The 144,179-nt window shown below is 42.2% G+C and overlaps 1 protein-coding gene across 1 annotated transcript; it reads right to left on the minus strand.

The window, feature by feature from the left end:
- Positions 1-572: 572 nt before the first annotated feature.
- On the minus strand, positions 573-62,393 carry SERPINE2 (serpin family E member 2). Its single transcript, XM_046017993.1, has 9 exons — positions 62,160-62,393; positions 26,359-26,639; positions 23,343-23,570; positions 16,504-16,701; positions 8,849-9,047; positions 7,128-7,228; positions 4,733-4,819; positions 2,335-2,418; positions 573-1,344 (listed from the first exon to the last, which is right to left on the minus strand). Exons 2-9 carry the CDS (start codon positions 26,615-26,617, stop codon positions 1,307-1,309), a joined length of 1,194 nt encoding a protein of 397 aa, XP_045873949.1. The 5' UTR covers positions 26,618-26,639; positions 62,160-62,393; the 3' UTR covers positions 573-1,306.
- Positions 62,394-144,179: the final 81,786 nt, after the last annotated feature.

The following is a 144,179-nucleotide window of genomic DNA, read 5'->3' on the forward strand; positions in this document are numbered from 1 at the left end:
GTGTCTCAGGACCCAGCACCTTCCCTGTGCACTTGCTATAGAAAACCCTACTCTTTGCTGGGAATACTCTTGAATCCTGCCCTTAGCGAGCCACTGCTGAGATGAGGGCTGGTATTGCATCCTCCTCTAGTGCTTGGCAGTGACTTAGAAGGGGTGGCGAAGCAAGGAACAGTGTCTGATTGCCAGGGTTAGAGGAAAAGAAGAAAATGTGGGAGGCTGTGGGTTTTCTGCTACTTGCCTGAGTACAAAGATTTAGTAGAAGAAGTTAAAGTATTTTTTTTTATTAACATATAATGTATTATTTGCCCCAGGGGTATAGGTCTGTGAATCATCAGTCTTACACAATTCCCAGCACTCACCATAGCACATACCCTCCCCAATGTCCACGACCCTGCCACCCTATCCTTACCCCTCAACCACCCAGCAACCTTTTGTTTCCTGAGATGAAGAGTCTCTTATGGTTTGTCTCCCTCTTGATCCCATCTTGTTTCATTTTTTTCCCCTTGAAGTTAAAGTATTTTTAAAAGGCTGTTTCTTTTGTTGTATTTTCAATCGCAGAGAAATGGCATTTCTTTTTTTTACTACTCATAACACTTTATTTTTTACTTTGTACAAAATACAAAAATGCAAATCCAAAGAGTACAGAGCAGTAGTGACAGGCACACTGCAGAACAGCAAACCTTGTGTAGCAAGACATTCTTTTTTTAGACTTTATTTTAGTGAATACATGCATTATAGAAAACAACAACGACAACAACAAAAACACCCAAAGAGGCTAGAGATTTTACTATTTCTACCCCCAAAATAATGCTTACTATCAAGACTTTGGATGAGACCAAAACAAAAGAATTTAAAAAGGCCAATAATATTATTTTCATAAAAAAAGTAAAAGCTACCATAAAATGTGTTTTTGTGTTTTTTATTTTATTTTTTTTTTTAATTTTTTCCCCATCACACTGATTCAATTTCTTCTGAAATGCCACACGTGTAAACAAAACAAAACTCCTGAACCGGACAGTAAATACTCAAGAGGGTTAGCTCAGTAGTTTAAAGGATTTTTTTAGACATTTTGAAGCCTTTCTATTCACCTGTCAGTACAGTGCTCCAGCCATCCTGCCCCTTTTCCCTTTGATATATATCCCAGAACAGAAATGCTTGCATCATTGAGTCTCTGTTTCTAAGAACTAGTTTTGAAAAAGAAAGTAATGTACAAAAATATTTAACAGAACTATGAAAGATGTAGGAAAGGAGTCTTATTTTCATTGCAAAGGAGCCTTAGCTTTGCCTGGTTTCTCCCGCACACTCTTCAGGGTTTGTATATCTGCCCCATGAATAAGACAGCACCTACAGAATTAGAAGGAAACAAGGCACAACTCTATTAGAAACATTTCTTAAAATAAGATATAAAGTGTGTTTAAGGGATAGTCCTTAGGCTGCGATTAATTGTTCTCAAGCAGTGCTATCCAATAGAACTTTCTGCGATGATGGAAACGTCTATATTTTCATTGTTCAATATAGTAGCCACTAGTCACATGTGGCCATTGAGCCCTTGAAACACGGCTAGTCTAGGAAACTGAATTTTAAATTATATTTCATTTTCATTATTGAAAGTTAAGGTTAAATAACCACATGTGGCTTGAGGCTCCCATATTGGACTTTTGTGCAGGAGCACCTGAATTATGACATTAAAGATACAAGACAAAAGGATAAGGAACTAGATAGACCGTGTTATTGATTAAAAAAAAAGAGTAAATGCTGAAATGTATGAGTTTCTACTCTGCACCAATGTGACGCCAACCTCTCCATAAAGACAATCTCACTTATTCTTCATAATTGTACTAAAAGGCAAGAACTATTGTTATCCACATTTTAAAGATGAAGCTAAAAGGACAGAGCCAACATTGAACCCATGACTTGGGGAGCCAGTCTGTTATCAAATTAACAGTTCTCGGGCTATAACAATAGAGGGTGCTTCCAGAGGTTGAGGGCACGTAGTTTCTTATAAAATTTAACTACTGTACTTACAAAAACGTGGACAAAAAATCAATAGCTGTCAAAAGTCCCCAAAAGAGCTGCAGAGCTCTCTCAATGTTAAAAACAAACCAACCAACCAACCTAAAATCAGTGTTTAAAAGATTCCATCACACTCTGTAAACACAGCCATGGTTTTCTTATCTCTTCAAGGTGGGTGGTTTATTACTCAAAGTGTTTGCAATTGTTGACACAAGGGAGACGGATTAAGAGAAGCAAGGCTGAGTTTCGCTATGATTCCATATACCTTTCTGAATTCTAACAGCTCGCGAAGGACGAGGACAGAAGAGAAGAGTCGCTTACCTGTAGGATTATGTCGGATGAAAAACAGAAAAGGTCGGTCTACTATAAACCAGGGAGGCGACGACCTTGCAATTAGAATTGCAGCTACGGGGAGAAAAAGAAAATGTGTTGTACACTCCACACGAGGCCAGCAAGGATCCTTGATGCTGGAGTTAGAGGACACAATGCCTGTCCCATAGGCTAGCCAGATTAGATTGGCCCAATGGTCCTCATTTATTGAACCCCTACCATGGGCCAGGCCCTTACCACTCCATGTCTCATTCAGTCTATATAAATACCACCTTCTTTAATCAATGTACTCACTCCATAGGGTTTTTAGGAGGATTAAATGACCTAAAACAGTGTTTGTCACTTAACACCTAATGCATACTCAGTTATTATTAGCTGTTTTTTATTTATACCATCTGCCTTGCCAATGAAGGCTCCCTGGTCCTTTTCGCTCAGCCAAAGCCTTCCTGTACATCAAGGCCCAGCTGTGTTTTCAACCATTTTGTCTGTGCCTTTTCCTCTGGTGGGTCCCCTCTGCATGGTAACGGAGACCTCTCATCTGGGACCCCTACCCCACGCTGCTGTAGCTGCTGGACTCAGAAAGCAAACTTCCGTAGCCCATGGCCCTAGACATGCTTGTTCTGCCGTGCTTCCCCATGGCCGCTTCAATTTCATGAGCCTATGACAGGGCCTTGCGGGAGGGTAGGTGTCAGGATAAAACTGTACTGTTCTTTCTGCAATGGCCCAGTTCTCTTCCTCAAACCCCAGGAAGCACTAATGACTTGGGCTTGATGTCACAAAGGAACCATCTACAGCTAAACCTGGGGTTATTGAAAAGCAATCAGGAGTGAGCAGGTCTTCTGGGCTAAACTGTACCCCCTCAAAATCCCTATGTTGAGGCCCTAAACCCCAAGGTATTTAAGTTTGAATGAGGGCATGAAGGCGGGGCCCTGATTCAGTAGGACTGGTATCCTTTTAAGAAGAGAGGAAGACACACGGGATATTGGTGCTCGGGGCGAAGACCACGTGAGGAAATAGGGAGAAAGCAACCCTTGGCAAGCCATGGAGCAAGGCCTCAGGAGAACCCAGCCCTTGATCCTGGCCTTCCAGCCTCCAGAACTGTGAGATATAAACTTCTGCAGCGTAAGTTCCTCCGCCCCATCTGTGGTCCCGTGCTACAGCAGTCCTAGGAACTAAGCCAGCAGCGAGGGCTTCCTGGGACTTGGCCTGCCAGTCACACTCACGCGAGGCCCAAACTCGGTTCAGTGCTCAGCTACTGCTGTCTTCAAATTCTTAATAAGTGTTCAGTGAGGGCTCCATCTCTATAGTCTACAGCTCCCTGCAAATTACTGAGCCAGTCCCGATAATTACACAAATTGGCAAAATTTGTCAATAATGGCAAAATCCAGCTCCCACTTACAGTGGAGACAAAAGGTATCTTAGAGGAGACAAAAGGCATCTGAGAAATTTAAATCGCTCATATTCTAGGTCTTTGTTTTTAATGTTATTTTAAAGGATTACAAATTAAATGTTTATTCTAGAAAGGCCATAACATGTCTATTTGGAGCATAAATGGTACTTTTTCATGACCAGAAATATGTGACCCAGTTACAAGCAGAGCTGGGATATTCCCTTTATGAGTTCAGAGCTTGGCCAGATCCACCCAATCTCAGTTGGATAATTAGGGGCTACAAAAACCAACCTAAGATTGTTCTATTTTCTCCTTCGTTATGTAAACCACGAGGAGAAAGCAGATGCAGATGGTCTACTTATCAAAGGGGGTGGCCCAGCAATCGTGCTGTAATTCAACAGCTGCTCGCTCCTTCTTTGCTTTGTCCCGGATAGACCTGCCTAGTCCTATCGGGAGCTGCTATTATTTTAGGTTGCAATATGAAGATTGGGCTTTTCTGCCAATAAGAAGCCAGAATATGCTTTAACCTTCCGAGGGCAGGGGTCAGCAAACCCCTGCCTTCGAGCAGAGTCTGAGAGAGTCAGATCCTACTTTTATAAATAAAACTTTATTGGAACACAGCCACGTCCACTGGCTCCGATCTGTGGCTTTCCTGCTACAGCGGCAGCTTTGCCGTTACAGTGGCGGAGTTGAGAAGCTCGGGTGGAGATAGTACCAGCCACAAAGCAGAAAATACACACTATTAAGCTCTTTACAGAGAAAGCTTGCCAACTCTCGTCCTGGAGGAATGTCTCACACCAAGGGGCTTTCCTTAATGGAACAGACTCTGAGACTTGAGAAGACAGTTCCTCATTCACCCTTGTCACCTGGGGGGCAATCCCCAGTTCTGGGCTGGGGGTACTGGGTTTGCTACCAATTGGCTAAGTGCCTGGGCAAGCGATAGCACACTCCTGCCCCCGCTACGTCACAGCCCGTCCTGGCTCCTGACCCAGTTCTTACTTGTTGCTGCTGAAGCTTTGGTCCCATCTTCGCTGACTTCAATTTTTGCTTTCTGCAAGATGTGAGAAACATGCAGGTTTTCTGACCCTGTTTCCAGAAAATAAAACAAACACAGCATTTATGTGATACACAGGCCATCCATTTGGCTCAGAAAGTAACTTCAAATCCTTGGTAAATTCCAGTTCTTAAAAGGTGTCAGGGGAAGTGACCTCTTATAGTCTGGTGATTGAAGGCTGTGGGGTGACGGTCACCTGCCGTGAATTTCAGTCTCTGTTAAGTGAACTGTGATATCACTTCTGAGGAGGGATTCACCCACCCTGAATGTGTTAGTACCTCTATCAGTTCAACTCTCATCACTCAGCATTGCATAAAAAAAATAAAAAGAGCAGAGCTTTAGTAAAGAAGTCCAGTTTTCCAGAAGAAGCAAGGCAACAATATTGTTTGTAAGGGACAAAATATCAGATCCAGAAAGAATTTCAGATGGCATTTATGGATGGGGAAATTGAGGCCTGTTAAGAAATCTGCTCTCAGGGGTGCCTGGGTGGCTCAGCAGGTTAAAGCCTCTGCCTTCGGCTCAGGTCATGATCCCAGGGTCCTGGGATGGAGCCCACGTCAGGCTCTCTGCTCAGCGGGGAGCCTGCTTCCTCCTCTCTCTCTGCCTGCCTCTCTGCCTACTTGTGATCTCTGTCTGTCAAATAAATAAATAAAATCTTGAAAAAAAAAAAGAAATCTGCTCTCAGATCATATGGCTGGTGAGTGGTTTTTCACAAGAAAAGCCAGTCATCTCACTGCTGTAATAGTGAGAAGAGTGTTGAATGTAAGAAGAATCCAGAACCAGACTCAGAATGACAATTGTGCCTCTGGAACCTTCTAGTGAACCCATTTTCCTTCTCAGTGAAACCTTATCATTCCAGGAATACCACTGGCCATGGCATTGTAGGAGAACGCAAACAGAAGTTAACGGTAGCCTTGTTGGGACACGGGTCTGGAAGCAAACTGAAAAAGTGCTTTCCACATCACCTGGTTTTCAACTGTCTGCACAGATGCTGGGCTTTAATATGACCAGTGGAGAATGAGAGGGATGTCTGCAGGACGAAAGTCACGGGCAGGTTAACCATAAGATCTAGGAGAATTTCAGGCACCTGGTTCTCCCTCTGAGCTCCTGTGAACTACCCTGCCAGTGTAGACGGTGGGCCATAGAAGAGAACCCTGGAGGGGAACGTGCAGGTTCAAACAATGCTCTCTAACGTCACTGGGCTGAGGAATCCTGTTAAAATGATTCTGATTCAGTGTGTCTGGGTGAGACCCAAGACTGTCCCCTCAGACAAGCTCCCAGGTGATACTCAGGCTGCGGCACGGGGGATGCGTTGGGTTATCCAAGGATGAAAGGGCGTCAGAATATCCCTACAGCTGCAAGTTTACCAGGGATGTCGTGTGTAGCCCCAGGACAGGCACGCAGGTGCTCCCCTGCAGGTCATCGAGCTCAGTAATGAACTTCTCAAGGGGAAAAACACAAAAGGAGCATAAATAATGTTTACGCCATGACTTCTCTTTGGAAGGAGGTTGCTGTGCTCCACATTAAAAGGACCAAGAGCGGAGTTATATTCAAGAGAACTATAACTCTAGGAAAAGGTACATACATTGACAAATGTAGTGACAGAATACCAGCTGCGTCCTAGATGCTTTGGCAAAGAAATGTTCCAGTCAGACCCCTCTGAATTTACACTGTTTCGAATTAACAAGCATTAAATGCCAAAATACACATCTGGATATAGGGCATGCCTCTTGTTGCTGGATGGAAGCAAGGATCTGAGAATTTAAAAATCTTCATTTTCCAAACACAGGGAAATAGTCTGCATTTGAAAAAGAAAGACTAGTATCTAATTAAGAGCTACATTTCTAAGTATTAAAGATGATACACGAAGGTCTTCTGTAACTGCAGAGTCACCTGGGCCTCCCATGAAATGTACACAGGAAACACAGGGATGAATGATATCTGTTGATTTAGATGACTGAGGATGAACAGCATCATTTGGTGATAAATCAGAGTAAATCCTGGGGAATTTCAGGGCAATACACTCCTAATTTTGATCTTTTCTTTTGTTCTTTTTTTAATTTTAAAGATTGATTTATTTATTTGAGAGAGAGAAAGAGAGAGCGGGGGGAGGGGCAGAGCGGGAGAGAGAGAATCCTAAGTAGACTCCCGGCTAAGTGCAGAGCCCGACATGGGGCTTGATCCCACGACCCTGAGATCATGACCTGAGTCGAAATCAAGAGCCAGGGCTTGGTGGACTGAGCCACTCAAGCGCCCCTGATCTTTTCTTTCCGAACAAATCAGAGACCCAGTTTGTAACACAGTCTCCAAGTTTAAGACGAAGTTTTAAATTGAACATACTTGTTATTTTTGCAAAATTTGCTTTCGATGCATCGAACATCTCGGTGATGCCAAGAGCTTTCAGCGGCTCCTTCAGGTCTGTCTGTGCTACAGCTGTGAACCTAGCAGGAAAGGAGAAAATGAGGGAAAATCATCATACCGTAAGCGATGTAAAACGATATTATCAGTGCCGGTGCAGAAGGCTTGGTAAACGGATTCTTTGTTAAGTTTGCTCTGGACACCAATCTCAACTGTATCTGAAACTGCAGTTCCAAGATTTAAGCAGAGAACGACTCCTCTCTCAAACACTTAGCTGGCAAAAGGAGCAGGACCCCGTAACGAGGCAAACGAGGGTGGCCTCACCCTCATGTGCTGCAGGTCCCCCAGTCCAGTTCTTAGGGAGATCTGCTGAAGCACTTTCCCTCACGCTCGTGGGAGGATATCCAGAATAGTGACAGGATTATCTACAGGTTTTCCCCATCTCCAACCAACCAAACATCATGGTGGCTGCCGTACTGGGGATGGTCGAAAGAGAGGAGACACATTCCTGCTCCCTCTTGATGGGATTTTGAAAGCATTGTACTAGGAAAATAGGAACCAACAACAGGAATTGGTGACAATGCATTCTATTTGGGTGTCACAAGAGTTTCTTGGACACTTGCGACCTATCTGGCCTTAGAGTCACACTTACGTAAATGTCAGCTATTAAATCTATCATCAGAGGAAGTTTTTTTTTAGGCTTTCTCCCATTTGGTGGAAGAGCAATCAGGGTAGGTGAGCAGATTTTCATCACAGATGGGCTCTAATGATAATTTACCATTATAATTGTGCTTTATCTATAATGTCATAAATCTTGTTCATTTATAGCAAGCACTGCCTACATAAAGGCACACTTCACAATAAAAAAATTCTTAGGAGGATTACTAATACTTATTATGAATGGACTCCTCGGATTATACTTAACTCAGTGACCGGAGAAGTAAAAGCTATTAGAACTGGAAGGTGTCTTTCCCACCCTGAGACGTGGCTGGTTAAAAGCTCCGGGCACCTGTGGCATGATCACAGACAGGGGACGTTCACTGCCTCTTTCCTAGGTCTGGGTATAAGGCATTCTCTCACCTGTTAGAAATTTGGGATTCAGGCAGAATTTGGGATTACCTTCCCCTTGGTTTCAAGTCATAACGGCTCAAATTCCACCAATATTATGCTTTCAGGGTGCAAGAAAGAACTGCCAAAGTATGGCACTAATGTAAGAATTCTGCCTGGATGGTTTCAAAATGGTTCCTTACCACCTAGCTTTTGGACCTTGGTCTTCAGGAACTTCCAGCTAAAACTTAAAAACACTAAAATGAAACTCCTTATCAAAACACGACTAAACTTTACTGTATAGTTATACATGTGGATTTCAGTCTTTTGGACAAAATTAAGTAAGTTAAAAGCCCTCAAAATGGTACGAAGGAGCTCGAGGTCTTATGGAGACTCAGAGATCAGGCTGCCTCCTTTCCTTGCCTCCTGATAATCATCATCCTGCCGCACGAGAGGCACAGGAACTGGAGGGGGGATGGGGAAGCTTCCGCAAAAGCAGAGCCTCGTATTTCCACCATGCAACTTCTGAAAAGTAAATCAGACTTTAGGATTTAGCCTGTGCCATTTCTTAGCTTCACACTGTCTGGTGTCTGACCCAACTGCTCCAGGGACAGAGTACTCCCAATGTCTTCTCTTCAGGGAGAGGGACCACTTACTTGGGCAAAATGACCTGCACCCTCTTGGGCACCATGGTGCTCATCCAGCTGTCTATGGTCTTGGTGCTGATGTGAGGGATGATGGCTGACAACGGGGTGGAGCTCTCGGTTGGCAAGGCGATCAGCATGCTGATGCTTTCCCCGTGGTAGGGCAGTTCAATGAAGTTGTACCATAAATCGTTGGGGGTGCTCGTAGACCCTAAAGAAATCAGAGGCAGGTTCAGTGTATCCCTGATGACTTCTAGAAGTGGCCTGAATGTTTGCTGACCACATGGGTAGCTTCAGAGGGAAGAGGGCAATTCAGTTTGAAAACTTCTCTTTTATAGTTTCCTTAAAAGGACAAAGATAAAGACAATTATTTCTTCTTTCCCTGGTAAAGAATTCTTTCTTCAATTTGGACATGTCTTAACAAAATGCCTTTGGCGTCACTAAAATAACATGAATTCTGTTGAGCTGAATTGAACGAGATCATGAGGCACTTAGAATACAGTGCTTTGCAAGAAGCTAACCCTTATCATGTGAATAAAGGAATGAATTTGAGCTGCCTGAGAATTGCTCTTTTGGCTGAGCCTATGTGAGCATGTGAAGACAAAGGAGAAAGGGATGAACGGCTCCATTGTTTAGGGCCCACACCAACCACTTTAACACATTTAGAAGCTACAGCGCCCCATGAAGTAGTATAAGCAGTCCTATTTCATAGGCCAGGAGGCTACAATCAGAGAAAGTAAGTAACTTGCCTAGAGACACGTGGGCTAAGAGGTGGAACGCCAGGACTTTGATTTAGTATGTCTAACGCCAACGATGACCTTCCCAGTCCACTATCCCGACTCCCTCCTCACACTTCACCCACCCCAGTAACCGTCCTTATGGCTTTTAGATACCTTATGGTATTTGCACTTCCTAAAAAAAACCTGACAACGATTTAGACCAGCACTTCTCAAAATGGCGGTTGTCTGGAGAAAACACAACCTGCATGTCGCCCGGGAGACAAATAGATTCCATGCCCCAGTAAGTTTAGGAAACACTGGGCTGAATCTTCTCGCAGATTCCTGATATATATGCCAGTGCTGTAAAGGCTCTGAGATGGTTCTGAAGGAAAGCTGTTTGGCTATCCCCAGGTTTCCTGAACTCATTTGATCCTAGAACCCTTTCATCCCATGTAAAACATTCAAAACATTCAGCAGCTGAGCAGCGCAGCTGCGCACTGACTGATGGGAGCTGCTGTGACTGAGCTCAGGAAGGCACCAGCTGGAAGCCCAGCTCAGGGGCACGGGGCCCACGGAGGCCACCGACTCCCCGGGAAAGAACCTCCCATGGAACACGCCTTAGGATCCCATGAAACCTTTACATCAGGCATGTAATGAGAGACTCATTAAAATTAACTACATGAATGGAAAGCCAGCATTTCTAGATTTCGGGCGGATCTCTGAAATGGTTTATTAAGCACTTCAGACTTTTTAAAAACGTAGTGACCTTGGTGAGGCACTTAACCTCTGCATGCCACTTACTATGGGGAGTGGAGATATCAGGGACATTAAAAGTACGTCCCTCACAGGGTCGCCGTGATGATTAAATGAGAAAAAATATGTAAGGCGTTTGGCAGCACCAGGCCCACGGCCGATGCCCGCTGAACATGGGGCCCCTCCGCCTCCTCCCCCGGCTCTAGATGACCTAGAATAATAATGCATTTAGAAAAAGAGAAAAGAGAAAGTGAGTTTCTCTCATGATTTTCACTTGTCTTTTCTCTGGGGACAAACTGCCAGTCACCGCATGTGAGACAAGGAACTTCAATAAGCTAGTTCTCCACAGGAGGGGGCTGGGAGGGCAGGAGAAAGGGAGAGACCTCAAACTTTCTTTGTCTTTGTTACGTAACGAACACTTTTAGCTATAAAATATGATAAAGAATAGCAACTCTATTGGAATATGTGACATGACAGGATGACATTCAAGTTTCTCCTTCAGGAAGAAAACTGTGGGCAATTCGGGGGGTGCTCAGTATATCCCCTTCCCATCCTGCTGCATTTGCCGGCGGGGCCGTTCGGCAACCCGTCTGGCTCTGGATGCCCCGGAACTGTCACTCAAGGCCAGTTCTGTCTCTGGGCTGCCTAAGAATCAGAGAAGGGATTCTTTAACTTTCCTTTTACCTTGAGTAATAAAATGGTCTCGGCAGAAACTGAAAAATCAATGGGAGAGTCAGAAAAAAACACCACTTCCTAATGAGCCCTTTAATCTTCAAAGAAAACAGGAGGCCCTGATCTGGCAGAGCTCTTCTAGAAACTGTGTGGTTTGGGGAGCAGTTAATAAATGATCACTCCAGGGCATGAAATAAGGACCTGGAGGCACCCGTTAACCAGTTCTAGAAACATTTACTGTTCTGATAAGAAGAATCAGGGTCACGAATAAAACTTATGAGCTGGGGTGTGTTTTTCCAGTGGGGAGACAGCTTCTTCCTCCACCAGTGAATCCAGCCTCCCCTGCATACGTGTTTTGTTTTGTTTTTTAAGATTTTATTTATTTATGAGAGAGTGAGAGAGAGATCATGAGCAGGGGAAAGGGGCAGAGGGAGAAGCAGCCTCCATCCCAGGACCCCAGGATCATGACCTGAGCTGAAGGCAGACGCTTAACCGACTGAGCCACCCAAGTGCCCTCCACTGGATACACCTGTGACCGATCAGTTCTGTGAATAACCCCTAAGCATTCTGTACCCAGGCGCTCACGTCCACCCGATGATTCCTTTCTCCCTGGCCCTACTTCTGCTTCTGATCACAGATGCCTCTCTGCACACACCCCGTCCATGCTAATCTTTGCTTGGTGGCTTGAGGAGGTAGGGGACAAATTAACACCTCTCCTCTCCTAATCTGATCACTAAAAAGACTGCTTTCTCAGCATCATCTTAGGGAGAACAAGGGCTGAGGTTAAACACATGAGATCTGGAGGTCTAGAATCTGGATTCAAATCCTGACTCTTCTGACATGCTAGCTCTGCATCTTGGGCAAGTAGCTTAATGCCAAGTCTTAGTTTCTTTATCTGTAAAATGGGATAGCAGTGCCTGGCTTATAGGATTGCTGTGAAGATTCAACCAGATGATACATGCAGCACAGTGCTCAGCACAGAGGCTTGCTTGTACCCAGTAAAAACTTTCATCTGCTGATGGAAGGAGCTTTATAAAATGCATTTCTTCTTGAGTGCTTGGTCACTGCCCCAATAGCTGAAACGTAGCCTCAGTCCACCAAAAGCAACCACAGCGACTGCAGTGGGCACAGCTCCAGGGTAGAAGGAATTGAGCAAGGAAGGGGAGCTGGAGCCTTGTGTCCTAGCAGGTCACTTGTCTTTGTCCCAGAGACTTTTCTGTTACAAAGTCCCAGCCAGGCTCCCTGTGCTTTAACATCTGGGAAGTAGATGGAGTGTTCTCTAATGAGGACTGATGCTGGAGTGTAGAAAAATGTGAATGACGCAGGTTCATTCATGCTGGAAAGGAGGAAACAGATTAGACGGGAAGAGAAATCTTTTCTCTTAGATGAATGGGGATCAACAAAACCTTTAATGAGAAGTAATAGACAAAGAACGAAGTATTAAAAACATGGAGACTTAGAACTTTCTGTAAGTGGTATTTTGGGGATGATCAAGATATTCTGGAAAACCCCCAAAAGACTCTGATCCCTTCTTTAAATCCTATAAGGGAGGAAGTAACTAGGCTTCCTTGAAATGTTAAGAACTCCTCTTGGCCTTTAAACTCAGAGAGAGAATATTTTAAATATTGAATATCAGAAAAACTTTATAGATAAGAATCCCTCCAATTACCTTCCACTAAAAGCAGCTTTATGGATTTCCTGAGCTCTTGGGGAATTGTTTCAGCTCTACTTCAGAAGAAACTGAAATACAGATTTGAAAGCAAAAAACAGAACCAGTGAATGCAGTAGTCCATATTCTAGCTGAAATGCAAAGGGGGTCTGGGGAGAATTAATGGGGAAGAAGGTGTGGTTTGAGCAACTAGGTGAATGCAGGTGACACTTGCTGAGCTAAGGAACGTGGAGGGAGAACCAGATGGGTGAGGACAATAATATGTTTCATCTATGGATCTAAAACTTAACCAGGTAGAGAGGTAACTTGAATAGGCAGGTATGAGTTGGAAGCTCAGAGGAGAGTGAAAATGGGAAATATATTGTATATTCAAATATATTTATATATATACACATATATACATATATATTTGGAATTCTTTGTGGTCTTTTTTTTTTCAAAATGAAGTCTTTAATGTCTAAATTCATAACCATAAATCAAAAAAAATTGTAACAACTTTTGATTCAGCAATTCCTATCCAAGGAAAGTACCTTTATAAATTCTGACAGTTGCTAAAGATTTCTGTACAAGAATGCTTGCTGAAATGTTTATTACAGGAAAAATGTAATAATATATACAATAATAACATCCATAGGATAGTATAATACATTTATGCCATAGAATATTATACAGCTGATTAAAGGATCAAGTAAATCTACGTGAATTGACATAAAGTTTTCCACAATATACTGTCTAATGTATAAAGCAGATTATAGAATAGAAATTACAGTATAATCCTATTATGCAAAAAAGTTTCATAAACATACTTTCTGTATCTATAGAAAAGGTCTCAAATAATACACCTACCACTAACGGGGTTCTTATGCTGGGAAACGGGATTATAGGAGAACATTTATTTTTTGCCTCATTGCAATGTTTTATGTATAGATTTTTGCAATGAGCATGAGATTCACTTCTTCTAAAAAAAAAAGATTTCAAGAACTTTTTTTTTTTTAATTAGAAGAATTTTTATCCTTAATGTGCTTCTACTTTATGGGACATAGTCAGAAGGGCTTCCCCTCATCTTTCATTTTCCACCCTCTCTTCTTAACGTTACTAAGTGAATCTTCTCAGAGATCTTGATGGTGTCTTGGGGGGACGGTCCAGAGGATAGATACATGGACTACCAATGTTTCCACAAAGTGATGGAGGGGCCGTGGTGGGACCCAGAACACCTGCGACGGGGGAGGGGAGTAGGGGGTCGCTTGCAGAGGTCATGTGAGTACGCCGGGCAGCCACTGAGCTCAGGAGCAATGGCCCATCTCTGAGCACTGGCTGGTCGTGCCAGCCGGACTGGTAACAGGCAGCAAGGGGGTGGCCAGCTAGTGGTCTGTAGTCATGAAAACAAGTAGCTGCTGTGCTGTCTTCACAGATGTGACAAGTCTGCCCTGTGTCATCCCGAGAAGCAGCTGTACTGGCCCAAGAGGGAAAGCAGGGAACATAGGACCCCCGTGTGTTCTGTCACATGGCCCAGGAAGAGACTGGGTTCCACTTCCCGGTTACTCAGCAAAGCCCGGTGAAAGGCACAGGGAGGAGAGCAAGGAGGATGGCGGCTGTCCACCGTGTTTCCTGTGGGGAACGAGAACAGTGCAGAGAAGCGGGTTTCCTTCTGCTCTGAATTCAGTGCAGGTCAGTAAGGGTCTGAGAGGAAGAGATAGGACCACTGGGTCACTGAAAAGGAGTTTAATGACAGGAGTATTTACAAAGCACGGGCAGAGAACAGAGAAGCCATTTCAGATAGTATCTTGGGCTACAAACATTACCAAACGTAGGCTGGGAAGCAGGAGGGCAGCATGGTGACCCAGAGAGAAAGCGCTCTTGGCCACACCTGCTGACAGGGGTAGAGACCTTTCTTACAGGGGAGCAGCTGCCCTGGGGACTGCAGGGAGGGCCTGTGAGGGCCTGGAAGGGCCTGGAAGTCAATGCCCCAAACCCTCTCCTCCTGCAACCCTATTTCCTGCCAGTTTACCTCATAGCCAACGCAATGGGAGGCAGAAGAGCCCCAGTGTAGCCTCCTGGGGCCTCAGAACAGGGGAGAAGAGGGTGGGGAAGGGAGGGCATGACTCTTGGAAGGCGGAGAGAAGGTACCAGCTTACTGTGGTTCTATAAGGTTAGAATCCTTGACAGCGAGAATGCATTTGTGCATCACTGTCTGTAATATACACACACATTCTCAGACAAATCAGTTCTTAATGGAGAGGCTACCCGGATATGTAACTGCCTCTCTAGGAACATACTATATAAAGAAGAAAAGAAGTTCCATTCCTGTAAAAACAAACATATTAGTGTTTCATATGTTTTTCATGTCTACAGGATCCTTGTGTTTTAATCTTTCACGACTGATATTTATTTTTCAGCAACAGAAACATACAATCATCGAAGGCCTTTCACTTTTAGTCTTTTATTAGAACAGATAATGTGTATAAAGATTGACCTAAAATAAAATGGCTTTGCTTCGGATATGAGCTGGTGGCTTTGCTGGCGTTCCAGTGAGGTCTTCCCAGCAACACCAGCAGGGAGTAGGGAGGGCTGGGCTACCACAGGAAAGAGGGGATGACTTCTGGGCAGAAAGAGCCTTTTATTATTCTCGCTTGCTGAGCATGTTATCTTTCTGCAGGGCTTTTAAATACAAATTATCTTCTAAAAAAAAAAATTTGAGGGAATGACAAAAATTCATCTAGAACCTTCACCAAAGATAAGCAAGAAGGAAAGGCACTTTGTTCCTTGCTCCCCTCGAGGGAGCCATTCCTTCACTTAGACAATTAGCAGATGTTAAGACCCTGAGCAGCACAGGATGCTTTCAGAGACCGAATATGCAAAGGTCATACTCGGGACCCATGTGTTCAGGTTCTGATCGGAGACACAAAGGCTAACTTACAGAGGAAAAAGATCAATTTAAATTGGACGACAAATGCTTCCATGAAACCAGGATTAAAAAAAGAATCACCAGACTTCGTGTATCAATGCTGTGATAATGACCGCAGGGGCTGGTCATTGTTTCCTGGGTCGTGAAACTGACACAGGCTTGTTTGAAAAGATTTGCAGATTCAAACAAAGAAAAATAATCATTTGAAGCACTACCACTGTTCAGGTTTTATTGAACATCCTCCAAGACATGTCTCTACAGATGGAGGAATTTATAGAAAGTATTTTACGTAAATGAGATGAATCAGCATCTGCTGCTCTAGAACTTGTTTTCTGAAATCAACCGTATATTGTATCATCTTTCTACTTATGTAAATCTTAATCTATTTATCACATATGTTCCACTATACATACGTATCTGGGTTTTATTTATTTGCTAGGGTGAGAGGCTCTTCAGAGCTTACGTTCCTTGGTGTGGGATCACTACGTGGGATCCTAGGAAGTCCCCATCCCACGGCTTCTTCCACCTGCCACAATCGGGGTACCCACACCTCCCCCAGCCCCCACCAGAGCTACCACTGGGCTTTGTTGATCATTGTAATGTTTGTGAATCCGGTAAGTGGAAAAGAAATCAAATTTTTACTTTCATTTTTAATTTCATAATGTAAGTTAGCTAATGATGATTTGATGATGCTTTTGTAGGCTTAATGCCTGTTTATATTTCATATTTTATGAGCTGTCCTCTCTCTTTAAATTGTCAACCTAAAAGCCTATATGTTATATGTTAACACATAACCTCTGTAAACGATACAAAACTTTACCCTAAGCTTTAAAAAAAAGTCCTGCTCTCCTCTCCCCTGCGCTTTAAAAAAAAAAAAAAAAAATCAGTCAGTTCTGCCCCTGGACAAAGTGAAGGCGCTGGCGGGGCGCGCGGCCACGCGGACACTTACCGCATCGGAACACGGAGAGCTGGGCTAGCATGGGCACTTGATACGACTTCCCATCGGCTGCCACAAACGTACGTTTCTTCGTGTTCTCGGGTTGGAACCGTGATTTCCACAAACCCTTAAAATACACGGCATTGACCAGGACGAGTCTGGTGAGCGCACCATCGATGAGATCTGGGGAGAGCAGGTTGTCGATCATACCTGGAAGGTCATAGAACAAGCAAGGGAAGATCTCAGGACCGGCAGTCCACTGGAGGGCAAAAGGCAGTGTTGGAGCACAGACAGTGGAAAAAAAAAAAAAAATGAAAGAAATTTTTAAAAGACTGAAAAGGAACTGTTTACAACACCCTTTTGGTCCTTTCTCGGTTTTTTTTCTCACTAAAAATGAAAGCTGAAAAATTAAAGATAAAATCAGAGAATCCAAAAAAGACTTTAGACAGCCTCTATTTGAGGGTTACCAGAATTTTCATCAAAATTTTTTTTAAAGATTTTATTTATTTATTTGACAGAGAGAGAGAGATCACAAGTAGGCAGAGAGGCACGTAGAGACAGGAGGAAGTAGGCTCCCTGCTGAGCAGAGAGCCCCATGCGGGGCTCAATCCCAGGACCCTGAGATCGTGACCTGAGCTGAAGGCAGAGGCTTAACCCACTGAGCCACCCAGGTGCCCCCATCAAAATATTTTTATAACTGGGATGTCTGGGTGGCTCAGTCGATTAAGCATCTGCCTTCTGCTCAGGTCATGATCCCAGGGTCCAGGGATCCAGTCCTGCATTGAGCTCCCTGCTCAGCGGGGAGCCTGCTTCTCCCTCTGTCAGCCACTCCCCTTGCTTATGCTCACGCTCTCTTGGACAAATAAATAAAATCTTAAAAGAAATAAAACAAAAAAATTATTTTTATAACTCATTGCGTGCAAACCCCATGTTTTAGAAAATTTTACTCATCTAAATAAGCTATACTTAAGTAATGATGAATTTCCCTATCGTTGCTAATAATTGACAGGTGCGACTCCCAAGGAGGGTTTGCCATCAGCACAAGAGATGCAGTTGCTGTTTCAACCACCAGTGGATTTAATCCTGGGCAAAAATGAAGCTCTTTGGCCTGCGCAATTTTATCAAGGGTAAATGTTTAATTTCTCTGAAGGTTTTAGAAATGTCGGGCATTCACTTGGAATCCCCAGTACCACAAGGCCTCACAGCTACTTACCGAAGGGCTGGAACCAAAAATTGGTGTCTACATTTATGAGTTAGGGAATGAGCTAGGTGTAATATTATAGAGATAAAAAGAAATGGGGTCTGTCCTAGAAGCTCTCCCGAGTTGAAGGGACACTCGCTCCACAAAATGTCAAGAATGGTCCATCTTGTTTGTGTCAGGAGTGAAGGAGCAAACAACTGTGATAGTCTCAGAACGTTCTCTGAGGCCACGAAGACCTTTCTCAAATGCGACCTGTGCTTGAAGGTTTGGGTTTTCGTTAAGTTTCCTTTTGCTTGGTCTTCGAAGATTCAGCTGTGTATGTGTTAAATGAGGGATTACTAATATCCAAAGTGATAAAAAAAATTAGCTTACTAATTAGTTTAAACTAAAAATTAGTTTAACTATAGCTTTTGGTCCCAGCACTAAAAAAAAAAAAATGTAGTGCCATAATATAAATGCAAGTTATAATTCTTTAAATGGTTAGAGTAAAATCAATAGTTTCTGAAGAAGCAAGACTGCCGAATTCAAGTGTGAGGGCTTTGAGCTCCTTTAGATGATGTTCAAGAAGTCGATGTCCAATAAACAAACGTTCGCCTACGTCATGGTCAAGTCAAGACACACACCCAGAGGTTGCCCAGACCCCAGGATCCTCAGTAAGAGCTTCATCACTACTCCTTACTTACACAAGGGGGCACCAATGCCACCATCAGTCAGGATCTGAAGGAAAATCCCCAAGCTTAAACGGCCATCATTCTATGGAAGGGCAGCCTCTGTCCTGTGAGAGGAAGTCACAATTCTGTGCTTCAGCCATGGCAAACTCCTCAGAGTTGGCTCCCGACAGTGGAGGTTGTGTCTTACCTTTGCCGGAAACATCATCCAATCCAACCCTAGGTGCCTTTAAGACATAGGTCCACCCTGTATCTATAATAAATTTCCTCAGACCCTCCTCCCAAACTCCCGGGAGTTTCCATAAAGCTCAACACTCAGCACCACCATTATACATGTGGTTTTAGATGCATCTAATATATCTCTCTCTCCCACCTGGACCATAAACTGCACAAGAGCAAGGACCCTGTCATTCACTTTTCGAAAGTCAAGTCTATCTCTGTGTTGAGTGCACAGTCAGTGCTCAATAAGTGTCTAAGTGTCTAGAAAGACACTTATTGTCTCCACAGACTCCTTTTTGTTGTGGTAGATAAGGCCTCTGATTGACACTGTCAGGATCAAGATATAATAAGGGGGATGAAGAAATAACGAGAAATGATAAAAAGGTAAGAAATGCATGGTTTAAGAGCAATGAAGCACTTGGAGGATGTGCCATCAAGAACTACGTACAGAGCTATGCAGTAAACATGCACGCACCTACCCACCCACCCACCCATCTACCCACCCTCCTTCCCATCCACCCATCCAACCACCACCCCACCATCCATTCTTGGATACCTACCTACCATGTGCCAAGTATTCTTCTAGGCAAGAAAATGAACAAACAAAAAATGAGGCCCACCCTCAGAAAGCTATGGAGAAGAGAGAGGGGGAGGTTGGCATAAATGACTTAGGAAAGTGTATTCAATAGTAATAAACACCTTGAAGCAGAAGTACTCGAAGACGCGAGGGCAAATAAGAGAGGGATCCGATCTGGTCAGTGGGGTCAGGGATGGATGGGTTCCCTGAAGTACTACTTGCCCTAATAGCTATAAAAACAGCTCACGCCAAAATAAGTCAATCAGAGAAAGACAACTATCATATGATCACCCTGAAATGAGCAATTTGAGGGGCATAGTGGGGGGTTTGGGGGGTAGGGAAGGAAAAAATGAAACAAGATGGGATCAGGAGGGAGACAAACCGTAAGAGACTCTTAATCTCACAAAACAAACTGAGGGTTGCCGTGGGGAGGGGGGAGGGAGAGGGTGGTGGGTTATGGACACTGGGGAGGGCATGTGCTATGGTGAGTGCTGTGAAGTGTGTAAACCTGATGATTCACAGACCTGTACCCCTGGGGCTAACAGTACATTATATGTTAATTAAAATTTTAAAAACGTTAAAAAAAAATACCAGCTCATGTTTGTTGAACATTTGTTAAGTGCTATGCACTTTGCTAAATGCTTTATGCATATTATTTACATTTCCATAAAAACCTTAATGTTGTTGTAACTTTTAGTTGATGTCACTGTCGTATCTCCACTTTATAGGTGAGGACTTGGGGGCACAGGGAAGTTAGGGACCTTGCCCCAGGTAACATAGCTAGGAAGGGCAGAACTGAGATTCAAACTGAGCGCCTGTACTTTTAACTGTGATGATGCTGTTCCTGTGCCAGTGTGGAAATGAATAGGCATTAGCAAGGGGTGGGGGGAGGCAAGCTGGGTAGCCAGCTGTGACAGGAGAGAGCCCGGTGAGCTGGAGGGACAGGGAGGAAGCTCGCACGTCTGGAGCACAGAGTAGGGGAAGAAGCAGCAGAGGTGGAGACGCAGGCAGGGCAGCCCTGGCTGGGCCATCATCACGCCATCACACGGGACAGAACCTTTGTGTCTTGCTCTCCCCCTCCGCAGGGGCAGGAATGGGACTGGGCAGTCTTCCAAATGTGGACTGCTGGATCTCTGGGGTCCTTGCGGGCTCTGCCAGGTAGGTAAGTGCCTCTCAGTGGGGCCGATCGTTCCAAGGGGGCGACAGGGGACCTTGTGGGGGAGTTTTCATCTGCGTGGCAGGTGGCCAGAGAAGCTACCTGTCCTGCGATGCTCCAAACGGTCCCACGCAGTAAAGAAGCGTCGTGTTTGCTGGCGGCTTGCTTACACTAATGTCACACTGGCTTAGCATCCCCGGAGCCCAGAACCTCACTCTCTCTTCCATGTAAACACAAAGTTACCTGTTTGGGGGCATGTTCTTAACGTACAGGGAATTTTCTAGGTGTGGGACTACCAGGCATATCAAGTGGAGACTCTTATTTTGTTCTGAAATTTACCAAGGATTTTGCACCGTTTTAGAAAAAAGCGCTTCAGAGAAAGCGGAAGGCAGCTTGTGGTTTTCGTGTTACTGGCGTGACAAAGCTGTCTCCATCTGTTTTTGTAGCTGTCGGTTCACAATTATTCTAAGAATATGACGGCTTTATTATGTTCTCAGGTGCAGCTGGTGCCCAAGGGTTTACCTACTGAACTACATACATAAATTAGTTTTGTTTTTCCTTGTATTACAATTCAGCATATACTAATTTTTAAAAATTTTGTGTACTTCTAGGGCGGCTGGCGGGGTGCTCAGTTAAGTGTCTGCCTTCAGCTCAGGTCATGATCCCAAGGTCCTGGGATAGAGTCCCACATCAGGCTCCCTGCTCAACGGGGAGCCTGCTTGTCTCTCAGCCCCTCCCCCCCACTCGTGTGTCCATGCACTCTTTCTAATAAATAAATAAAATCTTTAAGAATTGAAAAAAATTTTTAAAAAGAATAAAAATTTTGTGTATGTGTGCACAGGTTATGTGAGCTATGGATTTCATTTCAGGGTGGCAGAGAGAATAGTAAAATCTTTGTTTATAAAATCTTATAATCTTATAAAATATAATTATATTATAATCTTATAAAATATAAAGTCTTTGTTTATAAAGACGGGAGTTGGGCCTTAGGGTTGAAAAGCATGCCCAAGTCTTACCACACTGCCCCCTCCCCAGAGGTGGTAAGCAACTGAGTCAGTGTGTGTCCAGGCAGTTTGAGTGCTGTCACGTGGCACACAAGCATGACTGACTATTCCCAGCACATTGGTAAAGAAGGTTGGCAGGGGGCACAGACATGCCACAGTGACCCAGCCATCTAGCTCTGAGCGCCAGCGACCCCTGTTCTTAGGCCTCTAGGCCCAGAAATAACCACTAAACCCTTCACACTTGCAGGTCTCCTGACCGTTCTGTGGTTTTAGGAAAGGAGCCCAGATCGCGCTGTCCAGGACCCTGTAGAGGAGGAATGCTGTTCTGGAGGAGGAATGCTATTCTGGCTCCCCTGGTCCACCTCTGCTCTAATCTTCATATGCTCTTGGACATTTGCGTATACAAGTCCGCTGGGGGGTGGGGGGTGGAGGCAGACTGGGCGAGCATCTGTTTGCATGCAGAAAGCTAGGCCCCCTCCTTCAGAGATTCGATACAGGAGGCTGGGGTCCAGGGACCTGCATTCGGAACAAATGCCCTGGATAATCCTGATGCAGGCGCCCCCGGAACCACGCTTGGAAACACATGACCTGAAAAGCCAGTTTCCTCATGTTCTGTCCTTGGGTCCCAATGGAGTCTTCGGGTCTCTTCTTGTGCCCTAAACTCAACCGCCTACAAAAAAGTTTCCCCGGTCTGTATCTGCAGTCTTCCTGTCCTCCGTTGTTCTGGACCCATCTCTAGTCCAGAACGTTTCCACCTAGACCTCCAGTTTACAAATTAACAGGTTTAAAACACCCACGTTAGATCTCCTTGGTCTAATGAGAGGAGAAATGCGTGTAAACACGTAATCATGAAGTGGCGTGGAAAGCGCTGTGATAGAGGGGCAGAGACGACACATAATCACAGGCCCATCGTAAGCCAAGAGGAGGCACCTACTTCCCGGAGGGGACGCCAGCAAGAAGGAAGGAAAGCAAGGAGGGACACCAATCCCGAATCTCGCAGGTGGACAGAGGCACACGTAAGAAAGACTGAGCAACTGAACCTTCAGAGTGGGCCTGGGCCTCCAGGGAGGAGATGTAGCGAGGACAGGGGAGAGTTAGTGCAGTTGAATTCTACTCTGTTGCCAGGGCCCCAGGGAGAATCGTCCTGAACAGCACAGGGAGTGGTGGTGGCAAGAAAGGGAAGGAAGGGCTCCTGGGTGGCTCAGTTAGTTAAGCGACAGCCTTTGGCTCAGGTCATGATCCTGGAGTCCTGGGACTGAGTCCTGCATCAGGCTCCCTGCTCAGCGGGGAGTGTGCTTCTCCCTCTAAGCTCTCTTCTCTCATGTTCATGCTCTCTCTCTCTCAAATAAATAAATAAAATCTTTTTCCCTGATATGAGGACATGGAGAAGCAACATGGGGGGGTAGGGGGATAGGAGAAGAATAAATGAAACAAGATGGGATTGGGAGGGAGACAAACCATAAATGACTCTTAATCTCACAAAACAAACTGGGGGTTGCTGGGGGGAGGTGGGATTGGGAGAGGGGGAGGGGGCTATGGACATTGGGGAGGGGAGGCGAACCATAAGAGACTATGGACTCTGAAAAACAACCTGAGGGTTTTGAAGGGTCAGGGGTGGGAGGTTGGGGGAACAGGTGGTGGGTGATGGGGAGGGCACGTTTTGCATGGAGCACTGGGTGTTGTGCAAAAAGAATGAATACTGTTACGCTGAAAAAAAAATAAATAAATAGAAAACATAAAAAAAAAAAAAAAAAAAAAAAAAAAAAAAAAAAAATAAATACTACTCAACCAACAAAAAAAAAAAAAAAAAAAAAAAAAAAAAAAAAAATAAAAAATTAAAATATAAATAAAAATCAATTTTAAAAAAGGGGAAGGAAGATGGACGGAGTCATGAAACGGCTTGAGTCCAGGCCTTTCACAAGGGAATGGCCATGGGACCCATCAGAACCTCAGAGTCCCCCTCATGTTTTCATTCACAAAATATACGATTGTACAAAACCGCTCCCAGGGAACCAAGACCACTCACCCCTGGTTTCGTTCTTAACCCACACGTTGATGGAATCACAGGCGGAGGCTGGATCCTCAAAGCTCACGTTCTGGACTTCACACTGAAACACGTCTTTGTTCCGGGTGACAAAAGGCACCTCCATCTTGAACCCGTTCTTCACGAACACTGCATTGGCCACGGTCACAATGTCCTTATTCTTCTTGGAGCTGATGGCCTTGTTGATCTTCTTTAACACTTTACCGACTCCTGGGGAGAAATGGAAAGATGCAGCAATATTTCAGTGAGAATTCAGAAAAGCTTTTTTTTTTTAAATATCTTTTTTAGGATGGCAAATAAGAACAATATAGACGAGATAAGCCTGAGTAACAAGAGACCAAGTGTTGTGCTTCCTCAGTGGCCTTGTGTTAAGAAGGGGGAGGGAGGTAAATAGTAAAATTATTAGTAGTTCTTAAAAATCTGTGGTGCTTTTAGCACCAAAACAGCATATTCAAGGCACCTCAACATCTTCCCCACATAGACCTCATCCTCCTGGGAGACTTTCTTGGTGCCAGGTTACTAAGAAAACTGGCAAGTGCTTTCTTCCATAGCCATGGGGGAATAAATCCAAGGAATCTTCCTAATTCATTCTTTTTCTTCCTTAACAATCTTTGGTGCTCCTTCCTGCCACAGATTTAACACTGCGGTTTCTTTTTTTTTTTTCTATTTTGGAAAAAAAATGAATAAAATGAGCATTAGAAAGACCATAAAAAAATTACCAGGTGCCGCCATCCAAGAACAGTGTGATTTTTATCTGATCTCAAGCTCAAAAAGCATGGGGATTAATTTTATGGCAACGTAGCTTTATTTTACACGAGCCACTCATACATGCTCCATTTGGTTTTAGAACATGAAGAGGAAAATAAATTGTAAGGATGAAATGTGTTTCTGTAGTGAGCTTGAATTACAGATTCTTGGCTTCCTCGCTTGGGGTCCTTTCAAAATGACACTGTCCTAAAACAGCCTGCAGGGGTCACGGTGATGGTCTCTTGGAGAGTTGACCCGGCACACGCCGTGTCTCTTCTCCAGACCCATTCAAAAGGGCACGGTGGGCTGGCCATGGGGCCCAGGGAGGTGACCCTTTGGTCCTTTGTTTGGCTTCTCATGACCCCACTTTCATGCTGTCCTGTGGGGCAGGCCCACTTTATCAGTAAGGGAACAGCAGAGGCCAAGACGCAGCACCTGTCCCTTTTGGCCACGCCGTCTCCTCCTCCACATGCCTTGGTCTCCTGCCAGGAAAAGAGTGGTATAGTTCTTCCTCCCCTGCCCCAGACAGTTCTGCCTCTGCCCTCAGTAAGAGCATCGCTATCCTGAGTTCTCAGAGGGCCTGAGAAGCCACTTGGGCTCCCCTGAGTCCGTCCTGTGACTGCAGCCCCATTCCACAGCACAACGACCAATAACTCGGGAGAAAGCAAGGGCGGGGGAAGGAAGCCACCCAAAGGCAACACTGTCAAAATTTTAGAAATATCACTTTGCATGAGTGTGGCTCAGTGTGAAACTAGAGTCCAGTTGCCGAGCTGGAACTGTACTGGCTGACAGGGTCTGGATGGCACTGGGAAGGGCTGTAAATCCTAGCAGTGATTCACTGTCAAGCTACAAATCACCAACAGTTTTCCGAGCGTCCAAGCAAGGGGCAGAACGGTGTGTTCAAGTACGGAGTCCTTCCACGCTTCTGACAGGTGATCCAACTGCAGACTCACGTGAAACTGAAGGCTGTGTAAACACAGTGCGGTGTTTAGGCATTTGGCTGGCAGCTTGGGAGGTGACACTTAACACAGCTACCGAAGGGCACGGAGCGAGGCACGGAGTTCTCGAACCCCTGCCCGCCCCTCTCATCTTCCTCTTTCAGCCGAAGGCATCAATGCAGTCAAGATTCCTAGAACTGTATGAGGCTAGCAGGAGTGGAGGAACATGGAAAGAGCAAGTCCCTCATTTTCCAATAAAGCAGCAAAGACTCAGAGGTGCAGAGGAACTTGCCAGGCCCACAGTGCTCAGGGTTCTGCTCCCTCACACGCGGCCCTCGCATAAGAGGCAGGTGCAAGGTGGGTGCTGGGGGATGAAACCTGAGCTGGAGCCACGAGCCACCAGTGCTAGGAGACGGAGACTCGGAAGTGTATGCAGATCATTCAAAACAACAATTCAAACCTTTTCCAGTGGGCCTGACTTCAAAAAAAACAATTTTTTTTTAGCTTTTTATTTTGAAATAATGATAGATTCACAGGAAGTTGCAAAACAACATACAGGGTGGCCCCCTGTGCCTTTTGCTCGGTTTCCCCAGTGGTAACACCATGAGGACTACAGCACACGACCTGGAGACTACCACTGGTACAGCTCACAGTGCTCAGGCACAATGCATGCCTTTTACAGGGATTCGTGTGTGTGTGTGTGTGTGTGTGTGTGTGTGTGTGTGTGTGTGCATATGCGTGTCTCTCTGCACTTTTCTCACCTACACAGATTCATGTGGTGACCAGCATAGTTAAGATACAGGACGGAGGGGCACCTGGTAGCTCAGTCAGTTAAGCATCTGCCTTCAGCTCAGGTCATGATCCTGGAGTCCCAGGATCGAGTCCCACATCTGACTCCCTGATCAGGAGAAGTCTGCTTCTCCCTCTCTCTCAAGTAAATAAATAAAGTTTAAAAAAAAAAACTAAAAAAAAAAAAAAGACACAGGATGGAGGCTCCCCCATGCTGCCGTCCATGGCCACACCCACCCACCCAACTCCCAGCTCCCAACTTTAAGAAGTATGTTCACAACCATGATGCACCACGGAGGTGGGGCAGATGGGAAGCTTTCTTTTTAGAGATGAGTGAAAAGGGGTGTAGCAAGATCAAGTGACTGACCTAAAGCCCCAAGGCTATAGGACAGAGCCCAGAATCCAGGCCTCCTAACTTCCAGGACAACCACACTGGTCCTGGGTGCCAGAATGGCACCAGAGAAAACCCTCCAGAGGTAGAACTCGCTCCAGGCCCCGGGGGCCAGAGCCCACAGGGCACGCACCATTCACGCTGTATCTCATCACCGTGGTGAGCTGCTTCTTGGTCCTGCCGTCGGCTCCCAGCTGAAGCATCCCCAGGATGGACGCGATCCCGTGGGGGGACACAACCACGTTGTCATGAGGCCGGGATTTGACGATCTGATTGAAAACCTGGATTCCTGTGTTGGAGCCCAGTTCCTCCAGAGACAGGGGGTTGAACTGGGAGCACACAGACGGCAACGTCACTGTGGCCACAAGGAAGAAAGGAAAATGCCAATTCATGGTTCCTTTCAGCAAGGACGACCTGAAAAAGCAGATGAAAAAAAACGTGAATTCTTAATGAACACCTTTGGGGGGACTACTTTATATTCAATCTAGATATGATTTACTGTACTCAATATAACTGAGTGTCTTGTTAATTTATTTAAAATAGAATAGCATAGATTAAATCAGTTTTGCCATATTTTGTTAGGGGGCTGGGGGAGGGAGAGGAAGGGACCCTCCACCAGGTAGGCTCCCAACTACATGCCAGACCCCATTCGAACCTACAACTACCCTTCATTTTTAATTGAAGCAGTATTTATGGAGAACTAGGGTGTGCCAGGCCCTTTTCGAAGTGCTGGGCATACAACTATAAATAGATGGGCAGGACCCCTGCCTTCCTGGAGTTTACACTGGAGAAGGGAGACAGAAAATCAGCCAGTAAGCAATAAAGTAACTTCAGGGAGGGATCAGGGCCACATTGATAAAACACTGTGCCGGCAGATGAAGGACAAGGCAGAGACATGAGGGAGCGCAGGTCAGGGAAGACTTCTCTGCCAATGGAATATGTGTGATGAGTCCTGAATGACAAATAAGCATCCCCCCCCTCCCCAACCTCCCCCAGCATGTGGCCACCAAGGAGGGAGTTGGGTGAGGACATGAAGAGGAAGAAGGGCCCAGATCCCTAAGGCCCAGATACCCCAGTGTATATGGCCCTTGGATTTCCTTCTAAGGGTCACAAGAAACCACAGGAGGGTTTTGGGGAAGTGAATCCCTCGGGTTGCTATGACTATCTTATAACCCATTGTCCTCAAATTTTTTCTTTTTTCTTTTTTTACTATAAGCACATTACTTTCTTAATTGAGGGATTGTTAATTAAAATAAACTTAAATGGTATCCTTAAATCTACACTAGGGCAGAACAATTGGTCAATTTGTCAATTGTGAGAATGGTACTTCTCAATTACAGTGATTTGTCTGAAATATGCTTTCTTCCTTGATTACTACTTACTGAGCTTCCTTTGGCTGTGACAAGTAAGAGGTAGGAAATTTACATGTATTTACAGAAAAGAAAATACTTTCATTAAATAAGAGCTTAAAGGAGGCAGTCAGCAAAACAAAAGCAGAATTCCTGATGGGGCTAATTTTGTTCCTCCCTTGGAGACCTGAACTTTGCGAAGCACAAGTTCCCAGAGGAGCGCGCGTGTACACGTGGGAGACCGGGAGTGTCTGCAAAGAATACAAAAGAGGGGAGCCTCTTAGGAAACGGGGGACCCAGAGTCCAGGGAAAGTAGGTGTCTGTGCTTCCAAAGAAAAGTACCAGGAGCATTAGGTAAAATTGGCTTTCCTTGTCTTCCTTTCTATGCATCTGTCCTGCTTCCCACTCCAGGTCATAGTAGGTGTTCAATAAATACATGTGGGATTAAACCTGATGGCTTATATACTTTCGGTTTTTGTTAATTATTTTTTAACTGCATCAAAATAATGTTTACTGAGCGTGACAGAGAAAGTGACTGTGTTTAGTCCTCTGCTGCACAGTGAGCTTCAAACATTTTCAGGGCAAACATTTTCAGTTCAGGTCCCCCACTGCACCCACCCCCCAACCCAGGGCCACAAGGCGTATCACTAAGACCATCATTCAAGGTGATGTTGCAATTGTCTCATATGTTGTGAAACCACCACATTTTAAAAAAAATTTAGAACATATAGAGCTTCTCCAAGACTTATTTGTCAAATAATTAATTGTGTTAAGACAGTCTGTCTAAATTCAAAACATGCAAGTGACCCACATACGCTCCTACTTGGGGCTTTCCTCTATGCCCAGTGTGGCCTATTTTGACTTTGGCACCTAGGACTGTCTCTAATACCATGACAATCCCCTGAGTTTCTTTCAGTCTCCTGGACATTGGAGATCTTCCAAATGCTGACTCTGAAGGCTTTACTCATTTCATCTAAAAATCAGCCTTCCTTCCCTCTGGAAATAAATCTCCTCTTTAAAACTTACTATGCCACAAAGCCATTAAAAGTCTAAAACAATGCTCACAATCTTTGATACAAATGGTCAAGTCCGGTCACTAGCGCCAACTTCATCAATCTGAATTGTTGCTTCTCGCATTAGAGTCCATTCTGACAGTATCCCATACGTAGGCCTGCTCTCTACTCCCCAAGCCTCCCAAAGCAATCGTCCCGGATTAGCAACTGTTTGAATAAAATATTTGAATGTGCACACTCAGAAAGGACATCAAACTTGTTTTGCCTCTGATTGCTTAAAGCTGATTCACCCACATGCTAAAGGATTGTGTAGACCATTAAGAAAGAGGTAGAGGGGATCAGCAAGAGAAACATTTAACAGTGCCAACCTCTCAGAGTCAGCAAAGATCGTCTCGCAAATAAAGAGCCATCTTATTTAGCAGAATTTTGCTTGGTTAGGACTTTTTTGGCTAAAAGAACAGTTTCATTATGAAGCGGGGGAAGGCTGCCTTGGGTGTTTTTCTTGGTTTCTTAGATTTGGGAAGTTTTTTGAGAGAGGTCTATGCGCAGTTTCCTAACAGTGCACCGGGACAGTGTCAGAGCTGTGCAGAACTTGGAATCGGAGCTATTTTTGATTGATGTTCTGGGCATAACTTCTTCTTGGCCTCAGTTTCCTAGGCTAAACGCTCCCTCGTTTAGGCCCACCTGGCTTATGTACATGTCTGAGACTAAGCTTTCGCTCCTCTCCAAAGTTCAGTAGCCAGGAGAGCGGGTGCTGATCCATAAATTACTTTGGCTTATGAAATTCTTAACTGATACATATTCATATCCAAATAGACACTCATTTACATGAAGTATCCGCTGGAGTTAATCAGGCTCTAAAATGCTTACTCTCTACGACGAGGAGATTCTCATTATGGGAAGAACATAGTAACCTCCTGTTTATTTTTAGGAGAAATTACACTTGAAACTTTCAAATAAGAGAGAAGGAATAAAGCTGTTGCCCAAATGTAGAACATTAGTACGGAAGATCATAAATCTGTTTAAACGTTTCCATTTCTTGAATAATCTTTTCATAACAGTAAAACACACACACACCCCCCAAGAGTCTGGTTGAGGCCGTCACTGGAGGGAGATCATAAACCTATAAATAAAGCTGTTGCCACAGGCATAGCCTTTCAAATGTGGGATTCTCTTTTGCCATGTACCTCCAGTGTCTCCTACTCCAAGCCTTTCCTTTCCAGTGTGGTGGATGTCTGGGCAGGAACTAGGCATGGCTCTGAGCTTCAAGTGAGATTCAGTGTAGTAAATGCCAGAGTCGGTGGTTTTACAAATGCCAGATTCAGAGCATATCCTTAACGTTGAGCACCATCTCCCTCTCCAAGGGCAGACATTGGAGAACCACGCCCTCCACAGACGCCATCCCTTCAACTGTCACGACCACACAGGCAATGCTCAGATTTGCGGCTCAAATCCTCAAACCCTCTGCTGAATTTCAGGGTATATGTTCATCTATTTGCTGCCTGCGCTCACCCAACTGTTCAGGACATTATGCTGGCCTGAAAAATCCTTCATGGGCAGATTATGGAGATCCACTGGTCTGTGAAACCTGCCAACTGTCTTCTTAAAGGGTCTAGGCCTGCGTCTTGCCCGTGTACTCTTGTCTTTGGTTCTCTCCCTATCTCGACACCTGGTGACAGCCTGTGGTCCCCCAACTCCCTCCACAGCCTGTGGGAGGCTTCCCCAGATTGTCCCAGATGGCTCTATTTACCCCCTTCTCTGGATTCCCACAGTGTTTCCTAACTGTACCTTCCATCTTGTTTTTCAAGTGTGCTTCTCCCTCCCAACTAGACTGGAAGCTCACAGAAAGTAGGGCCACGGGACTCTAAAACCCTAGTGGCTACGGGGTCTTCTTTAGGGCCTTATCACTGGTAGTCACTAAATCAGAGGTTGACTCATGGGACTCACCCAGCGGTTCAATGCTCGTGTGTTTGGTTTGGAATAAAAGGCACTCTAAGTAAATATTTTAAGCAGCTACAATTTGGAAGATGTCACATGCAATCTAGATTTGGAGTTATTCTCAGGAAAAATGAAAATGAATGGGACCTTGGTAACCCTGGGCCTTCTGAGGGCAGACATCTTGCACAGCAACCAAACCACTGCTAGGGGCTGGGTGTGAGCTCCCTCCACTCCCAGGCGCCTTGTCCACCGTTGCCACCACTCACGTCACCTCTCCAGGCTGTGCAAGCTTGTGACCAGACTCCGGCATTGAATCAGTGCTAACTGATTCAACAAAGGCAGATTAATCCAGCGGGTCACAAAAGATGTCGCTTATGTTCAACCTAATTGTCTTTTTTTACAAAATAAAACCTAATTTACATATAAGACATGAGCAAAAGATAAAGTGATATTGGTCAGCTCAAATGATAAATAGGCTGTCAGCTCTATTTAGTATAATAAATAAGATGTATATGAACACTTTTGGGGGGAAACGCTGGAGGACTCCTCTGACGATTCACATCTGTTTTAGGAGGACCTAGGGCTGTCTACTAAATTGGCAAGTATTCCATCCCTTCTCATTCTCTAAAATGTTTCAAGTGGTATATTTTATAAAATCTATGTATCAAAATCTTTATGTCATGAAAGATTTTACATATATGGAAAAAAGATAAATCCCCAGTACCCACCATCCTTTATAAAATAATGATCAACTTGGGGCACCTGGGTGGCTCAGTGGGTTAAAGCCTCTGCCTTTGGCCCAGGTCATGATCCCAGGGTCAAGGGATAGAGCCCCGCATCGAGCTCTCTGCTCAGCAGGGAGCCTGCTTCCCTTCCTCTCTCTGCCTGATTGTAATCTCTGTCTGTCAAATAAATAAAATCTTAAAAAAAATGATCAACTCATGGCTTATTTTATTTCTTCTAAAATTAACAATTGTCTTGAAGCAAATTCTAGACATCATATTATTCAAAATAGCTTCAACACCTAACGAATGAATACACACACACACACACACACACACACACAGTATCATTATCCCCCTCAAAAATTAGTAACTCTTTACTATGTTAATATCTAGCCAGTGTTCAAAATTTTTTTAATAGTTTATTTGAATCAGGATCGAAGAAAAGTCCACACATTGCAACTGGTTGATAGGTCTCTTGCCCTTTAAAAAGTCTTACCTCAGTTACTTTATCTTCAGCTTTTTCCTCTGAACTTTATTTAGTCATTGTTTTTCATTTGAGAGACAGAGACAGAGAAAGAGAGAGAGAGAGAGAGCTCGAGCACTGGCAGAAGGGAGGAAGAGTAAGAGGAAGAAGCAGACTCCTTGCTGAGCAGAGGGTGGGATGCAGGGCTCCATCCCAGGATCCCAGGATTGTGACCTCAGCCAAAAGCAGAAGCTTAACCGACTGAGCCACTCAGGTGCCATCCTCTGAACTCCATCGTTGAAGAAACCAGGTTATTTATCTTGTAGAGTTTCCCCCAGTCTAGATTTTGCTAACTGCATTCATGTGACGCTGGTTAACAAGTTGCTCTGACTTCCGTACTTCCTGTAAATTCACAGTTAGACCCAGAGCAGAGATACGCAAACTCCTGGCCAGAACTGGCCACACTTTTTGTTTTGGCCATGACTGCACTGAGCTCTACAGCAAGTTGAAAAGAGTTGCCCACTTGCAACAGAGACCATACAGCCACCAGAGCCAGAAACATCCACTGCCTGGCCCTTTACAGAAGGCTTGCCTCCTTTGCTTTAGAGGCTGATCAGATTCAAGTATCTTTTTTTGCAAAAATGTTTCACAGAGGTGTTGTAGCGGGTGCTGGAAGCAGGAGAAAGTGGCCATATGTCTCTTTTTTGTGTTGTTAGAAGCTGCTCATGATCACTGCCTAAGTGCACTTATTAGGGTTGCCAAATGATGCTACTGTGGTTCTAACTTTATTAGTTGGAACACTTCTATAAAAAGACGTTTTCCCAGGCACCTGGGTGGCTCAGTGGGTTAAAGCCTCTGCCTTCGGCTCAGGTCATGATCCCAGGGTCCTGGGATGGAGCCCCGCATCAGGCTCCCTGCTCACCGGGGAGCCTGCTTCCCCCTCTCTCTGTCTCTGCCTGCCTTTCTGCCTGCTTGTGATCTCTCTCTCTGTCAAATAAACAAATAAAATCTTAAAAAGAAGAAGAAGAAGAAGAAGAAATGGTCCAAAGGCAGAACAATATGGGGCCTTGGTTCTAAGAATCAGGAGCCTACAAACACAGAGACCAGAGGGATATCTGCACTTTCCCAGTCCCCAAGAGTAGGGGTTAGCCTTCATTGAAGAGAGGGGCTGGTTGTCACTCCTTCCCACCTAGATAAACTGGGGGACTCTCCTTGTCATGCTGGATGACAAGGTACTCTCATTGTTTGGTTTCCACAAGCCATCAGGATCCAGGAGACAAACTGTCTTCACATGAGGATGGTCCATTTTTATTATCCCAGCCCAGCTTTGAATGTCCAGCTCTGTTCCCCATCTTTTCCTCATCTGTGGCCAGTAAGCAGTCTCTTATTCATAATTTGAACTTTAACATTTGGCTGTGGTCCAGAGAGTGCTGTCAGTGGATTTGGATTTTCCACATTGCCTGGGATTCCCACAGTTAATTTGGAGTTTATTTGGTGAGGATACTCAGATTGTCTCTAAATTCTGTTTCCCACTGAGGGGAACCAGAGCTCCTTCGGGAAGTGGCTGATTCTACCTAGGGCAGGAAGGATGCGGAATGAGCCTGGAACATCTTGTCAAAGGAGAAAACAAGGAAGCTCTTGAGACTATGAGGTTATGTGTGAGCTCCATCTGAAGAGGCTCATGGTGAGCATCAGAAAAAATAATAAAATTTCAGTGGATCAAGACCCTTTATGATATGTTGAAAAACATAGGTTCATAATTATACTAAGCAAAGAAACCAAAAAACCCCTCTGATCAACTCTGAGATACAGGGTAACCAAGTCATCATTTTAAGAAGCGTCTAAGAAATGAATCACACATTCATCCTGCCCTTGCTATACAAGCTGAACCTCAGGATAAGGGAATGGGTTGGTTATGGAAAACGTCTTTTTTTTGTTGTTGTTTATTTGACAGAGAGAAATCACAACTAGGCAGAGAGGCAGGCAGAGAGAGAGCAGGAAGCAGGCTCCCCGCGGAGCAGAGAGCCCGATGTGGGGCTCGATCCCAGGACCCTGAGATCATGACCTGAGCCGAAGGCAGAGGCTTTAACCCACAGAGCTACCCAGGTGCTCCGGGACCATTTCTTCTATGGGGCTACAGGAGGCAGAGGAAAACTGCACATCGGGTTATACGGAAATCATGACATCTCCTGCCAGTTCTTCCCAGAGAAACAAATGTGAAAGAGAAGTGCCGGGTTGCCAAAGACAGCTGTCCAAGTGGCCTTAAGTCTGTGCCGCCCAGCCATCAGGCCCAAATACTGCCTGTCCTTCAGTACTTTGCCAACAGGCACAGGTCTAAGTCTGAAGGGTGTTTGGCAAGAGGCCTTCTAGGGACTTGAGGAGGTGATCCACGGTGATTAAGGCTGGATCTGCAAAGTAATAGAGGCTGTGATGTGTGAATAATTGACATTAAGCCTCAAATACGGTCCTATGAATGCAAGAGGACGACTCTAGTCTCTCACACTTCTGCTAACATTACTGAAAAGGATCCCACATCAAATTCTGTTCTCATTTTCCTGATATCAACCACATTCTCTTACGACAGATGACCAAGCGTCACTGAAGTGCATCTTGACGCCCTTGGAAGTGTGTGGAGTGTTAGCAGAATGAAACAGCATCTTTACAACTTAGGAAACAGGAAATGCCCACTGATTACCGCGACAGCAGCCTGGTGGTTCTAAAATGTTCTTTCAGGTTACTGAGAGATGCTCACAGACCTCTGAGGAATTTTTTCTTAAATTTTTATCACACTTCAAAGTGCTTGATTGATTTGTGACACTAATGAATTTAGCCAAAAGGAACCTAAAAATAGTCAGGAACGAAATTTCCAGCCAGTGAAATATACGGCAACAATGTTTAAATGGTTCTTTCCAAGAAACACATTTTGTTAAGTACTCTCTGACATCTCAAAGTGCCTTTCATCTACAGATCATTTATCTGAAGTCTCTTTTGGGGGAAAGGGAAAGGCTAGGAGGAAGAATGCAACTGGGGCTATGTTAGTTGTCTATCTTTTAGAACACAAGATTGTGGGACATTTATTCTATTTTCCTCTAAGTGTCGGGAGAAATTCATCTAAGGTTCAAATTCCAGTTTTACCATCCATTAACCAAGACATCCAGGGCAAGTCACAGTCTTTCCCAACCTCAGCTTTCTCCTCCATACTACATTAGAAATCAAATTCCAGTACTGGCCACGGGAATTCTGTAAGCACGAACAGAAACACGAGACTGTAACTAACATAATGGTACCCAGCTCAGAGTGGTACCCAACGAATGTTCGTTCCCTTCCCCTTGTCTTCCTTAATGCTCAAGACCTGAAATAAACTGATTTTTATTTCAATAGCAATTTAAAAAGTGTCAACGATCAAGCTAAGAAAATGCGTCAAACACAAAACTTCCACTCTGATATAGCCCTGTCTGTATCTTTATAACATATTTTAAGACAGAGTAAGTAATGCTAGCGTATTTCCTTGTCTCTATAAGAGAATGGAGGCGTTCCATTATGATGGGAGGAGAGGCGGGTATGTTCCAAAAACGTTTATTTGTTCTGAGATATGTCTTTCTGTTTGTAGTCTCAGGTCACTAAGTCTAATTTATTTGTGGTATCAAGTTCTATACACTTTCTTATTAGCACATTAAGATGTAACAGTTCAAATGGGTGATTTCCTGACTGACAGCCAAGAGACGATCTAAGATGTTATGGTGATGTTGACCAATGGTTCTCAATCTTTAAAACAAGGTAGCACCTTCTTTAGACATAAACAAGTACTACAGATATTTCCCAACTCATTATGTTTTTAAAAAGTACTTGTGAAACTACAGGATAAAAACTACTATGAATTCATAAACAGTTCAATAAAATACAGAATCTTTTTATCTATAACAACATCTAGAAACATTTCCAGAAATTATTTTGAGGTATTATTTATTCAATTTCTACTCAAAGCTGGACTACCACCATGACTTTTCTGACCCCTGAGAATAGCTCCAGTGTTGTCTATGGTCCTCAATTCATAGGTCAGAAATCAACGCTCTCCAGGTTGTTGCTAGTAAAAAAAATGATCAGTAGGTGTTGGGAGTGTAAATCGATAAAGCAAAAAGCAAAACAGCTTTTTGAAAGGCAATTTGGGGTATGCATAACCTTAAAAATGTATATACCTATCAGAAAAGCAATACCCTTTCTTTTAATCAATCTGAAGGTAATAATCAAATACGTTTGGTCCTAAAATGTCTACTGTAGAGTTCATTCTTTCTTTCTTCTTCTTTTTTTTTTTTTAAAGACTTTATTTATTTATTTGAGAGAAATCACAAGTAGGCGGAGAGGCAGGCAGAGGGTGTTGGGGGGGAAGCAGGCTTCCTGCTGAGCAGATGCAGGGCTCAATTCAGGACCCTGAGATCCTGACCTGAGCCAAAGGCAGAGGCTTAACCCACTGAGCCGCTCAGGCCCCCTGTGGAGTTATTTCTAAGAGCAGACTCACTGCAATATTCTTTGCAATAAATAACTGGAGTAACAATGATCATTGCAACCTCAGTTTTCAATGAAGGGGACCCTGTGGGTGACCTTTCACCAGCTTTGTGTGCTTTGTTGCCAATATTTGCACCTGTTGCAGCAGCAGATTGCTTCTGGGAGTTGGAGCCCATTTTCTTGGTGGGCCTTAAGTGGCTGGGAGTTCAATACAGCATTCCTTTGCTGCCTCCCCCACCCCCTGGCCCCCACTCTCCAGGTGGCAGAGACCACCTGAAGGAGGATTGTGGGATTGTGCACATGGGATTGTGCGGCTCTCATTCCCTAGCCGGCTGTTTCTTCTGCAAGTCTCACTTCCACCACCCTCTTACTGTTTCTCTCCCAAGCACTTCCTCAATGAATCATTCACACTCTCTCCTTGGCTCAGGGACTGCGTCTGGGAGAGCATAAGGGTCACTTCATGACATTCATCCAATAGGATATCAACCAGCTGTTGAGAAACTGTACTGGAAAAAAATTTGAAGATATGGTAATAGATTCTGGATATATCCTAATGGAAAAAGGAAAACTACGGTATAATCAACTATGTAACTATTTCCCACAGAGGGAAAAAAAAAGACTAGAAAGATGGATATCCAGATATTACCTACATAATTATTCTGGTGGTGGGAAGAGGAGTTTATCATTCTTTTTTTATTTTATTTTTTTATAAGATTTATTTTTTTATAAGATTTATTTATTTATTTATTTGACAGAGATCACAAGTAGGCAGAGAGGCAGGCAGAGAGAGAGGGGGAAGCAGGCTCCCCTCTGAGCAGAGAGCCCGATGCAGGGCTCCATCCCAGGACCCTGGGATCATGACCTGAGCCGATGGCAGAGGCTTTAACCCACTGAGTCACCCAGGCGCCCCAGAGTTTATCATTCTTTATACTGTTCTGTGTTTTTCAAAATTTCTACAGTGAACACATCACTGTAGAACAAGCATCCCTTTTTCTGTTTATAAAACCACAGCAGTGGGAACTCAGATCAGCTGAAATGTATAGTAAGGGATAGCAGAAAAGACTACAGAGTATGAGAACTGTGGTTAAGTCACAGGATCATAGAAAACTGAAATAATGGAAAGGGAGAAAGTTGAGAAATACAGTGGGATCCCTTTATATACACTTAGATGCATGTTATACTCCATTCCAGCCCACAGATCACTTCACAGCGAGTTTTTTAAGTAAGTGATGGCTCTATTTTGATGAACATGATTTGACACGTTTATATACCTAAATCTACCAATTAGGTACTTAAAGGCAGGGATTAACAGTTTATTAATTTTTTTTTATTCGCTGCATTTACCATAATATCTGGCATAGAGCAGGAACTCAATATTTATGAAACACATTGTAGTTCAATGGAAATTACCTGTTCCAACCACTATTTTAAGTAGCAGCAGCAACTGTTAGTGCTAATTAAAGAAAAAAAAATCCAGTTTGCTTAAAACGTGTAGAGTACGGTGGGGGGCTTAGAGGCTCAGGCAGTTAAGCGTCCAACTCTTGGTTTTGGCTCAGGTCATAATCTCAGGGTGGTGAGATCGAGCCCCACACTGGGCTCCGCACTAGACATGGAGCCTTCTTAAGATTCTCTTTCTCCCTCTTACTCTGCAACCTGCCTCCGCACTTCCTCCCTTCCTCTCTTAAAACAACAAAACAACTTGTGGAGTACATTCTTAAGTACTCAAGAATAATGGCCATCATTCCGTGAATGTCTCCTATACACCAGACACCCTACCTAGAATTTTACATATTCAACATCTAGCTGAATCCTCAACTTCAGTAGACATTAGTGTTTATACTTTACAGAGGACAAAAATGGAAGCCAGAAAAATCAAATAGCCTGCCCCGATGGTGGGTGGTGAAGACACATCTGAAAATGGACACTCTCAGCCAATGTGTCATGCCGCATCCTGTGATGAAGTTTAAAAGGTCAACCAAGGAAAAAAAAAAAAAAGAAGAAAAACTGCCTTCTTTCTAACTCTCTGTCCTGCGCTTAAATCATCAAATACTAGGAGTAAACAAGTGACCACAGCTTTACGAGGCACAAGAATTGAACAGAAAGTTTGTTACTCTAATGCAGTGGTTCTCCAGTGGGAGGGCGGTGACACTACCCCCAGGGGACATTTGGCAATGTCTGGGGACATTTTGGGTGGTCATAACTGGGAGGGGTGCTACTGACATCCTGTGGTTGAGGTCAGGGATGTTGCTAAACATCCTACCATGTGCGAGACAACACCCCACACCAGGAATCATCTGTGTGTGTTAGTGCCAAGGGGGAGAACCTGGCTAGCGCACAAGAAAGCACACCTTCCCACTCTCCCCCCACACTGTCACACCGTGACACACTGACTTTCCTTCATTTGGAATCAAGGCTTCTGTCTGAAGTTAGAGATGCTTTCCTGTCACAGTGACAACACGGACACCGACTGTCATGGTGGCTCTCCCGAGGATTCTCCATCCAAGCCTTTCTATGTGGGAGAGGAGGGAATCCAGTGGCTTCCCTTCTGCAAATCCCAGTGGGGAAGGTTTGTGTTACTAGTATCTAAAGCTCTAGGTGGTTGGTCCCTCCCATTGAATCACCTTCACCTACAGCCTGTTGTAAAGAAGTTCTGCAGCGGGAGGTGTGGGGACACTCATGTTACACCAAGCTTTGAGCCATAAGCATCGGGGAAGGTATTGCCACCAGGCACCGACTCCTCCATAGGAGAAAGGGTGAGTCCCCAAGACTCCCAATGCTGTGCAGCCTCTGGGAGCCCCTGACAGCCTCCCCATGAAGCAGAAGCAGGGAGCCGGGGTGACATAACCAGGCTTTGTCCTCCCCAATGGCTGCCTGCTTTCCCCCTACCCACCCCCACTGCAGGCTTTTTGCTAAGCCATGGTCAGTTCTATCATTCAGGCTCAGGGAACAGAACTACCAGGTACAGAGAGAAAAACCTAAATCACTCACACATACCCTAAATTATTCTTAAGGCCACTGTACTTACTCCCTGAGAACTTTCTGCACTAATTACATCTGGTTATGTGTTTGCTAAGCAAAATGGAGCCCAAACCCCTCTTTTCCTCCCTTGCCTTATGAAAAGGGAGCAGGACTCAGCTAGAAAAAGGGGACCCAGCAGGTGAACGCTGAACTGGGTCTCCGAGAGTGCCCTGCGCCACATTACCCACAAATGCCACCTGCAGGAGCTCCTATCCTGTCTGCGGGGACGCCCTCTTTTTCTCAGAAGGAGGTCTAGAGCGAGTGGCTGTGAGGGCCCCGGCATTGGCAGTGTTAAGAGAGGATGTGGGCTTTAATCAGGCAGGAACTGGAAGACACATGCATCCTCATTTCAGCCAGTGGGTAGAAGGACAAGGAAACCCATAGTCCTCTGTGTAGAGAGGACTCTAGTTTTCTACAGCTCATATTCACAACTTGGTTCTTTTGCAGTCAGGGTGGGATTTTCAAGGCTGACAGTAGCTACACTTTGTCCACTTACTTCTCACAAACATTAGTGGACACCAGTGTGACAGGCATGGTGCCAAGGTGAGAACATGAACAAGACAGACTCAGTACCTACTCTCCCAGAACTGAGGGCTTGGAGCCAAGGTTCTCAGCCTGGGCAGGTGTGTCCCTCAGGGAACATCTGTAGACATTTTTGGTTGTCGCAACTGGGGAAGGGTGATACTGGCCTCTAGAAGGCAGAGGCCGGAGATCCTGCTCGACATCCTACAAGGCTCAGGAGAGCCCTGCACGACAAGGAGTTGTCTGCTAAGAATGTCATCAGGGCTGAGGGGGAGCTCTGAGGAAGGGCTGCATAGCAGGGACATCAGAGGGTGAGCTGGACATGATGGGACAGAGGCGGACACAAAGGAGGGCAAGAAGGAATATTCCAGACAGAAGATCTCAAGTGCAAAAAAGTCTTGTGCTAGGAGGTATCATAAATTGTTCTGGAAACTGAGACTCTCGAAATACCATTCTTTGCACACTATCATCATCCTATAGTGTTTCTAAGACGAGGTCTACTCTGGGGCCATAAATGTGACAACCTGTTCATGACACACACCAGAGACCAAATTAGACAGGAGCTGGAAGAAACATACATGCTCCAATGTCCATCCTGTCCCACTGCCTTCTTTCTCAACAATTAGACCACTAAAAAAAAATAAAATAAAATAAAAAACAACAAAACAAACAAACAAACAAACAAAAAACCAATTAGACCACTGCATTAGGAGAGCAGGAATCAAAATCCTACTTGGACTTGATACTAAAAGCATGACTCAAAAAAGGAAAAACTGATAAACCAGATCTCATCAAAATTAAAAATATTTGCTCTAAGACTCTACAGGGTTGATGAAAAGACAAGCTACATACTGTGAGAAAATATTTGGAACCTGCATATCTGACCAAGGACTAGTATCTACAATACATAAAGAACTCTATGAATGCAACATTAAAAGAAAAATCAAAAACTCCAATCAGAAGATGGACAGAGAGATGGATAAATGTTTCACTGAAGAGAATATAGTGATGGCCAATAAGTTCATGAAAAGGTGTTCAACATCATTTGCCATTAGGAAAATGCAAATTAAAACTACAATGGGCCATCACTACACACCTATCAAAACAGCCAAAATAAAAGTTAGTAATAATGCCAAATGCTGGAGAAGAGACAGAGAAACTGGGTAACTCACACACTGCTGGTGGGTATGTAAAATGGTACAGCAAACTCTGGAAAACGGTTTGGCAGTTTCTTACAAAACTAAACATGAATTTAATCATACAATCCAACAATCTTGCACATTTATGAAAACTCATGTTCACACAAAATCCTGTACACAAATGTACATAGCAGCTTTATTTGTAATAGGTGCAAACTGGAAACAGCCCTTCACGTTCTTTACTGGGTGGATGCTTAAGGAAACTGTGGCCCATCCACACCAGGGGACACCACTCTGCTTGAAAGGAATGAACTACTGGTACACTCAGCAATTTGGATGGATCTCAAGGGAATTATGATGAGTGAAAAAAAGTCCATTCCCAAAAGGTTATATACCATATGATTCCATTTATAAAATATTCTTAAAATGACAAAATTGTAAAGATGGAGAACATATTAGTGGTTACCAGGAGCTAGGGAGGCTGGGAGTGTGTGTGGGGGGTGCGACATGCAGGGTCCTTATGATGGAGCTCTTTGCTGTCTTCCCTGTGGTGGTGATACACGTGATAAGACTGCAGACAAGTAAGTGTGCACACACACAAATGAGTGCCTGCAGAAACCTGAGTAAGATGGATGGCTTATACCAATGTCAATTTCCTACCCATGGTGTTTACTACTGTGTATAGTTATGCAACATATTAACACTAGGGGAAGTAGGGAAAAGGTACAAGGGTCTCACTGCATCATTTTTTATGACTGCATATGAATCTACAACTATCTCAAAATAAAAAGTTAAAAAAAAATAAAGTAAAAAAAAAAAAACCTTACCTTAAAATTTTTGTCAGCAAACAAATGCACCTGAAGACATATTTTTAAAATTTACTTTAATTCTTTTCCCAACATGGCAAACATGCTAAGAAAAACTCAATATTCTAAAAAAAAAAAAAGTTTTTGCATGATTATGCCTTTTCATAGTTCTTTAATTAATCTTCTTGGCCTCTGCAGGCTCATGAGACAAACCACCCAAGCTCAAATCCCAGCTCCATTACCAATTAACTACATGACTTTTGACAAGTACTTCACATTATCGTGCCTCAGTCTCTTCATCTGTGAAATAGGTATGTATAATAGCAGTCTTGCCTTATGAGCTGTTGTGGAGAATAAAAAAGGTTAGCACATCTCAGGTTCTTTAGACAGTTCTTGAAGATACTAAGAGCTCAACCAAAGCCAGCTTTGCCATTACTGCCACTTACTACCATCATCGTGGTAGCTCAAGGGTCCTTGGGTCTCTCCTCAGCCTCTTAAGGTCCTCACGCCAACCTATCTTCATAGTTCTCTCAATCGTAAAATATCCCCAACTTCCAATTTTTTAAAATCAAAATGAAAATCTAAAAGCTGACGTTTCTATTTGCTTGCGGTCTTTTTCAGCTGTGGGCCGTTTCCTTCATTTCTTTGCTGGAGGAGGAATTCAAAGGTCTAGTATGTGACTTTATCAGAGCTTGACAGCTGTTCACAAGTCCTCTGGGAAGGTAGCCTTGTACTCTGGGGGCAGCAGCCAGGGTCCATGCAGCTTCCAAAAATGGCCCTGGTGATGGGGTCAGGAAATGACTGATGGTCAGTGGGTGACTTTGACCTGGACTCGGGCTTTGGGGACTTTCCTTGTGTTCTTTCCAAGACTGCTAGGCTCAAGAATAAGATAAAATGTTTTCCTTCTGGCTGAAACTGAAATAGGGTGGGATTAGATTAAAACAATTTTAAAAATTTTTAGTGTGGTGAAGCCAGATGAGACCTGCCTTAGTGGTTGAAAGTCTCAGTGGTACAAGTCTGATGGTAAGCTGACTCTCATTTCTGTTCCACTTGCTTAGATAGAAAAATATCTAATATAGAAAATGCTTGAGGATTTCCCAAAGAAGCCATTTAGAAAGAATTCTGAGCTACAGTGGAAAGCCTATTATGATGGTAAGCAGAGAACAGAGGTACTACAGGAGAAATACCTTACATTTAGTAAGCAGGGCTGACTTGTAATAAGAAGAAAGACATATAGAAGTCCCCTCACCCATTTTCATAGAAATCCTAAGATGGGAGGAAAGACTACACACTCATTCCTAAACCTGCTGTACTTCCAGGTTCTAGAACGCAGCTGGTGCAGTACCCCATCCATCCAAGAATCTAAGCTGAAAGTGTGCGGGTTACCCTTCATCCTTCTCTTCCCCATTGACCCATCAACAAACCCTACCACTCTATCTCTGACACAGTTCCTGAATAGTCTACTCTCTCCACCTCCTTTGCCCCCAGAGTGAAGCCACCAGCATTCCTGGAATAGAACATGAGTCTTTTCTACTCAACTCATTGTCTGTACTACCCCAGTGACCCTGCTGACCAGGAAGGTTGACCATGACCCTCAGCACCAAGACCAGCGTTAAACCCTCTAATGGCAGCCCTAACTCTTACAATGAAATAAAATTCCCTCCCACAGCCTAGGAGTTGACCTGCCTTGTCCGGATTTGGCTTTCTTCTAGAGACACACTTTCCTCTTGACTGTTCACGTGATCTGCCAGGCTCCTTCCAACCTCAGGCCTCCATGCTCATGCTCCCCCTGACTGGAACACTCGTCATCTCCCCTTCTCTTTGTGCCTGTGAGTGAGGGGAGTCCCTGTCTGTCCTGTTCACCACTCTTCCCCAGCATCCAACATAGCATATGAGGACACTGAGGTGCTCAATATGTCAAGGCATTGATGAAACAGCCAAGTTTTCAACCATGACCTTTACCCCCTTTATGTGCTAATGTCAATTACAGAAACTGCCACCTTATGAGCAGGTTGTATTCTGAAGTATTTGGGGAAGTCATTTTTTTTTTTTTAAAGGAATTCTAGAGCAAGGTTTCACAACTTGGGCACTATTGACACTTTGAACAGGATAATTCCTTGTTGGGAGGGACTGTCTTGTGTATTGTAGGATGTTCAGCAGCATCCCTGGCCTCTACCCACTATATGCTAGTAACGGCCCCCACCCAATTACAGCAACCAAATGTTTGGAGACACTGACCAATGTCCCTGAGGTGAAAGGGAGGTTCACCCTGGCTGAGAACTACCGATCCAGAGAAAAACTAAAAATTGGTGGTTAGGACTTTAATGCTGACCACAAAATGCCTAACCCATACTTCAAATCACATTGAGCAATAATGCATTCTAATAATCACCTAACCACCATTTACAACATCATTTCAGTGAGAACATGCGTTCCAAATCCCCAGTAACGTTTATAAACAGCCACAGGGAGGTTGGCTGGTCCATCCCGAGCATCAGCTTAGCTTTCTGCATCAGCACTATAGGTGATGTCTGATACGAGATGGCTGGCAAAGCCTGGTGGGGAAGGAATAGGAGGTAAGAGAAGAGTTGGGGGAAGGTTGGGGTTCCCCCATCTGACCTGATCTTCTGTCTGTATCTGGTATATGCAAACGGGAGACAGAAACAAGGTAATGCCTTCATGCTTGGGGTCTTTCGTGAGAGCACAACCCACAGAACCCTCCAACACTCAATACCTTTGGTCTTTTCGTGGTGTGGCACAGCCCAGGAATGAAATGTGAAGGACTGAATCTCAATATTTCCTGTCCACCGCCCACCCCTCTGACTAACGTAATGCTACTGAGCTTGGAGCACCTCTTCAGGAATGCAAAATGACATCCTAGTTTTTACCTGCCACACTGCAACAATATTTTCAATTATTGGTTAAACTGCAAATGCCCCATGAGTCATTTAAATAAATTTCACATGTATGAAATAGTCAATTGTGTTCTCAGAGCAATTCCCAGCTGTAAAAATAGAGCCACACGGAACATATTTTTTCTGCAGCTAATTGAAAATACTGCACATATAATGCATGATTTAAAGCACCCAGGAGGAATTTCAATTTGCATTCCCTATTTTAAAATGTACAATCAAGAGCTGTCTTAAAGTGCCCTACACATTTAAGTCAATATTTCTTGCCTGAAGCCCCAACTACTTCTACATTTTCACACTACTAATTGATGACTGAGGATTTTAATGCTCCCAGCGACTTTTAAAACAATGGTTTTAATAGGGCTGCATTTCCCCAAGAAAACAAACACTCTTAGACTTGACTGATTCAAATCTCTGCAGCCCAGACAAAACTCCCCAAAAGGCAGTGAGATGCCTGCCAGGAGCAAGGGACTGTGTATAACATCCTTCACTCAGGAATCCAACTGTGATCTCTTCAGTGCCCACAGAACTGCCCTGGAGTGAGAAAGGATGCTTCAACATTCTCGACGGTTGATCAAGTGGTGGCTAGCAGAGTATGTGGCCATAAAGAGAGGGGCTGTCAGAGTAACAGGTGCCAGAGAAGGAGTGCCCAGACTCTTGGGTCTGGGGAAAGGGAGCTGCAAAATTCACGATCATTGTCCATTTCTGCACAATGCTCATGCATTTTCTCAGTCAACAAAAGAGTTTCCTTGGTCCTGCGCTGTAAGTAAGTCACAGTGGTAGAAATGACAAAACGAAGGGAAAGCACAGTCTGACCTTTAGAGCTACGGGCGAACCAGAGACAGAAGTATTTAAGAGAGTAAGAAGCCGAGTGGACCTGATATGTAGTATTGCGAGTTCCAAGCAAATGAGAAAAGTGTCAGTTAGCCTTCTTTTACATTCAGTAGCACCGCATTTGACCATTAGTATCTCTCTATACGGAAAATTAGTCAGACGAGATGAAAACCAGAAAAGCAGCCATAACCTCCCCTCTCAAGACAAGAGTGACCAGCAATGGTGGCAACCAATAAGTAATAACCAAACTAGCAGAGAATCACAGGCACTGGAATTTAAAGCAACAATGGACACTCGATATATATTTATTCAATAAATGACAGCACCACTCACAAACTAGTGTTGTTCCTCAGGTATGCAAACTTTAACCCCTAGCTTTTGTTCTACAAATTTAAACAATAGAATTTAGAAAAAATGAAAGATGCAAAAATGACCTCTTTCAATAACTTGTCACCAAGGGCTAATGTCTAATGTTATCTGTAATTAAGACACAGACGGCCCTGCTGCTTGAGAATGAAGGCATCTACCATGGGGAACGGTGCTGACAATCCTTAGCCTCCAGCACTCACGGACTAGCAACTTCCCCACAGGCCATTTGGAACTGACCCAGATTGAGTTCAAGGACTTGGACCACCGATTGTCCCATATGCAAAGAACTTTCCCCAGGCAAGTGGGCTTTCTATGAAGACTTTGTTAGAGTGGGGAGTAGGCTAATTAGCTAAAGGACCATCTTCTCAGTCTTCCATCTCTTATGAGTCTGGTAACTGTGAGCCTCTCTGCTCTGCAACATTCCTGTGGCCCCTGACAGAATCTGAGTTTTTCCTCGGTGCTGCACACTGTGCACCCCCCAAGCGAGGCCATCTCAGAGGAGCCCACTTGAGAGAGTCCGCCTCTCTTACATCATGGAAATAAAATATGACAATGTTCACTGACCCATCCGATGCTTTCCTTATTCCTTTGGCACCACTGGGTACTTATTTATGATCTTTTTTTCCCAGACAAAAAAGAGGAAGGTAGGAAAGGGCTGAACTTGTGTTGAGGAGCCTGAGAAGGAAGAAGGGGCAGGAAGAGAGCAGTATGGCTTCATCGGCCTCCTGACCCACCTCCATCCCCTGGGAGGTTCAAGGACACAGTTCAGGAAAGAAAGGCTCAGGGAAAATGGACAGGCAGCATCTCTCCTACCCTCCCTCTATTAATTAATCTATTTAAGATTAATGATGCTGCATTAATGTGTTTGGTTGTGGACACAGGGCCATTAGGCTCCATTTTTCATTAGATGGCTATAGGGCAGCTTTGAGGTAAAGTTTTGGGAGCCCCCAGAAGTGATCCTGTGACATCTGGGCACACTTTTCTCTCTCTCCCTTCAGTTTTGTGTCTAGTTCTGGTGACTAAGCCCCCTCTTTACCCAGGCGTGGCTTGAGAGACCCAAACAGGCTAACCCCATCTAAATCTCTCAGCACGAGTTTTTGGTATTTATTACAAGTGAAATAGTCATGCAGGGGAGGTTGGGAATGGGCATAAGCGTCCCTGGTCCCCTCATTTTAACTTCTGGGGGGAAATCTTCTGAGGCAGACATCTTCTGAAATAAATACACACGTAACTACAGGCACAGGATCTGGAGATACTTCTGAAGTAGGAGGAGGGAATGAAGGATGGGATAAGATAAGAGAAAATAGTTAATAACTTTAAGAAAATCTCTTCTGCCATGATCTCAGATTCTCTGCTCACTTCTTTCAGTACAAAGAGTTTATAAACAAACAAAATCCCAAAGTAATATTTTAAAAAGATGACCCCTCTATGTTTACATGTTTATTTCCGGCAAGCAACCGTCAAACGAACAAAGTTCTGCAAAGCTCAGAAACCATCTGACGTGATGGGAAGCACGACTCCAAACTTGGCTTTAGCTACCCAAGTCCTGAGGTTCTTCCTTTAGCCTGACTTTATTTCTCTTGCTGAGCTCCCTGCTAATGCCTTCTGAAAGGATTTGGTGGGGGGTATGTTCAGCCAGTTCACAGCAGAAACCTGCGTCAGCATGAACACAGTTGGGGGAAAGGCCTACAGTCTAGTCCCGGGCCTGCCCGCATCGGACAAATTGCACTGGCTGAACTGCATAGACTGTGACTCAGTTTCTCCACCTGTAAAATCAATGACAACCCTCCTCTCCCATCCTATTCCTCAGAAGGTTGCTATGAGGATCACAGAAGACATCATCCTGGGCAATGACGTGACAACTCTGAGGCATCGCACAGCTTTTCCTCACAAGAGCTGCTTTTTACTTCCCCACATCCAGCACTAAGGCAGAAGAACAAGGAATTCTGGGATTAAAAATTGGTGACATAATGAAAGTTCTCCTTATTTCAGCCTAAACTCTGCTGTAAGATATTGATTGCATGGAGGGATCTCTAGGGATGGAGGGTCTGAGCTTCTTTTGTTATGAAGTCACTTTTTATGGGGGAGAACCGTCTCCCCAATATCTCATAAGCAGCTACGGAAACGATGTTCACTAACAATGGAGCTGCGGAGTAGCCGCAGAGGAAATGGGTGGAGGGAAGGGCATTTATAGAGCTCCTACTGCGTTCACAGCCCTGTGAACATGTCATCTCACTGAATCTCACATAAGCCCCTCCGGATACAGCTGAGGTAACAGAGAGGCAAGGAGACTGACTAATCTGCCCACATCATACAGCAAAAAAACCACACGGATATGCCCACAAGTCAGATGCTGCCAGAGGCTTCTCCCAAACAGGAAAGAGCTGCTCCTGTCACCTGCTTCTTCCTTGTCCAATCTCTGGTCCTTTCATTTCCTGTCAGAGCTCAGCATTGGCATTGACCCCATTCCTCAGCTTTCGTCTTTCCTTTTGCTCCCACATGGTGTTCCAGCATATCTGATGACCCTCTCCCACACTGGAAAGACACCCTGTCTCATAGGGTGGAAGTCTTTTCTTCTTTAAGTTCTAATCCCCATATGTGCTTGAGTAGATGGTTAGCTCCCATTTAAGACAGACCTCCTCTTTTTCCCAGTGAGCAGAGCCCCAACACCTCCCGTTCCCACCCACCTGAGTTTTGGTCAACCTGACTAAATAAACTTCATGAACAAGCGGAATCACATATATTATGATCTAGAAATGGCACTTTTCTTTCCGGTCTCCCCTTCCATGACACAATTTTACTCGGCGTTTTCCCAGACATCTTCTCCAAGCCTGTCATCACTCCGAGTTGTCTAACAACTTTCCCAAGCACATCTTCTTTGTGTCCAAGCTGCCTATGATACAGCACTTTTCAAATCTATGTGTCATGCTATCACTGAAAAAAACCTCTCCTAAGCCATAAGAAGCTTATCGTAGGCCTTCAGGACAGTTGCCTTCATAGAAGAAAATACATACATGATTGCCATGTTACGGCATGTTACTGTGTGACTTTTTAAAGTGGCTTATAGTCTTCATGAAACTTCATTTAACTGAGAATAGCTATCTCCTCGGAAAACCCATTTCTTCTCCTTTCCAAACAGAGAGCTAGGGCTATACTTCCTAGTCTCTGTTGTGCGTGGGAGTGTCCATGAGACTGAAATGTATTTGATAAAACGGGAACAGGAGTGATGTATGCCACTCTCAGAGCTGGCCCACCAAGAGCCACCATATGCAATCCTCCGTGATCTTTCTGCTTCCACCAGCTTGACGCTGACCAGCATCATGACCTTGGAAACCGCCTGCTAAATCAAGTGGAGCCAGAAGATGGAAAGAGGCTGGCTCCCTGAATCACCAGGTTTGGAACAGACGTGCCCATTTCGGGCATTATGCAAGTGGAAGTTTGTGCCACAGTACATATTTGGGGTTATTTATTATAGCAATCAGCATTATCTTAATGAACACAGCATTCAAAATTAGGCAATTGAGAAGTCATGACCTCAGGAATAATTACCAAATCTGTATTCTAATTCTGTGCCTTTTTTTTGTTGTTGTTAACCCTCTTGTATGGTACAACCTCTATGAGTCTTCAGAATAAATACTGATTAAGGGGATGGCAGGCTTATGTGCTCTTCTCCCTTTGTTCCTAAGACTCGCTCCTAAGTTTCATCCATCCAGGGCTTTTGGTGAACTCTGACTAATGAACTTACCATGATCTTTGCAAATGGGAGACTTTGAAAGGCTCCTAAAATATAGCAACCCCCAATTTCCCTGACGAATGATTCTGGGGAAATTTTTCCTTTTGTATTCACGCACAGAGTTCTCAAATTAGAAAACACTTTTTTCACAGAGAAAAATTACACATTTTGATGCCTTTTAATGACGTACTAAGGCATCACTTTGGCACTTTTGCCTTGCGTGCCTGCCCCAGAAGAGACCCAGCTCTCCTGCAGTTTTACATTCTCAAGTGTCTTGTACTCATGAGCATTCAATGAAAGGGGAGTTGTAATGCTTTACCCCTTTGCAAAGCTGCCCACTAAAATTCAATTCACTTCTCTATTTTTTTCTTTCTTTCTTTCTGAGAACTGATCTCTCCTCCATGAAGGAGTTATCTCCTTATATTTACTCAAGGAGAGCACTTGAGAGACTAAATGGCCTACTCTTATTATTCTTATTACAAATTAGTAAGTAGCAATCGACAAAATTTAGAGCAAAATGGTTTTGTGGAGAGTAAATACAAAATGAAAAAAATAGGGACTGCATTACCCATGAGGGCTATCTAGACATTTGAGTTTATCAGCTACTTGACAACATTTCACATTGTGCATAGACTTAACTCTCCCATGCACGACCACTGGCAGTAACTGATATTTAAGAACCTTCTATGAGTAAAGGGCTTTAGCATTAGCACTGCTGAGCCTCCTACACTCCCAGAAAGCTGGGCATTCCTACCTTTACTTCATGCAGAAGGAAACAGAGACCCTGAGACTATCCATCACTTGCCCTCATTCCCGAATCTCATGGACCCTCTGGATTCCTCATCTACACAAAACCCTTGGGTTGCCAGCCTTTCATGGCTGTCAAGAGAAAGCAGGGGGGGCATGCCTGTAAAGAGCTTCCATGGCCCATGACTCATGGTGGCCCCACAACTGGACTAGTCATCAGGGTCACACACTGCTCTCCTGGAGTCCTTCCCCACAAAGAGGGAGGGGAGAGGGCTTCTGTGCAGCCTTTCCAGTGACTGAGTCCACACTAACTCCCTCCAGTCTGGTCTCCTAGACATCTCATGCAAAGCACTCATTCTGGCTCTGTATTACTGACCTAGTGCAGTACTGGGGGTCAGTCAGACTGATGGGTCTGCTCTAGAGGAAGAAGAATTGATCACCATGGTACTTGACAATACAAAAAGCTAAACAATTTTGAGGTATTTTTACTACTGCACCAAAATCCTCTACAGAAAATGTACCCCCTTGTTGCGTCCACCCACGACAGTGTACCTTGGTTTCTGAACTGTTAAAGCATCACAGATATGCCCTTTCTAATGGAAACATATAATACCCTCAAAAGTCAACTGATGTTGTGGAGACTTCTGCATCCCTCAGAGTATCTAGCTGAAAAAAACTAGTTTTTAAACCAAATGCACCCAAACACAATAGGGCTGCCACTTTGAAGTCTCATGTGGGCCAGATGCATCAGGAATAAGTCTTGGGGAATCTCTTTACTCTCTGGGAATAATCCTCTTCAGGAAGATGGGGCTGAACAACACAGAGAAGAGGAGACATGAATCAGCTAAGTGGTTCTAAGGGATGGATGGTGAGTGTCCTCAAGTCCAAGTGGTTCTAAGGGATGGATGGTGAGTATCTATTCCCAAGTCAGCGGGGTACTCTGAGGGCTAATCAAGGGTAGGTGACAGGTGATGGCAGTTCTGGCTTCTGTACCCAGACTTGGTGACTGCAGAGGTGACAAGGGATAGGAGCAGAGACCTGAGTTCTCAACCTGCCTCAGCCCTGATCTTGCCAAGTGATTTAAGTCACTATTTGCTATCTCCCTGTATGTGAAGGAGGGACAGTGCTAGCTTTCTCTACAAAGAAGGGAATAACCTCATCAGCTCCATTCTCCAGCTCTGGAGATGAAGTCCAGAGAGGAAAATATTTTGTGGACATCAAATGACTAACTGTCGAGCTGGGGTTTAAACACAGGTTCATCCCATTCCCAAATTCACCTTGTCCAGCATGCTCTGACCTCTCATGTGTGGAGCTCTACACTGTTGCTCAGATACCGCTGTCTAGTCTCAGTCACTCCCTGAAAACAATGTTTCAGGATGAAAGATCTGTGGAGATACACAGACTTGGAGTGAAGATCCCATGGGTCAGATTCTCAGCAGGGTGCTCCACATCGCTAATTCCTGTTTTCTTGCCTGCCAGCTAGGACTAATTTCAACCTTCCAAGGGTAGCTGAGATTCAATAAGCTCAGATATAAAATGTGCCTAACAGTACTTGACACACTGATGATCCATGCTCTTTCATTTCCTTCTTTCCTTTCGGGCTCCTCAGAGTCAGGTACTGTGGAAAGAACCCAAGAGGATAAGAAAGACCAAAAATCCTCGAGGGTTCCTAACAGGGCAGATAAGACACAAAGAACCACAACACGAGACAAGAGAGGAAGACAAAAAGCATGATTTTGCCACTGGACATGGAAAAACTACATCCATACAAAACTTATCCTACCCAAAAGAAATTGTAGGTTAATGAGTAACATACATCCATGGAAACAACTCTGTGTTCAGTACTTGCTGAATTAATTCACCCTGAGTATGATCAGCACTTTGATATTCATGATTTACCACCGTGCTGCACAAGGACAGGTTGGCTATGCATACTTTGGCATCTCTGGCCAATCCTCTAAATTGCTATTTTAATTAAGTGTCATTAAGAAATGAACACAGGTTTGGCATAAGATGATAGGAATCTATCAGTAAATTAATTTCAAAGAGAAAATCCACACCTTTAGGGAAAGGAAGCTCTATTTATAATTAAGTCATCACACAGAATCAATCTCCCTGCCACCTTGTATTCTATTGTCCAAGCAACAATTCAGGTGTGGACATACACTGTGTGTTGTACAAAGTCCCAAATGGCTATTTGCCAGTAAAATTCCAAAATATCTTATTAATGGCAGCAGAAAATACATTTCCTATCCGGGAAAGTTTGCTGGGGCTCGTCCAACATTCATAGAACTCTTCTGTATATGGAGGGAATCAAATCATCATTAAATGACTATGTGTTGAAAATATATTCAGTATGTGTTAAAAAATGATTATTTCTGGGTCTTTGGATATCAGTGGATATCACTGGATATAGGACTTTTTCACAGCCTGGAAAATAAGAACAAAAAGAGAAGACTCCGGGTACCACATATGCAAAACCCCAGATATTAAACCAAATAGATTCTTTTTCTGCTGCAAAGACATTTATTAATTCTTCATAACTAACATACATATATAAAAGCACCCAAGCTCACAGGGCTAGCCTGCAATGTGGCCCTAGAAAGACCTTCTCGTCAGACAGGTGTTTACATTTCCTCACACAGGTTTAAGAGGGAGTTTATTACCCGCACTGGCCATTCTTGCCCCACAGCCAGTACTGGAAGAGCTGGCAGCCTGGCGAAAGGACAGATGACCAGCTGATTGCTAGGAGTACTCCCTACAGAGACTGTTATGGGTCTGGAAACCAAACATACGAACACACAGAGCAAGTCCCTCATTCACTGGACCAAAGACACGATGACAACCGGAGTCCTGGAGGAGAGAAAAGCTTACCTGGACTAGTGGGACACAGAGAACCCCACCACCAAGAATGCAGCTCCGTTCCAGCCCCTGTGCTCCACACCTAAAGCTTACATTCCACTGCGTCCTTCCAAACTTAAGACACAATTGCCTTCATGTCCAACTCACCAATGAAGAAACCGAGTCTCAGAGAAGTTTATGGCCTCCTGACCCCAAGCTAGTAACTGACAGAATCTAGATTCAGACCAGTCTATTGGCCTCCAAACTCTCCATACAGTTGAGTACTATACTATACCAAGGAAGGAGGGGGACAGGGGAGGGAAGGGAAAGTACACCATTTAGATAGGACAAATTTGGTGGGGGGGAAGGTAACTATTAAAAAACCAAACAAACAGGGCGCCTGGGTGGCTCAGTGGGTTAAGCGGCTGCCTTCGGCTTGGGTCATGATCTCGGGGTCCTGGGATCGAGTCCCACATCAGGCTCTCTGCTCGGCGGAGAGCCTGCTTCCCTTCCTCTCTCTCTGCCTGCCTCTCTTGTGATTTCTCTCTGTCAAATAAATAAATCTTTAAAAAAAAAAAAAAAACCAAACAAACAAACTATAAAGGGTACCTGGGTAGCTCAGTTGGTTAAGTACCTGACTCTTGATTTCGGCTCAGGTCATGATCTCAGGGTCATGAGACTGAGCCTACTGAGCTGGGCATGGAGGCTGCTTAAGATTCTCTCTCTCTCTCTTCCCCTCTGCCCCTCATCCCCCTTCCCGTGTGCCTGCGCTCTTTCTCTCACTCTCTCTTGCTCTCAAAAAAAAAAAAAAAAAAAGTATTAAAACAAAAATTAGATCTCAGGCAATGTTCTAAGTTAAACCTCCACACATTTGTGAAGTTCAATTAGGTATGTTTAAAATTTATTTATTTATTTGAGAGAGCATGCACCACAAGTGGGGGGGAGGGGCAGAGGGCGAGGGAGATTGGATCCTCAAGCTGACTCCAGGCTGAGCAAGGAGCCCCAGCAGGAGCTCGATCCCAGGACCAAGATCCTGACCTGAGCCAAAATCAAGAGTCTGCCACTCAACCAACGGAGCCACCCAGGTTCCCCTCTATTGGCATCTTCTAAAAGTCATGTCACCGCTGTTGTTTGGTTACATCGACTTTTACCCAGTCAGCCCAAGTTATTCCCTCCACTCTGGGTAAATGCATTCTACCTTTTCAGTCCAAAGGTCAGTACTAATTTTAGAGTCTGAGTCCTAGGGAAAAAAAAAAACAAGTGTCTAAGAAATAAACTGGGCAGGGGTGTGGGGCAGCAACAGGTCTAAAAATAATACTTCCAACAGAAGGTAAAAATATTAGCTTCTTTCCGTGAGTTCTAGTTGTGTTACTGAAGGTTATCTAGCAGCCAAGTGAGAAGATGGTCTTTGGAAAGGAGGCATGTTGTTTGATAAGAACTTATTTTGAAAAGCTGTAGATATTGATGAGATATAAATCTTTGAAAACTCATGGTATCAGCTCACAGTTCGCACATTTACACACCTGGGTTCAGACTCTGGCATTGACACATACAGGCTGTAGGTAGGACCATGGATACTTTCAGCTGCTGCCAACTCCTCTTTGCCAACTGAGCGAGTGGAGGATACCATCTGTCCTACAGACATGGATGAGGCTCCAGGAGACAACAGAGAGCCTCTTGTCAACTGAAAACAAATACTAATGGCAGTTGGGGTAACTAGTCTGTCCAGCACACCCCTCTCAATACTCTTTCCCCTCCTGACCACAAGTTTGAACATGTGACTCAGACTCTGGCCAATCACAGTATCCCATTCCTCTCACCACAGCCATTGGTCCAGGGAAATGCACATGACCCAAACTGAGCCAATCAGAATGCCTCCCTAGGGTTTTTCTAACTGGAACTGGCAGGAAACCTTCTCGGGTCATTAGGCTGATCCCTGAGAGGACGAAAACCACCTGCAAAGAGACACACACAGAGAGAAGAGCGCCCCTAAGCCCTGAGTCTCTGGTTTCAGTCATCTCCTGGGCCAGAGGCGACGACCATCTCAGGGTCTGTGGCGTAAGCCACTAGGTCCTCCCTTGCACCCCTTATTTTTGCATCACTTACACTGCTTGGGTTTCTGCACTTGTAACCAAAAGATAAGGCAGTGGTTAATAGCTCATATAAACCGAACAGTGACCAAACCCGCATGATCGTTTCTTCCTAAGCAGATTCCTTATTTCAAGAATGAAAAATATATTTAGTAGAAGCAGCAAGCACTGCCTTTATTTATACAGCATTTTCTCAAAAGAAAGGAAGAAAAATCTATTTTCATTTGCAGTCACCTTAGTCATTTTCAAGTGGGCTTCATGTTGGGTGTTAAACGCTCTCACATACCCACACCCACTTTCAAGATTTGGTCCATAAAAACTTAGGCAAAAACAAGTGGTTATTTTCTCTGTAGCTATATTAGTTGGCACTAAATAGAAAGGAAAGTGGGGGGGAGGGGTAGAAAGCACTGATGCTATTTTTGGTATGCTCTTAAGAGAAATTCCCCAGGTTACCAGAGTTCTCACTGCAGCAAGTGGGGGAGGGCATTACAACAACAAAACAAAGTACATTTCCCAAGATTTGCAGTGGCTACAAGAAATCCTTTCTAGCTTTTCATAGGATTTTTTCCCTTTTATATTAAAATCTCCTCCACACTATCTTTCTCCCAAGAATTAACTAGTAAAAATAGAAACGTACAGTGGGTTCCGATTCTGGAATTATCCCTTCTGAGGCAAAGGGCAACGTCTGAGGTCAACCTGAAGCCAGAGCATGAGGTGTTCCTGGGCTGACCTTGAACTGGGGCATGCACCCCAACCTTTGAAGGAATTCAAGGATGAAACAGGGGACATATTTGTCCAAATGCAGGAATGGAATTGCAAACAGAGGATTGTTAGGCTCAGTGTACATCCCCATGCACAAAAAAGAGCCCCAGAAGCAACGCCAACTTCTCTGGACTGGGCTTACATCCAGACCTAGAAACCTAACAGCAGAATAAGGGGAGAATCATTGACTGTGTAAATAGACTTGCCCTGTTGGGTGAAAGGCAGCATTTCTCAAAAGAGAAATAAAATTCTACTACTCTTTCAGTGCTCTTAGCCAAACTGTGAACTTAGAGATAAGAAATAAGTTAAAGATGTAGCTTATTGCATTTGACTCTATTCTACACCTAAGGGTAATTTTTTTTTTTTTAAACCCAACATTGACTTTCAGATCAGACATGCCATCTACTCATGAGGAAAAATGGTTTAGGAAAGAGAAGATAGGCACATTCATGGATAGAGACAGTGGTTTACAAAGAAGATCAAGTATAGGGAACCCAATTTATTTAACATTTTTATAAACGCCTTTAAGTGGGAATACAAACTAAATCTCCATTTTGGCCCTTAACACTATTTCTGAATACTAAAGAGCCAAGCTGAATGATTTCATAGACTTAAGAGAGAGAGAGAGACACGATAAGAATTTCATGTAGATAAACACATAATAATGCATTTAAGAAAAAATTTCATCTAGATCTGATCTTTATGAGAAAGCCAGACCAAAAAGGAAAAGAAGTCAAGAAGATATAGGTTGTCTTATTTTTAAAAAATTTTATTTATTTTTTTTGAGAGAGAGAGAGAAAAAGAGAGAGGTTGGGGGGGGGGGAGCGAAGAGGGACAAGCAGACTCCTCACTGAGCATGGAGCCCAATAAGGGGCTCTACCCTGAGATCATGACCTGAGCTGAAATGCTGAAATCAATAGCTGGATGCTTAAGCAGCAGAGACACCCAGGAGCCCCAGGTTGGTTGTTTTTGTTTTGTGTTGTTTTTGTTTTGTTTTTTTAATGACATCTTTGATTTCATCACATCCATTGTATAGACCAAAGAATTAAGTTCTAGATGATTAAGTATACAAATCAGTGGGAGACAGCCCAGACTCTCTCCCAATGTAGGGCTCTTTCCATCAAACTTGACAGAAGATATTAGCCAAAAAACTACCAAGGGAAAAAAAAGTCAGCAAGAGGGCATGCATCACCATCACTGAAAAGGTTAATGGAAGCCAGAGAGAATTCTGCTACCTTGTACAAGCCACAAAATAGGGAGTACAGCCCAGCCAGTGGATCTCAAGGAAGACAGAACCAAGCCAAAAAAGGTTCAGATATGGATAACTGAAGTGACTATGGGGACAGAAGTACTCCTGGGTTAGGCTTTTGCTTTTTTCTAAGTACATTCTATCTCAAAAAACATGACTGATCAAAAAGACTTTGATTTTTCAATTTTTAAAAAATTTTTCTGCTGTGAAACTATATATATTTACTGCAGAAGTATCAAAACAGAAGTGGAGGTCCTGGTGTGGTGGGGGCAGGGGGAAGCTCCCCTTCAAGTCCAAAAGACAAGTATTCTTTCGTAAAGACTTTAGTAAACTTATGAAAAATATAAATATGTTCAGTTCAGATAGCCATTAAGTGCTTTTGGATCACGCACCACTACAAGAGCAAATGAAGCTAAAACACAGGCCCATCTTCATTGCACTTAGAGTCTAGCGGGGAAAGCATGTAGCTACAACACAGTTACCTGCCATCAGAGAGGCCTCCCCGGGGTAGGGTGTACATGTGTGCGCACGTGCCACCATGCCAGAGAGGGTTGGGGGTAGCGATTTTCAGGAAAGACTTTATGGAACAGATGACACTGGGCCCAAGTCTTGAAAAGGGGGAAGTCAGCCAGACAATGAACGCAGAGGATGGAGAAAGACAATTCCAGGCCAAGGTCCAGGAGGAGCACAGGCAAAAAGGCATGGCAGCCCCACGGTGTGAGGAGTTTGCAGGAAGCTCAGTTTTGCAAGAAAATAAAGTTTGGGGAAGGGCACAAGGCAGGGAGGTGGGAAGGAGTGGAAGGACACTTAGACTTTGTCAGGTCATTGCAAACGGCCAGCAGACCAAGGAGTTGCTGGAAGGATGGTGGGATGCCGTGGCAAGTGCCCCAGATGAATGTGGAGAAGTTCCACGACACGAGGGTCCAAAGAGTGACCTCAGGAGCACAGTGTAGGGCTCTGGGCATCAGGGGTTAAATGGAGCCTGCCATGTTCCAGGGGTCTCCCTACTGTGGAATCCACTGCATCCCATCTGCTCCCAGGGCGGTTGTGAGGAGGCAGGTTTACAAACAGCAGAGATGGCATCTCGGCACAGATGAGGTAACATGGGAATTATGTATTCCCCATTCTCCTTATAGGAGTTCAAGGTGTTCTGAGAAAAGGAGAGACAGTACCTCGTAGAGACAATAGCTTCCCTTTCCACTGGAGCTACCTGACCAGATACAACAGGGACACTCCTTCCAAGTCAGGGTTTGCCCCACAGGGAAGAGGGAAGCTGAATCTTTATCAGAAGGTACCCCAGATGATTTGGATTTGGAGCAACTGAGGAAAGTCACCCAGCACTGCTGTGGGAGATGGTGGAAACGGATACATACACGAGGATGTGAGAAATCTGGCGGGAGGCTGCTCAGTTGGCATCAGGGTTTCACAGGCTGCTGCTGGCCTCCCGGCCTATGGCTGCTAACTCAGAAGCCTGCGGGAGCCAGAGGCTACCATAAATGAGGACCACGGGTCCAGGGAGAACCAGGAAGCAGGCAACAGCCAGCGGAGGTGGGTGCTGGAAACTCCATGCGAGCCAAGTGTTGCCATGTGGGAATGGAGGCCTCTTGTTCCAGGTCTTCTGATTTTTTTTTAAAGATTTTATTTATTTATTTGACAGAGAGAGAGATCACAAGTAGGGAGAGAGGTGGGGGTGGGGGTGGGAAGCAGGCTCCCTGCTGAGCAGAGAGCCTGATGCAGGGCTCGATCCTGGGACCCTGAGATCATGACCTGAGCCGAAGGCAGAGGCTTAACCCACTGAGCCATCCAGGCATCCCAGGTCTTCTGATTTTAAAGAGAAGCTATAAATGCAAGTGGCATTTTAATATTTCTAATATTAACTCAATTTCTCTATACTTTGTGCAGGCCAACAACACATCTGCCAACTGGAAATGGCACACTGGCCACCATTTTGCTGGTTCTGGACTTGGAAGCAGGGCCAGGCCACTATGACTACAGCAGAGGGCTAGGTGATTTCACAGCAGGGAGAAGCAATATGGGGGGAGTGACTGCATGTGGGGAGTGCTGGAGAAGTCTAGCCTTCCCAGAAGTTTTCTGCTTTAACATCCTGGTGACTAGCAGAGCCGCCACCAAAAACAAAGAACAAACAAAAAAATTTCTGGCTGATGATGGAATGGGTATGGGGTGGATGGTAAGAACTAAAATCAGTCAGTCTTGGACTCACTCCGGGATTTTTTTGCCTACAAGGTGTGGATGGGTAAGCCACTGGACTGTAGGTAACTTGCTGGACATTATTCTGGAGACAGCTGAAGCTTAGGGAAAGTGCTTCACTGAATGACTCTATACAGAGCAGAACAGAGATCAGGACAGAGCCCTGGGTAACCCTGGGAGGTACTGGAGAGGCAATGGAGACAGAGGGAAAACCAGGCACTAGGAAAGAAAGAAAAAGTACCAGAAAGGAAGGAAAGGTCCATATCCAATGCCACAGGGAAGTCTAGAGAGAATGTGCAGGATCGCTGTTTAGGAATTATGGGGTCTTCTACTTTGGGGAGCCCCTGGCCAGCCTCAGGGAGCTGAGAAAAGAGCAGAGAATGGGGGAATGAGCAGAGAATTTGAGAAGCTGGGGAGACCCAATGGTTGCTGGAGAGGAGGTGGGGCATACAGGGATAAGGGAGATGATGGCATTCTAAAAATAAATACTGTTCAATTAGAAAAGCGTTCATGGGGAGACACTAGGCAGTGCCAAAGGGAGGCCTTCTCTCTAATTTTCCCTGAGTTACCTGCCCCAACTTGATTTTTCTTCTATTATTCTACCCAATTCATTTTATCATAGCATAATTATGTTTGCTTTTCATCTGTTTCCTCCCACAAGAATGACAGTTCCAAGAGAGCAAGGATCTGCTGTATTTATCACACTTCAGGGCCAGGCAAGGCACCTGGACACAGTAGATTAGTTGAAGAAGATGTCCTGGATGAGGGGGTAAATTTGGAAAAGTCTGTAGGAGGGAAATGGAGTAGGACATGGGCAGACTTCAATTCAGTGGCCCCTACTTTCCAGTAGAGTGGGCCATGAAGCCACCTGTTAAATTGGAAGGAGGAAGGGGAAGAGGTCTCTTGTACTGAGGAAGAGTTGCAATAGGAGCACCAGTTTGCAACCTGGAAGGCAGGAGCTTGTGACGGAGACATTGAGATGCTGATGTTTCTAATTTCAGAAGATGAGCATCTCTGAGCGGGGACAAGACTTAGATATAGTTAGAGGACTCAGTTGCTAGAGTGGGTGGAGGTCACTGGATTTGAGATGGTCAAGGAAGTGGCAACAGACAGCGTTCCCTATATGGACTTTGGGACCAGAGCGGGAGCAAAAGCCCAGGAGCCAAAGTCCCTGGAGGAGAACGACTGGCTGGCAGAGGATAGCTACATGGAGGGGTAGGTGGGACATGGTTCATTTCCAACTCTAATACCTCAGTTTCTCTCTGGTATTTATTCACCCATGTGGGGAACTTCAAAACTAATGTCCTTTGGAGACTGAGTCATTTTGTTCTTTTAAAATTACACTAATATATGACGTCATAGGGGGCAGAGATTTTCTGCATAGATTCATTTTTGTTTAGCATAAAGGATGTATGACATCTTTATGACCTTCAGTAATTGCCCTACCCTGTACAATATTTTCAAACATCATTTTAATCTAGAATCAAAATTTGGGGGTTGAAAGGATCCTTAGATTAGTTAGGTTAATACCTTCATTTGCATAGCTGAAGATAATTTTTGCTGAAATACTGCAAACAGAAATACTGATTTAGATATGCAGGCAGCATTGAAAGTATCTTCAATTTTTGAAGTGTGCTTTAGATATACAAATTAGCAATGCTTACATTTCTTCCAGTTTTCTCTGTTCAACTTTGGATATAAAACCTCCAAAGTACAAAATTATCACATAAATTATTCCCAAACAGTTCAGAGAAGTAAACTGCTTCCTGGCTTAAAAGAGGCAGTCAGACCTTCAAACACCTTTTTATGTTGATGCTAAATATAAGAACGTTCCCTGCAAAGTGGTCAAAGCAAGACACAGCAGTATTTGAGATTTCTCAAGAGAGACACACATGAAGATTATTTTTCGTTCATTAAAACACTAAAACCTTCAATAGCATCCCCCATATCACCTGAAGGTGGGGTGCTGTCTTATGTAATAGAAGCCTTCCATCCCCGATCAGTTCGTAGGCAAATGAAATACCTGATTCCGCCCAGAATTTCTGAGGACTTTCACCTTACCTGTAGCCACTAATCAATGTTTCGATTCCCATTTCTACAGATGATGAAAATAGCAAAAATCTGCTCCATAGGGTTGAACTGATTGCCAGAGGCCAATTTAAAGGCTCTCCCCCCAAACCATCGGTCACCCCCACCCTGCTTGAGCAGCGGTAACCACAAGAGTCTGTTTGTCTTTCCCCATCGGGCGGCGCACACGCAAAGTACAGGGTAGAGGAAGCCTGCCTAGTACGTGGGTACCTCAGGTTCAGGGTCACCGGCGCCAGCACGGATGCGCCGGTACAAGCGGCGCGGGCCCCGGGACTCCCAGCTGCAGGCACACCTGGCCGCCACAGCCGTCGCGGCCCCTCCTCACCCCGCCCGGGTCCTCCTCTGGCTCCCCGCGGGCCCGGTACAGAGCCGGGCGCGCACGCAGTCTCGGCCGAGGCAGCCCGAGGGAGACTGAGAAAGTTCCTCCGCCTCGACGTCGCCGCCCCGGGGCCCCGCTTGCCCCGCTTGCCCCGCACGCTCCGCAGCCTCCGGGCCGGGCGCAAGATCGCCGAGCCGGAGGCGCGCAGAGCCCCGGGACCGTCGCCGGCGCAGGGGGCACGCGGGCCGCGCCCCTCCAGCCCCCGGGCGCTCGCGATCGGCCACGGGGCACGCAGCCGGTACTCACCACCCCTCGCACGATCCCCAGGTGGCGGCGGCGGAGAGCGCCCCGAGCCGGAACCGGAGCCGGAGCCGGGTGGCGGCGGGGCGGAGAGTCGGAGGACGGAGAGCGGCGGCGGCGGCGGCGGCGAGGCAGGTCGGGGGAGCAGAGAGGCGGCGGCGCCTGCACTCCTTGCGCAGACCGAGCTGCCCGGCAGTCCCACAGCGCGAGCTGGGCGGCCGCGGCGGCGGGGGCTTTATCGCCGCCCGCCCCGCCCCCGCCCCTTCCTGCCACCCCCGCCCCCGGCCCGCCCCGCCCCGCCTTCCCGCCGCCTCCTTTGTGTGCCAGCGGGCCGCAGCGTCCCCGCGCCCGCACGCCGGGACGCCCCCACTCCGGCCGCGACCTCGCGGATGCAGCCCCCAAGGGCTCCACGTCGTGGGGTTGCGCCCGGAACGCGCTGGGAGACGCGCGGAGCCCGGGGTGCGGCGCCAGTCCCCGCCGAGCTGCACGTGGGTCGCCGGGGTCCGGGTGTGTGTGCGGACAGGGAGGGATCCAAGGGCTCGCGGCGCGTCCCGGGGACGCAGGCAGGTAGTCTTGGCCGCCCCCTGGGGGAGATACGGGGGCAGGAGGTTGCCCCGGGACAGTGCCCACCGGTCTGGGTGATGAGGATAACGGTGCCAGGTCGCGGCCCGGGAGGGGCAGAGCGCCCCTCGAGACGCTACGCAGGGTGCCCCGGAGCCGACCTCTGGTCGACTGGTCGGCTGGTCGCTGTAGGCAGATGGCAGACAAGGGAATCTAGAAATCTGGATTCGTGTCTGCGGTGACAGCGTGAGGTACCCGCAGAGTCCTGGGAATCCGGCCCTTCCCAGTCGGTAACTACAACGGGACCTTGTGGGCAACAGAGGCTCAGATCCCAGAGGCGAGCGACATATCACCCTCTGGCACCCAGACCTCGTATATGCAGCCTTCCTTTGCGTCAACCTGGGTTTCTGGGGACACAACTTTAATGACATAATTTATGTTACCCATAGTGCAGAACCCTCCCCGGCAGGCCCACGGCCCCAACTGTGAGAAGGAAATGTGGTAAATCTCCTAGACACAGCCGTGAAATAAGGTTGCATCTACTGATTAGAGTAACTTCATGATCTAGAATTGGTGTGTAGGCGGCCATGCTAGACTGTGTGTGTGTGTGTGTGTGTGTGTGTGTGTGTGTTGGGGTGAAGGAGTCACTTTTAAAAGTGTAAAATCTGGGCCAGCCTGAGGGTATTTACAGCCTCTCTTACAGGGAAACATGCTATGGAAGGGTTGGCTCCTCAAATAAAAAGGAAGCACAGTCCACAAAAAGAAAACCTGTTTCATTATTTTACAGTCATGCCTGATATTCATATTTAATTACAGGGCAGGATATAAATGCTTTTTCCTTGTTGTTCTCTCTTCCTAACATGCTCTCCCACGCTCTGGGATCGGCCTGTGACTGCCGATATGTCAGGTCACAACTCAAATGTTACCTTCTCTAGGAAACCTTCCCTGACCGCTTGAACTAAAATCACTTCCAACTTTTTCCAACTTACTCTTTTCTTCATAGCACTCATCATCATTTAATTTTTTTTTCCTTCTACATTTTTCTTGGCTAATTCTCTTCCACCCTTCCTCTTTAGAAACTATACTCCCAGAAAGCAGGGAAGAGAAACCACTTCACCATGGTTCTCACCTCACCCCATCCCTAGTGCCTGGAGCCAACATGATACGTACAGTAGTTGCTCAATAAATATTTGTTGACTGGTGGGTGAACAAGGGCCAAGTGACTATTGACATGGTAAGTATTGCTCCAGGCAGTGTGTTAGGGCTTACTCTAAACTGGGAGGCCCAACTGGACCTGGGAGGAATGAGGCAGAGGGGGAAGCTAAGAGGAGAAAAGCCCAGAGCTGTGTTTGAGAAGCTGAGAGTAGCCTCTTCCAGATGGAAGGGAGTCATTCAGGGAACTAGTGGATGAAGAAATAAATTAGAACCAAGAAGTGTGGGTAGAGTCCGTTTAGAAAAGCCTGCCTGATTCCCTGCACCCATTTCCTCCCAAATCACTTTTTTTAATTGAAATTTTTTATTGAGATAATTGTAGCTTCTTGTGCAGTTGTAAGAAATAACACAGAGAGTTCCCGGGTATGCTTTGTCCAGTTTTCCCCAATAGTAACATTTTGCAAAACTATTATATGGTATCCCAAACAGAAGATTATATATTGATTTATATCTCAAACACTTTGGTTAATTTTTTGCAATTTAAAATTTGGAGTAAAGTTACTCTAAGTTTTTGAAAGAATACACAGATAATATTTTAAAGGGTTTCGGTCTCTTGTTTTAATGGAGCCAACATTTTTTAGGGGGAAAATGTTTTATTTTCCCAATTAGGGTGTAATTAGGGTCCGAATTCTTCAGCTATAAAAGACAGAAATCTTTGAGACTTACCTCTTTCTTTACATTTTAATGACTGCCATTCACTTCCCTGTCCTACCCAGTACTGTCGAAGGAACGTTTTGAGCAATACTGTACATGACTTGTCAATTCTGAAATCAGACAGGATGCAGTGTTAACTAATCTGCTAAACTAAGCCCAACCACGAATGTGCCTTTCTCTCTCCTTGGACATTGGATGGGACTGCCAATGAGTGTCTCCCAAAGGGAAGTGATTCAAGACAAAGACCCATTCTGCCACCAGGATATGTGGGGAATACCAACTATGCTTGTTACAGAATGTGCATGGCTGGTGTTGGCTGGCCCTCCTGATGCCAGCAAGAGGATACAGAAGCAATCTCCTAAGCTTTCCGTGACATTCAAGTGACAAGGCATTTTGACACTCATCCTTAGGGGGCTGCCCCAAAGCAGCTGTGTTTCTACCTCAGTTGGTGCCCAGAAACAGCCATTCTTCTCATAGTTGGCCCTCTTTGAAGTTTATTTCTCATCGATGTGTACTTTAAGCGTGCATTTCCCTCCTGTCTCTACCTCTGTCTTATTTGAGAAATCCAAATAATTATCCTACCTTCCTCTTCCTTTGCAATTCACATTCACGGCAGAATTTCACTTTGTCCTTCAATTGTGTGGCTTGCCTTAATCCTCAGATAGAGCTTCAAATTGTTTATTCCTTAAAAAAATTTCAAAAGTGACCTGGAATTTAGCCAGCTCCAGCCAGTCTCTAAGTTTGGCTTTGTGTCCATAAGCCACAGTTGAGAGAAACACACGAAATGCCCAAACAGAATAAAACAAATGATCTATTTAGTCTCGTTTCCTCTCTTGGAAGAGATCCAGAGTTGAGTGCTTTGGAAGAAGATGAAAATCCTCCTGCCCCACCCCCACTGCTCCCTCATACACCCAAACAGTATGACCTTGTATTTAAGGAAAAACTGTCCCTACTTCCCAAGGGGTGATGGTGTTTCGTCTGGAAGAGTGACCGATATCATGATAGTAAGGTAACAGTCACTGCTCTGCTATCTAACCCCTATTTAAAACACATTACACCACAAGACTACTTGTTACACAACATTATGGATGCAAATGTTGTTATGTAAGATTGTTTCAACTGGGGGAAAGGAGAATACTTATAACAGTTCAGTTGGACAATTCGTTTCTGGGACTGTTGCATCTGTATGATTTTTTTTTAAGCTTACAAAAGGCGTTTGTCTTCTTTGTTTCCCTTATTGACTGGCTTTTAAATAAATCCAATTTTCTTTTTCTATAACTTCTGAAACAGATGAAGGCAGAGCATCAATTCACACTTTCCTATTGTCACTGCTTTTCACAAGAGCTTCAGAGAAAAGATATCAGTAGTGCCACACTGAGCATTATTTTGTCTTTATATTTGACCAAATGAGATGGAAAGCCCTCGGCACTGAGGATCCCTGTGGTACTGCGCCCTTCAATCCCCAACGTAGGTCTTCTTCCTTTCACCACCAAACAATGGATGCTGCCACCTGGCCCCTGCCCCTCTCTCTGATCTGCCTTCTCTCCTGCGTCACTGGGTCTTCTTCTACCTGTCTCAGCCCCTTCATCTTCCTCAGCCCGCCCCCCCCCCCCCCCCCCCCCGTCCCCAAAGGTTACCGATAACTTCCAGTGATGGCAGCCCCAGCATGTTTCGCCGTTCTTAATCACCCTTGATCTGTTGGCAGCCTTTAACTCTGGTGTTGTGCCCATTTTCGAAACTCAGCATTTTCTCTCTCTTCCAGTTTCTTAGCCAGCCTTTATCTTTCCCTCATCAAATCCTCCTCCACCTTGCCTGTTGCTGTGCAAGCTGCCGGCAGCTCCCTCTCCTCTGCACACTCTCTCAGGGGAGTAACCATTGACTGGTTGTGGCTACACAACCTCTATTCCCACCCCCACCCCCATCTTTTGATAGCCGAATCTGGTTTCCTTTGGAAAATCACTTCTCCTGCTTTCGCGCCACATAGTTGGGAGTAGAAGATGAAGTGTCCTTATTTCCTTTAGCCCAGCGGGGGGTGTATGTCCAAGCCGAGAGGATCCCCTCCCAGGACTTTGAATTCTGAGGAGTGGGGAAAGTAGTTGGAGCTGACTCATCTCAGTCTGATGAGATGGCTCCTGAGTTCTTCCCATTGGGACCCCAGAACCCTTGTGGTTCCTGCCCCCTTGTGGGTAGAGGTCGATAGTCGACTCTTCATTATTTTTTTTAAGTCTTTTCCACTTTTAGCCAGGTTTTGTTTCTTTTGCTTGCAGCAAGAGATCCCTAACAGGCATATCCTTGATGTGTGTGACTTTGCTTAGTTCTGAGTGCATTCCACACCCATATCTACAGATGACCTTGGCCTCTGTCCCCAGATTCTACATGCGTATCTCCAAACGCCTGGCGGACACCCCCACCTAGTGTCCTGTCGTCACCTCCACCTAGTGAGTCTAAACCCTACTTATTCTCTACCTCCTCTAAGCAGCTCTTTCCATGCACTCCCTAAGTGTTTTAGAGGAAAGACTGCCTTCTTGGTCACTGAGGCCAGAAAGATGGGAATGTGTTTTGACTTCTCCTCTCTCCTTTATTCATCCATATTCCCTGGGGTAGAGTAATAGTTTTTCACCCAAATCCCTCTCATTCTCCCATTCCCTCACCTTTATTTATTTATTTATTTATTTATTTTTACTAATTCAGTCACTTATCACTTGATGCCTGGACCTCTCTCCAATAGCACCTACCCATTCCCTCAGCTTTCAGATTCTACCCACTATTGCCAGCATTAATCATTATGCCCTGACTTAAAATGATTCCGTGTTTATCACTAAGGTCAAAATTCCTTGGCTTATACAATCTTCTGTAGAGGTCATGGTCACAGCTTCCAGAATTAAACTACCTGTGTTCAAATTCACTTCTCACCACTTTGTGATTTCTTTTTTCAAGTAGCTTAAGCGCTGAGCTTTAGTTTCCTTATCTGTAAAATGGAGGAATGTAATAGTATAATCTTAACGTGGATTTATATGAGAAGTAGTTAATCCATGAAAGGGGTTTAGCTGAGTATGCTAAGTGCTCAATAAAAAAATTAATACAGTGAAAGCTCCCCACAATTTAACTCCAACTTACCTGGCTAGTTGTATTTTCTTGTTTTCTCTAAGATGGTCCTAAAGTCTTTACTAATCAGAATTATTTACCTGAATCCATATTGTAGTTTTCTATCACTGTACCATCATTCAAACTGTCTTCTCTGCTCTGTATACCCTTCTCTTGTTCCTGCTGTATCGATTACCTACTCTTGCACTAAAAATTCTCCTGATCTTAATCGCTTAAAGTAGCCATTTTTTTTTGTTCACAGTTCTGTGGGTCAGTGGGGCAGGGTTCAGCTGAATGGTTCATCTCTGACTCACCAGTGTTGTCTGACCTCAGTTGTGCATCTGCAGGATTCAAGGTGGCCTCACTCGCATGTATGAATGGTCTGCAAGGACGGTGGGAATCCAATGCCATGGTTCTCCTCCAGAGTTTTCATCTTCATGGGTCTTTCCCTCATTGTATTTCAGACTGAGGGCGTTCCCTCTAAACAGATTTTTCAGCAGCCCTCAGACTTCTTTGTATGATAGCTCAAGACTCCAAGATGGTGAAAACGGGAGTTGCAGTACCTCATAAGCACTAGCATTGGGTTTAGCACAAAGTCACTTCGGCTGCATTCACAGCAGATCACAGAGCTATCTCAGGTTAAAGGAGAAGCAGATTCCGTCCTGATGAGAGATTTTCTAGGCACCTCAGGTTGCTATAATAAGATACCATGGACTCAGGGGCTGACATAACAGATATTTATTCTCTTCAAGTTCTGGGGGCTAGAAATCCTAGACCAAGATACCATCAAGATTGGTTTCTGGTGAGACTTCTTTTCTTATCTTTTAGATGGTTGCCTTCTTACTGTGTGCATGCATGTTCTTAGAGAGGCAGAGGGAGAGATGGATCTTTTGGGTCCCTTCCTCCTCTTCTTCTTTTTTTTTTTTTTTAAAGATTTTATTTATTTATTTGACAGAGAGAGAGGTCACAAGTAGGCAGAGAGCTAGGCAGAGAGAGAGAGGGGAAGCAGGCTCCCTGCTGAGCAGAGAGCCTGATGTGGGACTTGATCCCAGGATCATGATCTGAGCCTAAGGCAGAGGCTTAACCCACTGAGCCACCCAGGCAACCCTCTTACTCTTCTTATAAAGACACCAGTTCTATTGGATTAGAATCCCACACTTACATCCTTGTTTAACCTCTGTTACCTCCTTGAAAGCCCTAGCTCTAAGCACAGTCCATTGTGGGTTGGGGCTTCAGCATATGAATTTTGGAGGGACATAGTTTAGTCCATAACAAGAGGAGTGGAAAAATCGCATGGCAAAGGCGCATGCAGGGTGCGAGGGATGTCTGGGCCCACTTTTGGACATCACCCACCACACTTATTCGCCACTAAGATAATTTCCATCCTTCACAATTTCCTCCCTCAGCCTGGCCAGGCTTGATGGGTCCTCACTCAGCACTCCTGCAGCCCTAAGTGTGGGTTGCTTAGTTCACATGACCACATCCTGCCTTGGATGTAAGCATTTGGTTGGTGTAGGTTCTAACCTCAAGGCAATGGCTAGAGTTGTTTTTTTTGTTTGTTTGTTTTGTTTTGTTTTGTTTTTTAATATCTCTGAGTTCTCATACAGTGCCTGGCATAGGGAAAGCCACAGTAGATGTTTGTGGAATGAATCAACAACACAATTAATTTTACTGTTTCAAAAACAGATGACCACTCACAGACCAAGCGAGGTTTGGCACTTGAGCAGTTCGCATGTTCTTTTGTCTTCCATTTCTTTCACCTCTTCAAACCGTTGTACGCGGGAAGAACTCAGAAGACGGCACAGGGGAGGAGAGCCTGGGTTCTGGTCCCAGTGCTGGAACCCCTACACTGGGCAAGTCATTTGATTTCTCCTGGGCCTCAGTTTCTTCATGTCTACTGGAAGAATAACAATACATTTTATGGGCTGTGAGAAAGGAATATGATAATTTAGGTAAAAGTGTTTTGTAAAGTCCCAAGAATTTCACAAATGTGAGTACTTGGATTATTCTGGTGGGGTTATCATAACAAAATACCATAGGCTGGGTGGCAAAATAAATAGAAATTTTTTTTCTCACAGTTCTGGAGGCTGGAAATCCAATATCAGTGTGCTAGCATGGTCAGTTTCTGGTAAGACTCTCCCCTTGAAGGGCGTCTGGGGGCCTCAGTCAGTTAAGCATCTGACTGTTGATTTCAGCTCAGGTCATGTTCTCAGGGTGGTGAGATCAAGCCCTGCATGGGGCTCCAAGCTGGGCATAGAGTCTGCTTAAGATTCTCTTCCTCTCCCTCTGCCCCTCTCCACCCCCTCTCTCCCTCTTGAACAAAACAAAACAAAACAAAACAAAACAAAAAACAACTCTACCTTGGGGGCTACAAATGGCTTCCATCTCAGTGAGTTCATATGACCTCCTTGTGCTTGTGCAAAAAGCGGGAGAATGAGAGCTCTGTGTATTTTCTTGTACAGACACTAATCCTGTTAGATGAGGGCCCACCCTTAGGACATTCTTTAACCTTAGTTTCCTCCACAAAGGCCCTGTCTCCAGATTCGGTCCCACGGGGGTGGGGGCTGCAACAGATGAATTTGGGAGTGGGGGAGAAACAAACAGTCAGCCCATAACATCGTTGTTGTTAATTCTAAAGCACACAATTGATCTTCATTAGTCTTGTTTGGTTCCTTGCTGATTGTGCTCCCTACCAGCACTTTCTGCACACGTTCTACAGCTGCTGGAACACTGCGGAAATCAATAAATGATAGCATTTGCTATTGTCCCAGTCCCTAAGGATAGATGTTGGGGGGAGGGAAAGTGAAACTAAGTGTTCTGCAATTAAGTAGGGGAAAGGGTCTTCTCTCTTAGGCCCCTACCTTTACACCAGGTTCGAGAGCTTTCTGAGCACGGTCTCTAAATGCTCAGGAAGACCCCTGAACCAAGAAATTACACTCAGACTGGAGAGGGGATATAACCAGCCTTCTCAAGAAGAGCTTCTGAGCAGAAGAGGAAAAAAAAATTAATTTTTAAAAATTGCAGGCTGCTGAACCAGCTCCGTGTCTGGTTACTGGGCAGGAACTGACACGCGCTGAATCTTGTTCCACAACAACACTCTTCTCACAGATCCCGGCCACCAGCCTCCCACTGCGGGGAAGGACGCTGAGTGCCCCCTCCCTCTTCTGCTTCCACTTCCACCTCTCCTCGTGCACCATTTTAGATGTAATGAGGATCATGCTGCCCTCATCTCTGTGAGACCCTGAGGACTGACTGGTTCTTTCTTTTCTTTCTTTCTTTCATTCTTTCTTTGTAGACTCCATGCCCAGTGTGGAGCCCAGTATGCAGCTTGAACACAAAGCCCTGAGATCAAGATGCACCTGGGTGGCTCAGTCAGTTAAGCATCTGACTCTTGGTTTCAGCTCAGGTCATGATCTCAGCATCCTGGGTTCAAGCCCCATGTCAGACTCTGCATTGAGCATGGAGCCTGCTTGAGATTCTCTCTCTCTCTCTCTCTCTGCCCCTCCCTAAAAAAAAAAACCCCAAACCCCTAAGATCAAGACCTGAGCTGAAATCAAGAGTCAGATGCTTAAACGATAGAGCCACCCAGGTACCCCAAGACTGATTCTGATTAAAGAATAAAAGCCAATTATTAAGTGACACCAGACACGGAGATCCATGGTCACTTTTTAAGCAATAACTCCTAAAGGACCACTGGGAGACACTCTTCAGCCTCTCCAGTCTACCTTCTGTAGACTTCTAAAGGATCTAGGAAGAAGCAACTCCACTGGGAGGTGGTCCTCGTGAGTTTGACTCACTGCATCTCTTAACACATACTGTCAATGCATGTGTTATCTTAGCATCTAACATCTTTTCAGCAATTCTAAGATGAAGAAAGGACCTTATAGATCCTCCATCCAGGATGTTTTAGAAATGTAGTCCAAGGATAGTCTGCAAGATCATCTGAGAAACTCTTATTAAAAATGCCCCTGGGAATCCATCTGAAGATCGAGTCATTCAGCATTCCTCTGAATCTGAATATTTTAAACAAGCCTGCCAGGCATCACTTATACACATACATCTAACCACCAATGTAGTCTGAGCCCTTACTTCTGAAAGATGCAATTTTTAGATCCAGTGGTATCAACATCACCCAGGAGCTTGTTAGAGATGCAGAATTTCAGGCCTGCCCCCAACCTACTGAATCAGAATCTACATTTTAATAAGATCCCCACTTGAGTCCTATGAATATTGAAGTTTAAGAATACTGGTCTAATCCACTTACCTGATATACAAGGCGCTGGGGTCCAAGAACATAAGTGACATGCCCAAGGCCACATAGGTAGACCAGGAGGCCATATGGATAACTGGGTAAGAGCCAGATAGACCATTGTTCAACTCCCGGCTCTCAACTTTATTAACTTAAAGTCTTAGGTAACTCCCTGCATATATCTATAAATGCAAAAATATATATCTATATTCAATTAGTTGTTGTTAAACAAAGTAGTAATACTGCCTCATAGGCTTGATGAGAAGATACAATAAAAAGCATGTAAAAAGCACTTAGAAACAACTTCTAGGATCATTATCCTAACTAAGATGTTCCGATTCTGTGCAGGCTTATAGGCATCCCGTATGGCATGCAAGACATGAGAAATAGTGTTTTACACAAATTCGGTCTTTTTGAGATTGTTATGTCTAATTTAGATTCTAGGGTTTGAAAGAATGAGGACAAGGGTTTCCTCACTTTTCCAGAGTAATGTAAACAGAACATGGTACACCTGGGAGATTTCTCAGACTTCTGTTCTCCCAATACCCTAACCCGGTTTCTCCATGATGACCTGCAGAACCAGCCAGTCCCTGGAGAAACATGCAGGTGGCTGAGGCTTTCACTCATGCTCTTCTTCAGCTTTCGGGTGCTTCTCCTTTGTCTTATTGCTGTAGGCATCCTCTGACCCCCACCCCCAACATTCTCAGGTGGGTTCCTCACAGAGTTCCCAAGTGGAGCTCTTCCTCTCTGTCTCTCGGGAGGGCCAATAAACCCTTTCCTCCACACATCAAAAGTCACCTGCCCTGTGTTTCATCCCAGAGGACTGGCCAATGAAGGTGATAAATCAAGTTCAACCCTCGCTTTTATTTGCATTTTAATGAGATATTTTCTTGTCATCAACCCTAAATAGTGAGCAATGTATCACCCCGTGGTGCAGATATTTTTGAGTGGAGTGACAATGGGATCTTTTTACATTCCACAAATCCTGCCAGTCCGGCAATAGCCAGCAGCATGTTGATTAATACAGCCTCTAAAGAGCTTCTTTCTCTCTATCCCTCCCTCCTTCCTTTTCCTTTTTCTCTCTCTCTTCATTTTACAAACCACACTTTAAAAAATAAACTTCTATTTTGGAATAATTTTAGGTTTACAGAAAAGCTGAAGAGATGATATAGAGAGTCCATTGAACATTTGTCAAAATCTAGAAATGTACACTGCCACACTGTCATTAAACTCCAGACTTTGTTGGATTTCACCAGTTTTTTTTTTCCCCTGAGAAATTGATTTAGCTGTCATGTTTCTCTAGCGTCCTCAGTCTGTGACAGATTCCCAGTTTTCCCTAGTTTTTCATGATCTTGACTCTTTGAGGTATACTGAGCAGGTGTTCTGTAGAATATCTCTTGATTTGGGCTTGTTTACAGTCTCCCTTATGATTAGACAGGAGTGCTGGGTTTTGGGGAAAAGGCCACAAATGTGAGGTGCCGTTCGCATCACAACAAATCAGGACTGCATTCTATCAATATCATCACTGGTGTCATTAACCTTGGTTATGTGGGTAAGCTAGGGTTTGCCATGTTTCTCCAATTTCCCCCTTCTCATGCTCTGTTCTTTGGCTACGTGTCACTCAGTTCAGTGCACCCTCAAGGAGATCGAGCTCCACCTCCTGCAAGTAGCAATATCTACTTGAATTGAACGGGAGATCTTCCATGGGCAAAGATTTGTCCCTTTTCCTCATAGATATACTTAATTCAGTTATTTGTTTATATGCCAATGGACTTATTTTTGTTTATTTTAGACTTGGGGTTGTAATACTATAGCACCCTATTCATTTTGTTGTTCAGATTTGTCCAGAGTTCGCCATTGGAATGTCCTCTTCCGTCCCTTCCATCCTTTTGTTTTCTGATCACTCTCTTGCTTTCTGAAACTCTAGGATGCTCCAGGCTCATCTTACTTACCTACCCAATCCTAGAATCAGTCATTTACTCAAAGAGCCCAGGTTTCTGATGTTGCGGAGCAGCACTGAGAAACCAAAATATGGCCACTCTGGGTGTTTATTCCTACTAAGACATGGAACAGTTTAGAAAGCTAAAGTTGTGCTATTATACACATAGGTATGAAATAATCCACATGGCTCCTCTTTATCCCTATGTCTAGAGCTTACTCTGATTCACTCACAAGAAAAGGTTTTCATGTGTTCCAATGCACACAGCTTGGTAATATTTGATGTCCTCTTGCATCTTACTCATGGGAAAGTATTTCCTGTACCATACCATAGCAGTACAAACAGCTCAATGTAACATTTCTCTCTGACACCTATTAACACATTAAGTTGGGCTAATACTCAGGTCAAAATTTGGAAAATACTTGTGGAGAGATTATGATACTCGGCAGCACGTTGGTTGTCAACCATTATGCAGCAGGTGTGCTTGTTTATAGTACGTACGTTACCTAAACAGTTCTTGTTCATTCATTTTTAACAAATGCTTACTAAGAAATGGTAGCAAAAGAGAGAGACGTTGATTGAGTAATCATGCGCACATATAATGACAACTGCAAATGCCATCCCCCTTTCTTGCTCACAGAGGTTTGATTTTCTTCAACCATTTATTCATCTATCTCTCTGATAGCTGTTTCAGAAGTAAACCCTGGTTAATCTTGACCAATCATGATAATTCCATTTTCTTTGCCAATGTTTGGTTTATAGGCAGAAATAATTTACAGGGAAGTCAATTGGTGGGAGAGCTTCTGAGAAAGATTGTCTTGATAATGAAAAGATTCATATTGAAAGAGATCATGTCTACTTGCTGCGCAAAACTACACCAGCCATCTTGTGACCATGAGAAGGACTAAGGCAACATGCTGAGGACAAAGGGACAAGAGATGGAGAGAACCTGGGTCTCTGATGATGTCATTGAGCTACTCCTAACCAGCCCAAGGATGCCCCTACCCTGTAGTGTCTTGTTATATAAGGTAATAAGTATTCCTTATTCTCTTGGCAATTTGAATTATTTCTTTTACTTATAGCTGAAAGCATCATAATAATCATGTCCTGCTTTAGAATATTTTAAAGAAATTATTAACTTTTATTTAGATCCAAAGCCCTTTTCAGAACTGACCCATCCATCCATCCATTTATTTTTAACAAATATTTTAACAAATATTTAAGAGAGAGAGGGAGAGAGAGAGAGCACACGCTATTGAGCAAATAATCACAGGCACATATAATGACAAACTATGATAAATAAGAAGAAGGGAAAGTATAAGGAACTATGTGAGAATAACCAATAGATACAATTTAGACTGGGAAGGGGAGGCATTAAGATAAAACATCACTTAGCAGGTGATGTGTGAACTGAGATCTGAGATCCATTGTAGGGGGTGGAAGGTATTAAGGAGGAGGTATTTCCTGTGCCATGCCTCCAGTTGGGATGCAGCATGATGCCTTAGATGAACCTGCAGGAGATCTGTGGAACAAGGGGAAAGAGTAGCACATCTAAGACTAAAGATTTGGCAAGGTCCAGACGACAGAGGATTGAACTTAGAGACCCTAGTAAGGACTTTTCTTTCTCTCCTTTGAGAAAAAGAGATAATGATGGGCTCTGAGAATCATGACCTAACCAGTACTTTCTGAGCACCTTTGGGTTCAGGCTTGCCATAGACTTGCATTCAAATGCGTAATACTGTCAGTGAATGTTCTAATCATTACTTGGGCCTCTTAAAGGGGATCCTTGACGGAAAGTATGAGAGCTCTCCCAGTATCTATTTGATTCTTTCCATTTTCCAGGCTTCTTTACAGTTTGATTGGGACCATGAGACTGGGTTTGGCATTAATGATGTAAGTCTTTTCCAGATCAGATTCTTAAAAACATGCCTGTGCTCTTCCAGTCCTTGCTTTACCTGCTACTGTGAACTTAGAGGTCACAGTAAGCAAGATGTGAAAGGGCTGTTGTGACCTGCAGAGATCAGACTTTGGGTAGGTGATAAATAAGATCTCCTGCCTTTTAAGGCATTGAGGTTTCAGTCTTTCTTATTGCTGTGGTATAATTTAACTGTATTAGCTCCATGGAGCTGGTACAACAAATTACTACAAACTGAGTGGCAACCAAAATTTATACTCTCACAATTTTGGAGGCTAGAAGTCTGAAATCAGGGTGTCAGCAGGGTTGTGCTTTCTCCAAAAGGTCTAGGAAATAATTTTTCCTTGCCTCTTCATAGTTTTTTGGTCCTTCTGGCAATCCTTGGTGTTATTTGGCTTGTTGCTGCATCACCCAGTCGCTGCCCCCATCTTCATATGGATTTCTTCTCCATGGGTGTCTGTCTCTGTCTATGCCTTCAGATCGTCTTTTAAAGACACCACTGCTGGATTTAGGGCCCAACTCAATCCAGTATGACCTCATTTTAATGGAACCAATCAGATCTACAAAGACCCTATTTCCAAATAAAGTCACATTCCACATAGTGGAAACTCATTTTGGAAAGACACTATTCATCTCACTACAATAAAATAATCCAGGATATAATTTATAATACACAGTGGTATTTCTTAAAACCACCACTTATATCAACCCCAATTGCAGGGCAGCTCTGGAACCTGTCACTCTTCCTTGCCCATCCCTTTTTCTACCATTACTCTTCCCCAGTTTTCAGCCTGCAGGACCATGGTTCTATCTATCTACCCTCCCCTTTCCTCCCACCTAATGTGTACCAACTCTCCATACATTCATCTTGATTTAAGATCACAACAGTCCTGGGAATTGGGCTGACAAAGGCAGAACAACCATAGAGGGCAGAGAAAAGGTGAGGAAATTAAGAAGCAAGAGCCAAAATTTTTAGTGCATGAGTTTATTTTCCCATCAAATCTGCATTTCAAGAGATCATTCTGGCTGCCGTGGAGTGTGATGATGGGGAGCAGACAAGAGCATGCATAGGTCAGGAGGCCATTGGGAGGCTATTGTAACCGTCCTGAGAGCTCGGACCAGGGTGACGGTAGAAGAGCACAGGTGCAGAGAGAGTCCAGGGGTCGTCCTGATAAGACATAAGAAGATGGGTAAGGGACAGAATTTGACCAAAACTGTGGACCCTCTTTTCAATGAAATTCACATTAAAAAAAAGTATTCTTTAAGATTGATCGATTGATTGATTTAGAGAGTGAGAATGAGCGAGAGGGGCAGAGAGAGAGAGAGAGGGAGAAAGAATCCCAAGCAGACTCTGCACTCAACAGGGAGTCTGACTCTGGGCTTAATCTCAGGACCCTGAGATCACAACCTGAGCTGAATCCAAGAATCAGACACTTAACTGACTGCCCCAACCTGGTGTCCTCAAAAATTTTTATACAATCATAATGACTCCTATTATAGACTCCTGAAACCTGTTCTCATTCCTGAACTTAAATCCTGGTTCTCAGGAAGTAGTTTCAGGCCACTGGAAAAACTGCCTCTTCACCCCAGCTCCTGATACCTGTTGAACAGCAGCCAGGCTGAGGTTGTTCTTCGTGAGGGTTGTCTGGAGTGGTTCCATGTTGCCCCAAATGAATGAAGCCATCAGCTTCAACAGCCCAGTGCTTGAATGAACTAGGGCCCTACCTGCCTGGAGATAGGCCAAGGGGATAGCCACAGAAAGGGCTTTCATAAATATTCTTTTCCAAAAACACTGAGCAGAGAAGAGATGAAAAGTTCAAATGGGAAAATCCAGTGGCTATCCAGGGGAAACCTGGGGCACAGTTAAGAGGCAGGTCCTTGGTAAAAAGGACCTTGTTAAAGGCTGAGTACACAGGACTGATGGCAGAAAATTGTCTGATCATTCAGCTTGATTCATAGTGGGATCAGGGATAGGTTTAAGAATGGTAAGTGTATGAGAAGATATTTATAGGAAGAGTAATGACATCTTATTCTACACCATCACCAGTAATAGTACAAGATTAAGTTAAATTCATTAAAAGAAGAAAGATTCAGTTGAGGTACAAAGAAAAGAAGACAGAGATAGTTCTAGTAAGAACCAGCTTAGAAAATACAGAAATTGGGGGTGCCTGCATGGCTCAGTGGGTTAAGACCTCTGCCTTCAGCTCAGGTCATGATCCCAGGGTTCTGGGATCGAGCCCCGCATCGGGCTCTCTGCTCTGCGGACAGCCTGCTTCCTCCTCTCTCTCTCTGCCTGCCTCTCTGCCTACTTGTGGTCTGTCTGTCAAATAAATAAATAAATAAAATCTTTAAAAAAAATACAGAAATTGGAATTGTTCTAGGTATCCTTGAAATCACATTTCACATGGAAAATGCTGTGATGTTAACACAGGCAGGTATCCATTCTGGGTCTATTTAGTCTGCATGGTTTCATAGGAAGTTATAATTATTATGACATTTGTTAGTGATGACAGATTTACTTCCTTCTTTGCTTTTCATTGTCTGTATTCATTTTGCCTTTTCCATACATGCTCTACTCCCGTTTTCATATTACCTTCGTGATTATAACAGGATCTTCTTAATACCAATTAAGCTGAAAACTAATACCCTTTCTCCTTTCAAACTGCCCTTAAAACATTTTTTCTTCCACCTTCACCCCAGGCCTTGTCCATGGAGTGTTTTTGACAATATTTGTAAGTCTGTACACAGAGCTAATAGAGTATGAGGGGAAGGAGTCTTTGCTCTCGGTTTTGTTCAGCTTCCCACAGTCTTCTGAGCTTGGATTTCTGTGTAGACTTCTAGTTTTTTGATTTCCCACCACTTTTTTTTAATGAATCAAGTTATGGAAACCCTGTAGCTGAGGGGAACCCTCTCCCTTCCCTTCTCACATTCTCTGCCCTACTGGGAGCAGTCCTCTTGGGCCTGCCAGTTGAGATGGCCCAGCCCTCCCTTGGGCAAGATTGAGTAAGTGGGATAAGTTTGGCCAAGTAGGCGCTCTCTGCTGAAGATGGTTCATCATGATAATAACAACCTGAAGAGGTGACACATTAAATAGTTTCTAGCACCTCGTACCTGGTGCTTTGCTAGTCCTTATCTTTCTGGAGTCTGCTATGTTTTGTTTTCCTTTTAGCTTCTCTGTTGATTATGAGAGCCATGCCCTATCCTTCCCAGCGTGTTCCTTTTTGTTTAACTTAGTTATGGTTCATTTCTGTGTTGTAAGCAAAGAACCCCCAAAGATACGCCGATACACTGTTCTTTATGAGATTATCAAACACAGCAAAACAATTCCCATATGTCCTTTTAAATATTATCTTTTCTTGCTTTAAGGCATTAATAAAATGTTGATTATTGGCATGGAGATAGTTGTACCATTTTGGGGGAGTCACCAGATGGTGACATTACATATTTTTTCCTAATCCAATTTATCTCGAAATGTGTGTTTGTTAAATCTTGGAGAAATGCTTTATCACCATGATTATATTATAGTTCTGCTGTCTAAAAACCTAGCTATAGGGTGTCTTGTGGAGACAGAATTTGGGTGTGATAAAAGCAGTTCTTTGGCAATATCTCAGAAACAGGCACCCTGACTTCAAAATAATTTATGTCCAAAATGTCTGAAGGCAAACAAATATCCTCAGTAGGGAAATATTTCCCAAGTGGATGCAGCCAATATGTAGATTTTATTATAGCTCTGTCCCAGGAACCAATGACTTACTCATTGCTGTCACTTACACATAAACCTATCACAGATTATGATAAATCCTTCTTTGATATGCAGGCTCTGCTCTCAGCAAAACCCTCAAGCAGTGGACTCTGACCAGAAGCCTTGCGGGTGGCAAAGGACCTTTTCGTTGGGTTATAAGGAAGATTGCAGATTAAATTGTTATGATCATACAGGGACTAGAAAATATTTCTACATTTACAATCGGAAGTCCATGGACATTTAAAAAAATTGACCAATGTTATTTTGATAGATCAGACCCAGAAATGAAGAAGAAGAAGAAGAAGAAGAAGAAGGAGGAGGAGGAGGAGGAGGAGGAGGAGGAGGAGGAGGAGGAGGAGGAGGAGGAGGAGGAGGAGGGGGAGGAGGAGGAGGAGGAGGGGGAGGAGGAGGAGGAGGGGGAGGAGGAGGAGGAGGGGGAGAAGAAAATAACACTGAACCCAGTGCCACTTACTGTGAGAAACTCTCACTGGTAAGTATGAAAAGGGAACAAAACATATTTAAAAGGGAATATTTTCTATTTTGCTCAACTTCAGCTCTGGGGTTTCAAATAGCAAACATTAATTAGCTCATGAGTTTCTGGGTTGGCTGGCTAGTTCTTCTGGTCTTAGCTGGGGTTGCTCATGAATCTGGGATGAGTTGAGGGGTAGCTCCTGGCTGGCTTTGTGATCTTGACTATACTCACACGCTTGGTGGAGGTTTGGCTAAGTGCTGGTCTAGGATGTTCTTAGCTGGAACAACAAGGCTCTTCTCTACTCATCCTCCAGTAAGCTGGCCTCTGTTTTTTCAGATTGCCATGTCAGTGTTCTGAGAGAAATGACAGGAAAAATATTTTTTTGGAAGTCTAAGCTTGGAATTGATACACAGTCACTTCTATCTCCACAAGAAGAGCTGTGAAATCATACTGCAAAAGGTATGGGTATAGAGAGGCATGAAACATTGTGGACAATTTTAATTTTCCACACGTAGGAATGCTGCAGCTCTGCTAGCCTGGTATTTTTTGCAACATCAACGAGAAGAATGGGCAGAGAGGGGTAGTAAACAGAGAGGAGGGGGTGGAGGAGAATGAGAGTTCATGTGGGTTGAATGTCAGAAAGAATTTTGGGGATTTGGCAAATGAGAGGCTTCAAACAACTTCTGTATAGAAAAGAAATGGGTGTGAGAGGAAATAGGGTTTGGATGTGTGTTTACATGGTTTAGGAATTTGATCCCTTCTGATATTCTGTAAGAGATGCAAATAAAGAATGGAATTTCCATTAAGTTACTTCTTTTGGCTATTGAGCAATGCATTTTTCCATGCAACTGTACAGAAGCTATGTGGGGGTCCCAGGCCTTATATTTCTAAAGGAAGAGCTTAAGAAAAGAAAAAAGGCTCTTCCAAACTAGAGGAAAAGCAAAACATTGATTTCCTGCCTGCCAAGGAGGTCAATCAATCATATTTAGATATTTAATATTTTTTGAGCACCATCAGGTTTAGCATGTCAAAATTTTGAGCAAATACGGAGCTCTCTTAAGACTTTGTGATTTTAGTTTTTCCAAATATCCGTGGAAATGTAAAGAAATGATGTATTGACTAATTCCTAAGGGTATGATGCTGCCCATGTATTTGAACATTTGACAGCTCCACTGAGCACATACTTTTTTGTTCACCCGTTTCTATCCTAATGGTGTTGGTGTTTGACTTCTATAAAAATACCTGTCGAATGAATGGGAGATGCCCTGGAAGCCAAAACCTGAGGGCTTGAAAGTTAGCCTATCTTGTATTCAAATCCTGACTTCAACTCTACTAACTATGTGAGCTTGGGCATGTGAACTTGGGCATGTTTCTTATAGGAATAAACTTTTAAAAAAAATCTTAACATGAGGTTAATAATCCTTCTACACGAGTTTATTTTGAGAATGAGGGTTAATATATAATCAGTGTTGAGTACATAAGCGTACATCTATGATTCCTCAAAAAGGGGTTATAGACCAGCCTTTACTGAGCCAGTGTCAAAATACTACAGCTTCCCCAAATTCAGTAAAATAACGTCTCTTATTTTAGTCCAGGGTCAGGTAGCCATTGAACCAACAAAGACCTCTCTTCTCATTATTGTTTGTAGGAGAGAAACAAAGGGATAGCTACCAATTTAGGTGTTGGTGTTAGGTGTTATTTACTGTGCTACTGGAACCATTTAAAAATAAATCAACAGAGGGGCGCCTGGGTGGCTCAGTGGGTTAAAGCCTCTGCCTTCGGCTCGGGTCATGATCCCAGGGTCCTGGGATCGAGCCCCACATCGGGCGCTCTGCTCAGCGGGGAGCCTGCTTCCCTCTCTCTCTCTGCCTACTTGTGATCTCTGTCTGTCAGATAAATAAATAAAATATTAAAAAAAATAAATCAACAGATACAGATTTTATTTTCCATACAGTTATTCCAGATCTCAAGGCACTTGTAATTCAGCTGGGAAGAAAAGACAACAGAAAACTTTGAAATGCAGCAAGTATTCATCAAATGCTAAATTTGGAGTTTTAGGGCTTTCAAGGGGAGATCGATAAAGGCTGAGTGGACACTGAAGGTGAGGCAGTCTCAGGGTAGAAAGATGGCAAGGGCAGTTCTCTGAATGGATGCTGGGGTCGATGTAGATGAGAAAAGAAGGTAGAAATTGGAGAGATGATTGGGTGGGGGGTGGGGAGGTTGATCAGTTAGGAAAAAATTAGATGATGGAGGATTTTGAGAGCCAAGCAGTTGACCCTTGACAGACAGATCACTAACAATTTCTAAATAAGTGAAAGAGATCATGAAAATCAGTCCTTGCAGGAGACCAGCAGATTCCTGAGCAGCACCTGGAATCAAGTGTTGATTGGCAGGGAGTCAGGGACATGGTAGGGGAACCTGGTCCAATGTGGTGGTGGTGGTGGTAGAAGGGATGGGAAAAAGTCACAAAGACTCTCGGCTATGGGAGTTTGGGGGAACTATAGGTTCTTCTGAGCCCCACCTAGTCTAGATTGACCAGTGATATTCTGGCTCAAACCTCTGCCTTGGGCAAAGATGTAGAAGGCAAAAACTGTCTTGTTGGATAGTGGATGAGTGATCTGAGATTCCCTTACTGTCAACTTTGCAGAAACCAGGGTATTGCCTGTTAGATGCTTGCAAGCAATGCCTAGTCCTTTAAGTACTTGAGAAATGGGAATGAGAACAGCATGTCTCACCTGGCGCTCATACAACAGCTACAATTTTCTTTCTACCCAAACTCTATAATAAGAGAGAAGGAAATTTCTCTCCCTATCTCTGGGCAAGAGACAAATAGAAAAGTGGAACGTGGGATGGAATAACATGGGTAATCCCCTCAATTACTAATGCTTATTTTTGCCTTCCCTGGACTGTCAATTACAGATAAACTGGCTCACACAACACTTCAGTGAAAATTCAAGGTCAAACAAGTCCTCTGATTTAAGTGTCTGTGGGACTTCTATGCGATACTTTTCCGCCAGCTAAAGGATGAAAACTTGAATGTTTTTCTGTGACTTCTAAATAAATGACATCTGTCTCCAGGCTGGCATTCAGCACGCAACAAAGGAGGGAAAAGACAGAACTGAAGAATCCCAAGAGTCAAGGTAAATTCCTTTCTCTTCTGAGATGTTTTCTGATTGAGAGGGTCTGTCATGATGGATCAAGGGGAGAGGGAAGGGAGTATTAATCTTGAAGAGGAGTGATATTAAAATTTAAAGCTTAGATATTTACCTTCAAATACCATCCACAGGAATCAACAATTAAAAGCAAATTAGAAGTCATTTGAATTTATTTATTCAGCAAGTAGTTATTAGGGCCCTACCCTGTGCCAGACTCTGTCCCACAAATGAGGAATAATATATCAGGGAAGGAAAAAAGTCCCAGCTCATATGTGGTTGACATGTCAGTGGGGGAAGATATACAATAGCCTATAAAAATGTACTCTGCCAAGTTGTCATAAGTGCTAAGAAGAATTAGTCTGGGAATGGGGATAGGAACAGATTTGGTAAGGTGATGTGCTCTTTTAGACAGAATGCTAAAGGCAGGCTTCTCCAATGAGGTGACCTCTGAGGAAGTGAGGGACTAAGCCACACAGACACCTAGGGAAAGAGTGGTCCATGCAGAAGTATTAGCATATAGGGGTTCCAGGTAAAATATGGGATTCCCAGTTTTATTTGAATTATAGATTAAAAAAACAAAATTTTTATGTATAAGTATGTCCTAAATATTGCACGAGACAGGTTTATACTAAAAAAAAAACACCATTTACCTAACATTCAACTTGAGCTGGTCATGCTGTGTTTTCATGTCATGCTATATTTTTATTTGCTAAATCTGGCAGCCCTTGCCAAATCTTGAGGAAAGAATATGGTGGGTGTGTTTAAGGAACACTGACTAGACCTGAGACAGGAGCAAGGGGAGTCTGATGGAAGTTGAAGTCCTAGAGGAGGCAGGTAGCTGGATTCCAGAGAGCCTGAGGGCCACTGTAACAACTTTGGTTTTTCCTTTGTGTGTAACCGGAAGCCAGTGGGAAGCTTTGAGTGATTAAGTGTTGAAATTCCTTCATTTTCTTCCAAGTGCTTAATCAATTTCATTTAATAGTTATTCAAACAAATTATTGAATATCTATTAGCTTTCCTGAGCTAGAACAGTGTTGGGGTCCTATTTTTGCTTTCCCGGTCCTCATCCACTATACAGGAGTGATAACACTTAACCACTACAGGAATGATAAAACTTAACCAGGTAAATGACAATGTAAATGCTTGGGTCAGCTTGGGTGGTTTCACCCAGAGTACCACTGGTGGATTACTTGGGTTAGAAAAGTCTGGGAAGCATTCTGGAAGAGGCTGGACTAATTGGTCCAGGAAGGATAGGGGGAAAGGTACCTATTTTCCTTCTATTTCAAGGTTACAGGTATTGTTCTTTAAGATATGGATGAAACTCTGGTGGGTATTTCAGCCTTTGCATCCAATTTGTCCGGGGGTGGTGCTCCTCTTGTATACTGTGTCTAGACAGCACTTTCAGAACTGAATGGACTGCAGGATGAACATCAGTCCCCATCTAAAGGGTCAGAGGGTCAGAACTCTGAACAGAATCAAAATGGATCTTCTCCACCCTGACACACCATATAGCCCTTGTCTGGAGTAGGAATACGGACTTCAATAAATGTACATTTAACACAACAACCGTTACTTTTCCTGAAGGATTCTTGCCTCTGGGAAGTTAGCACCCAGAAAAATTCCTGCACACAGAGAAGCTTATAAATGTTTGTGGAATAAATATCCAACTTTTGCATCAATTTTCAGAAGGCATTTTGAAGTCTTTCTGATGGAGTAATCAGCTTCATCAATTAGCTTTAATTTAAATCTTTTTTTTTTTTCAGACTCCCTGAGTGAGCACAGAAGAGATCACAGGTTCTGTGTCTTCTTTGAAATGGCCTGAGAACCTCAGAGAAAGGCCATGTTTGTGGTCTAGAGCCAGAGGACACAGGGGACCAGAGCCTTGGTCTTAAGGCCTGCCTCACCTGTACCAGCCTGGGAATACAGTTAGTGTAGACTCTCCCTTCTCAAGTAAAAAGCTCAAATACTGTAATGGCTGGTGGCATTTTCTGAAAATGGTCCAGAAAAAAAAATCAGGGAACCTAATTTCATTTACTAGGCCTGTTATAACAAATTACCACAGACTGGGTGGCTTAAACCAGCAGAAATGGATTCCTGAGCGGTTCCAGAGGCTGTGCCCTCTCCAGTCTTTCAGAGAGAATCCTTCCTTGCCTTTTCTATCATCTGGTGGCTGCAGGTGTTCCTTGGCTTTGGCAGCATCACGCCAACCTCTGACCCTGTGGTCACATCGCCTTTCCCTCCTCTGTCACAACATGCTCTGTCTCTCTCTTATAAGGACAATTGTCATTGGATTTAGGGCCCACATGACTCAGCCCCACTCAAGATCCATAGCTTAATTACATCTGCAAAGACTCTTTCCCTAAATAAGTTCGTATTCATAGGTTCCAGGGGTTAGGATGTGGACATATCTTCTGAGGGAGAGGGCACATCCTTGAGTCCACTACACACCCCAACACATAAAAGTAAGGGGCTCAAGAGAAAAGGAAAGTACATAAACATGAAAATATGTAAGAAAATTGCTATTGTATAGTCTGTGCATACACACACTGTAGCCAGGGCTGTGACTTCCTTGTTCATAGCCCCTCTGTGGCGACGATTCCCAGACACACCAACACCTTCTACCTGCAAGCTTCTCTCATTCTGCCTAAGGGTTTTCTCTGGTTGCTGAATTGTGTTTGGCCCATGAGCAAGCGAAGCAGACTAAATATACCAAGGAATTAATGTACCAGGAAAAATAATTCAACCAATGATGAATGGGATATATCCCAGCTTCCTTAGCCTTCTGGTAGTATGACTTGAGGGAAGTAAGCTCTAGACAATCTTTCAGTGGTCACTGGTAGGACTGAGTTCTTACGGCTCATAGCAGTAACTTGCTTATTATTGTATTGAGCATTGCATTCTTCCCTTTCTTCTTCATACTTCAGTTCTCCCCAGTTAGTGCTTCCCAGAATCACCTCCCTGATCAACTCCCTGCACGCAAGTACTTGGCTCAGGGTCTCCTCCAGGAAGAATCCAGCAGAAGACATTTAAATATATGTGCTTCCATTTACTGAGTACTTATTATGTCATTGTGTTAAGAACTATATCATACCAAATATTCTATCAGCATAACCATTTTAGTTCCACATTATTATCATTGTATAGATACAGAATCAGAAGCTCAGACAATGTAAGCACTGCACTTAAGAGTTCACAGGTTAAAGTTGATGGGAAACTAGGATTTGAACTGGCTCTATGAGGCTTCAAAATCCATGCAATTCCTTCTTCCTTTATGAGGGCTCCTGTCTTAGTTTCCCCAGGAAAGAGACCCTGAGATGGAGATTGGTGTGCAGACAATTCATTGGGGAAGTATCATTAATATCAATAATAATGGGAGGTTGATGAAAGCAGCCTTGGTCATTGGGAGAAACTGAACTATGATCAAGTTTTTATTCCATAGGGAGCTCAGGAACTGGTATAACCCTTCTGAATTGCCTTTGAGGCAAAGGGCCTTGTTCTTTATACCCTCCCAGGATCACCCAGTCATTGAGAAGTGAGGAAAAGTGAGTGTGAGAAGAAGTCATTATCTTGGGTGAGGTAACTCTACTTAACATAGGCACTTTCTGAGGGAAACTAATCTGAAAGTTTTTTGCTATCAACATTCCCAACGAGTGGGGAAATGGCTTCTTTAATCTTGAGAGTGAGGATCTGAGTGTTGTACTAAAATGTGCTCTACTACTACCCTTTACGCTGCTTACATGCAATTTTTAAATATAATACCTTCTGAGAATAACTCCCAGAGGATTCTGTAATCTCTTTCCTTGTGCAAACTTATAAGAAAATAAATTACAGGGATGATCTACAGGCCTCACCACTATAGCTGGTCTTAAAGCTGCAACCAATCTGCCCATTCTAGATTTCTTAATATATCTTACTCTCAGCTTCCATTTCTACTGGTTTGGGTGGTTTATTTGATGGAACAACCCAGAACCTCAACCCTGAGGTCTCTGAACACTGGTAAATATGCTCTTCTCAGGCTGTGCTACCCTACGTTTATCCATTCACTATCAAAATAAGACGGGGAGTTCCAAGAGAACCTCAGCTGGGTTGCCTGGGGGCCAAACACAGTCTTCTCTACCCCTCCACTGTAACAGCAGCCTCACCTCCTCCTGATGATCAGAATCAATCCAATCAGACTGTTTCTTACAGTCAGATTGTTTCTTACAATGAGAAGACTGAAGTGACTGAATGTAGCTTAAAGTTGAATGGGACTCTTGCTTTATCCCTTGGTACAGTGTTTCCACCCTAGGAACTAGGATCTTTAAATCCATAGGAACTGAAATTATTGGGGCTAAAAAAACATCTTTGGGCATGATGGTAAATGAGACCATTCCTACTTCCACCCCTTGGTTCTGGATATATGTATTCACCTTCTATGGACTCAATACCATATAATGGTGACTGACTTAGAGTATATACTGAATCCTGGGTACAGGGGGCACCCTTGCAGGGTGTAATCTCCAAACTGACACACCTTAACTGTACCTTCAAAATTCTATTTCATTGCTCTATCAGGTTGGCAGTTTCTGAGTGGTCCAGTGAGTAATGGAACCAGTAGATCCCATGGTCATGTGACAACTTCCATATCTCTTTGCTGTAAAGTGAGTTCTTTGGTTCAATATGATGCCATATTGGACTCAGATCAGTGGATCCTTAAGCCCTTGAAAAGTGTTGCTGGCTAAAGCCTTGTGGGAAGGAAAGGCAAAGACCCTCTACAACGTGTTTATATGTCTATCAGAATCAATTGCTGTCCCTTCCATGGTGAAGAGTCTAATGTAGTCCTCACCAAGATTGGTGTCATATCACAGCAGTTGCAACAGAGTCTTCAGTCAATTCCACAGGGAGACTGGAAACAAGAATGGGCCATCAGGGTTGTTTTTATTTAAGGCAAGAGGGTTGCACCTTCATATTCACTCCCCTGCCAACCAGTCATTGGATGATGGCTGGCCCCTGGAAGGCACACGACTTTTGGAGAAGCAACTTCCTTTAGCTGATGTGGATTTCCAAAGAGCAACTCAGCTGAGAGCCTTCAGCCCTAAACTAGCCCGGCAGATGGGAAAGGATCTGGAAGCACAGCATCAATTGGGGCTCATTTGTCTTCCATGAGTGGGACTATGTTTGCCATTGTTTTTCCTCCCTGGAGAAATGGATTGGCCCTGAATGGTCCTTACTCAGGACAGTTAGCATTTTGTTGGTGGTTTCAGCAGGAATTATTTCAATGGAGTGTTGGGAAGAAAGAGGAATCCAGATAATTAAGAAGTAACTCTGAAATTAGGAAACTGAGCTAATGAGTCTAAACCTCTTTTGCAAGAAACTTTGCTGAGAAGAAAGATTCTGTAGATTTGGGCAGAATGAATTAAAATATCCTTTCTTCCCCAGTGAGTGCACTTCCAAAATAATGGTTGGGGTGATAAGGGAAAATTGGAAGATTTTTTTTCTCTGTGTGAATCTAATTAGTCCCCAGGGGAACTGAATCCGTAGCTCCAGCTTCATTAGTATCATCCCAGCTGAATCAACTGGCTGGAGAACAACCAGGCTTCAGGCCGGCTGTAATAGTCAAATCCAAGATTATCCAAGAGGTCAAGTTATTTACAAAGTCAGACAGATGAGGTGTGTTTATGTTCATGTTATCTACAAAATGGTTACATCATAGCTTGTGAGGTCTGACACTAGGGAGTCTACTGGCAGTTGGCTGAAACTTTGAGAAAGTATTCTTATTTATGTCCAAAACGAAAGATAAAAAAATTTTAAAAAAGGAAGATGACGATTAGTAGCTTGGGATATCTTGATGGGACAGATTTGAAGGTCAGTGGATTCAGATGTGAGCACAACTTTTCATGTCATCAAATCAGCAAACCCAAAGCAATTGCACTTTCTGAGAATCATTTTTCTATTTCGTGTGTAAAATATGGAGGACCAAGCTCATTATGTTATAAATATAACCGATGAGAGAGGTGGATTTCTAATCCACTCATGAACTATTTGAATCACTTCCTAAGTCCTATGTTTTATAATTTTTTCACCTGATAGAAAGATGTGTCCTCAATTTAATCAGAAAAAAGTCAGGCTTTCTTGAGCAGGGCTAGGAGGCTAGGAGAAAATGAACTCAGTTTCTTATCTTGTTCATGGCAGATGGATGGGGAGAGGATGGGTAAGAGCGTGGGTCTAATTCTAAGTAACAGGAGGAGCCCCCTTCTTGTGAACATAAGAAGCATTGTCTTCAGTTGAATGAAGAGTTGAACCAGGTATGTACTGGGGTCGGGCATGATTCATCCTTGGACATCGAAATATGTCCTTCATCAAAGAACAGTCTAGACTGGCCTCATGCTCAACAACATTGAAAGCACTTCTGTGTCTGGAATCTTCTCATGCCTCCAAACTCCTCTCATGGCTATCTCTTTTGCATCCTTCAGATCTCTGAGCTTCAATGCCCCTTCTGCCAAAAGTTGGGAACTATCATTTGGCACATAACAGCTGTATCTAAAGTAGATACTTCCCTGTTACTCTCTCTCAGCACCTTGACTTCTTCTTCTTCTTCTTCTTTTTTTTTTTTTTTGTAGCATATATTCCAATTTGCAGGTTTTTTTTTTTTTTTTTTTTTTTTTTTACATGTTCACCTATTTCAGCCACTTGAATGTAAGCTCCATAAGGGCAGGGACCAATTATATTATTTCACAGTCAAATCCCAATGCCTGGTACCTTATGATTAATCAATAAATTCACATTGATTGAATAAATTGTACTGAACAGATTTGGCCTGAAAAGGATCATAAGGTTATGGCAATACATTTTACAGTCAAGGTATTGAACTTGGTCTTAACTCTGCCATTAACCAGTTCTGTGACATTGGACAAGACCTTCAACCTCTCTGGGAGTCATCTATAAGTTGGAAAGCTAGAAGAGGTTCATCCTAGCTCCAGACTTATATGACTAGAACTGAAACTGATTGGTATTAGCCTGGAGTTTTGTGTGTTCACACAGTAGTCTTACTCAAGAACTTCTCTTTCTAACTGGTTTATATACCTCATTTTTTATGGAGCAGCTTGTTTTGACCCAAGGCATATCTAAGCCAAAACTGAATAAGCCCTTATTGGAAAAATATGTCCATGTAATTAAATTCCAGTATTCATGATTTCCAAAACCACTTAACAGAGATAATATGGTCAGTCAGTCTAGAAATCCCCAATACAAATTAAATTAAGCAGTAGGGTTCATTCAAAATGATTACAAATGATACAGGAAACTCAAAGCTTTTGTGATCTTTTCAAAATATTTCAAATGTTTGAAGAAACAACAGTATTTACTGGAGTATCAATTTGTTCCTTCATGCTAAGAACAGAGATATTGAAGAGTTGAGAAATATCCTTACAGGCTCCTTGGTGAGGATAAAGGCATAAAATCACCATCATCTTTTATTTGATCACAGAGAAGCGTTCATGGAAACACATGACACAGACACGAGTTGCCTCTTGAGCAAATGGCATTGGGCTCAGGTCCCTCCATACAGGTTGATGCCAGTTTCATCAGTGTCACAAGTAGAAGGAAGTCATGTCTGATTTTTTTAGTGGTCTGTGGTATGAGCAAGTCTTTTCTGGCACTAAGATGCTTGCTGGTACCCAGTTATTCATTTCATCACTTAAAACTCTAGTGGTGGCTTCCAGAAGGAAAAAAAATGGAAAGCAATTTCCAGAATCTATAATCATTAGTAGCAATATTTCTATTTTCCTAAGTAAGTTGGAAATCAGGTATTTAGTTGACATGGAGACCTAAATACTACTCATAGGTAACAGACTGAAAGCAAGCTCAGGTGTAAGGACTCAAAAGTCCACCTCAGCTGAGAATGGCTGGTCTAGAAGTGAGAGCCCCTATACGAAGTGGCCAGACTTTATCTGTGTGACCATGGATGACTTAGTGCTTTTATTAATGGTGCAGTGTGACAGGGCCTATGGTTTGGACTTACACCCAGAGAGAAATTAAGTGCATTTCTGTGTTTTAAGGGAGATAGAAATCTGTAAACCAATGGGACTTGTCCCAGAAGGAGCTGACTTCTTTAAAATCTGAATTCCATTGATGCTGGCTAAGAATGGATTTATTCAAGCCTCAGCTTCAAGTCTCAGTAAGAACAACAATAACAAAAAATGTTCCTGCATGTAAGTAAACACACTTTCAACCCTGGTTAATCTGCCCCAGGCAAAAAAATATTTCTTTCCAACCACTCTCTTAGAACTCATTAAGAGGTCTTTTGTCCTCCTCTTCATCCTTCTCCTTGCCTTGAGCCCTTTCTTGTCTTCACTCCCTCCCTTACCCCACAGCCTTTTTTGAAAATTACTCTAGACTGTCAAACTCTATGCCCATTCTTTATTTCTAGTCAAGAAGACTCCAATTTCTCTCTGCCTCAGAATTTTTTTAAAAATTTGTTTTAAAGATTCCCTTCCCTTCCCTTCATAAACAAAGTATGTAAGATGTGTGTGTATATATGAAGTAAATAATATGTATTAAGTATAGAAAAAGGATGTATATTAAGTATAGAAATATAGATAATATGTTATTTCTTTATAAATTGAAGATATTGTGGAGGACAGTTTGCATATTTGCCCTTTTTTTTTCCACACTCTAAGGATGCCAGTACATCTCCTATCCTTTTCAGCCCCTGTGACTGAAATCTATCCATGAGTTTGAGACTTTGGTTTTTATTAAAAGTTTATCATTTTAAGCTGTTTTAAGTTATATAGAACACAGTGAAGAAGCTTATTTGTTCCTTCCTAAGAGCAAGTTTTGCTAAGGCAGACCGTGAAGAAGACATACAAAAATGGGAACTAGAAGATGGAGGAATTACAGATGATGGGTAAGGCAGAGCCTCTGACCCCCTCCCCCTATTCCATCTCATCACTTTCTCAGTTTCTGCCAGAAAGAAATGATCTGTGTTCTGTAGGTTAGCCTCCCTCTGCTTCTCTCAGCCTGGCCAACGACCAAGAAACCCTAGGTTACTTCTTTCTTTTAGTATATTTTATTCAGTCATGTTTTGTTCCCTACAACATGCCAGGCATTATGCTAATTGCTGGATATGCCTTGGCACACAAAGCACACCTCTGCCTTACCAGGGCTTATAAAATAAAATCAACAGGAAACAGACAAATAAATAAACCTATAATCAACTATGGTTAACTCTATGAAGGAATCTAATGGGGCTTTTTGACAGTGAATAACTGAATGACATATTCTTATATGTGGGGCAAGAGAGCTTCTCTGTGGAGGTGAAAATGTAGGAGAGAAAGGCCCAACCATACAGAGAGCAAGAAGGGTGCTCTAAGCAGGGGAATAGTAAGTGTGTAAACCATGACTCAGAGGGCAAGTCAGAATTTTAGAAGAGTGTTTAATTGTGAATCATTTATTCTACTTGAGTCTTCAGTGTATGTCTTCAGGCATTGATGTTCATCATTAGGTTATTTATAGTTTTCATATCAGTTGACTAGTTGTTGGGCTGAGGAACACATGAGTAGGATAGTAAGGTAGCATTTAAAAAATATTTTTCCCAACTATAGGAAGAGCCCGGATGTCCACTGACAGATGAATGGATAAAGAAGACATGGTATATAAATATGTGGAATATTACACAGCCATCAAAAACGAAATCTTGCCATTTATAATGTTTGTATGAAACTAGAGGGTATTATGCAAGGCAAAATAAGTCAGTCAAAGAAAGACAATTATCATATGATCTCACTGATATGTGGAATTTAAGAAACAAGGCAATGATCATAGGGGAGGAGAGGAAAAAATGAAATAAGATGAAACCAAAGAAGGAGACAATCCATAAGACACTCTTAATCATAGGAAACAAACTGAGGGTTGCTGGAGGGAAAGGAAGTGGAGGGATAGGGTAACTGGGTAATAGACATTGGGGAGGGTATGTGTTGTAATGAGCACTGGGTATTCAACATAGTATTAGAAGTTCTAGCAACAGCAATCAGACAACAAAGAGAAATAAAAGGTATCCAAATTGGCAAGGAAGAAGTCAAACTTTCTCTCTTCGCAGATGACATGATTCTTTATATGGAAAACCCCAAAGACTCCACCCCCAAACTACTAGAACTCATACAGCAATTCAGTAACGTGGCAGGATACAAAGTCAATGTACAGAAATCAGTGGCTTTCTTATACACTAACAATGAAAATACAGAAAGGGAAATTAGAGAATCGATTCCATTTACTATAGCACCAAGAACCATAAGATACCTGGGAATAAACCTAACCAAAGAGGTAAAGGACCTGTACTCGAGGAACTACAGAACACTCATGAAAGAAATTGAAGAAGACACAAAAAGATGGAAGACCGTTCCATGCTCTTGGATTGGAAGAATAAACATTGTTAAAATGTCTATACTGCCTAGAGCAATCTATATTTTTAATGCCATTCCGATCAAAATTCCACCAATATTTTTCAAAGAGCTGGAGCAAATAATCCTGAAATTTGTATGGAATCAGAAGAGACCCCGAATTGCTAAGGAAATGTTGAAAAACAAAAATAAAACTGGCGGCATCACATTACCCGATTTCAAGCTTTACTACAAAGCTGTGATCACCAAGACAGCGTGGTACTGGCATAAAAACAGACACATAGACCAGTGGAACAGAGTGGAGAGCCCAGATATGGACCCTCAACTCTATGGTGAAATAATTTTCGACAAAACAGGAAAAAATATACAATGGAAAAAAGACAGTCTTTTCAGTAAATGGTGCTGGGAAAACTGGACAGCTATATGTGGAAGAATGAAACTCGACCATTCTCTTACACCGTACACAAAGATAAACTCAAAGTGGATAAAAGACCTCAACGTGAGACAGGAATCCATCAGAATCCTAGAGAGAACATAGGCAGTAACCTCTTCGATATCAGCCACAGCAACTTCTTTCAAGATATGTCTCCAAAGGCCAAGGAAACAAAAGCAAAAATGAACTTTTGGGACTTCATCAAGATCAAAAGCTTCTGCACAACAAAGGAAACAGTCAACAAAACAAAAAGGCAGCCCACAGAATGGGAGAAGGTATTTGCAAATGACAGTACAGACAAAAGGTTGATATCCAGGATCTATAAAGAACTTCTCAAACTCAACACACACAAAACAGATAATCATATCAAAAAATGGGCAGAAGATATGAACAGACATTTCTCCAACAAAGACATACAAATGTCTTCATACAAATGAACATGAAAAAATGTTCATCATCACTAGCCATCAGGCTAGTGTATTTTCATACAAAAAATGAAATGTCCTCATACAAATGAACATGAAAAAATGTTCATCATCACTAGCCATCAGGGAGATTCAAATTAAAACAACATTGAGATACCACCTGACACCAGTCAGAATGGCCAAAATTATCCAGACAGGAAACAACATGTGTTGGAGAGGATGTGGAGAAAGGGGAACCCTCTTACACTGTTGGTGGGAATGCAAGTTAGTGCAGCCACTTTGGAGAACAGTGTGGAGGTTCCTCAAGAAATTAAAAACAGAGCTTCCCTATGACCCTGCAATTGCACTGCTGGGTATTTCCCCCAAAGATACAGATGTAGTGAAAAGAAGGGCCATCTGTACCCCAATGTTTATTGCAACAATGGCTACGGTCGCCAAACTGTGGAAAGAACCAAGATGCCCTTCAACGGATGAATGGATAAGGAAGATGTGGTCCATATACACAATGGAGTATTATGCCTCCATCAGAAAGGATGAATACCCAACTTTTGTAGCAACATGGACGGGACTGGAAGAGATTATGCTGAGTGAAATAAGTCAAGCAGAGAGAGTCAGGTATCATATGGTCTCACTTATTTGTGGAGCATAACAAAGAACATGGAGGACATGGGGAGATGGAGAGGAGAGGGAGTTGAGGGAAACTGGAAGGGGAGATGAACCATGAGAGACTATGGACTCTGAAAAACAACCAGAAGGTTTTGAAGGGGCAGGGGTGTGGGAGGTACCAGGTAGTGGGTAATAGGGAGGGCACGTACTGCATGGAGCACTGGGTGTGATGCCAAAACAATGAACACTGTTATGCTGTAAATAAACAACAACAACAAAAATAACCTGATGAATCGCAGACCTGTACACCTGAAACAAATAATACATTATATGTTAATTGAATTTAAATAAAAAAAATAAAAGCATTTTTATTAACCTTATTTTAAGAAATTGCAAAGTGGAGGGGGGAAAAGGAAGCTCCTGAGGTCTACATGAAATACAATTTTCCAGGGGTACCTCGGTAGCTCAGTTGGTTACGTTTGGGACTCTTGATTTCTGTTTAAGTTATGATCTCAGAATTGTGAAATTGAGGCTCCATCAGTCTCCATGTTTGGACCTTGCTTAAGATTCTTTCTCTCCCTCTGTTCCTACCTCTCCTCTCCACACTCCTAAAAAAAGAAAGAAAGAAAGAAAGAAACAATTTTTCACTAAGTAAATTAAAAAATGTTTTCTTTGAATTCCAAGCATTTTGTCTCATTTATCTTCTTGTTCTTACTACATTTCTGAGTGCCAGGTTTCAAGTCTCCTTTCAGCTAACATCTCAGACAGGAGTAATATTAAATATTACTTGGGGAGAAGAAGGTTTGCAAATGTGCTATAGGTTACCCCAACCATCAGGAGTCCTCAGGAGTATCTTGTGTAGGAAAGAGGAGTCTAGTTGAGCTCTGAACTTTTCTTCAGTTCTTCAGCACCTGTGCTGGTCAAGAAGTTAGTGTCTTTTGTACTAGCCATCTCTGTGTATGCCTGCTAACACTATTCCTTCCAGAAACTGCCCCTCCCATCATGTTGCTAGGCTGTTGGCCCTGTTTGCCTTGACTCTAGGGTGGACTCATTACCTAAGATTGGCCAATCAGAGTAGACTATTATTCTGGCCATGGTGACTGGTTTAGCCATGAACACATGACTCAAACAAGGGCCACTAGAACTCTTCTGCCAGATTCCATATGTGAAAGCTGGAGGAGAGTCTTTCCTTCTAGGATTAGAAGCTTTAAGGACAAAATGGGTCTAGGATGATGGGTAGACACCTTGTTTCCAGGTAGAGAAAGAGACTGACATTAACACTGCAGACATGAGTGGGGAGATGGAGAGAAGGAGGAAGAAAGTGTACGCATCACAACTTGGGGCCCCTGATTTCCGGATACTTGAAGAAAGATGCATTTCTCAGACTTTCCAGACAATGCTTTACCTTTTGGGTTAAAGTGCTAATTTGAGTTGGATTTGTATCTCTTACAATCAATAGGTACATACTTTCAAAGTAATATATATCTACTTCAAAAGAGTATATATGTGTATGTGTATGTATGTATATTTCATTTCCACTAAATCTTGCCATACAAAGTAGATATAAATTCATGTAAACTTTTCTCTCACCACCAAACATTGCCAATTTCTCATGTAGGATAGCTGAGTAGTTTTCTTGGACACATTCAAATTTGTAAGAGGAGAATTTCAATGCTTTAAGTACAGATTACCATCCAGAAAAAAAGTCAAAGGGTATGTTTGCATCTGTGTTAAGAGCAAACAGTGCCAAGAATAAGTTGCTTATAGCCATTTGTATGTCTTCATTGGAGAAGTGTCTGTTCATATCTTCTGCCCATTTTTTGATATGATTATCTGTTTTGTGTGTGTTGAGTTTGAGGAGTTCTTTATAGATCCTGGATATCAACCTTTTGTCTGTACTGTCATTTGCAAATATCTTCTCCCATTCCGTGGGTTGTCTCTTTGTTTTGTTGACTGCTTTGCTGTGCAGAAGCTTTTGATCTTGATGAAGTCCCAAAAGTTCATTTTCGCTTTTGTTTCCTTGGCCTTTGGAGACATATCTTGAAAGAAGTTGCTGTGGCTGATATCGAAGAGGTTACTTCCTATGTTCTCCTCCAGGATTCTGATGGATTCCTGTCTCACGTTGAGGTCTTTTATGCATTTCGAGTTTATCTTTGTGTACGGTGTAAGAGAATGGTCGAGTTTCATTCTTCTACATATAGCTGTCCAGTTTTCCCAGCACCATTTACTGAAGAGACTGTCTTTTTTCCATTGTATATTTTTTCCTGTTTTGTCGAAAATTATTTCACCATAGAGTTGAGGGTCCATATCTGGGCTCTCCACTCTGTTCCGCTGGTCAATGTGTCTGTTTTTATGCCAGTACCACGCTGTCTTGGTGATCACAGCTTTGTAGTAAAGCTTGAAATCGGGTAACGTAATGCCGCCAGTTTTATTTTTGTTTTTCAATATTTGCTTAGCAATTCGGGGTCTCTTCTGATTCCATACAAATTTCAGGATTATTTGCTCCAGCTCTTTGAAAAATATTGGTGGAATTTTGATCGGAATGGCATTAAAAGTATAGATTGCTCTAGGCAGTATAGACATTTTAACAATGTTTATTCTTCCAATCCAAGAGCATGGAACAGTCTTCCATCTTTTTGTGTCTTCTTCAATTTCTTTCATGAGTGTTCTGTAGTTCCTTGAGTACAGGTCCTTTACCTCTTTGGTTAGGTTTATTCCCAGGTATCTTATGGTTCTTGGTGCTATAGTAAATGGAATCGATTCTCTAATTTCCCTTTCTGTATTTTCATTGTTAGTGTATAAGAAAGCCACTGATTTCTGTACATTGACTTTGTATCCTGCCACGTTACTGAATTGCTGTATGAGTTCTAGTAGTTTGGGGGTGGAGTCTTTGGGGTTTTCCATATAAAGAATCATGTCATCTGTGAAGAGAGAGAGTTTGACTTCTTCCTTGCCAATTTGGATACCTTTTATTTCTCTTTGTTGTCTGATTGCCATTGCTAGGACTTCTTTTTATTTATTTATTTATTTATTTATTTATTTATTTTTTTAAAGATTTTATTTATTTATTTATTTGACAGTGCGTGAGAGAGATCACAGGTAGGCAGAGAGGCAGGCAGAGAGAGAGAGAGGGAAGCAGGCTCCCCGCCGAGCAGAGAGCCCGATGTGGAACTCGATCCCAGGACCCTGAGATCATGACCTGAGCCGAAGGCAGCGGCTCAACCCACTGAGCCACCCAGGCTCCCCCGTTGCTAGGACTTCTAATACTATGTTGAATAAGAGTGGCGAGAGTGGGCATCCTTGTCGTGTTCCTGATCTCAACGGGAAGGCTGCAAGCTTTTTCCCATTGAGGATGATATTTGCTGTGGGTCTTTCATAGATAGATTTTATGAAGTTCAGGAATGTTCCCTCTATCCCTATACTTTGAAGCGTTTTCATCAGGAACGGATGCTGGATTTTGTCAAATGCTTTTTCTGCATCAATTGAGAAGACCATGTGGTTCTTCTCTCTTCTCTTATTGATTTGTTCTATCACATTGATTGATTTGCGAATGTTGAACCAACCTTGTAACCCAGGGATGAATCCCACCTGGTCATGGTGGATAATCTTTTGAATGTGCTGCTGGATCCTGTTTGCTAGGATCTTGTTGAGAATCTTTGCATCCATATTCATCAGTGATATTGGTCTGAAATTCTCCTTTTTGGTAGGGTCTTTGCCTGGTTTGGGGATCAGGGTAATGCTGGCTTCATAAAAAGAGTCTGGAAGTTGTCCTTCCGGTTCAATTTTTTGGAACAGCTTCAGGAGAATTGGGGTAATTTCTTCTTTGAAAGTTTGGTAGAATTCCCCAGGGAATCCGTCAGGTCCTGGGCTCTTGTTTTTTGGGAGGTTTTTGATCACTGCTTCAATCTCGTTACTAGATATCAGTCTATTCAGGTTGTCAATTTCTTCCTGGTTCAATTTTGGGAGTTTGTAGCTTTCCAGGAATGCATCCATTTCATCTAGGTTGCTTAGCTTATTGGCATATAACTGTTGGTAATAATTTCTGATGATTGTTTCTATTTCCTTGGTGTTAGTTGTGATCTCTCCCTTTTCATTCATAATTTTATTAATTTGGGCTTTCTCTCTTTTCTTTTGGATTAGTGTGGCCAATGGTTTATCGATCTTATTGATTCTTTCAAAAAACCAGCTTCTAGTTTCATTGATAGGTTCTACTGTATCTCTGGTTTCTACCTCATTGATCTCTGCTCTAATCTTGATTATTTCCCTTCTTGCGTGTGGAGTTGGTTTGATTTGTTGTTGATTCTCCAGTTCTTTAAGGTGTAGAGAGAGCTGGTGTATTTTGGATTTTTCAATTTTTTTGAGGGAGGCTTGGATGGCTATGTATTTCCCCCTTAGAAACGCCTTTGCTGTATCCCATAGGTTTTGGACTGAAGTGTCTTCATTCTCATTGGTTTCCATGAATTGTTTAAGTTCATCTTTGATCTCCTGGTTGATCCAAGCATTCTTAAGCAAGATGGTCTTTAGCTTCCAGGTGTTTGAGTTCCTTCTGAACTTTTCCTTGTGATTGAGTTCCAGTTTCAAAGCATTGTGTTCTGAGAATATGCAAGGAATAATGTCAGTCTTTTGGTGTTGGTTGAGCCCTGCTTTGTGACCCAGTATTTGGTCTATTCTGGAGAAGGTTCCATGTGCACTTGAGAAGAATGAGTATTCTGTTGTTTTAGGGTGGAATGTTCTGTATATGTCTATGAGGTCCATCTGGTTCAATGTTTCATTCAATGCTCTTATTTCTTTATTAATTTTCTGCTTCGATGATCTGTCTATTTCTGAGAGAGGTGTATTAAGATCTCCTACTATTATTGTATTCATATCAATATGACTCTTTATCTTTATTAATAGTTGATTCCATACAAATTTTAGGATTATTTGCTCCAGCTCTTTGAAAAATACCGGTGGAATTTTGATAGGAATGGCATTAAAAGTATAGATTGCTCTAGGCAGTATAGACATTTTAACAATGTTTTTTCTTCCGATCCAAGAGCATGGAATGGTCTTCCATCTTTTTGTGTCTTCTTCAATTTCTTTCATGAGTGTTCTGTAGTTCCTCGAGTACAGGTCCTTTACCTCTTTGGTTAGGTTTATTCCCAGGTATCTTATGGTTCTTGGTGCTATAGTAAATGGAATCGATTCTCTAATTTCCCTTTCTGTATTTTCATTGTTAGTGTATAAGAAAGCCACTGATTTCTGTACATTGACTTTGTATCCTGCCACGTTACTGAATTGTTGTATGAGTTCTAGTAGTTTGGGGGTGGAGTCTTTGGGGTTTTCCATATAAAGAATCATGTCATCTGCGAAGAGAGAGAGTTTGACTTCTTCCTTGCCAATTTGGATACCTTTTATTCCTCTTTGTTGTCTGATTGCCGTTGCTAGGACTTCTAATACTATGTTGAATAAGAGTGGTGAGAGTGGGCATCCTTGTCGTGTTCCTGATCTCAGCGGGGTGGCTGCAAGCTTCTCCAATGAAGACATACAAATGGATATCAGACACATGAAAAAATGTTCATCACTAGCCATCAGGGAGATTCAAATTAAAACAACATTGAGATACCACCTGATACCAGTTAGAATGGCCAAAATTAGCCAGACAGGAAACAACATGTGTTGGAGAGGATGTGGAGAAAGGGGAACCCTCTTACACTGTTGGTGGGAATGCAAGTTAGTGCAGCCACTTTGGAGAACAGTGTGGAGATTCCTCAAGAAATTAAAAACAGAGCTTCCCTATGACCCTGCAATTGCACTGCTGGGTATTTACCCCAAAGATACAGATGTAGTGAAATGAAGAGCCATCTGTACCCCAATGTTTATTGCAGCAATGGCTACGGTCGCCAAACTGTGGAAAGAACCAAGATGCCCTTCAACAGATGAATGGATAAGGAAGATGTGGTCCATATACACAATGGAGTATTATGCCTCCATCAAAAAGGATGAATACCCAACTTTTGTAGCAGCATGGACGGGACTGGAAGAGATTATGCTGAGTGAAATAAGTCAAGCAGAGAGAGTCAAGTATCATATGGTCTCACTTATTTGTGGAGCATAACAAAGAACATGGAGGACATGGGGAGATGGAGAGGAGAGGGAGTTGAGGGAAACTGGAAGGGGAGATGAACCATGAGAGACTATGGACTCTGAAAAACAACCAGAAGGTTTTGAAGGGGCGGGGGGGGAGGGAGTGGGAGGTTGAGGAACCAGGTGGTGGGTAATAGGGAGGGCACGTACTGCATGGAGCACTGGGTGTGGTGCAAAAACAATGAACACTGTTATGCTGAAAGTAAACAAATAAAAAAATTTAAAAAAAAGAATGAGTTGCTTAATGGGAATTAATTTTCCTTTTGAATATACTTTATTACAACCCTATTACATAATTGGAGGTATTATTTTCAGACAAAGCTCTGTTTTCATCTGTAACCAGAAAACTATCTCTTTCTTAGGTTGAGAAACAAGCAGAAATATATTTTTTCTATTTCCTGGTTTATAAAAAAGAGTCATAAATTGAAGAGGTTGGTGGTCTGTATTTGTGACTTTTGCAAAGTGCTTCCACAACTTCCTGAACCATCAAAAGACAAATCACTGTTGAAAATAGTGGGGTTGTTGCCAGGCCACTTAAGCCAATCCTGAAGATGAGTCATTATATTTAAACCCCAGGAAGTAAAGACTCAGAAGGAGAGGAGATGGGTCCATGACCTCCATTTCCATCCTCATTCACCACAGTGAAGAAAGAAAACTCAACACATGGATAAACTGGAAAACCTGGGTGGGGGTGGGGGAGCCTGACTTCAGACCTACTTCTACCAAGGTTAGGAAATGAAAATGCATTATCATCTCTAAGTGTCCTTACTCAAGTAAGACTATCTCAGGGTTCTGGTGAACCATAAAATATCTTGGATTAATAAAGCATCCAAGAGTAGAAATTTTTAATGATTTTAATACTCAAGTCTTGAAATTCCACTTAAGGAAAATGCATTGAGTCTTTAGGAAAATAATAACCATTTCACTTTGGAATCCTAATTGTATTTCTGCAAAGTCAAGTGGGTCTGGGGAGTCATGGAACTCTGTTTTATAGAGTAGCACTCATTGTTTGTTTTTTTCTTCTTCCTCTGTAGTCATTTAGTGAAAATGACCAAATACAATATTATAAAGCTCTGGGGAAAATCAGAAAATATTCAAGCTGGAAGAGAACTTAAACTGCTCACTTTCTAGATGAGAAAAGGGTGACTCATGGCAGTTGTGACATTTGCCCCAGGTCTCATAAAGGTCTGGTAGCTTTTAGGGGTGGCTCTATCACCAGATGACTCCATCAGCCTTTCTTAAAATATGTGCATTGGAACACTTGTTCCATGAAAAAAGAATTTGCTAAACAAATGAACTTGGGAAATAACATACTGCAGCTCTTCTTGAAACATACTAACAATCCAAGATGTTTTACAGTAAAAAAGAAAAGAAAGAAGTTCTCTATATTTATCAGAGTCTGCCCAATATATTTGACCAAGAAACCCTTATTCTGTGTAACACCCACTAACTGGAGTAGATCAAGTTTTCCATGCAGGAGAGACTGATGTAGCTGTTTGGTGTTTGCTCTGCCACATGAACACAAGCTCCTGATACATTTTTAACTTTTTGGGGGGGCTTTGTTGGGTTAGTTTAGATTTTATTTAAAGTGCTAAATTAAAAAATTAAATTTTCTACAGAGGAAAAGTTTTTGAGCATATTGTTTCTGGTCCTTTCACAGCACGCCTTAGGAGATACCAAAGTGCCATAACTCAATGAAATTCAGCATGTGGTTCTTGGAATCAAACAATCTGACAATTAACTGTCTGAGTAAGCTTGAAATATGAATCCATGAGTCAGCATGACCAAGCCGACTCTGCATGGGTGTGCCTACAGACCAGGAGTTATTAGTAACCCTGAATGGACCTGTTAGCCAACATCTTACTGAACATCTTCCAATGAAATTGCTAAATCTTTCTAGGGCTCACTAAGTCAAAGTCCTGAGGCAAGAGCATAAATGGGTAAAAATGTAATACAGAGGGGTAAACATTGTATTGAATTGGGAAGGACTTGACCCCTAAAAGTAAAAGAAAAAATTTTATACTATGTCTTCCAAACACAATTTATTTGGGGGCTGAATTAATTACAAGCCATGACAGTGTGTAATTCCTGTCTTGACCTTAAAAGGAAAAGCAAAAGTTCAGTAATAACAGCTAGGATGATCCTAGAAAATAGTGGCATATTCCTAGCAAGTAAGGTTAGAGAACTGAATAATTGGTTTATCAACATCATGATTTATAATTTGTGGTTATAATCCAGCTTTATCTTACAAACAATGTGGATTTTCCATTCCCATGAAATTGGCAAAGAGAGAAATATATTTAGCCTCCAAACTAGACTGATCATTATCAATTCTTCCAATGATTCAGAAGACACTGGGGGAGGCTAGCAATGCTTCTGGGGCATCATATTGGCCAAGAGTCATATTCATATTATAGGGATTTTTTCACTTGATAGTACAAGTGCTAATAGGAGGTTTGCTGTGGTGAGATTAGACCAATGGAATTTTCTGGGCAAATCAAAACACCATAACTTAAAAGAAGAGAAGATTGCTAAAAAGTGACCAAATGGGTGAATATCAGTAATCACCTAGAAAATTAGAAGGAGATGGGTTTATTTCATTTGTAGGAATTGCCAGAAAGCAAGTTTTCAGGAGAAAGAGGGTTGTTACTGAAAGATAATTTCTTTTTGGGAGAGGTTTTAAATTAGGATAAATGCCCATCATCAGTAATTGTGAAAGTGCATGCCTTCCTAGACACAGAAAGAGCCATAATCCATGCAAGTTGCATTCTTTTTTTTTTTTTTTTTCTCTTTTTTTTAAGGTTTTTTATTTATTTATTTGACAGAGACACAGTGAGAGAGGGAACACAAGCAGAGGGAGTGGGAGAGGGAGAAGCAGGTTTCCTGTTGAGCAGAGAGCCCCATGTGGGGCTCGATCCCAGGACCCTGAGATTATGACCTGGGCTGAAGGCAGATACTTAATGACTGAGCCACCCAGGTGCCCCAAGAAATGTATTCTCTTCCCCTACATGTTGTTCTGATGTGAGCTTGATTGCTGCTTCAAGACAGGTTCTCAGCCCTCCTGGTGGAAGGTCTTAGTCATCAGGGGTACGTGCTGTCTGGGAGATGCGAGGCTGTTTCCTCAGATGATGAGTGCTGAGTGTACCAGGGCCTTTTTTTTTTTCTTTTTATTTGTTTATTTACAGCATAACAGTGTTCATTGTTTTGGCATCACACCCAGTGCTCCATGCAGTACGTGCCCTCCCTATTACCCACCACCTGGTTCCTCAACCTCCCACCCCCCCCACCCCCCTGCCGCCCCTTCATAACCCTCTGGTTGTTAATCAAGAATATTACCAAATGTCTTCTAAGAACGTCAGAACATGGGAAAATCCATTTACAAGTTTTCAAAGGGCCCTTCTGTTTCTTCTTTGGCCTCAGAAAACTTCCCACAATGCCTGTTACAATGTCCTACCCAGAGTAGGCACTCAACATACAACTGAAATGTATTCCCTAGCAGAACAGTAATACTGGCTAGCACAGACTGAGCCCTTGCTGTGTATGAGCAGGGCATTGAACTGGGTGTGTTTTTTAACCTCTGGCAACTCCTATTTTATAGATAGGGAGATTGAGCTTCAGAAAGGGTATGTACTTCATCCAAGCTGCCATAACGAAGCTAACGTGACAGATCTAAGGCCCACATGCTTTCCAATATACTGTGCAGCTAGATAGATGTTTGAGAAACAAGTGGGTTTTGGGTGGGGGAGAGGCTACAATCTAAGAAATTATTGGTCTGTATTCAGGAAGGTACACATTGAGACTTGAGGAAAGAATGAAAGAGCTTTAGAGTGGCGAGAAGTTGCTACTGATTGAGATTACAAAGAGCTCAATGTCTCCCATCCTATCTGTGCTTTGAAACCAGGTAATGCAACTATTTGTAGCCATGAGCTGGGAACCTGTTGAGAACTTGGGTTAAGAGTGCACAGTGGGTCAAGTAGTAACACTCCTCTCCTGAAAAAAAGGTATGTCCAAGTTCTAAACCATGGAACCTTAGAATATGATCTTAATTGGAATTAGGGTTTGTGAGGACATAATTAAGGTAAGAATATCCAGATGAGATCATGAAGCACTAGGGTGAGTCCTTATACCTAATGAATTTCCTATATGACAAGTGCTCTATAAAAGATGGAAAATAAGACACAGACACAGAGGGAAAGCCATGTGAAGACAGAGGCAGATGTTGAAGTAATTTGTCCATAAGCCAAGGAATACCAAGGATTTCCAGACCCACTAGAAGCTAGGAAAGAGGTGTAGAGGAGAGGTTCTCCCTCAACCTCCAGAAGGAGCCAACTAGTCTTTCTCATGCTTTGATTTCAGACTTCTGGCCTCTAGAACTATGAGATAAATTTCTATGTTTCAGCCACCAAATTCATGGTAATCTGTTATGGCAGCCCTAGGAAACCAATACAGAGTGCCCATCGCATACGTGTCTGTGGACCTGCTTTCTTGTTGCTCTCAGGTTTTTCTCAGGGGGTTATGGAGCTTCTTGAGAGAAATGATTTGATAAGAGGGAAACTGAGCTAGCTATTCCAGTTTGGAACTAGAGAAGATGCATTCCTTAAAGTGACCTCTTAGGTGGTACGTTTTATATTCTCACTGTGGAATGGTCTAAACTGGCACTAAAACCCAGATCATTAGTTTGAATTTTCCAACTCCTCATCTTGATTCCTCTTCAATTCTTTCTGTGGCTTAACCTTAAGCAATCTAATCAATATCAGTTTCCTGGTTGGTAAACAGGACTGCACCATTGGCTGCTTTATTCAACCATTGGCCAGAGAGATTGAGTAGTCTGTATTTAGGAAATGTTACAGGCTTGAGATACATACACTAAGCCTGAGGGACAAGTGTCACAGTTGCTTTCCAGTTTTTCTGTCCCAGAGATTGTTGCAGATTTGTCTTGTGGTGTTAAAGAGTTCGTGATGACACCCCACAAAGGGTTAATGTTCTGGCATCCCAATATTCAGACTCATGATGCAAAGTCTCAGTGGGCACCAGCAGCAAGCCTGCTATGGAAACGAACCCCCAGGGCTCTTAGAATATGCACTGAGACACACCTTTAGTGTTGCCATAGATTCAAAACACACATGATGGGTCTGCAAAGAGCTGAAGTACTTTTTCCCAGTGGAGAGATCTACCTAACTCAAGCTACACTGACAGGCCCCTGTGGGTGCAAGGCACTCAAGTACAACACAGAGACATGAACAAGTATGAAAACGAAGTATGTCCACCATATCAGAGTTTCTGGACTATGAACTGTCCAAAGTCATTTATCATCTTCAGACCATTTTATTTCCTCTTCTACTCCATTCTCATAAGGTTTAACTAAGGTGTTATCTCTGCAGATTCATCCCTGCTATCTTTTGAAAACATCGGCTGTCTTTGCTAGTAATGGGGAGAAATGTGCTTACCAATGCTAAAAAAAAAAAAAAAATCCAATTTACTCATTCATTCTAGTTTTCCAGCAAATATTTGTCAGTGGTCTCTTTGTGCAGTTCTCTTTCAGGTATTAGAGAGAGGGCAGGGATTTCAACAAACCAAATTTTTTCTCATAGAGCAGGCAGTCTGGTTTGGAGAGACTGGCAATGTACAAATAAATAAATGTACAGTGGTTCAGATGGTAATAAAGGGCTATGAAGAAAAACCAGGTAAGTTGAGTGGGGGAGAGAATGTTGGTAGTGGTCTGAATTAGCTCAGGCTGCCATAAAAAATACCATAGACTGAGTGGCCTAAATAATAGAAATTCATGTCCCCATAGTTCTGGAGGCTGGGAAGTCCAACATCAGGGTACTGGTTGATTCAGTTCCTGGTGAAGACTCTCTTTCTGGCTTATAGACAGATACTTCCTCACATGGTGGAGAAGGGGCACTTATAAGGACACTAATCAGATTGAGTCCCCATTCTTATGATTATATTCAATACTAGTTGATACTTAACTCCAAGAATAGTCCTATTGGAAGTTAGGGCTTCAACATATCAATGCTGGAGGGACACAGTCTATCACATTGAGATGATGAAAGTTGCTATTCTATGTAGGATAGTCAGGATAAGCTCCCCTGACATTTGATCTGAGACCCAAAGAAGTATGGGAAGAAACCTTATGGATAACCAGAGAATGCTTTCCAGACAAACAAAAGAGCAAAGTCCCCCAAATAAGAATGTGTGGAGAGAGACTGACAATAGAAACAGCTAAGAGACCAGTGGGTGTGGCCTGCAATGAGTCAATGAGAGAGTGCAAGGGTTGGACTCAGGAGAGACTCAAGTATTAGAGTGTATCGTACACCACTTTGTAGATCATGTTAATACCCTGAGTGGAGGAGCGACATGGTCTGACCTAAGCTTTAGAAGGATCCCTATGGTGAAGGTGTGTGTACTTCTTTCTTCCTTCTAGTAGTTGGTCTCAATAAAATGGCTCACAGTTCTTCCCCAATCTGCATATGTACATCAGTCCTCATGACAGGAAGTAGAGCCTATTTCCTCTCTTCTTGAATCTGAATTTTTCTTATGATTGGCCCTGACCATGGGGATGCGAGGGAAGTAACATCATTGGATTGCCGAGTCCAGACCTGAAGATGAATTGTTTCTGTTCTCTGTCTCTTGAAACTCAGGTGCCATGCTATGAGGAACCCAAGGCACATAGAGGTGCCATGTAGAGGAAAACAATGAAGCTGCAGTCAGCAACCCCAGGGGAGCTCCCAGATAGCAGTTAGTACCACTGGTGAGCTGCCTTCTTGAACTTGCCAGCCTAGCCAGTTCCCTTCATGCCTGTAGCCCAGCCAATATCATATTGAGCTGAAGAGATGCTGACCTGAGCCAGCCAACCCATAGAATCATGAGATAATAAAATAGCTGTTGTTTTAAGCCATAAGGTTTAGAGTGATTTATTATGCAGCAATAGGTAATTGAAACACTACTTCTCATTCCCCTTTCCTTTACCTCTCCCTCCTGACTCCCTCCCTTCCCCTTCCATTTATTTCCCCTTCCTTTCCTTTTTGCTTCTCTCTTTTTTCTCTTACCTTTTTTCCTCTTCTATATTTTATACAATCATCTGTTCATTCAGTGCTCCTATGCTGAACCCTTGTAGAAAAAATAAAAGCTAATTCTTATGTCTAAAAAAATATTTAATAATGGAGGGAAATAGCTAATAAGACTGAAAGAGAGAGAGAGAGAGAGAGAGAGAGAGAGAGAGAGTCCATGCACAATACCTATATATCAGAGAGTAGTAGAAGAAAGATTTGGGAAAAACATAAAAATTGAAATAATGTATTTCTAACAGTTCTCTGAGATCAAGCTGGCTGTCCCAGAACTTACTTTTGCAATTCTCCCAAGGCTTGGGAGTGTACTTCAGTGTCTCTTCCTTCCTGGAGCAGGGAATAGGACTCTGAACTGAGGATATCATTGCTATTTTAGAATTGTGACTTTAGTTCCCCGAAGAGTGATTAGTTTTCTACTGATGCATAATAAATTTCCACAAATTGAATAGCTTAAGACAACACCCATGTATTAACTCTCAGTGTCATAAGTCAGAAGGCACATGCTTGGTTTTCTGCTGAGTCTCAAAGGGCTGAATTCAATACATCAATCAAGCTGAATTCTTGTTTGTAGGGTCTAGAGAAGAATTCACTTCAAGTTCATTCAGATTATTGGCAAAATTCAGTTTCTTGAAGTTGTACAATTGAGGTCTCCATTTCCTTACTGGCCTTCATCCAGGAGCTGTTCTCAGTTCTTCCAAGCCACCCATATTCTTTGCCACCTGGTCTTCTCCATCTTTTAATTAGCAAGGGTGTATGGCTTCCTTTTTCAGCTCCCAATCTCTGACTTTCTCTTCTATGATGTGCTGAAGAAACTTTCTGCTTTTAAGGGGCTCATTTGATTAAGTCAACCTTACCCTGATTATCTCCCTATCTTAAGGTCAACTGTTTCATATAACATCACCTAATCATGGGAATAAAATCCACCATAGTTCACAGTCACGTGAGAGTGTGCAGAGAGTGCATATTGAGCTTGGAGGAGGGGACCATATAATAATTGTGGTAGACAGTACCAAAATTAGACAATTATTGGTATTTTAAAAGACTTCCCTCTTTGTGTAGCAGGAGGGTCAGACAATGAAGCAAAAGTTTATATGGACTATGTTTGAGTTTTATTGGAGTACATGAGCCGATATGCATAGAGACTTCTTCTTCTTCTTCTTTTTTTTTTTTTTTTACTATAGAAAGAAAAGAGGAGAACTTTTGGTTTGCCTTGTTTTTTTCAATGGTGTCCACAAGTGAGGGAAGAGAATAAGAAAACAACCTGTACATTCCTCATCACCACCATGAACTAACTGACTCTGAGACCCTATAGAGAATGAGGAAAGAGCATAGGTAAGCAGAAAATGACTGAGTTCGGGAATCAGGAACACAAATTTTAGTAACAGAGTGTGGTGGACCTCAAACTTCCCTTATACCCAACAGCCCTCAATACCTATGTTAGCTTTAACCTTCAGTGTAAAAGTACCCAGAAGAAGCCATTTGGTCAGAGCTCCAGGACCTCACAACCCCGGGGGAATGGTGAGGTCTAGGACAATCAATCTTGGTGATTATTCCACATTGAGAAGATAAGTTTGAGTGTCTTTTCTAAAATTAAAAAAATTAATAAAAATTTCATTTTTAAAGAAATATCAGTTGCATTTTCTAAGCCTAGCTCAATGGGAATCATGAAATTAATTTCTATTTTATCATCCCTTGTTCCTAGAAACAGTTTTATCATTTCTCTTTCTAGAAATTGCAATGACATGTTCACAAGCTTATTTTGCTCTGTTGCTCATAACATGCATAGCATGAAACATTTTCAGTGGATCACCCAGTTGTTTAAAGCCTTCCTGATTATATTACTTAAAGTTGTAGACTGCTGCCTCCCAGTACCAGAGACCTTTATGGAGGCTTCAATTATTTACCTCATTTTAAAGAATGTCCAGACAACAACAGAAGATAATTACCCCATGTTGTGTTTCCAGTAGTATATAGATCACATAAAAGTAGACAAGAATGATTTTTACATCACTGAGATCTAAGGGCCCAGGGTTTAATTATGTCAGACTTGCTTCTAGGTTGTTCTTTTAAAGAATGGCTTCACTGAGCATCACCTATCCCCTCTCTTGATTGGGAAGAGATGCTCTTCATTGTAGTCTCCTTGGTAAATGGATGGTGTCATTTGGCTGGGAGATTGAGGATGGGGGTGTAGTCTTGCCTGCTCAGGCAAAATGCATGTAAGAAGCATTGGCTTTCTCTCTGTTCCTCAAGTTTACTCCTATTTCAGAGTCTTTGCATATGCTGCTTCCTTTGCTCAAAATGCTCTTCTCCCAGATCTCCAAAGTTCTTGGCAATTTCTGTCACTCCAGTGGGTGCTTAGGTATCACATGTCCTTGACCTTCGTAGCTAAAGTGGTTCACTGTTGCTGTTGATCACAGAGCCCTGTTTCATTTCCTGCGTAGCATTTATAATTACCTTGTGAGTTTTCTTCTGTAACCTGTTGTTGACTGAGACATTTTGTATTATTTTTAAATAGCTGACTTAGGTTCAAAGCTGAAGACAAGTAAGTTGTTATATACCCCCGAATTCTAAAAATTGCCATAAAAGATCAGGCCCAGGTCCTTCCCTTGGATCTAACTAAATAACTGCAGATATGTCTGCATTAGGGAGAGGTTTCTGGAAATAGTTGGGGATGGGGAGAGAGATGGGGGTCAGGGTCTACTGGCCTTGTGGAATGTTGGGAGTTTACTTCCTCTACTCCCACCACCATCCAGCCCAACCAAGTGACCCCAGAGTCTACAAGAGATTTGTTCCTAGAGCTGGGGGATTTCATTGAAGGAAGGTTGTTATCTGGATAGATGAGATAGATATCTCCCTGGATAGATGATAGATGATTGACTAGCTACAGAATGGACAGTGTGGTGAGGTAGTAACTATAAGAGTTTAATGAGTTCTGGGGGGAGTCTGGGGTCATTGATAAACACAAAGATTGTTAATTCCTTTTCACCTGGAATTACCTGAAGGTGGGATGCTTAAAATGGAGCAGATGGAGCCAAAGGAGTGAATATGGACTATGGTCTGGGGTACCTGAAAAAACTGGCATTTCCCACAGCCCCTAGAAAGCCTGGAAGAGAACCTCCAGGGTTCCTGATACTCTAGGTCAAGGAGCACAGAGGTAGGAGGAGGGCATAGAGTTGTAGTCCTGACCAGGTAGTGGGGAGGTGATGTCCCCTGGGGAATGTTGGAAATGGCTCAGTGTCCCAACATAAAAGCCACTGTCTATGTCAGAACCTCACTATTTGTAGACTATTCCATATGAAAGATGCTTTTCTAATGAAGATTTATCAAACCAGCTCATCTCAGAAGTAAGATAGAATAGTGACAGGAGGTGTCAACACTATGCCATCAGCTGCGAGCTTTGTTTGCCTAAAGTAGGACGTCTGGTCATTTCCTGGCATGCCTTAATGACCATTTCATTGTTCGGGAGGAGTTTCAGACATAGGAAGACGTGTCTCCAAGATTTTACTGAGGAAGATATTTTTTAAATGTGAAGAAAAGGTTCTAAACAAGAGTATGACTCAAGAGGGAAGGGCATCGGTGAGAGTGCATAAGGCAGGAAAGGAAGTCTCTAAAACAGCCTAAACAGTCTCCCAAGGAGCTCTCCAGTGAACGTACATTTGAAAAGGTCATGTACACAAAAATTGAGTGAGTAAGAGATAACCAAGAATGAAAAACAAAGGAGTATGTTGTAAAAGCTAATGACTAGGCTCAATTAACACTGTGAAAAGTCAAGAAAGCAAAAGGTATAATATCTATTCTCAGAACAGAATATGAGAAAAATGGCTCAGAACAAGTTTTCCAAAATGGTGCAACATTAGCAGATAAAAGAAAGGTCAAAATTTCCTCGCTTCTGTCTTCTTTCTGTCTTTTTGACCAGGAAAAATGGACATCAAACTGGGTGACTATGGGAGAGGTATTATTGAAAGACACATGAATTTTTCATAAATGGAAGGTCATGTTCCTGGATCAAAGAGGGTATAGATATTCAATTATTGCCACAGTTACATATAGAGTTAACAAAAATTCCAATTAAAATCCCTATAGGCATATGTTGCCCAAAACACGTGTTCAAGAATGATTGTAGCAGCACAATTCAAGTGTAGCTGAAAACTGGAAATAAGCCAACAGAATATATAAAAAAATTGTGTAATCGCAAAATGGAATTCTATACAGCAGTGGGAAAGAACAGCTACACTTTACAGCATGAATAAATTTTGCAAACATAGGGTTTATAAAAGAAGTCAAACACAAAATAATGCATACTGTATGACTTCATTTATATAAAATTCAAAAACAGGCAAAAGCTATCTGTACTGTTAGAAGTCAGAATGGTAGCTACTGTGGAGGAGTAAAGACTGGAAAAGGCATGAGGGGCTCTTGATTTGGAAACTAAGTAAGAAAGTACTAGTTTTGTGAAAATTCAGGTGTACACTCATGACGTGTACTTTTCTGTAGGTATGTTATAAACTCATGAGATGTGTACATCACCTGCAAGTAAAGAAATGGTTCCACGGAATTTATTTTAGAACTTGACCAAACTCTTCTGAAGTTTACTTGGAAAATTATAACAGTAAGTGCATTTATTAATCAGCGTTCCTCAGAGAAACAAAAAGAAAATGTTTATATGATTCATTCTAAGAAATTGACTCATGTGATTGTGGAGGCTGACAAGTCTCAAGATCTGCAGTCAGCAAGCTGGAGACTCAGGAGAGCCAATGATATAGTTTCAGTATGAAAGCTGGCAGGTTGGAGATCCAGCAAGAACTGGTGTTTCCAATTGAGTCCCAAGGCATGAACAAAATGTCTAGCTCAAACTCAGTCAGGTAAGAACAGTTACCTCTTAGCTTTTTTTGTTTTATTTAGGCCTTCACCTGATTGGATGAGGCTAACCCACATATGGAGTGCCATCTGCTTTACTCAGCCTTCTAATTTACAGATACCCTCACAGACACACCCAGAGTAATGTTTGACTAAATACTGGGTACTCTGTGACCCAATCAAATTGACACATAAAAATCAGCCACCGCAGTCCAATGCTTGTCAACTTGGCACCCATATGCATCTCCTTGAACCACACTTGATCTCCAAATAAAGATTATTATTTTTAATAATAAAAATAATAATAAAATAAAACAAAAATAAAAGTCATAATTCCACCTAACATGATCCAACTATCCTATGTACAATTAAAAACACCCTAACTAGTAGGAGAGGTATAGTCCTTGCTCTTCTCCTTGATGTCATATAATTTAAATACTATTATAAAAATTAACAATATTTAAATATGATATAAATAATAAATATAAATATTATGCTACATGATAAGGGAATAATAGAGGAGAGAAAATAGAGATATCTGTTATACATACACACATGTGTGTGTGTAAGTACACAAATACACATGTAGAGATATCTGCTATATTTACACATACATGCATATATACATGTATATGTGTTTATATGTATATATGTTAAGAGACACACATATTCATCAAAAATAAAAAAATACTCATGACAATTACAGTACTCGTCTCTGTAACTGGTCATGTCATCAAGGCTGGTATTTATAGCTACCTTCTTCCACTACCCATTTTTTTTTGAGATTTTAAAAAAAAATTTTGTTATTTGACAGAGAGAGAGATCACAAGTAGGCAGAGAGGCAGATAAAGGGGGAGGGGAAGCCAGCTCCCCACTGAGCAGAGAGCCTGATGTGGGGCTCAATCCCAGGACCCCAAGATCACGACCCAAGCTGAAGGCAGAGGCTTAACCCATTGAGCCACCCAGGCACCCCTCCACTACCCATTTTGTATTACATTTTGTATTACTTTTGCCTTCAGCATATGCCTCAGTTAGTTGTGGTTGTTTACCTGGTGGGATGACCCACACTGTCATTCCTGAAGGGTCCGGGCCATTAATAGTCCTGCCTAGATTGGTTTGTTATAGTTTTCCATTGACCTTAATGACAGAGCATGGTAGTACTAAGAGACAATGTAAGGGATCTCCTGTATTCCAGATGTATTCTTTATTCCTCCATTGTGGAGATGTGGTCCAGTTTCCCGTTGGCAGGCAGAGTCAGTCTCCCCAGACAACAGTAACTCCCTTCTTTGCCTGATGATTCAGAAGCCTGAGGAGGCCAAAGTGGCAGGGTGGCAGTCTTAATTTCCAGTTCAATGGAATCATTGTTGTATCTTCACATGGAAGCATTCCTCCCTCTGGAACTAAGACCTCTAGGCCAGCATAGCATATAGTCTTTGGAACAGGAAGCAAAGATTTTGCTAATAGGTCACTAGGGGAAATTGTGAATGGTGCCATTCCCATTTCCACCCCGATTATGAGACTTTGGAATCCTGGCAATGGGGGTTGCTACACTGTATATTGGACACTGTTTCTGAGCATATACAGCCCTCAAAAGAACTTTTCCTTAGCGAGTGCTCCATACTCAAAAGGCCATACTATTGTTCCACCAAGTCAGCTGCTTCAGGATGGTGGGGGAAACATGGTTAGACCACTGAGTTCCATCAGCATGGGCCCACTACCGCACTTCATTTGCTGTAAAGTGGGTTCTTTGAGCAGAAGCAATGCTGGGTGTAATACCCTGACAGTGGCAAAGGCATTCTGTGAGCCTACAGATCATAGTTCTGAGAGAAGCATTACAAGTAGGGAAGACCAATCTGTATCCGGACTAAAAGTCTACTCCATTAAAAAGAAAACAGTGTCCCTTCCGTGATGGAAGTGGTCCGATGTAATCAATCTGTTACAAATCAACTGGCTGATCATCCAGGGGAATGGTGCCATATGGGGACACAGTGTTGTTCTCTACTGCTAGCAGCTGGGCAGTCAGTGGTGGCCATATTCAGCTTGACCTTAGTGAGTTGAAGGCCATGTTCCAAAGCCCATGCCTAACCTCCATCCTTGCCACTATCCCCACTTTGCTCACAAGCTCATTAGGTGATCACAGAAGTAGCTGGGGAAAGAAAACCCTGATTCGTATCCACAGAATGGGTCACTTGATGATTGTGATCCTCCTCTGCTGAATTCACCCTTTGGTGAGCATTCACATAGGACACAGTTTGCTTTTTGCCACAAACTTCTTCCCCAAATTTCCTTGTCACCAATTTTCCAATCACATTCCTTCCAAGTTCCTGATCATCCTGCCAAACCAATGCATGTAGCCCATGAATTAAGATATAATCACACATCTGGTCATTTCTTCCAAGCAAAGTGAACTACCAGGTATGTTGCTCAAAGTACTGAAAGGATTTCCCTTCACTGCTGCCCTTCATGGATGTTCCAGGTTGCTGAAGCTGTCTAACTTTTAGGTGGTACGCACATACTGTGCAGAATAATCTGTCAGACATCTGAATCTTCTCTCCTTCTGCCAACTTATCATAAGGAACTTCCCATGAAGTGCAGGATGGGACAAAAAAGTCAGTGTAGCAGGAGAGGACCATAGGAACTTTGGCCACTTCTCCATGTAACTTCTTTGTGCCTGCGGGGTCTACTCAGACCTTGTCATGAATATACCACATCCATTTGATGATGGAGTGTGGCCGGTCACACCCAACTTTATGACTTAGTGGGTCCCACAACACCCAGTTCCTGATGGGTAGACCAGGTCACATGGTAACTTGGTGGCCCATGGTTATGTGTTCAGTCTGCAATGGCCCAGCAGCAGGGCACAAGCTCTTTCTCAAAAAGGGGTCATTATCTGCAGAGGATGGCAGGGCTTTGTTCCAAAATTCAAGGGGCCTCCTGTGAGTCACGTATAGGAGCCTGTCTAAGACAATGACAGCATCCCTCTCTGCCACTGATGCTTTAAGAGCCATTGGACCTGCTGGATTCTGTGGCCCTAGTAACAGTACAGGCTGCACCTATTGAAGAGGCTTCTCTTATTCTGGATGTCACCCCAAACTAGCAGCTTTTCAGGGCCTTCAGTAAATGGGCCTGAGAAACACACTCAAGAGAGGAATATGCTGCCTCTAATGTCCAGAGAGGCCCACTAAGTGCTGTACTTCTTTTTCTGTTGTAAGAATGGCCAGAAGCAACAACTTATTCTCTGTCTTGGAAGGGATATTTGGACATGTTCCTCACCACTGGACCCCTGGAAATTTCCCTGGAGTAGAAGTCTCCCAGTTTTTAGTTGGATTTGTGTCCCACCCTTTGACACACAAATGTCTTCCCAGTAAGTCTAGAATAGTTGCTACTCTTAGTTGGTTAGGTTCAATCAGCATAATGTCATCCATGTAAAGTCATCCAGATCCTTACTTCCTATAAGTCATTGATTAGGAGTATCAAAAGGTGATGGTTTGAGTATCCTTACTGTTAGATCACTGGCTGCCTTCACTACTGGAAATGGAGTCACAGGGCCACACAGAACTGAATCTTGTAGGAGCCAGTGAACTTAGAAGAGAATGCCAGACCTCAGATGAGAATCACAGCCTTACTGACACTTTAAAACCCTTTCAGTCTTGTGAAATTCTGACCTATAAAAACAGTGAGATGATAAATTGGTGTTGTTTTCAGCCACTAAGTTTCTGGTGATTTAATCTATTGCAGAGCAAGAGAAAATTCATACAGTAAGAATTGCTTAGAATGTTTTGAAAAAGAAGAATTTAAAAAGGCTTTGTGTGTAAGATATTAAAACTTACTTTAAGACTTTGATAATCAAAACAGTGTCATTCTTGTACCAAAAGTGATGTAAAAAAAAATCATCAGAAAAAGCAAGTAGTTCCATAATCAACTGAGTATGTGCATATATAGATATTGTCTAATATATAATATTATATAATATAAAAGAATGATTTTCAACAACATTGTTGGGAATACTGACAAAATATCTAGAGGTAATATGAAATTTAAAATCTTATAGCTATGACAAGAATATGAGAGTTAAATCCAAGACATAAGATTATGAAAAAAAGTAGAGTTGGAGAAAGAATTATAAGTATAAAATACAGTGACATATCCCATAAGCCTTAATAAAATTCACATTCCCATTTCTAGGAAAATATCCTTAGAAAACTAAGATATGAGATAAAGATTTTTGAAGAAAGATTTTTCTTTTAGCATCATTTATGATTCCCAAAAATATCCAATAGGGAAATGTTTATATAAATTATGCTGTAGTAATTTAATTTTATGTACACAGTCTCCAAAAAACAAGAGTCTAAATGCATCAGACAAAACATTTTTACTAACAGCAGACTGTAATAAAACCCTTTAACTCATATTATGATGTTAAGTGGAAAAAAAACCTATAAAATCACTTAATAAAACACATTTATATAGGAAATTTAGAAAACACATTTTAGAAAGAAAGAAAATACAAGCTCTATATAATCTCAACATCCAGGACAAAGCACTGTTCCCTTTTTGTTGAATATCTTGTTAGACTTTTCTCAATGTTCATATACACATTTAAGTATAACTTTTAAATAAAAACTATATAACACCTTATACTGTATTTTGTAACTTATGTTTTCATTCAATAACATGATAGATGTATCTTCATGAAAAGAAGTCATATTCTAAAAATGTGACTAACTTCATAGCCCATCCTTTTATGTAAGTGATTTACTTAATCATTCCCATATTATCTTTTTCCCCACATTTTCCTTGTTATAATATTTGATGCTGTGAAAATCAATCTGGTAATCAACTCACATCCTTAAAAAGTTACTTTAAAGTATTTAGGGTTTTTTAAGACTGACGATATGGTAAATGTTATAATTCATAATTAATGTCAAATTATAAATATGAATGGGAAATGAACTCTAAGATGATGGAGAATTTACACTTGATCTTAGCCAAAAGGCTGAGAAGCGATGATAGAGAATTTACTAAGAAAGTTACTTTAGTTTTTAATTTTCAAATATATGAAAACAGCTTTTAAAAATGAAAAAAAATAATTAGAAAGTCAAATATGCCAGAAAGATTTCTAAAGAAAGCAGCTCTATAGAAAGGGGTGAGCTTATTCATTGTCTAGTTTATGTGAAAGAGCAGTATTCCAGTGGTATTGCTCTTAAAACCTAATCTTAAAATGTACAGATCATCTCTTTAAGGTAACATCTTCCACAAGGGCCTTAGTTCTCTAGAATTTTTCGTGTTTTTATTATGTTATGTTAGTCACCATACAGTACATCATTTTTTATATAGTCTTCCAAGATACATTGTTTGCTTAAAACACCCAGTGTTACATGCAACACATGCCTTCCTTAATACCCATCACCGGGCTGACTGATCTCTCTCTCCCCCCTTCCCTCTAAAACCCTCAGTTTGTTTATCAGAGTCCATAGTCTCTCATGGTTCATCTCTCCTTCCCATTCCCCCCTTTCATTTTTCACTTCCTTCTCCTAATGTCCTCCATGTTATTCCTTATGCTCCACAACTAAGAGAAACCATATGATAATTGACTTTCTCTGCTTGACTTATTTCACTTAGCATAATCTCCTCCAGTCCCATCCATGTTGATGCAAAATCTGGGTATTCATCCTTTCTGATGGCTATGTAATATTCCATTGTATATATGGACCACATCTTCTTTATCTATTCATCTATTGAAGGGCATTTCTGCTCTTTCCACACTTTGGCTATTGTGGACATTGCTGCTGTGAACATTAAGAGTGCATATGGCCCTTCCTTTCACTATATTTTTATCTTTGGTGTGAATACCCAGTGGTACAATTGCTAGGTTGTAGGGTAGCTCTATTTAATTTTTTGAGGAACCTCCACACTGTTTTCCAAAGTGAGTGCACCGACTTGCATTCCCACCAACAGTGTAAGAGGGTCCCCCTTTCTCCACAGCCTCTCCAACATTCATTGTTTCTTGCCTTGTCAATTTTTGCCATTCTAACTGGTGTAAGGTGGTATGTCAATGTGATTTTGATTTGAATTTCTCTGATGGCTAATGATGATGAACATTTTTTAATGTGTCTGCTAGCCATTTGTATGTCTTCTTTTGAGAAGTGCCTGTTCACATCTTCTGCCCATTTTTTGATATGATTATCTGTTTTGTGTGTGTTGAGTTTGAGGAGTTCTTTTTAGATCTTGGATATCAGCCCTTTGTCTATAGTGTCATTTGCGAATATCTTCTCCCATTCCATGGGTTGCCTCTTTGTTTTGTTGACTGTTTCCTTTGCTGTCCAGAAGCTTTTTATCTTGATGAAGTCCTAAAAGTTCATTTTCACTTTTGTTTCCCTTGCCTTTGGAGATGCATCTTGAAAGAAGTTGCTATGGCTGATGTCAAAGAGGTTATTGCCTATGTTCTCCTCTGGGATTTTTAAGAAGAGAACTCTCCTTCCTGGAAGGGTAGATTCCTGTCTACTGGGGCATCTGCTCCTGGGCTGAAGGTTGGACTGACCTATTAGTCTTTAGACTTCAGTTGTCCATCTTGACCCTCTTCTGTACTTAGAATCCCCAAATTCAAGCTTTTCTGTGGTTCCTGAAATCAAGGCAGGCTGTCTTCCTTCTCAGATGCTCACCCATCTCTGCTTATTTTTGACCACAAAGTCTTCTACTTGGATTGTCCACAATGCCTACATCAGCTTTCTATTTTTAAGAAATGTATTGACACTTTAAATCTACTGAGAACTCCCTTTCTCTTCTTTGTTGTTAAGTTTGTACCTTCAAAAATTATTATTATTATTATTATTATCTTTGTAACAGATTAGTGGAGGCTCAGGCAGGAGGGAGATGGATAAATGTTTAATACATCACTTTCAACCAAAGTTGACTGTTTTAAGTGCACTTAAACTTGATTATTGATTCTAAGATATGCAACCTGGTATTCAGCAATTTGGTATCACTGAGCTTCCATTCTTCATCTTCCATTTCTTCATCTGTATAATTAAATTAATTAAAAATATTATTAAAAATTATCTGTATAATTAAATAAATTTTAAAAACGGGGCCTGTCTACTTAGACGGGATCAAAGGAAATTGTCACATGCATGGAAAGGCTTTTTGAAACCCAAAAACTGCACACAGCTAGGGTTTATTTTATTTCCTCAGTCTTCTCCCATGTGTGAGAAGGTTATTTCATGTTATATAACCAGGTTCATAAAGGAAGTTTCTCATGAACTATAGACTCTTTCTCTTCTAAACCTATTTTATGCTAAACAAAACACCATAGAACTTTTAAATTATCAAGCATAATTTTTCAAAAAAGGGTTACTTTTTGGATCACCTTCATGGTGCTATTTTCTTTTTATTATTTCAAAATGTCACAGGTCTTAGCCAAATATCATAATAGGTAAGATCATGTTAGGCTGCCTTTTTTTTTAATTTCAGTAAGAAAATCAATTAGCTGGTAACAGGAGAATAAAAGTACTTGTGAAATCTTTAATCAATGTGCTAATTGAAAAAGTAGTTCGTTTTCCTTGCTGTTGTCGGATCATTAGGATCGTGTTGTAATTCATCAGCCTCTGAAGAAGGAGGAGGAATGTGAAATCGCTCAAGCACCTTGGCTCCTGGTATTTTTCCTAGACATAACTTTCCTATAATGTCTTGCCTTATGCATTCCAGCTGACCTAAAGGCAAATTCAAAATGATCAATGCAACCAGCTTTTATTCTCTCTCACTTGCTGCTGTGATTTCGTGCAGTTCACTTTTTGGTGATTAATAACTAGCTAAGGCAACTTGCCTGTGGACACGCAAAGCATTTCCTGTCCAGTCATCAACCATTAATCTGCATGTATCAGCAATAGGCATTCATCATTAATATTAAAATACACGGTTGTCATTAGGCAAGGGATTAGGAGTGTGGAATGTGTCCATTGCTAAAAAATAAAAAATTCAGTATCCATTTCCAGGCCTCCAAATTAAGCACCTGAAAATCATTACTATACATAACCTGCTACTCTAAGATTAACACAATTAAGCACCATTATTTGCTTTATATATCACTTCTGGGGATGGAGAAACTGAAATATGTCTTGGTTTGTAATGATCATATACCTGAGTACTAGTGGTTATTTCCATAACCTAAACCCCAAACCCACCACCAGAAGTCATAATTCTTGTTTTTTGTTTTTTTGTTTTTTACAGCTGTCAGTGGCCTTTTAAAAAAGCTATTAAAAGTCAGTATAATTTTTTTCTAATTATATTTTAATTTGTGTTCAATTAATGGGGCAGAAGAACCATATATTAAGAGATTTATAGAAGCTGGAATGCAGACATTTCTTTATTCCGAGAAAGTTGCAAGTATCTTCTAGACTAACATTTCCTAAGCTTGCGTGATTACACGGATCATTAAAAGAGTGCCTTGGTGATCTACCCCAGAACTCAGTGGCTTAAAGCGGCCATCTATTATTGCTGTCAAGTCTGTGGGCTGACTGTGTGTCTGCAAGTCAGTTCGGGTTGGCTCATCTTGGCCAGGCTCAATGTGTGTCTGCATTCAACTCCCAGGCAGATTTGCATGGTCTCAGATGTCTGATGGCTGATTGGCTGTCAGTTGGGTGTCAGGGTGACAGAGGTCATGTGTTTCTAATAATGCAGCAGACTAGACAGGCCCTGCTCACCTGGGAGCAAGCGAGTAAAAGAACAAGTGAAAATAAGCAAAGCCGTTTGAGGCTTAGGCTCAGAACTGGCCCGGTGTTACTTCTGCACCACTCTATTGGTCAGAGCAAGTCCAAAGACCAGCCCAGATCCAATGTGGGGACATAGACGTCACATCTTCGCAAGAGAAGATGCGATGCCACATTGCAAATGACATGGATATGGGGAAGGGCAGAGGGGTTTGAGAATCTTAAAGAAAAAGAAATACACTGTAGGGATTGTTAAAAATACGGAATCCCAGGCCCTGCCCCAGATAGCAAAGTCCATCTTAAGACTACACAAGGTTGTGATTTCTATTTAATTCCCCACCCATCAGGTGCTCTCAGAAAAATCTACAGAACTTTCTAGTCTACTGTATTTCACTCACAACATCTTCATTCTCTGAGATTGATGAAGTAAGTGAAGACTTCTACCAACCTTATTTTTTTGCAAAATAAACCAGGTTGAACCATTTAGTTCTTTCAAAATATAGGACAATAACATCTTCTGGGAATAGATTGTAGCTCCATGGTGCTTGTATGCCAAGGTTACTGGCCATTTGGTCAGACTTAGCTTTCAAAATATGGTACTAATAACCTGATGGAAAAGTATCACTGAATTCATTCCCTTGATAAATATTTATTGAGTCTCTAGTATGTACTAGGTTCTGTAAATATAAAGATAGTAAACGCAGCCTTTTGCTTAAACATTGGGTGTATTAGAAGAAAGGGGAGGGTTTTATTGCTAGAAGCTTTCTAGGAATGTCTTAGAATTAATTGTATTAAGCAAATGATATATTTTACTACATATATATTTGCTCTAAACATTGACAAAAACCATTATCTTGAAAATTCATGTAAATTTTGGACTGCAGGAGTATTAAAAAAGATAATATGATGTTTAGTTTCAAAATTAACACCCTCAATTTCTGTATTCTTATTATTTCTTCTTCTTCTTCTTCTTTTCTTCTTCGGGCACCTTGGTTATTTGACATCCAGGAGCATAAGAAGTGGGATAAATCTTAACCTAAATTCACAGGGTGACTGCAGGTTGAAAGGAACACTATGTCTCAGTAAGGACCTTGGTATAGATGAGACCACTTCAGTGTTCGTACTTAACGAGCCATATCGGTGGGTGTCTCATATGTTTTCTAGTTTATAATAATGGTCTTTAGATAAAGAGGCTTTTTCTTCCCTCTGTAAACTTTTTCCTGATTGTCCACTAAATACACTTGGGATGTATCAGTATACAAAACAAAGGGCCCTGCTTTTGTAGTATGTTGAAATCCAAAGGATTCCCCAATTTTCAGGGATTATCAGAGTTGATAGCAGTATCCCGTGCTTAAAGGAAAAATTAAAAATGACGGGAGGTAGGACAGGTATCACATTATAGGAGTGTTCATTTTAAAGACTTCCCAAGAAGGTTTTTTTTGTTTGTTTGTTTGTTTGAAGATATCAATTGCACCTCCCCTGAAACACGATCTATTTAAATTATGAAGTGCTAGACAATAAAGATAGGAAATGCTCTCCATGGAGATTAGGGATCTGAGAATGTCCAGGGAGGAGAATGGAAATTGGGGTATTCCATGTTCCCAGAGAGGCCAGGCAGGACCTGAGCACAGAGGAGCAGGAGACGGCCCTGGGAGGCAGCCCTCAGCCAGGGCCCACAGGAAGCGGAGGGTGTGGCTGGCTTGGGAGGAAGGAAAATTCCAGAGCCTAGAGGCAGGGCCTTGGGGATGTCACAGTGTCTTCAGCCTGGGATTCATTAAACAAATAATAACAAAACAAACTAAACAACCCTTAGAACATAATAACAACAAAAATCACCCCAAAAGTGGGAGTCTTCAGAAATAAAACAAATAACATGGAAGAAGTTTATTTTGTTACAAAAGAACAAAAAAACCCGATTTCAGCCTTCAAACCTTGCTAATAAAGGAACCTTCAGAACAGAGTGAATATCCTGCAGGGGAAGCAGGCAGGATGTGAGGAACCCCAGGGAGCTGCCTTCTGGGAGAGAGCCAAGTTTGGCTGATGTGGAGGCTGTGGAAGGTGGTCTGGGAGGGACTGGCCTGAAGTTGTTGCCAGGAACCTGAGCAAAGGAGGTTCTGGGATGAATCTGAGAAGCTCCACTCAGTGTGTGGTTTGGGCCCAGGCACATGTAGCGTCCAAAGAGCCAGCGGGGTTGGAAGTTCTCACGCCCCCTCACTGCCACATGGTCCACTCTTCATGCCCTTTGCAGCCATCCCTTCAGAGAGCAGGTTGTGGCTCCAGTGACTATTACTCAGTTCTTCTGCTCCTTTAGGACCCTCAGAGTTTGAACAGATAGAAAAACATTGAATCTGATCATTGGTGTATACACACGCACACACACACACACACACACACACACACACACACACACACACACACACTGGCCCTGGTACATATATCATGAATATAAAATTTATTACATATCCTGTCAGCCTATAGGTGCAATGTGCATGCACCTGTGGTGAGATAAACTTGTGAGGCTAGAACCGAATTGGAGAGGGGTCATGGAACTGGAAACATTCTAAGAAGAGAGTGCCTTTGGCCAGTCTGAACGTCAGCGTAGCTCAGAAGTCAAGCATTGGGATTCCAGAGTCAACCCTCTTTAGTTTTCCTTGAATTTCTGCCACTTACTAGCTCTGTGACCTCAGGCAAATACTGAATTTTTCTTGCCTCAGTTTCCCCTCTTATAATCTGTAGGATGTGCCTCATGGAGTCCTTTGAGGGTTCAATAAGTTCATTCATGAAGAAACCTCAGTAGAGTGTCTGGCTCATCATGAACACTTGATAAGTGATGGCCATTACTCTCTGCTTTGGACAAGTTGTCAAAATGGTTGGAGCAGTTTGTCACTGATTCAAATTAAGGGCAAGACAGGTAAGTCCCATGAGTGAAATCAGGTAAGAGAATCAGAAAGTATGTGACCAGTCCCATAGGTACTGCTTTCCTGTTACCTTCCAAGTCTTCTGATTTGTCAAGAGAAGTTGGATATCAGGATTTTTATATGAAACCTCCCAGTTTTTAAATACTGGAAACAATTTTCAATTTTTTTCCCCAAAGTCTGGGCAGACCCATCAAAACTACCTGTGACCTGTATCCTGCCCACGGGCAAAATTTTTCTCACTGCTGATGAGCATGGTCTGAAACAGTCCCAGACATCTGAGAAAAGATTCCCTTGGGGGAGAACCAAGCAAACCTCATCGTTGGGAAAGAGTGTTGCTGTTGGTTCGTGTCAGATCTAAGCCCACTGCAAATGTCTCCTTCTTGTTCTTTCTAACAAAGAAAAGGGTCGTTATCAGATACATAATCCTATATGCCATCACACCTTAAAAATGAAACCCAAAGGGCTGCAGTTGGTGTTCCTCTCCTCTTGAAACTGGATATATTCACACCAGGCCACCCTCCTAACCACATCCCTTTGTAACTAGAGCAACCTCAGCACATTTCTATGCCGCTGCTGCTCTGCCTAAGGTCTTGTCCAGGGCCCCGAGATGGCTACAAAGAGGAAACAGATGCCTGCTTGGCCCAGAAGGATCTTCCTGCAAAGGCAACAAAAGGTAGATACAGTTCAGAGGTTTGGGAACTGATTCAGGCCCGAACTTGTGGTTCAGTGAACCCTTCCATAAAATTCAGTTCCTGGGGTTTTGGTTTTGGTTTGGACACATTTCCTTAACTATGGCCTTTCTCCCACTGCTTATTTATGATACTGACTCTTAAGTTCTGGGATTTTGCAGATGGGTGGTAAGGCATAGGAAGTGCTAAGTCTAAGTACAAGAAACACCACTCTATGTAAATGTATACAATGAAACACATTCTACATCTGAGAATTTACTATTTTAGTTGTTTCCTGGCTAAGGGCCCGCTTTTGTACAGCTGCCTGAACCTATTCAAGTTATTACTGTAGCTTGCAGTGAAATGAGTCAATATTAAAACCATAGAAATTCACATGAGTCAGGAGCTTCTCTAATAACCTAGGTCTCATGTTTCTTGTCTTCTAATTTGTTGTTGAAACTGTGTACCTGTTCTTCTTGTAGCTTCCTTCTGAAGAATGTGTCTTGGGAGATTCAGTCTTTATTTTCACCCTGCCTACTGCAGGGTTCCTGTCCTCCTGCTCACAATAGACTGGACCTCATGTTCTTTGCCATAATAGGAAAGAACTGTAAGGAAATCCAGCCATGAAGTAGCTTGCTGGGATGCTGCCTTGAGTTGACTTCTGTGGTGAAGGTGCCACACTGGTTCCAAGAGATCTACTCTCTGGGGGACAGTGAATGAGATATTGACCAGGGAGAGAGAAAGGGAAGAGAAAGTATGCTTGGTCTGGGGGACAAGGTGGCTAAAACCCTTGGAAGATAATAGATGCTCAATTGGAACAAAATAAGCCAGGATTTCTTAGAGGAGAGTGTTCCACTCATTAATTCACATGTCAGAATACCTTGAGTGTGTAACTGTCTGTTGATAACCATAGGCACTGTGGGAACACATCCGAGCTCATTCTTAAAGAATTTACGTCTACCTGAGCAGTGAGATAGAAACTTAGACTTCAGTTTAGGAATTCAATAACAGAAAAAGAGTTGTGACTTCTTGACTTTTCCAGAACCAGCCTCCTTTCAGGTTTTTCAGATATCGAAAAGTACAGAACTGTTTTTGCATCGTCTCCAATTACTCTATTTTAAATGTAACCTGTCTCTCTCTTCCTGACTTTCATCACCCCTGCCCTATATTTCTTTCATCACATTTAGCCCCTTTGGCCATAATGTATTTGTTTACTTCTTTGATGTATTCATTGGTTATTGCCTGTTTCTCTCTGCAAAAAATTTAAGCTTGCCAAGGGCAGAGATTTTTGTCTTGTTTCCTGATACATTTCAAGTACGGAACAGTGCCTGGAATGTGACAGGTGCTCAACTGGGTGAATGCAGAATGAAGGAAACTTTAAAAATCATAGATGAAAATGGTTCCAAAACCTTCCTTACTGCCTGCCTCCTTAACTATGATATTCTAGAAAGAATGTAAACTGTTTGTTTTGTTTTGTTTTGTTTTTTTGGGTAGGGGGGAGTGTTATATTGAACCACTCTCATTTTGCTGAGTTTTTAAGTTGTCATCAGGGCCTACTGAGAAGGGTAGGACCAGTGTCTCTGGCTCTGGGCTCAAACGCTGTGGATGAAGGCCTATTTGAGTCCTGGTGAGTCAGCTCTTCTTTGCTATCAGTTGACCACAGGTCCTTTCTCACCACCACATGGGGGAAACTCTTCCTGCTTCGAATTCCAGGACTGCTCAGTGGTGGCCTTGAAAAATCCAGAGAAGGAAGTGTGCTATATTTGTGTTGGAAGTAAGACTAAATAAGTAACCATTAACTTTGAGATCTTATTTTCTAACTCCTAATCATATCAGAATCTTTTAAGCTAAGTTTCCTATTGCCCATTGATGCATAACCCAGGAGAGGCCTATCCCCAAAATTTGTTCCAGTTCACGTGGTTTATCAGTGGCAGGGATGGGGCTGGACTGAGTTCTGTCTAGTTTTAGAGTTAGCACTCTTTTCTTACTGTCATTTTGCTTCAGCGAGGACCTGGAAATGTGTTCTTTCAAGTAATGTGTACAAAGTTCCATTCATGAAACTTACACAGTGGCTCCTTACTGCTGATGGGATTTAATTTTCTGGTTCTCACTTTTCCTCTTCCTTCCTTCCTTCCTTCTTCCCCCCCTTCATCCCTCACTCCCTCCCTCTCTCCCTTTCTCTCCCTTCCTTCCTCTCTCCCTTTCTCTCTCTCTCTCCCTCCCTCCCTTTCTTTCTTTCTTTCTTTCTTTCTTTCTTTCTTTCTTTCTTTCTTTCTTTCTCTCTTTCCTTCTACCTTCCTTATAAAGTTGAAATTTCAGGTGGCAGGTTTCTTGTCAAAGATACTTTATAGCATACTCCAAGGAGTGGAATGTGCTCTTGTTTCTGGAAAGCAATGGGGTCCCTTTAGAAAACCAAAGAAGAAATTTCAGATTAGTTCTTGAGTCCACAACAGCATGAAAGAGCAGATATTTGGACAAAGAGCTCCCTTCAACATGGGGCAGGTGCTTATGATTATGCCAGTGAAAATGGCTTTGACTAAAAATCAATAGAGACCAGCTCCTTCATGCTTTTCCAGATTGGAAGGCAATGCTCCTTCCCAAAGGGAACACTTGTGTATCTGCTCCTGGCATGACTTTAGAGGTTTAAGAGTAAATGAAATTAAATTCCTAGGCTCCCTACATAGTGAATTAGAAAAATTAAAGAGAAAATGACTTAATGAGATCAGAATAACAATGACCCTCTTTATAGTATCAAAAATATAAACAAACAGTCCCTAAGTTTCCCCATTCTCCATGGAGACTCCTGCCTTCGCCCCCAGGGGTCTGACAGCAACAAATAGCCCTAAGGCTTGGAAGCAAACACACACTTTGGGCTGGGAAAACAAACTTTTATTTAGAGCCCAAAGGTTCAGATTTCCTCTCACCACTTCTAGAACAGGATTATACTCTTAATAATTATGCCTGGCTTCTGCCCAAACAAAAGGGTTCAACGGCTGCCTTTTCTATGGCCAGAACCATCTTTGCATGGTTCCTACTCTTTTCTTTCATCTGTACTTCCTTCCTTTCCCCTTTCCTAATGTTGTTCTTATTTTTCAGATAATTTAGCCTCAGACTTTTGGTCTCAATTTCCAAAAGGCTGTTTTCTTACTGACTTCCTCTTGACCATCCTTTGGTGGCAGGTGGTCCTTTGGGATTGACAACTGATACAGTTTTCCTTATCCTACAGCAGTGGGAAGAGAGGGTTTGACACCAGGCTCATGGGGCAGATCCAACAACTTTCAGATTAAATTCTTTGGCTGCTAACATAGAGTCCTGAGGCCATTCTTAGAACTCTAGCATCCCAGCTATTATTTATTTATTAAATCCCTCACTCATTCATGCTTTCTATCTCCCAACAAATGGCTTCATGCCTCCATTCATCAGGGCTCACAGATAAATAAAAGCAGGACTTTCTGTCCTCTTTGGAATGCTTCCTCCTCTCTTCATTTAATTAACTCTTATTCATATTTTAAATCTTGACACAGTAATCACCTCCCCCCACAAATCCTCCTCCAGCCTATAATTTTAGGCATTAATGGAATCCTTTCCCTTAATTACACTCAACACAGTCAATGCTTTTATTTTTATATGGGATCTTTTGATTCCTGATTTTCTCCACTAGACTATAAGCTGGACGTCAGTTTTGCTCACCGTTGACTACTCAACATCTAGTGAGTACTCAAAAAGTGTGATATATGTAGACTGATGAGACAAGTCAGAAGATGATTACAATATTCAGTGTGATGGTAGTGTAAACACCCGTGTTCATCTAATGTGGTTTGGGTTGTGGGGTAGGTAGGATAAGGAAAAACTTCCAGAAGTGACCTTTAAACTGAACCCTTGATTATAAGGTGATAGGCAAACAAAGAACACAAGGGTAGAAGCTTATGAGGACAGCATTCCAAGTTTGGGTGACACCTTGAGCCAAACCTTGGAAGTGGGAGAGCACATGGTTGACCTGCTTGAGTAAAGGCAAAAATCCCAGTGAGTCTGAGGTGTAGGGTGCAAGCTGGGGAGTGGACCTTTGGCAGTTAAGACTAGAAATGTAGACTGAGGATACATCATGAAGGCATTACATATTATGCTAACAAATTCTGACCTTATCCAGCAGGCGTTGGGGAGACCACTGAAGTATTCTATGTAGAGTGGAGGCATGAGGCAGACATGCTACATGCTTAAATGGGTATATGGATCCTGACCTGTGTCACAGACTACTGGAGGAAATTCAAGAAGTTCCTGGTGCTTCTAGTTCTGGAAGCAAGTTGCCAGGAGAAGTAGGAGTCCCAGAAAAGTTGGGGAGGCTGTTGTCTTAATATTCTGCAGATGTGAAGGAAGAAATCTGTTTATGATTGATAAAGGAACAGTTTTATTTCTACCTCAAAATCCAGGGTTTTAGGAACTAATCTTTCATTTTCTGGGGAGAAGGGAGATGTAGTCTGGGAGCTTGGATGGCACATAGAAGACAGGAAACTTGAAAGACAGGTATCACTACTCTTTTCTCCCTTGAAGTAAAGTTTAGTGATTATGCTTCATTTCATGTAATGGTCAATGGGACCAACCACTTCTTAATCTTGCCACGATGCTTGGTGTTTTGGGAAAATGGATACAAAAGAAATTCTAAGAAAATGATGCACAAGAGGAGGAAATATATTGTGTTTTACCGTGGAAATAATTTATGACTCAATCATCACGATTTAATTAGGACTCCCTTGAAGTTTCTCCTTCTGGGATGTCTGAACACTTGGTTTTCATTCTTTTGAAGAATTCTTTCCCTTTTACGTGTGGACTTTTAGTTTTACCACTTGCCAAGCTGCCTCTTTCCTCTTAGCTCGGAATTACTCAAATCCTCCCACTCTGAGCCCAGGAACCCTAACCCTGATTTGGTTTACCAGCCTCTCCAATTTCTTCAATGCCCCTATGCCTGCTCTCGGGGAAGGGATCCCAAACTGTAAAAGTTCTTGCCCAAACTCATTTCATTCTTAACATTCCCAAATGTCCCACCAGCCTCTACTAAAGGAGGGGTAACTCCTCACAGGGGCAAGAGTGTGCTTCCTGTGTTGGAATAGGATATCATGTAAATATGAAAGATATTGTTAATGGTAATACCAAAGCCTGGAATCTGCTGGACCACTTCTACAGCATTCTCCTATTTCTCCCAAGTCACTACAGAAACACTTAGTCTGGAGAAAATTTCTGTGTCTTGTGTGCTTGTCCTTAATCTTGCTTCTTCCCCAAACGGTCCTGTACATATTTCCCTTAGGCTCATATTTTCTACTTTCAATACTGTACCTAGATATTCAGGTAAAGTTTTGCATGTCAATGAACTAGTAAAAAGAAGAAGATGGTGTGGTATAGTATGTACATTGTGATAAATTTATGAATATTAGATAAACTTATGTACATTAATGAACTATTAAAGGAAGGTATACCATGTGGTATGCTGTGTGAAGACTGTAGATTCACGTCTCTCCCACCCTCTGCTCCATTACTTGTTCTGTGATTTAAGACAGCATTTCCAAAGGTAGTATAAAGGAACAGAGAGATCCAAATGTGGGATATTCTAGGTTAAACAAAGTTAAATAAATTTCTTTGCTACAGGATTAATGTAGGAATAAACAGGAAGGGGATTATGTATCTTTTTTCAAACTTCTTTGATCAATGAATGCTTTTTTTCCCCCCTTCCAAAATGAAGTATCTAGGTGAGTAGTGTTTTATGGTGTGCACTTAGGACAAGTCTGTCTTTAGCAAGTTCTGAAAAATGGAATAATGATCATTGCCCCCAGGGTAGCTATCAGCATTAATTGAAGTTGTATGTGAAAGTGTAAGCAAGGGCTTCAGGTATGGAAGACAATAGTATTGTTTCAGCATCTGAGAGCTGTTTCATGGTGATGCCTGAAAAATGTTTTGGTGTCAACAAATGGGGAGCACAATCTCTGTTGGACTCTGAACACAAAGTCATTCCCTGAAAAGGGGCTAACAAAACTTTCCCATCATCCAGCACCCTGGAAAAGCCTCCTCTTGATCAGACCATGGGGGTTATGAAATGCAGACAAGATATCAGGGCAAAGAGCACAGGTTAACATAGGCTGAAGATTCTCTGTGATGATACTAAGGACTTTCAAGCAAGAAGAGGAGCTTGGGAGACAAAATACAGAGCACTCGAGAAAGGATACAGATGGGACTCACAAAGAGCCTTAGTCACACTGGTTAAGTTGGAAATCAGCTCTTTCATGAAAAGGAACTAAAACCCAATGCAAAACCCATTGTCCCTCTTTTATAGTTTCTCATGTGTGACTGTGTTCAAGACCCTGGAACTTGTTTTCCTCTGGGGTATGGGATCTGTCATCCTCAGTCTTCCTCAATGGCTTTTATCTTTTCATAAATCTCAAATTAAGATTCCTTCACCTGTGCTCAGAAGTGGGTATCTGGTTTGCCTGACTTGACCTTTTAGTGTAAGATTCTGGAATCTTCAGAAGAAAAAAGCAGGTTAGCAGTGCCCAGAGAATGTTGTCTTTAAATTAATAACACCAGTCACAGAAGGCATATACCAGATGGCATATCCTATATGTTAATGCATTATTTCACTCATTCGTTTGTTTGCTTCACAATAGTCTTTGAGTACTGATTCCCTGATATTCTTTGAGCACCTTTTCTCTGACGGGCACTGTGATAAATGCAGGAAACTTAAAGTGAACACAACAGTTAAAGTCTTGACTCTCATGAGCCTATGTTCCAGTAATAGAAAATATTTTTTTATTTAATCCAGGAAGAAAGATGGAAGAAAAGAACTTCCACCTTATCCAGGAAGCCTATGTCATTAACGTTATGATATTTTAAAGGCCTAACATTGATCCTCTGCTCAAAGTTCTGACTCCAGCTTAAAATTTCCAGACAGCTCCATGGAAGTGGACAGCAGCCCTGAGTCAGACTTCTAAGGTGTTTGGAAAGGCGGGTCCTTCTGCAGCACTCAGCTCTTTGTAGGTAAGTGTCTGTTTTGCCAGGAAATGACTTGAGTGCAGTGAAAGATCACATTAATTTTTATTCTCCTGGACATAGCCTTTACTCTGGAAGACAAGGTTCCTCTGCCTTGATTTGAGTGGCAGCTTGGTCCAGATCTACCCAGGATGACTGGCCGATCCTAGGCAAGTGGGCAAGTTGGATTGTGAGTCAGAGTCTCACTGAGGAACGTTCCTGGCACAGAATCTTCTCCATCAGTTTACTTTCCACCTCTTGGTGTTAAACATAAGAGAATATTTGAGCTGAGAAGTCTCTGAAGATTCTACTGATCACTATTGTATGACTAAAAACTCTAATGTTCTATTCTGTACTATTGTCTTTCCTTTGTGTACAAGTTATCTAGATTATAGTAGAGATGGATTCACGTTTTCTTTATCAACTATCATTGTTATTAGGAAGAGGACTTTAATAAATAGATGAAAGGTGATGCCAATAGTCCTTTAGAAGTTCAAATATCACAGGGAAAAAAACCCTACATTGTTTTAATTTTCTGGATGGGAGGGCAAAGCAGATAAAAAAGCAAAGAAAATGAACAATTGCAATAGATGGCATCTTGACAAATGGTGGACATTTCCCATGAATTTGATCTTCACAGGATTCAATGGCAGGCACAGAGATTTAGGGCAATTGTGAAAAATTGAGGGACTTGGGAAAATAATAAGAGATACTCTCGGACCTCAGGGATGTGCCTCAGTCTGAATGTGTTTTTTCTCATGCTATTCTAATACCAACTTCTATCAGCTTTCTTTCCATGAATATGTAAAATACTGCATCTGTACAATGGCTTCAAGATATTTCTGTTTGGTCCTTATGACTCTTATTTTTTCATTTGTTCATTCATTCATTCATTCACTAGGTAAGAGAGCACCTCCTAAGCACAAGGCACTGATATTCAAAATTTTCAGAGTCTGCTTTCAAAGAGTTTATAATCTAGAAGGGGAAATAAAACATCCTTCTGATATACATGAATACTTGATATACAATGAAAAATATATAGGAAAAGAGTAACTTGAATATTGAAGAAAGAAAAACACATGCTTCATGCTCTGGTTCCTGGTTCAGAGCCAGCAGAGGGGTTAAGGGCATGGCTTTGTTTGGGTTTGTTTTAGACATGGAGCCCAACACAGCTGGATCTCACAATCTTGAGATGAAGACCTGAACTGAGATCAGAGTCAGACACTTAGCCACTGAGCCAACCAGTCTCCCCAAGGGCATGGGTTTGAGTCCGACAGGTGGGTTTATCTCTCAGCTCTGTTTTTGACTGGCTGTGTTACCTTCAGCAGATTTCTTACCCTCTTTAGTCTCAATTTTCCCATATGTAATACAGGGATGATAATATTAATACTAAGAATGGTATCTCCTTCTTGTTGAGGACTGAAAAAAGCAGTGGTTCTAAACAGCTAGTAGGGTGGCATATAGTAAATGCTGAATAAAATGAATTTCATGTTTTTCATGACTTACCGTCCCTCCTGCTGTCCTGCCTACATCAGTGGCATTCCCATTTTCCCAGTCATAGAGACCTCAGGAATTTTTCCTCTTTTTTCTCTTTTGCCTTGTACATCTAACTGCCAAGCTGTGTGTGGATTGTCTCTGCATGAGGTGTCTTCATTCCCTTCCTTCATTTCCATGCTGCTACCTGATTTTGGGCATTGTTTAATACCACCAGTTAACATTTTAGAGGGCACCTGTATTCTAAACTTGTATTATTTTCTATATCTATAATAACACCTGTATGAGGGGGCCCATTTACACAAGGGAAACTAAAGCTTAAAGAGGTTGAATACACAGCCCCAGATCACACTAGAAGTACTGGCACCAGGGCTGGACCACACCTGTTTGCTCTGTGTATTCTGTGCCATTCCCCATGCCCCTGGCCTTGGAAGGGAAATCCCAGTATCTTTACTTGCATAGCAATATTCTCCAGCCTCCAGATCCACTTGTCATTATCCTTTCCAAGAAGTAGATATATCTATGGCTGCCTCAATGAGACAGGCATGCAGTAGAACCCACTGCTTGAAAATCCAGGCACCAAAACTTGACTTTCTGAGTTCAAGCCCTGATCTACCATCTACTAGCCATGTGACCCTGAATAAACAACTTGTCCCCAGTTTCTTCAATTTTGTTCAGCTTTTTGAAGTATAACTGACAAAAAATTATAAGGTATTTAAAATGTACATCGTAGTGATTTTATATCATATCTACATTGTTAAAATATTTCTACTTCGAGTTACCACATTCATCATTTGACATATTTACTTTAGTGTGATGTGGGAGGAGTTAAGTTCTACTTTCTTAACAATTTTCATTATACAACACACTATTATCAACTATTGTCGCCATATTATACTTTAGACCCCAGACCATACCCATCTTATAAATAAAAGTTTGTACACTTTTACCAGCTTCTTCCTGTTCCTCCCACACCACAACCTCAAGCAACCATTCTTCTGCTCTCTTTTTCTATGAGTTCAACTTTTGTTTTGTTTTTATCCACTTATTTAACTACTGACAGGCACTTAGGTTGTTTCCATGCCTTGGCTATTGTGAATTACCCGGCAGTGTAGTGGGAGTATAGATTTCTTTTTGAGATGGTGATTTCATTTCCTTTGGAATTACACCCAGAAGTGGGATTGTGGGATCATATGGTAGTTCTTTTTTTACTTTCTTGAGGAAACTTCATATTGTTTCCTACAGTGACTATACCAGTTTACATTCCCACCAACAGTGCACAAGGGTTTGCTTTTCTGCATACCCTTTCCAGCACTGGTTACCACTTACCCCTGTGATAAAAGACATCCTAACGGATGTGGGGTGATTTCCTACATTGTGGTTTTGATTTGTCTTTTCCTGATAATGAGTGATGTTGAGTGCCTTTTCAAATACCTGTTGGCCATCTATATGTCTTCTTCAGAAAAATGTCTATTCAAGTCTTTGTTCATTTTTTAAGTTAGGATTTTAAAATATTGAATAGCTTGAGTTCTCTGTATAATTTATATATTAACCCCAAATCAAATAGATGGTTTGCAGATATTTTCTCCCATTACAAAAGGATGACCTTTTCCTTTCTTTGATGGTTTCCTTTGTTGTGCAGAAGCTTTTGAATTTGTTGTAGTTCTTCAACTTTAGAATGGAGATTATGATCATTGACACTCCAGAGGGTTCTTATAAAAATTCAAAGAGGCAAAATAAACAGTCAAAAAAAATGCTGGTAGACATTTAATGTTTCTATGTTTGAGGAAAAGAATAGATTTTTTTTTTTCTGTTTCTGCTTCATCATTGACCTTGCAGTGATTTGGGCAGAATAGGTACTGAAAACACAGGTTGATTAATATGAGAGCCAGGACATTTTTCTGAATAAATCAAGGAGATTATGCAATTAATAGTAAGGAAATCTTTTTTTTTAAGATTTTATTTATTTATTTGATACAGAGAGAGAGAGAGAGAGAGGAGCATGCACAAGCAGGGGAAGCTGGGAATGGAGAAGCAGTCTTCCCACCGAGCAGGAACTCTGGATCCAGAGCCTGATCACAGGATCCTGGGATCACGACCCGAGCCGAAGGCAGATGCTTAACTGACTGAGCTACCCAGGTGCCTCAATAGTGAGGGAATCATAGGATATCAACAGGAAAACTATAAAAGCCTAGTAAGTGAAGCTATTTAAATTAACAGTGTTGTCTTTTTCCTGATTGATCTTTTAGATAATGATTTTTTTTTAAGTAGTAAATAAATGTAGTGCTAACTGGTCAGAGATTATGAAATTTAATCTACTCCAGGACTGTTTTAGTTGAACTGGCCCTCAGGCTAGGTGTTAGGGCTGTTAAGCAGCTAGAATGGGGGAATTTCACCTGGAATGGGGGAAAAAGATAATATTATGAAGATTTTCATGGATACCTCTAAGAGATTTGATTGTGTCTCTTGCCTTACTGGAACAACTAGGTATCTTGTCCATCCCTGAACAGGTGTGAAATTGCCCAGTGAATGGTATTAGTCAGCTTGCCTATTCTTAGGCTAATAATGGTGGTCACCATCAGCAGCACCTCTTGGAAGCTTGTTAGAAATGCAGCAACTGGACACCACCCTGACCTAAACAGCAAGCTGCATTTTAACAGGATTCCCTGGATGTGTAGTGTGTTATAAGACAATGGTCTAGAGGCTAAGGGGATAATAGGATTAGAAGTAGTGTTTCGGTTATATTACATGTTGTTGACTTCCCTGCTGCACACGGGGAAATAGTGATGAGACTATTGGAGATTACAGGGCTTTAGACAACTGTAATTTACCTATTGTGGATACATAATATATGGCTAATAGAAATGATGATGAAATTTTCTTCTAATGCTATGGGGCTAGTCTGCTTGATGACTGAAGAATTTGTTCTGGTTAACATTTGAGTTAGGTGGCAATGAAAACACAAAACACTCAGTTAAATTTGAGTTTCAGATAATCAGTGTTTAATTTTTTAATATAAGTCTATCCCATGCATTCCTTGGGTCCTGTATTTTATATGGCTACCTTGGTTCCAGCTTATGGGGCTGCATGCTAGAGATTTACGTATCATCTTATATGAGAATTGTATTCAAGGAAAATATGACACCCTCATGTTTTCCTTAAGGACCTGCATTTCTGGCAAGATGATTACACAGCTTATGTTTTTGAACCAACCTTAGAGATCCTCAATCTTGTTTTTTTTGGAGTTTCAAAAAGATTAAGAGACTTGCCCAGGGCAAGAGGGCTAGTTATTTTGGGATCTACTTTCTCTGACATGAGTCATTTTGAATAATGGAAACTTGAACCTCAGGGTACAAAATTTGATGTAGAAACTGTTCTTACAAATAATCTACAAGTAATGGGGGTGGGGAATGACAAGCAAAACAAAGTAAGGGAAGTAATAAAAGTGAGCATTGACTACAGAGACAAATGTACTAAAAATTTTGAAATATGTGTTAAATTGAGGTTGTCATAAGAATTGAAGCATTTAAACTTTTTATGTTGAAATGAAACTATGAAATGTGATCAGAATTTTGTTGACTATTTAAAAAATGTTGACTATTTAAAAAATGTTGTATTAATCAAATTGCTCTGAATGTATCATTGATTCACTGCATAAAAGATACAAGAGATTTGTAATTAGAAAAAATATTACTGAACCGTAAAATCTGAGTTGCACAGAAGTGAATAATGTTAATCTCGGAGTATATAAAAAAAGAGAAAAACTTTAGCTAAAAGTGAGACCTAAGATCTTAAGAAATAATTTACATGAACAATTTTTAATATATACAAATCAGTTCAAGAGAAAGAAAATAACAGGAGTTGCCTATTAAAATTCCAACACTTAAAAAAAAAAAAAAAAAAAAAAAAAAAAAAAAAATAAAATTCCAACACTTTTGAGCAAGCCCTCTTCTGGCCAGTAAATGGTGACAAAAAATTTAAAACCAAATAACATCTGGAAAATAAAAAAGGTGCAAAAACAATAATAAATGTATTTATTTTTACAAATAAATACATTTATTTATAATTTATTTATATATTTAATAATAAATATATTTGTGTTTGAAAAGAAAAATTAAAACAAAACAATAATATATGTATTTATTTTGGGGTACCTGGGTGGCTCAGTGGGTTATGCCTCTGCCTTCGGCTCAGGTCATGATCTCAGAATCCTGGGATTGATCTCATATTGGGCTCTCTGCTCAGTGGGGAGCCTGCTTCCCCCCCTCTCTCTGCCTGCCTCTCTGTCCACTTGTGATCTCTGTCTGTCAAATAAATAAATAAAATATTTTAAATGTATTTATTTTTATAAATAGATTTATTTATAATTTATTTATATATAATATATATTTATATATTTAATAATAAATGTGTGTGTGTTTGAAAAGAAATATTAAAACAAAATTGTTTCACTGGATCAAATGAAAAATTTCTCTAACTAAAGGACTTCATTTTCTCCTATCTCCTGTCTGCTGTCTGCATAAATGAAGAGAAAGCATGTAATAATCTTGAGAGATACTTCTAACCAATAAGTAACTTTTTTATTCTTCTGTGGCAGGAGGAGAGGAAGAAATGCATTTCTGTCTAAATATCAATAAAATCAGATGATATCAATTCCAGAAGCAATGTCTTATTGTTTGGCTTCATAAATATTTGTACTTTATTGGGTGTCATCTTGGCCCTCTCCCATCAAGGTCTTCTTTTGCGCTCCTTTTAAACACTAATTTTGGGAATTATGGATGCCAACGGACTTAACCAATAGAACTGAAACCAAAGCTAGAAGCTCCCCAATAAATGGAGCCAAACTACCTTATACTTTTGATCCTTACATCCTTCTAGGAATCACCAGCCATCTAGAAACCACACCCCAAGTAATATCCAAGTCCGCCGGGTAGACTCCTATAGATGTTTCTGGAACTATTCAGCATTTAAGGAGTCCTCCACCAGGCAATGGTTTGTCCTGGCACTAACTCCCAATCTTGTGGCCAGAGCGGGTTGGTAGCACTTGTGTTAGAGTGGTAGGGTCAGTGAAGATGTATACTTCAGTGAAGAGATGTATTAAGAATATTCTATGAGTAAGGTTTATACATTGCCACAATTGTCTTTTGAGATTTTATGTCTCTGAATTTGAAAATACTAAAATCTTAAAATATTCTACTAAAGGTAGCGATATTGTGACAAAACGACTCCATTGTAAGAGCCCCACCTATGAATTTTTAAGGGTTAAATTCAAGGAATTATTGAATTCCTTACTGCCTTGAAAGACGGATACCATAGAACTAAATTCAAACTGAACAGGTGAAAAAGACACAGCATCGAGTCAAGGCTTTTAATAGTTGGGTAAGGAAGACATCAGAAATCATCAGAACCTGTACAATTTCACAGAGTGAAGAGAGAGAAAATAAGTCTGGTCTTTGACTCTGCTGATGTTAAACAATGCTTAAAATGCACAAACTTTACAGGAAAAAACCAAATTTGTGTCATTGTAACCAGAATAAGTTTAAATAGAACAGATCTTCCTTTGAAAGACCATTTGTCAGATGAGTTGCTTGAAAATGGGTGGTGAGAGCCCTTGAGATGCTATCTATTAGATGATACTGTCTTTCACTGATAATTATCAATTTTAAAAAAAGAGGAAAAAATGTTCCAAAATCTAAGCATATACTCAATTTAAAATATGATAGTGAAGAAACGTCACTTGAGAACGCTATGGTCTCCTCTGTCTTTACAGAGGTGGTGTTGACACCTGTTCTCACTCAGGACTACAATAGGAGACAACAGTCTTTTATCGTCTAAATAATGTAACCCAGTATAAATGAAAACGAGAGTGGATTTGATTTTGGCCATATCTAGACTCTCAAACTGAATTAGAAAGAGAAGACAATTCAGTTGAGTCCAATCAAATATGCTTATAAAAATGCCCTGCTAGAAACATTGGTGCTTTGGGTGAGTGTGCCTGAGTGTGTGAATATTTCAGTGTTAGAGGAATGTCAACAGTTAATAGAATATGGGGGAAGTGGCCTCATTCGATCGACCTGAATTATCTAACATAATTTCATACCAAGTAGAAAGAAATGGATTTGCACATAGGCAAAGAGACTTTAAGGTCTTCCAAGACTTGACATGGTTTTTTTTTTTTTTTTTCCTTTTTATTTATTTATTTTTTTCAGCATAACAGTATTCATTCTTTTTGCACAACACCCAGTGCTCCATGCAAAACGTGCCCTCCCCATCACCCACCACCTGTTCCCCCAACCTCCCACCCCTGACCCTTCAAAACCCTCAGGTTGTTTTTCAGAGTCCATAGTCTCTTATGGTTCGCCTCCCCTCCCCAATGTCCATAGCCCGCTCCCCCTCTCCCAATCCCACCTCCCCCCAGCAACCCCCAGTTTGTTTTGTGAGATTAAGAGTCATTTATGGTTTGTCTCCCTCCCAATCCCATCTTGTTTCATTTATTCTTCTCCTATCCCCCTACCCCCCCATGTTGCTTCTCCATGTCCTCATATCAGGGAGATCATATGATAGTTGTCTTTCTCCGATTGACTTATTTCACTAAGCATGATACGCTCTAGTTCCATCCACGTCGTCGCAAATGGCAAGATTTCATTTCTTTTGATGGCTGCATAGTATTCCATTGTGTATATATACCACATCTTCTTGATCCATTCATCTGTTGATGGACATCTAGGTTCTTTCCATAGTCTGGCTATTGTAGACATTGCTGCTATAAACATTCGGGTACACGTGCCCCTTCGGATCACTATGTTTGTATCTTTAGGGTAAATACCCAGTAGTGCAATTGCTGGGTCATAGGGTAGTTCTATTTTCAACATTTTGAGGAACCTCCATGCTGTTTTCCAGAGTGGTTGCACCAGCTTGCATTCCCACCAACAGTGGAGGAGGGTTCCCCTTTCTCCACATCCTCTCCAGCATCTGTCATTTCCTGACTTGTTAATTTTAGCCATTCTGACTGGTGTGAGGTGATATCTCATTGTGGTTTTGATTTGTATTTCCCTGATGCAGAGTGATATGGAGCACTTTTTCATGTGTCTGTTGGCCATCTGGATGTCTTCTTTGCAGAAATGTCTGTTCATGTCCTCTGCCCATTTCTTGATTGGATTGTTTGTTCTTTGGGTGTTGAGTTTGCTAAGTTCCTTATAGATTTTGGATACTAGCCCTTTATCTGATATGTCGTTTGCAAATATCTTCTCCCATTCTGTCAGCTGTCTTTTGGTTTTGTTAACTGTTTCCTTTGCTGTGCAAAAGCTTTTGATCTTGATGAAATCCCAATAGTTCATTTTCGCCCTTGCTTCCCTTGCCTTTGCCGTTGTTCCTAGGAAGATGTTGCTGCGGCTGAGGTCGAAGAGGTTGCTGCCTGCGTTCTCCTCAAGGATTTTGATGGATTCCTTTCTCACATTGAGGTCCTTCATCCATTTGGAGTCTATTTTCGTGTGTGGTGTAAGGAAGTGGTCCAATTTCATTTTTCTGCATGTGGCTGTCCAATTTTCCCAGCACCATTTATTGAAGAGGCTGTCTTTTTTCCATTGGACATTCTTTCCTGCTTTGTCGAAGATTAGTTGACCATAGAGTTGAGGGTCGATTTCTGGGCTCTCTATTCTGTTCCACTGGTCTATGTGTCTGTTTTTGTGCCAGTACCATGCTGTCTTGATGATGACAGCTTTGTAATAGAGCTTGAAGTCCGGAATTGTGATGCCACCAACTTTGACTTTGTTCTTCAATATTCCTTTGGCTATTCGAGGTCTTTTCTGGTTCCATATAAATTTTAGGATTATTTGTTCCATTTCTTTGAAAAAAATGGATGGTATTTTGATAGGGATTGCATTAAATGTGTAGATTGCTTTAGGTAGCATAGACAGAATTTGCAAACACCAAACCAGCTCTCCAGGAAATATTTAAAGGGGTCCTCTAAGCAAAGAGAGAGCCTAAAAGTAGTAGATCAGAAAGGTACAGAGACAATATACAGTAACAGTCACCTTACAGGCTAATAATGGCACTAAATTCATATCTCTCAATAGTTACCCTGAATGTTAATGGGCTAAATGCCCCAATCAAAAGACACAGGGTATCAGAATGGATAAAAAAACAAAACCCATCAGTATGTTGCCTACAAGAAACTCATTTTAGACGCAAAGACACCTCCAGATTTAAAGTGAGGGGGTGGAAAACAATTTACCATGCTAATGGGCATCAGAAGAAAGCTGGGGTGGCAATCCTTATATCAGATCAATTAGATTTTAAGCCAAAGACTATAATAAGAGATGAGGAAGGACACTATATCCTACTCAAAGGGTCTGTCCAACAAGAAGATCTAACCATTTTAAATATCTATGCCCCTAACGTGGGAGCAGCCAACTATATCAACCAATTAATAACAAAATCAAAGAAACACATCAATAATAATACAATAATAGTAAGGGACTTTAACACTCCCCTCACTGAAATGGACAGATCATCCAAGCAAAAGATCAACAAGGAAATAAAGGCCTTAAATGACACACTGGACCAGATGGACATCACAGATATATTCAGAACATTTCATCCCAAAGCAACAGAATACACATTCTTCTCTAGTGCACATGGAACCTTCTCCAGAATAGATCACATCCTGGGTCACAAATCAGGTCTCAACCGGTATCAAAAGATTAGGATTATTCCCTGCATATTTTCAGACCACAATGCTCTGAAGCTAGAACTCAATCACAAGACGAAAGCTGGAAAGAACCCAAATACATGGAGACTAAACAGCATCCTTCTAAAGAATGAATGGGTCAACCAGGAAATTAAAGAAGAATTGAAAAAATTCATGGAAACAAATGATAATGAAAACACAACAGTTCAAAATCTGTGGGACACAGCAAAGGCAGTCCTGAGAGGAAAATATATAGCGGTACAAGCCTTTCTCAAGAAACAAGAAAGGTCTCAAGTACACAACCTAACCCTACGCGTAAAGGAGCTGGAGAAAGAACAAGAAAGAAACCCTAAACCCAGCAGGAGAAGAGAAATCATAAAGATCAGAGCAGAAATCAATGAAATAGAAACCAAAAAAACAATAGAAAAAATCAATGAAACTAGGAGCTGGTTCTTTGAAAGAATCAATAGGATTGATAAACCCCTGGCCAGACTCATCAAAAAGAAAAGAGAAAGGACCCAAATCAATAAAATCATGAATGAAAGAGGAGAGATCACAACTAACACCAAAGAAATACAGACAATTATAAGAACATACTATGAGCAACTCTACGCCAACAAATTGGCCAATCTGGAAGAAATGGATGCATTCCTAGAGACATATAAACTACCACAACTGAACCAGGAAGAAATAGAAAACCTGAACAGGCCCATAACCAGTAAGGAGATTGAAACAGTCATCAAAAATCTCCAAACAAACAAAAGCCCAGGGCCAGACGGCTTCCCAGGGGAATTCTACCAAACATTTAAAGAAGAACTCATTCCTATTCTCCTGAAACTGTTCCAAAAAATAGAAATGGAAGGAAAACTTCCAAACTCATTCTATGAGGCCAGCATCACCTTGATCCCAAAACCAAACAAGGATCCCACCAAAAAAGAGAGCTACAGACCAATATCCTTGATGAACACAGACGCAAAAATTCTCGCCAAAATACTAGCCAATAGGATTCAACAGTACATTAAAAGGATTATTCACCACGATCAAGTGGGATTTATTCCAGGGCTGCAGGGTTGGTTCAACATCCGCAAATCAATCAATGTGATACAACACATTAATAAAAGAAAGAACAAGAACCATGTGATACTCTCCATAGATGCTGAAAAAGCATTTGACAAAGTACAGCATCCCTTCCTGATCAAAACTCTTCAAAGTGTAGGGATAGAGGGCACATACCTCAATATTATCAAAGCCATCTATGAAAAACCCACCGCAAATATCATTCTCAATGGAGAAAAACTGAAAGCTTTTCCATTAAGGTCAGGAACACGGCAGGGATGTCCATTATCACCACTGCTATTCAACATAGTATTAGAAGTCCTAGCCTCAGCAATCAGACAACAAAAAGAAATTAAAGGCATCCAAATTGGTAAAGAAGAAGTCAAACTATCACTCTTCGCAGATGATATGATACTATATGTGGAAAACCCAAAAGACTCCACTCCAAAACTGCTAGAACTTGTACAGGAATTCAGTAAAGTGTCAGGATATAAAATCAATGCACAGAAATCAGTTGCATTTCTGTACACCAACAACAAGACTGAAGAAAGAGAAATTAAGGCGTCAATCCCATTCACAATTGTACCCAAAACTATAAGATACCTAGGA

This window comes from Meles meles, chromosome 9 (assembly GCF_922984935.1).
Source record: "Meles meles chromosome 9, mMelMel3.1 paternal haplotype, whole genome shotgun sequence".
NCBI lineage: Eukaryota > Metazoa > Chordata > Mammalia > Carnivora > Mustelidae > Meles > Meles meles.

Coding starts and splice junctions, on each gene's coding strand:
- SERPINE2 (XM_046017993.1), bottom strand. CDS start 26,617: ATGAATTGGCATTTTCCTTTCTTCCTTGTGGCCACAGTGACGTTGCCG. Junction 23,571..26,358: donor GATGAGATACAGCGTGAATG/GTGCGTGCCCTG, acceptor ATTTCTCCCCAG/GAGTCGGTAAAGTGTTAAAG. Junction 2,419..4,732: donor CAAAGCTTCAGCAGCAACAA/GTAAGAACTGGG, acceptor TTCTCCCCGTAG/CTGCAATTCTAATTGCAAGG.